This window comes from Hippoglossus stenolepis, chromosome 10, assembly GCF_022539355.2.
Source record: "Hippoglossus stenolepis isolate QCI-W04-F060 chromosome 10, HSTE1.2, whole genome shotgun sequence".
Lineage (NCBI taxonomy): Eukaryota > Metazoa > Chordata > Actinopteri > Pleuronectiformes > Pleuronectidae > Hippoglossus > Hippoglossus stenolepis.
Window position 1 is genome coordinate 13,518,301 of NC_061492.1, and position 143,136 is coordinate 13,661,436.

At 43.5% G+C, this 143,136-nt stretch overlaps 6 protein-coding genes across 10 annotated transcripts; 4 read left to right on the forward strand and 2 right to left on the reverse strand.

Annotated features, from left to right (window-relative positions):
- Positions 1-4,192: 4,192 nt before the first annotated feature.
- Positions 4,193-5,699, reverse strand: vcpkmt (valosin containing protein lysine (K) methyltransferase). Its single transcript, XM_035168891.1, has 5 exons — positions 5,395-5,699; positions 5,168-5,281; positions 4,974-5,046; positions 4,743-4,862; positions 4,193-4,634 (listed from the first exon to the last, which is right to left on the reverse strand). The coding sequence occupies exons 1-5, from the start codon at positions 5,649-5,651 to the stop codon at positions 4,530-4,532; spliced, it is 669 nt and encodes a 222-aa protein (XP_035024782.1). The 5' UTR covers positions 5,652-5,699; the 3' UTR covers positions 4,193-4,529.
- Positions 5,700-7,206: 1,507 nt separating this feature from the next.
- Positions 7,207-14,921, forward strand: msh4 (mutS homolog 4). Its single transcript, XM_035168890.2, has 20 exons — positions 7,207-7,513; positions 8,330-8,494; positions 8,580-8,743; positions 8,848-8,958; positions 9,152-9,267; positions 9,351-9,524; positions 9,634-9,806; positions 9,905-9,972; positions 10,167-10,241; positions 10,370-10,434; positions 10,527-10,696; positions 10,798-10,934; positions 11,091-11,194; positions 11,746-11,870; positions 12,477-12,677; positions 12,751-12,869; positions 12,955-13,083; positions 13,289-13,463; positions 13,536-13,624; positions 13,793-14,921. The coding sequence occupies exons 1-20, from the start codon at positions 7,294-7,296 to the stop codon at positions 13,988-13,990; spliced, it is 2,778 nt and encodes a 925-aa protein (XP_035024781.1). The 5' UTR covers positions 7,207-7,293; the 3' UTR covers positions 13,991-14,921.
- A 4,926-nt stretch (positions 14,922-19,847) lies between these two features.
- On the forward strand, positions 19,848-38,601 carry ktn1 (kinectin 1). Of its 4 annotated transcripts, none has more exons than XM_035167640.2 (36): positions 19,848-19,999; positions 24,238-24,938; positions 25,191-25,349; positions 25,456-25,572; positions 25,681-25,811; positions 25,947-26,051; positions 26,185-26,325; positions 26,438-26,544; positions 26,799-26,943; positions 27,855-27,951; positions 28,050-28,234; positions 28,348-28,437; positions 28,532-28,569; positions 28,675-28,765; positions 29,071-29,139; positions 29,257-29,294; positions 29,406-29,496; positions 29,682-29,750; positions 29,838-29,875; positions 30,651-30,741; positions 30,829-31,016; positions 31,101-31,185; positions 31,421-31,461; positions 31,564-31,654; positions 32,400-32,486; positions 34,024-34,113; positions 34,229-34,315; positions 34,397-34,486; positions 34,566-34,658; positions 34,781-34,849; positions 34,964-35,047; positions 35,472-35,555; positions 37,001-37,084; positions 37,180-37,275; positions 37,380-37,490; positions 37,615-38,601. In XM_035167640.2, the coding sequence occupies exons 2-36, from the start codon at positions 24,239-24,241 to the stop codon at positions 37,642-37,644; spliced, it is 3,912 nt and encodes a 1,303-aa protein (XP_035023531.2). In that variant the 5' UTR covers positions 19,848-19,999; position 24,238; the 3' UTR covers positions 37,645-38,601. The 4 variants fall into 4 exon arrangements, with proteins under 4 accessions (XP_035023531.2, XP_035023532.2, XP_035023533.2 ...); XM_035167641.2 differs by having other exon boundaries at positions 25,459-25,572; XM_035167642.2 differs by lacking the exon at positions 35,472-35,555.
- Positions 38,602-43,075: 4,474 nt separating this feature from the next.
- On the forward strand, positions 43,076-56,059 carry peli2 (pellino E3 ubiquitin protein ligase family member 2). Of its 2 annotated transcripts, none has more exons than XM_035167875.2 (6): positions 43,076-43,412; positions 48,278-48,398; positions 50,517-50,618; positions 51,620-51,817; positions 52,109-52,297; positions 52,428-56,059. In XM_035167875.2, the coding sequence occupies exons 1-6, from the start codon at positions 43,336-43,338 to the stop codon at positions 53,004-53,006; spliced, it is 1,266 nt and encodes a 421-aa protein (XP_035023766.1). In that variant the 5' UTR covers positions 43,076-43,335; the 3' UTR covers positions 53,007-56,059. The 2 variants fall into 2 exon arrangements, with proteins under 2 accessions (XP_035023766.1, XP_035023765.1); XM_035167874.2 differs by having other exon boundaries at positions 43,080-43,412; positions 48,278-48,407.
- A 7,743-nt stretch (positions 56,060-63,802) lies between these two features.
- Positions 63,803-91,255, forward strand: tmem260 (transmembrane protein 260). The gene is made up of 16 exons (XM_035169122.2): positions 63,803-64,369; positions 68,025-68,056; positions 69,605-69,756; positions 78,651-78,828; positions 78,919-79,032; positions 80,007-80,186; positions 80,283-80,323; positions 82,116-82,202; positions 83,274-83,382; positions 84,103-84,275; positions 85,510-85,681; positions 86,532-86,671; positions 87,296-87,472; positions 88,690-88,743; positions 89,022-89,106; positions 89,387-91,255. Exons 1-16 carry the CDS (start codon positions 64,261-64,263, stop codon positions 89,645-89,647), a joined length of 2,064 nt encoding a protein of 687 aa, XP_035025013.2. The 5' UTR covers positions 63,803-64,260; the 3' UTR covers positions 89,648-91,255.
- A 19,325-nt stretch (positions 91,256-110,580) lies between these two features.
- On the reverse strand, positions 110,581-116,327 carry otx2b (orthodenticle homeobox 2b). Its single transcript, XM_035167087.2, has 4 exons — positions 115,931-116,327; positions 113,541-113,750; positions 112,822-112,973; positions 110,581-112,164 (listed from the first exon to the last, which is right to left on the reverse strand). The coding sequence occupies exons 2-4, from the start codon at positions 113,635-113,637 to the stop codon at positions 111,541-111,543; spliced, it is 873 nt and encodes a 290-aa protein (XP_035022978.1). The 5' UTR covers positions 113,638-113,750; positions 115,931-116,327; the 3' UTR covers positions 110,581-111,540.
- Between the last annotated feature and the right edge of the window lie 26,809 nt (positions 116,328-143,136).

Genomic DNA, 143,136 nt, shown 5'->3' on the forward strand with positions numbered 1-143,136 from the left:
TTACATTTTAAGATGTCTTTATTTTTATCTATATTATATGTAACGCACTTTGAGCTGCATTTCTTGTATGAAAGGTGCTATACAAATATAGTTTATTACTATAACCTAAACTGTTGAAGTAAGGGTTGGGGTTAGGCATTTAGTTGTGATAGTTAAGGTGAGGGTAAGAGGCCAGGGAATACATTATACCAATCAGTGTCCTCACAAAAATAAAAGTACAAGGTTGTGTGTGTGTCTTTGTGTGTCCAGCACTCACAGCCGACTGTGACTTATCGAAGTAGTCAGTGTTTGTGTTTTGTTTATTAATAAATATCATTACTCAAATTCTGTTGCAGAAAAACTGAAGATAGTTTGTCTAATATCCACTGTGTTTGAAGGCTGTGGATATTATCAATTACACACATCTCATTGTGATGTTATTATCTCATTTAGGGGAAATGGAAGAAGGCAGCAAGTGTTCACAATATTATCACAGTACTGGGTTTGTGTCCCCTCTCAACTGCAGCACAGCTGTCTTAACAGCACCCCCGCCCTCCCCCTGTCCCCCTGCAGGGGGGTTGGTGTGAATGGCAGGGAGGGGGGGGCAAGGGTGGAGCCAGCATTGTGTTTCTATAAAGCATGGTTGTCCCACCAGGCTTTGCTTCACTGGCACCGTACCAGCTCTTGCTTTCAAATCCACTGAAGAAGAGGGCCACCAGTTATTAGCGTGGCTGTGTCTCATTACTGGAGATGGGGATGGAGAGATGAGAAAAACAACACTAATCCCATGCTCTAGTTTTGGAATACACCTCTGGCCTGTTGTCTCTTACAGTTCAGCTTGTCATGTGACAGAGAGAAGGCCCAGCTCTCTCTCTTTGCAGGATCAGAGGAGTCACACATTCACACAGCCCCGCATTCTATAATTAATCAGCCCAGTTTGATGTCTATTCTTGAGCCACTCCCTAATAGTTAGTGAGGAAATGAGTCGCTCCTTTCTGGAACAGTGTCCCTCGGCTCCAGGCAGCGTGATGATGACGACACAAAGGATCCTCTGTGTCACTTGGCCGTGATGCATCGGAGTGGAGCGCACACCATGCAGGGCAGGCTGCTGGAGTCAGGCCCTTCACCGTCCCATCTGGTTTGGAGGGGGCTGCACTGCTGCCTCATGTTATCTGGTTTTAAAGGAACCTGCAGGGGGGATGCAGATGTGTTATGTGTATAATGTGCAGACTGGATTAGTGAATTGCACATGAAGCTCATGCGTGGTCATAAAAAGGATCCACACACAATTTCATTATCCGTATTACAATGAACAGGCAGTGTTGCAGTAGAGCTCCCTGCATGTTCATTCAGTTATTGTACTGTCTCACTCCTGCTGCAGGTTTTCCACACAGGTAAGAGTTATATCCACTAACAGCACCATCTGTTGGTAGAAAACACCCCATTACCTCTTTCATAATTTCTATTTATAAGGGAAATACATATTTTCATCAAATTAGAGAGGATTAGATATATGATGGAGTCATAAAGGAAATTTAATAAGATGTCAGACCCCTTCCTCAAATACACAGGAGAGCTGGACTTCACAAATATCTGTGAATGGTTAATACTTTATCTTTACATTCTGACATGGCAGACGACAGAACAAACCAACTACTGTTTGTGAGTCTATTGTCAGTTTTGTTTTGATGTTCTCTTTTTTCAGTGGTGGATGAAGTACTCAAACATTTTACTTAAGCAAAAATAAGTGCTTGCTTGCTTATATATATATATATATACTTGAAGTATCAAAAGTATATATAAGTATATATAAGTACCTCCTGAGAGTAGTAAAAGTGAAAATTACCTGAAAAAAATCTAAGTACAGTACAGATCCATGAAAAATTATATTTTTCACACCCAACAACTGGCATTTTTTGTATAAAAATAAACTTATATATATTTCTTTATTTAGAAGTCTCATTCTTACCTTCAAACAATTACCTGTCCTGTTTTTTTCTGCTTTTACCTATGTGCACTTTTGTTTGTTCACTATTTCACTGACATTGTATTTTTGTGATATTTGAGAAAACAGTAAACAGATTCTTTGAGGGGAAAAAAGGAAAATCAAACCCATTCTGTCTGCATGTTTACAGCACATTTACCACATGTTAAGTAAAGAATGCCTCACTCACAATCAACTGTGAAGTGTATGGTAACATTACAGCGACGCCACTGCTTCACTGTGGGCTGTCCTCATTTATTCCCTGCATTCCCCTGTAGTGGTAGCCTAATTATCCAACCTCAAGACTATAGCTACACAACTTTAATTATCTTTGACGTTTGAGGCGGAGAAGACACCAGAGAGACAGAGAAATAGATTCTAAAGGATTTGACTGGGAGCGCTTTGGGACGACAGAGGGATAAAATGTTAACATAAAACATTATAGAGCTCGCCCTTACCCCTCTAATCTTGACAATGACCCCTCTGGGACCTGTCCCTACCTACTGGGGGACACAGACTTGAAACCGGCTGTGAGGCAAATTAATTAGCTCGTCTTATCCTGGTCAAGGCCAGAGGAGACCTTAAGAGTAGGCTGACACCAGTGTGGCCGTCCAGCTGCTCCACGCAGGAGTTGGAGGGCAGAGGAGGGAGTGATTATATTAAATGATCCTCTGCAGGTGTTTATAATGTCTGTTTTTAAAAAGGCTCTGAGACATTATCACTGACCGACGCCTGCAGGGATACGTTCATCAGAACTATGATTCACCCCAACCACACCTCAGTGTTTCACCAGTAAACATTTCAGAATCACTGTTGGGACATTGGTGGATAATGAATCTATTCGCTGGGGCAGGACGTTTGTGAAATATTGTGCATGAAAGTGCTTTTTCTGAAGCACATTGGACGACAGCTCTGATGTATTATGTGAAGGATGGAATGTGGAATAACTCATATGCACAATAAACTAGAATGGCCTTCAGGAGAGCTCATACCACCGCAGAGGCCCAACAGTCCCCTTAGATTCATAAATTGAAAAACACAAGGTTAAAGAATGTGATAACAAATTCCTGGATCCGCATTATAAGTTCACGGGTTCTTCCTTGACCCATACATGGAAATCGTTTGAGTAGTTTTTGCGTAATCCTGCTGACAAACAAACAGACAGTGATGAAAACATAACCTCTTTGGTGGCGGTAATAATCTCCTGATTGTGATTAGATGCATTGCTTCCATTCAAATAAGAAATCTTTTCTTTTTCATGGGTCTGAGGCAACATGTCGTCACAGATGTTCCTGACAAGATCATCATTTCATGCAAGTTATCTTTCTACTCCTGGATCCCTATGGGGAAATACAAGAGAAGTATCTTACAATTATGTTTGATAGATAATCAAAACTTGTTTTCCCATCATTCTACTATTCTACTAAGTGATCAGAGTATTTAATGGGAGCTTCAGTGTTAACCCCACCCCAGCCAACATCAGCATTAACATTTTTTTATTTGGTCAGAGCGTTGGAGGCCACCCTGCTCATTACACTGCAGCTCCACTGTGTAAACACAGTGCAGCATGAAAGGCTGTGCGGGGCCCCTGCATGCCTGTGGGAGTGTGGGGCGTACTTCATGGTTTATCCCTGAAAAAGAGCCATAATCTTCCAGCTAATCTGGAGCTTGGGTGGGAATTCCCCTGGCATGGAGGGCTGTAGCTGGCAGAAACAATTCTGGCTTAATTTTGTTTTTGAAGTGAGTAATCTAACATAAATATATAGATTGAGAATTTTAGTCATGATTTATTTTCCCCATCTCTCTCCAAGGGTTAATCGTTGTAATAATATTGTATACACAACTTAAGTTAGTATTCAATTGTAAATTATTATCCGGAACTGAATATTAATCTAATTGCAGTTTTATTGCACAGGCTTAACACTTTTGACTTGGTTTTTTAAACAACTGTCTCCCCCTAGTGCTCCAAATGAGCAATGTCGGGAAATTTACATACCTCATTCACAAATCTGACTGCAGAGTATCAGTCAGTAGTTACTCCTTTCTTTGGGAGGGTCTCAAGAACATGTGATGTGCATGTTATTATCACCCACCAAATAGTGTATATTAAGTTATGCACCACAGAAAAATGGCAGTGCTCATGCAAAGTCAAGTTTGTTTTTCACGTTTTAGTCGAGTGCAGTTGAGGTGTTAGCTCTGAATTTAGGAAAGAGTAGAGACCCATCCACGTCTTCTTGAGTGACCTCTGCAGGTTAAACAACTCATTTTTATTAAAGACAATCAGCCTGTGTGACATGTCTGTGCTTGCACATGGGCCACGTGGCTGCCATCTACTGTACCTTCACAGTCCTGCAATTACCCAGACCAGAGAATCTGCCTGATAATATCATGTATTTAGTGTTTACAAGTTAATTCTTACATTGGGATCATTTTTTTTTTTATTCCAATCACACACCAGGACGGTATTTACTGATATATTAAAAAATATTTAATGATTAAAAAAATAATGTAGAAATGAAGATACACTGAAAAGTCTACCCACACACAAACTTCAGCAGACAAACTTTCAGACTTTTTTCCGAATGTGCAGGATGTGGATGTCTTGACTGCTGAACTCTGGGTCTTGTTTGTCTGAAGGGATCTCCTCAAACCTGAAGTGTTGTTCCAGCAACTAGAAGATGACACAAAACACCACAGTGACTCAAGAGGTGACGACTTCCTAAAATGTATATTTAGTTGCTGGGATTAACAAATTGAAAATACACTATTTGATGCTCACCTCAAAAAACTGCCTCTCCACTTGTGGGTTGACGCCCTCGGTGCGCTGCTCATAGCAGCAAATGATGCAGGTGTCTGGTCCGGAGAGAAGCTTCAAGGTCTCCACCAGTGGAACAATCGACTATGGAGGAATATGTGTTGAGTCACAATGAGAAAAAACAGCACAACACTTAGTTTGTTCTTTCTTTAGAATTATGATAATGATGGTGACAAGAAAACTGCAATAAAATACCTGCTCATAATAGATGCAATCCGCCATGAGGACATAATGTGGAGAAGGCAAGAAGTCAGACACATCTTCACCCCTATAAGGAGGAAGGAAATCATACATTTACCATTTTATGTCTTACTATAGGTTAAACATGCAGCTTGGATGTACCTGTATGAATGAAATGCAACAGAATATAAAATAGGAAACATACAAACCATTTCAGTACCTTGGCAGTTATGGATCCACTGCTGATGTGAGCCTGGTTTTCCTGGATGTTCACTCTCAGGAGGGTCTGCAAATCCTCCAGGTCTGTCACAGTCACCTGAGCTCTGTGGGAATTAAGATCTATCGATTATTGATTGTGATCAGAAAGAGGAATATCTGCAAATCAATACGCGCGGATTAATGTGTAGCTTGACACACTGACCGGTCCTCCTCTCACCCCAGTGTCGCTGCCATCAGACCCACCACTCCGGTCCCAGCTCCCAGCTCCAGCAGCCTCCTGCCGGCCCACACGTTCACTCCTCTGGACGGATCGTGAAACTGTTTCGTCTCTAGATACTTGGCGAGAACAATGGCCGCGTCCCAAACCACACAGCCTACATCCCCCAGGTAGCACTGCTTCACTTTCAGGGCACAGCCGTCGTTCTTCTCGATTTCTCGCACAAAATATTCATTTTCATCCGCGTCCGCCGCCATGTTGGTCCGGGCAGGAACTTGAGAGAGAGGAGTTCCGGTGTGGTTTCATTTTCAGAATAAAAGCATGGCCTCAAAACAGCTGTGGAGCATGACACACAGGGTGAAACCAAATTAAACTCTTTTTTCTACAGAATAATATCTACCTAACAAGCAATTTCAACTGTTTAGTACAGTGGCCCAGATGTGCACATCTACAAATAAGAAAGCACAACAGAAGATTCAGAAAACACAACAATGACACAATTCGCATAATCACAACAAGAAACCTAAATTGCAAAATTGAAAGACAAATCACAAAACACGACAACAAATAAGAGAGTTTTCCACAATAACAAATAAGAAAACACAACAATTTATAATTTCTAACAGAAAAGGAAGGTACCTGCTATTGACAAAGCTTGTTGCTGATTGGATGAAGGCACAGTTCTGGTGTTTTGTTGTTGAGATGTGCACTTTAGGGCCACCGTAGTTTTGAGATGTAATATGGATTTTGTCTTATTTTGGGAAATTTAACAATATTTTGGTAGAGGCTTCAAAATAAGGCCACTGGGTTTTCTGCCTCCTCCCTGCACTGTATATTATTTGTTATTTTTCTGTGTATTTTTAAAAATTTGTGCTAAATAAATGTATGCTAATCTAATTGTGGATTTCCATTTAATTGGTGAATATTATCTGTGTCTGTGCTGAAGTAGAACAGAACTTTTATTAAAGTAATCTTGGGTTGCTTGTTAATTAATTACAAAATTGCTGCCTGTCACACGAACGCGGTGAACTAGTTTGATGTTGGATATTCGCTCTGCATCCACATCAAGCTTTTGAAATGACACAAACCAATGTTACTATAAATACCTATGTGATGACTTACCAATCTAAGAAAAAAAATCGATGTCATGTAGCAAGCCTTTTTTGATTGCTAAATTCTAATTAATTTACAGACTGCATTTTATTGAGCTTCCATGTCATGTGACCCAGTGACTCTAAATCTATCCCAATATGTATTTACTACACTGGATAATTAGAACAAACCTATGCCGAAAATCTATCAATATGTATTTACTACACTGGATAATTAGAACAAACCTCTTTGTATTAGATTTTAGTCCTTCCTCTAATTGATATTAATATTTTATGGAAAAATAATGTTTTTTCCCCAATCCCTTCCATGTCATGTGACCCAGTGAATCTATATCAAAGCTTAAATTGTGTTATTACACTTGGCATTTAGGATATACCTCTTCATATTGCATTTCAGTCCTTCTTCTGTTTTATATTAATATTTATTATTAAAATTCAGAAGTTTGTTTTCAATAGTTTCAATGTCATGTGGCCCAGTGACCCCAAAGCAATGCCAACTTGTTTGACTACTTTTGAAAAATAGAACAAAGCTCTTTATATTGGATTGAAGTGCTTCTTCTGTTTTTATATTAATATTTTTATGGGGAAATAATTTAATACATTTAAATAGCTTCCATGTCATGTGACCCAGTAACCACGCTAATGACGCTAAACATGCGCAGCGACACCTGCTGGCGGCGGGAATTTGCACCATCATCATGCTAACATTAGACAAGTTGATGCTAAGCTAACAGAGGAACTTCTTCTTTGAGTTGGACGCGATTCCTCCATTAACCAGTTTGTAAAAATGATTCGCAGCAGCACGGAGGAGGTGACAACCGGCGGTGACGCCTCAGACAGCGGACAGACCTGGGCGGCGTCCCCGGTGGACAGAGGCGGACTGAACGAAGCCACCTCACACGGTCCCCGCTCCACCTCCTCCACCTCCTCCGGCTCATCCCGTCAGAGTTTAGATGGAGGCTGCTCGAGCTCCGGCCTCAGAGCCACACTCCCTCCAACCGGCCCAGGTAAACTGATGGAGGAGTTAGCAGGTAGCTATCATTAGCATGAAACCGTCTCCTGGAGGGATGGAGCCAGAAAGATACCACGATATGTGAACAATTCAGTGTCAGGATAAAGACATTTTTCTGTGTTTTGACTTAATTCATTTTCTATATTCATAATTGTTTAAATAACTGGGAAAATTCCAGATTCACAACAAGAAATGGATGGACTCCAGACCAAATGTTGAGAATTGAGACTCTCGAACTACATCAATCTTTCTTTCTTGTTAATTCATTAAATATCATAAAATATCCCATTATAATTTTTTTTAAGTTTAAGGACTAATGTTTGCTCCTGAATGAAGGTTGTGGTTTGAAACCCTCCTTCATTTTTCAGAGAATGAGAAACACATTTAATAAACAGCAAAACATTTGACAAATCTGATGAAGACCAATATGTGTTATACCTCCTCTCTGTGTTTATACAATGTATAAACAATATATCCATATATATATATAGGACTTTTATATTGCTATTGATGACATTTATAGATATTGTTTTACTGCCCACCCCTATTATATACTGTAATTGTGTAAGAGTTCTCTAATAAACAATTAAATTTCAGGTATCCATCCATCCATTATCTATACCACTTATCTTTTGAGGGTCACATGGGGGGTGGAGCTAATCCCAGCTGCTGACCTTGGGCGAGAGGCTAAAATAAAACTGTTTCTTTCAACGGGGACACGTTTGTTAGACTGTCGGACTTGTCTCTGGTCAGCGCACTGCAGTTGTAATTAATGACAAATGCCCTCTCCTTGTATTTCCTGGCAACATAGGTCAGTTTCATCATGGCGTCACGGTGGGGAGGATAAATCCATCAGTGGTTGCAACCACTTCGGACAGCTCCTCCTTCCGCAGCCATGTAGGAACACCCAGACTGAGAAGGACCCCTGGGGCCGCAGGCACACATCCTGCACAGACACCACTTACTGATCACACTGGTACTTCTTAAATTATTTGTAGAGTAAGGTGAATAATCAGCTGAAGCAGAGTTTCTCATTGAGTTTTCTCTCCTTTTTCACACAGCAACAAGTTGCTCCTCTGCGACAACACCCTCTGCTGCCTCTGTGATTGTAGCAGTGGTTGAAGGGCGTGGTTTGGCCAGGGGAGAGATCGGCATGGCCAGTCTCAACTTGAAATGTCCAGAGCTCGTACTTTGTCAGTTTGCAGACACTGGGACGTATGCCAAGGTAACCCATTCATTATATTATACAATAAACTTCTATATTACATTATCCCTCAGCACTTAGCACAGGAAATTCCTGTCACAGTCATGTATTCCTCTTTTTTTAAGGTCATAACCAAGATTCACATCCTGGTGCCTCTGGAGATACTGATGCCAGACACGGCGAGTGAGAAGGGAAAAGGGACCAAGCTGTTCAAACTCATCACTGAGAACTTTCCGGTACCAAACCCGAATAGCTGTTATCAGTAAAAGACCATTCGTCAAACAAATACCCATCTAATGTCCTTTCATCCACTCACTTACTCATTCTTACATCGAATTACTGTTACCTGGTTAAAGTGTATCCCATCTGTTGACATAGTGTGTCTTTGGTGTGAGGTAATATCTTCACGTCTCATTCATGTTCTGTCAGTGTGTTGCTTTCACTGCGATCCAAAGGAAGTATTTCAATGAGAGAAAAGGACTGGAGTACATTCAGCAGCTGTGCGCTCCAGAATTTGGCACCGTCCTCATGGAAGTGCAAGCTAAGTACGCCACTGTTGACAGTAATCCGTATAAATACTGTGGCACTATACAGTTTTTTACCGTCTTGCGTCATGATATTTTCCCAGATATTATTGCCTGGCAGCTGCAGCTGCTTTGCTGAAATACTTAGAGTTCATCCAGAACTCTGTCTATGCTGCCAAGTCTCTTAAAGTGAGCTTTAAAGGGAGTGAGCAGACAACCATGATAGACTCAGCCTCTGCCACTAACTTGGAGCTGGTGGTCAATAACAGAGACCACAGGTAAGATGAAAAGTAATGGCAGGGCCGTGAGAGAGTTGTACTTATATGTAGTGTCTGTGTAATGACAGATACATTCAGTCTGCCTCTGTTGTGGCTTCTCTGGATACAGGAGCGAACATTCTCTTTTAGGAGTGCTTAACCACACAAAAACCCCTGGTGGTGCTAGAAGATTACGCTCCAACATTCTGGAGCCTCTGGTCGATGTGGACACCATTAACATACGACTGGACGCTGTGCATGAGCTGCTACAGGACGAGGATCTCTTCTTCGGCCTGAAAAATGGTCGGGAACAAGCACAAACAGTTTTCAATCACATATTAAATATTGTTATGTGAGCGCAAGACAAGGGATTTGAATATCTGTTCTTTTACCCCCTCAAGCCATCGGTCATTTCCTTGACATTGACCAGCTGCTCTCGGTTCTCGTCCAAATCCCAAAGCAGGAAACAGTACGTACCGCACTTCAATTAGTCATGAGTGCAGAGGACGGTTACATTGCAGTGGAATGTCCTCACGTGTATGAGTGAATTCATGTACTTTAAAATGCTGAACTAGCTAAAAGGCACAAATTCAGCACACTTCAAATATTGTTCTGTCTTTTTCTTTTTGCGCACTTCACAGTATCAAATCAATTTTTCTGCAGGTTCAGGTTGCTGAAGCAAAGATCACACATGTCATTCAGCTGAAACACACATTGGATCTGGTGCCAAGGTTAAGGGTCTGTACATGTTGGTGTATGACATCAGTTCAAAATCATCCTACTGTCATTTATATAATCCTGAAAAAAACTGTTTACTCTTCCTTTCACTGTTACTTAGTTATAATAGAAATGCTAACTCCTCTCAGATGGTGTTGAAGAACTGCAACACAGCTCTACTTAAAGCCTACAGCACCTCACTGGAAGACACCAGGTACTGAACCTTCTGCCTGTGAAGTAAAGTAACTACTTGGAAACTGTCCACACATGACTTTCACTGTGTGTCTCTGTTTGTGTCCACCTCAGGTTTGACTTGATCCTAGAGCAGATCAAGACAGTGATTAATGACGACACGACCTACCTGAAGGGGAGTCTGAACATGCGCACTCAGAAGTGTTACGCCGTGCGCCCCAATGTCAACGAGTTCCTCGACATTGCCCGCAGAGCCTACACCGAGATAGTGGACGACATTGCCGGTGTTTGTTCTGGCTGTTAGGCAGATATAGTTGTCCTTTACAGTGATTGTAAAAAGTATTCATACATCAAAAGGTCCATTAAATATCATAGTGTTCCCCAGGGCTAGTGAACCAAATGGGGGAGAAATACGGCTTTCCAATGCGAACCAGCTTCAGCACAGCTCGAGGATTCTTCATCCAGATGAAGCTTGAAGGTGTGGTTCTGCCTGGAGGGAATCTGCCGCCAGAGTTCATCAAGGTACGGTCCAGCACAGACACACAAGGAGACCACAGACTAACAGATTCACAAAGAAAACTGAACAGCAGCTTTGAACGAAGGAAGCAAAATTTCCCCTACAGCGGTCATAGTCTTTGAATCATAGAATGAAGAGTGTTTCATCACTTGTCACCTCAGGTTTCCAAGCTCAAGAACAACTACGGCTTCACCACTGCAGACCTGATGAAGATGAACGACCGCTGCGATGAGGCCCTGAGGGAGATCTTTCATATTTCTTATGTGTGAGGAGATCATGATCCTGTGACTCACAAACACGCACAGTAATGTACCGAACACGTTTCACTGTACTGTATGTTCAATGACTAACAAATGGATTTGTACAGAGGCTGTCCTCGACTGCACAATTTCTTAGCTGCGTAATCACAGTATTTCTTTGAATAATTGATTAGCCGGGTTAGTCTGATAAATTATTTGTGCGGTATTATTTCCCCCCATAGATTGATGTGATTATGCAGAGGTCTTAAAATGTGGAGCCTATTAATTCTCAAAGTATATTTGAAAGTTATTCGGTTGCCAGAGATGTGACGACCATATCACACAAAATTATTCTCTGCAAAGAACACAAAAATAATCTCTTAGTTGAAAAAGCCCAAAATAATCAATTATCAGCTCATTCATTAAAGATTGGTAAATTCTCTTTCTGTTAAGTTTTCATCTTGTCAAACCTGTCTAGATCGATTTGTATACTCCTCTTTTTGTCCACCAGAGGGTGCTCTATGTTTGCCCTAATCTCTCCTGTGCTTTTCTCCTGCTCTCACCTCTCTCCATGCAGGGTGATATGTCAACTGCTGAGCACCGTCCACGAGCACATCCACTGTCTGTACAAGCTCTCTGATGCTGTCTCCATGCTGGACATGCTGCTGTCTCTGGCTAACGCATGCACCATCTCAGACTATGGTAAAGACCAAGCTTTGTTTCTGTCCATCAACAAGTCAGTCAAACTGTGAAATGAACCTTGAGGTGTGATCTGTTGACTGAGGGAGTACTGTGTGCACATCAGGCAGCACCCGGCCAACGTCACACATGACAGCCAGAAAGGTCTCCGCAGCGCTGGCCACTCCGCTGGTTTCTTTTTTTGTGTGTGTGGGTTGTGGGCAGCACCAGCCCGATCAGCCACGTGGGTGGGGGAGCGCTGGCCCTCAGCTGTCTGAAAGCGTCTCTCCATAGACACGTGCTGACTGCCTGCCCCCTTCCATCGCTGCCAGCTTGTACTCAGATCACCCTCATTACATAAGTGTGCACTAGTGCGCCGACAACTCTTCCTAGCAGAGGAGCTAGCTGCATTTAAACACTGCACACTCGTCTGTCAGAAATCAGTTATTATACTGTGAAATCAGATATATATGAAATCAGATACTGTAATTTGGTATGTATTGTACCCAGAAAAATAGTCCCAGTATATAGCTATATAGGTTTGCTTTTTTTTTATCACATAAACAAAGAACGAATAAATCAAGTTATTTTTCGATTGATTTGTGTGTTTTTTCCTGCTGTGTCTGCCAGTGCGTCCAGAGTTCACAGACACTCTGGCAATAAAGCAGGGTCGTCACCCCATACTGGAGCGAATGGCTGGACAGCAGCCTGTATCGAACAATAGCTACATCTCCGAGGGCAGCAACTTTGTCATCATCACTGGACCCAACATGAGTGGCAAGTCCACCTACCTCAAACAGGTGGCGCTGTGTCAGATCATGGCTCAAATAGGTCAGCAGCAAACCTTTCAGCATCATGTTTACTTTTAGCTTTTTGACTAAATCTCCTTTCATCATTGTTCCAGGATCTTTCGTTCCGGCTGACTACGCCTCTTTTCGTGTTGCTGATCAGATCTTTACCAGAATTGGTGTCGACGATGATTTTGAAACTAACTCTTCCACCTTCATGTTGGAAATGAAAGAAGTATGTTTCTTTCTTTCATTACATTTATATATATATATATAAGAAAACATAAAATTATCATTGACTGTACAATTCCTCCCCAAAGATCTCTTACATCATCCACAATGCAAGTGACAGGTCCCTGATCATCATAGATGAGCTGGGACGTGGTACCGGTGCTGAAGAGGGCATTGGCCTCTGTCACTCAGTGTGTGAGTTCCTCCTCGGTCTCAAGGTAAAGTATCTGCCATTGTTATCATGTAGTCACTCCTCTTTCTAGGATAAAAAAAACGGAGAATTTAGACGCCTGCTGTTTGAATCAATCATTTAACGTGTCATTATCTGATGTGGAACACCTCTTAGGTCAACAGTAAAGCAGAAATACAAGACTAGTGCACGTTGCCCTGTGTTTTAATCTCCAAGGCGTGTGCTGTTTGCAGGCGTTCACCCTGTTTGCTACACACTTTCTTGAGCTGTGTCAACTGGAGTCTCTTTACCCAAACGTGGAGAACCAGCACATGGAGGTTCAGCACACGCGCAGTGTTGACACTGACGATGAGAGTGTGGTGTACACGTATCTGCTGAGTCGAGGATGCTCCGAGGAGAGGCACTATGGTACAGAGTTGTTGAAATCAAAGTGCGATTCTGTTGAAATTGGTTATTAAAAAGTTATCTTTGCTTTTCTAGGTCTGAGAGCAGCAGAAATGACTGCCCTCCCTTCAAGTTTAATCCAAGAGGCAAAGATAATAGCCTCTAATGTCAGCCAGCAGCTCTTGGTATGTTTCACAAATATCACACTTTATCTTTCTACCACTTTAATTTAATAGAAACCAGTCTTTGGCCTCTGGTGACAGATGGCACTCGTTTTATTTGTCCCATAAATAATCCTGGTTAATATCAGAGAAGTGCTGGACAAGACCCTAGGTGTGTCATTAATCTTTCAGGCCAAACATCATAGTGATCCAGAAACACAGAGGCAGAGAGCTGTGTACCACCTGGCCACTCGCCTCCTGCAGGCTGCCAGGAACTCCAGACTGGACCCAGACAGCCTGCGGATGTATCTGAAAGGCCTGAGGAAGCAGTATGAGGCAGAGCTGCAGGCCGCAGGGCAGCCAGAGTCAATGGACACAGAGGAGGAGTGACTGACTCAGCTCTACAGAGGGGAGGGACGGGGAATCAGCATCAGTGTCTGATGATCATCACAGGGCATTTATTTATATTGGCTGGATTTGACATTAAAATAGATTTATTTGAAAGCCAGTGGTTTTCTGTTGTCATTATTACAATTCTAACAAATGTAGTAATAGGAAAAGAAATGTATCTTTTATTATTTGCATAAATTTGCTATTTTGTGTATATCTGTCTTTTTGTATAGTATATTTTTTCAACAACTTGTGCAGCATCGCATGCGGTTAGCTAACACACTGTCACTGGTGTGTATGGAAAGAGGGGGACGAGAGAATATCTGCTTCTTACATAAAAGACAAATCAATGTTCAGGTTTCTTCAACAAGCTCCTTTAGCCAGGGAGAAATGTACATTACCAGTTATTGTCCTGGGTGTGTTTGTGTTTTTCATTAAACGAGCTAGTCAAGCAAATGTTTTCAAATCAATTAATCAATTGAATATTTTTTCAAGTAGTGCCTTAATCTAACAATTATTTTTCAGTTTCTTATTTGAAAAAAAATTCTGATTAGTGGATTAATTCTTTGTTATCCAAGCAATCAAAAACCATAACTTCCACAGTTAATGTTTTAATCGGGTTAAATGCCTGAAAAAGTTATGGGCCGTTATTTCGAGATCTTGAATCAGCATATATGTGGGTACCTGGGACTGCACAACTGCTATATTAAACTGCAGTACTGAGCTGTACCTAATAAATTGGTAACAAAGTGTATATTCTGTGTATGTCTGAAGTGTAGCTTTCACTGTATGAAGAGATAAAACACACTTTGTTTAGCAGAGTTTCCAGACTGACTGAAAATCTGTTTGATTAGACCGTTAACACAGACCGAGTTTGAGCGGAGCCGTGTATTGTGCGTTCTGGTTTGATATAAAGCCTATGGTAACATCACTAGCCTCTGTTTCTTCTTTGTTTGTTTTATTGGCGGGTGGCAACCAACGTCAAGGGGAATTACCGCCACCTACTGTTTAAATCATGATGTTTCACAAATATTTACATAAAAACATTAAAGCCAATAACAAATGTGTCTTTGATCTAATTTGACATTAAAGGGATGATGATGAATTTTAGTCATAAGCACACAAAACTTCATCATTTCAGTCACATTAACCTATTGTCAGGAGCACTGGGCGAAAATCTTGCATAATTTCAGACATTTAACACTGTTTTTAAAGATTTTGACTTCTTACCCAAACAGACCTTCCCTGGATCAACCCTCTGGTAAGTAGATTATTTTCCACTTGTTGAATTAAGCAGATTAAGTATGTTATTACAATTATTAGAAAGTATGCTGTTACAATTTGAGCTTGGAATAAGAGGTTGGGAAAAGATATTTGTATGTGTCATTAGTAGTTTTATCTTCATATATCTTACCTAGTATATAGTGTGGGCTCATTTTTAATTGCGTACAATAAATATATACATATATTCATAGGAGTAGTATTAATGATCGAAATAAGCAATATTTATTGGTCTGTAATGTATCTTTGATTGAAGCAGTAGTTTTAGTATTGGTGGATTTTCAAGATTAAAATGACTGAGCTTGATGAACCTTCTGTAAACCTTTCTGCTACATCCATGGGAACTGGCTGTGTGAGAGCATATGTGGCTTTGTGTCTAAATCTATTCTTTCCTATTCTCCTGACAGGTGTGAGAAATCAGCAGGAGAGTTATTCTGTCACAATGCCTCGAAAGAAGTTTCAAATCACCATGGGAGAGCTGATCTCCTCCCCCACTACACATTACGAGGCACAGAAATTCCTGGGCTGTGGCACCTATGGACTTGTCATCCAATGCAGGGATGTGACAACCAATGAAACGGTGGCTTTAAAAATGTTCAAAAGGATGAAAGACGTTAAGAATGCGAAGGAAGAGGAGGACATCCTTAGAGCCTTGAAGGAGCTCCACTCAGAGTGGTTCAACATCGTCAGATTGATCGGCTCATTCACCTACGAGAGACATTATTGTCTTGTGTTTGAGCACCTGGATATGGATCTGCAGAAATTCATGGAGATCAACCCGGGTCAACACCTTCAGCTGAAGCAGATCCGCCCCATTCTGCAGCAGGTTTGTTTTTTAAACTGAAGTTCTTACACTGACTGCTTTGTAGGGTGAAGGCCGAACTAAAATGTGTCTGTTACAGTATTTTATTTAAATAATGATAATAACAAAGTTAAGTTAAATAATGTCCTTAAAGACTAGAGATGGTGACTTGTGGTGGATACATGGACACCTTCAGTTCTTCCAATCATCAAATTTAGTGTGTACAATCACTAGTGCTATGTATGTTGGTCTATCTCCAAACTATCTTATTAACCTGTTCCTATAGTCGACTGTACAACTTTGGAATATCTGACTAATACTCAGTTGTTTTGTTTTTTGCTGCCATCAATGAATATATGTTGTGGATGAAATGAACTCTGTACTTCATGATTGTTATCATGTTATTCATGATTTCAGCTGGCTACATCCTTGGACTTTCTGAAAAGCGCAGGTTTCATCCATTCAGATTTGAAGCCAGAAAACATTTTGATGGTGGATCCTGTCAGGCAGCCACTGAAAGTTAAACTCATTGACTTTGGCTTAGCCTGCAACAATCCTGGGGAACAGACAGGACACACCCTCCAGACCTTGTGGTACAGGTATGTAACTGACAGCACAGCTGTATACCTGGGACAGCTGTGTTTGCTGTAATAAATTAAACAACACCTGTAGTAATATATTTGTGTTTCTCGTCTTCTTCTAAGATCTCCTGAGATTCTGCAAGGTGTTCCTTTCAACGAGGCCATCGACGTATGGTCTCTAGGCTGCATTGCTGCCGAGCTGTTTATGGGCAGACCACTGTTCCCTGCCCTGGATGAGACCAGTTTGGTCAGTATCACCTGACTGCACTGCAAACACAACAAACAGGCCCATTTCTGCCGTGATATATATATATATATTTATTTATTTATTTTTAATCGTTACACACTTGATTAGAATAGGGAGAGAGTTTCCAGTAGAAGATCACTAATTTCTACTATTTTATTAATGAGACAAACTAGAGACACTTCATCCATATGTCTCAGTAATATAAGTGCACCTGATGTACCTGATGAACATTGATGAGTTTGCAAACTTGAAGTAAACTGACTCTCCTGTCAGTGTTTTCTCCACAGAGGAGGCAAATTGTGTTCACAAAGCCACTGCATGAGAGAGACTTCACTCCATACTGGTTCTGGCCAAAATACTGGATGGAAAGCAGATTTATGGTAAGAAATTAGTTTACCAGCACTTAGCTGTGTCTATAGCTCACTATTATAGTGTCTTTCCTTCGGTCTGTGTTTCTTTTCCCTTTGTCATCCACTGCCTTTGGAGCAAACTATCTCAATGAAACAATTCTTCATTTCAGTCAATAGTTTCAATTCTCGTTTGTGATCAACAGCCTGGATGAATTCATAATGGCACAACATATCTTTTGAAAAACATTTGGTTTCATAATCCAAACACGAGGACATGTAACAAACAATGTTTTTTTCTCATCTTGTTAAAGGCGATTCATCAGTCCTGGGGAGAAGACGTCCAAGCTGAATACTTTGACCTGGAGTGCTTTATCGATCTACTGGCACAGATGCTGATGACGAATCAGTCTGAAAGAATTCACCCCAGACGAATTCTCCAGCATCCATTCATCACGATGAGCCACCTTAAGGGTCCGTTCAAAAACAGCCTCTAGTAAGTGTGTGCTTAGACGGTCTGTATACATCTGTGCTGATAGATATAGGTATAAAAAAGTATATGGGATAAAAGGAGATTAAGGTGTTTGGCTCAGCAGCTTAATTTGTCTTCCAGTATGAAATCGTCTGAGGGTCTGATGGACATCTGCCAGAATCAGAGCTCTGACGATGGAGCACATGTAGACCACATGGTCCAGCGAATGTCCCTGAATGAGGACTCCTCCAGCAGCACTGCTGGCCCAGCCATGGAGGGCAGCCCTGCTGGGATGAGAGACGAGAACCATTCCTTCTTGCAGAACTCCATCATCACTCGGGGGAAAAAAAGAAAACTGAATGCAAAACTGAAAGAGTGGCAACAGGTGGGTGTTTGAAATATCTCCCCGTCTTGATCATTTTATATTGTAGAAGAATAATTGAACATTTTGGTAAATATTCTCTATTTTTGCCCAGATTTCACTGGGAAGAATGATAAAACTCTCATTAACTGTAGAGCTGCCACCAAGTGCATTTTACAATGTGCATTTTTGTCAAATGTCAAACCGCTGCTTTGAGATCAAGAGTTAAACATTTTTTTTATCCACTTCACAGACCAGTTAACTCCAATCCCAGATAAGAGGGCCCAAGTGGGCAAACAGGTCCACTACAGTCCCAGAGGAAGAGAAAGAGGGACGATCCCACATCCGATGGCAACCCCTCAAAAAAAAAGAGAAACATGAGCCTAAAAAAAGAGCTGACTGACTGTGTCAGAGGCAACAACCATTTAGAAGCTGCCACCTCCAACTCAACCCAGGTGCATTCCCTTAAGAGGAGGAGGAGGGACAAAGAGGAGCTGCCAGTGTTGGACAAAACCTGCCCAGGAAAGAGAAGGAAATAGGCTGAAACGGCAGTTTAAACAAGTCTTCTGACAAACTAAAGAGTGGAGTGAGGAAACCAAGTCAAGAACTCAATTTGCGTTATATCTGCTCTTTTTACTTGATGTATTATTGTTTTTGTATGACATATATTATTATCAACTTTTTCCAAACTGTTTGATGGAGAATTAAAACATGTGAAGTAAATAATTTCTCTGAAAAGTCATGATTAAACTTAGGACCTGTCTTAATTATAAAGGAAGCACGAATGCCAAAGCGTTTCCAGATTAGGTATCCAGGTGTTCCTGACATTAACAATGATATGAAGTCACCAGGACTTTTTGTAAATGGTTTTGTATTTATATAGCGCTTTTCTAGTCTCGATGACCACTCAAAGTGCTTTACAGTACAGTTTGCCATTCACCCATTGACACACACATTCATACAGTGCATCTATTAGCAGCACTTTTTTTTTTCTATGAGGGGCAATTCGGGGTTCAGCATCTTGCCCAAAGACACTTCGGCAGACTGGGATTAAACTGCCGACTTTCTGGTTGGAGGACGACCGCTCTATTGTCATATATTCTAAAAAATGTGGGGGTTTTGTTTGCCCATGTGGGACATGGCAAGAAATAAAAATTTAAAAAACAAGAAATTATCTAAAAAAAATTAAGCATTTAGTTTTTATTGCAATGTAAATACTGTCCTGATGCCACAGGAGATAAAAAAAAAAACATGAATGAGAAGTAAACCTACATACTGCTATATTGATAAATTGATATACTGTATATTACATTTCTAAAAACAATCGTGTTTCTGACTTTAAGACTTAATCATCTTGTTAATTCAGAAAACAGGGCCGTTTTTTTTTTTAAAGGAAAATGATCTTGTTAATTCACAAAAACAGAGTGGATTAATTTTGGTGGGGGGAAACTATCTCGTTAAACAGAGGGGATTTTTTCTAAAAGGAAATTATCCCCTTATGAGAAAAACAGAATCATTTTTTCTCAACTGGACGCAATAAGCTTCCGTAGAAGCGTCTGTAAAGAAATATTAAAGCTCTGTAGTCACGTGTCTACAGACTTTGGGGAAGTGCAGTGACCACTCCCCTGGATGCTTTTGTCTATTTAAAAAAAATGTTTACACCGAGGATGTCCCGTAAAGGCGGGGCCGTCGCTCGTCCAATCGCACGTCTCCGCTCGGGGGTGCCCCGCGTTGCAAAACAAGCGTCCCCTCGCCGATGACCCGCCCCCGCGAACCAGAAGCAGCAGATCCGGTGACGGACAGAGAAGCAGGCAGGAGCTGCTGCTGCCCCGGGAAGTCAGCGGGCCGCCGGAGTCACTCTGCACACGGCAACGCCATTTCACCTCTGGCTGCGGGAGCGTCGCACTGAAAGCTACAGGTATGTGACAAGCAGCTGCCTCCTCCGACATTTTGTCTGTTTCTCTTTCAAATCAAATGAACGGCGGCTCGTCCCGGTGTTTGCGAAGCTCCGTATCCAGGCCTGGGAACGGCCCTCAGGACTCACGCGGAAGAACGGAGCCGCGGAGCGGGTCAGGGATTTTAGGAGACGGGGAGGCTGGGTCACCGGCGAGAAGAGGCCCGTGTGGGGCAGCCGTCCACGCCTCCACACGGTTCTCAAAGCCGGGGGGAGAGACACAAACTTGGGCGTCCCTGTTCACATTTTTATCGTTAATATCCACTTTTTTTTTTTTTTACTTTCTCTGTGCTAACAATTGAATTGGCCGGTTCACGTTATTTGGCTAGCGTTGATGTTAGCTAGCTCATTCATAGCGCCGACGTGTAGCTCGTTTGAGCTCGAGTGTCCACAAACCTTCTCCTGTGCTCATCTAACTATCATTTAAACCACTTACACGCACGACCACGTTGAGACCCCGCCGTTGTAGCATTCCGTGCCGGGCCGTGTTGGAGAAGTGAGCCCCCCGTCGACATGTGGGTCTCAGCTTTCGCTTTTTCATGCTTCGTTTCATCATAACGTGTGACTTGGGAGCTAGCCGGGAAGCTAACTGAGCTAGGAAGATTAGATCTGCTTTCCCAGTGATTACAGGCTGTATGTACAGGCAGTCTTTTCTCAGAGGAAGAACAGCTGCCATTACGTGTCAGTAGTCTCTGTAAGTCTGTACGAGGCCGAGGATCTGACACGACCTAGCATGCTGGGACATTTAGTTCTCAACCTGAGTGATAGGGACATCAATTTAGTACATGGAGGTTCTCCTGATCTCCCCCTCTCTTTCTTTTGGCATGCTGTCAGTTCTGTCTTGTTGGCATTATCCATTTCCTTGATGTTTTAGATAAACTCTTATCTGTGGTGTCTTACTTAAATCAGTATCTGAGCTCCAAAGTTTCCTTGTTACAGCCTCCTTAGAAGGTTCAAAGCATTTCAGAGTTACGCCTAATTGTTCATGTTTTCCTGTAAAACCGGATGATGTCCTAATATACACTTTGCCTCGGTCTGCTCACTTTATCACCTGGATTCTGATAAAGGAAATGTGTCAGATTATAATCATTATAGTTCAACTATTCAGACATAGTCATTTGCCATTTGTCCTACTTATCACTACAAACTAGATTATTTGTAATAGCCTGTAATCCCTAAAACTATTTGGATTAAAGGTGCCGACAATATACAGTAGAAGTTGTTTCATAATTGATGCAGCTCAGGAATTGATACAAGTCAATAGATTAATAACCATTGTAGCTCTTATTCGTCTTAGTTTTGTTGCCTGAACATAATGTTTTCGCCCAGGCGCTAGTCTGTAACAAACTGTGGCTTTTGTGACCCTTACACTTTCCGAAGTTATTCACTTACTCATAGACAAACATTATTATCCTCTTAAAGTGAAAGTTTATGTCGTGACCTAGTTTTCCCCAAGTACTGTCTGTGCTGCTTTTTGGGTCCTGGTAATCATCAGGAGTTCCCTCTGTGTCCATGCCTGCCAAATCAGGAGGCCCGGCCAGCCAAGTGGCCAGATTCCGGGGAGCCAACAGCCCGAGAGTGCTTTGTCCTCTGGGCTCATTCTGATGCTGGGACAAGGCTCGGGCTGCACAAGGAAACTCACACACCTTCCACTCTGCGCTCTGAAAGAAAGCATGCAGGCTTCACATTTTTTACAGTTCCTTACTACTTACTCCACCCATACTTTATATGCCAAGAGGCAATGTTGCTTTAGGAGTTATTTAATAGCTTCATTTGGTCTGACATGGACGTTTCCTAAACATACATTAACTGTTACATAAGAAAATGATTTCCTGCTTTGGAAGCCACAGAAAGTAACCCGTTCCCAACTCAGTACATACTGTTCTATAGCTCCTCTTTGTCGTTGGTCCTGTTTTCTTAAAGTTGCATAGTGGTCTAGCTAGTTCTTGTGCAAGTTTTAGACCGTCCTATTACATACTGCCCAGTAGCACTAGTGCCTGGTTTATCTATTAACATGAGGCTGTATCATAGGACTGACAACTTCTAATGTGGCCACAGATTAGAAAACACTTTACAGCAGACAAGCAGATAATAAATACCTCCAATAAAGTCTTAATGTATTCACAATCCTCCTGAAACCCACAGCTAGATCTGTGCTCACAATTAACATAATTATTATCATAATGTTGATGAGTTTGCTCCCAGCTATAGCATATTGAGTATACAGAGAAATGTTAAATGTAAAAAAAAATCACAATCAACCAGTTAAAATGTATTTGGTTGATTCAAGGCTCTTCTGGAAATGTTATATAACAAAAACCATTGAGAGAATGGTTTTAGAAATGTTATGTAATTTGGACCTGTGTAGTTTATGCTTAGAGGAAAAGCTAAAACTAGAAAACTAACATTTTAACCTGCCAGGTACATTTTTGTGTTTTGAGGAAGATGTATTGATGAGAGGTTTTTCAAGGTGGGAGTGAAAACTGAGTCGACATCAAACTATAGCCTAAGCCTGTCAGTCCTCAGGAAGCCCTGCAGTAGAAAGTTATTCTTAAATGTATTATCATGGGTAATCTCCTTAATCCAAATTACTAATGAGGTCTGCTCGACGCCAGTGACTCCCACGCCACTGGCACGTTTCTTGGGTATAGGATGGGATTGTGCAGCACGTCATCAGGTCACTCACTGTTGCTGACGTTCTGTGTTGTTGACAACACAATGCTGCTGTCGTCACCCAGAGCTTGCTATGTATTTGCGAAAGACACTGATTTCCAGGTTCATTATTTTTGATTGTGAAAAAGCTGCAAGAACCACCTCAGTGCTTGTAATGCAACTTTGGCATCTGGGGTGTGACCATGTTGATTAAACAGAAAAAAAGGGTTGGTGAAATGTAGGGAAGTGATGATGACCAGGTTAAACCCTTTGAAAAACAAATGCAAAGAAGATGAATGCCATACAACTTCTTTTATTATCTAGTTTGACCATCATAATGAAGAAGAACACATAGATAAATCTCAGAATACAAAAATAAATAGTTTCAAACTGTACAGTAACATTTCACTTTTGAGACTTAAGTCCACTTCATCTTAAAACCCATTGTGCAGGACTTTTGTTTTTTTTGACCAGATAATGGCAAATTATCAGAAACTGCTAATGGTTACAATTGGTTGGTTTTATAGTAACTTCTTGTGAGCTACTAGACACATTGTGTGTTTATATTATTTCTTCTTTATCTGCATTGATTCCATCCTAGTTCATTCTTACTCCATAGCAATGACTGTTTATGCCTGGAGGAGACAACACATCGTTCCTAAGAATATCTTTGGCAGATGCTAAACTGATGAAATCTCAGGACCTCTTGACTCTGTAAACTTTGCTCACGCTGGAAGAGGAACCTCATCTCCCTTGGCTTAAAGCAGGCAGGGGCCCAAACTGCAGCTGCATCAGACCTCAGCGGGTGACACTTGCATGTGGGTGTATTTTTGCCTCTCGCAAATTCATCCTAATATGAGTTTGGAACACCAGCATGTCGTCCTTGTGGGGGCTGAGGAGGGGAAGCGACTAAAAGAGGCTGTGAGCTGTGTTCTTTTTAGCCTACTTGTCTCTGCTATGTTTGACCTATTTTATAACCTTTAAGCCAATATGGGTGAAGTGGGTGGTTTTTGTTACCATTTTTCAACCATCTTACAAATGTTTCAAAATTCTATGAACCTATATAAAGGTAAAGAGGGCATTAAGCTGTGTGGCATGAGGAAGTTTTGCCTAATTGGATCATAGCACTAAAAGAAGACGGGGTGTCAGTGCGACACCTCTCACTTACACCCTCTGAACATGAGTGATGTATAGACACCTGTTCACACGTCGCTGAATAGCCAGGGCTAGTAACAGCGCTTGACCTGCAAGCAATATCCTCTCAAGAGCCCAGGCAGGTGCGGCAGGAATTCGTTTGGATAGAATGTGAGCAGCAAGCTGAAATCACAGAATCATGAACAGTACATCAAAACGTTTAGCTCTTATGTTCTTCTCTGCATTTGAATAGCCTTTGCTTGCATAAATCTGTTGCCATAATGTCAAACACACGCTATATGTTAAATATTAGCAGATGTATATCTTGGAATCGGGCAGATCTGCTTTATAACTGTTGGTGTTAACTCTGTGCTAAGTGGGGTCTTGTTTCCCTGTGTCTTTTTTCTTTTATTTAGAATGGCGGTGGATATCTATGACTCTCAGTACCTGCTCATCCTGGCCCCTTCTCTGGTCATCGCCCTCATGTTCCTGTTCTTCTGGCTCTTCATGAAGGAAACCTCCTACGATGAGGTGCTGGCCAGGCAGAAACGTGACCTCAAGCTGCCACCATCCAGGCCAGACACTCGTAAGAAGAATGAAAAGAAGAAGAGCAAGAAGAAGGAAAGTACCAGCGGGGGAGGCAGTGGAGGTGGCGGAGGAGAGTCTGAAGAGGACATGCGAGACTTTGATATTGCTGATGGCGCCAACAGTTCCACTCTAGAGGGAGAGGAGGAACCTACACCTGTGGCTACACCAGATCCTTCTCCACCAACTCCTACTCCTTATGTGGCTGCTCCGGTGGCAACTGAGGCTCCTGCCGGTCTGAGGGAGAGAAAGAAGAAGGAGAAAAAGGCTGCCAGGGCTGCTGCAGCTGCAGCTGCCGCCGCTGCTGCGGCTGATGCAGCTACAGCTCCCTCCGTTGAGGAGCCAGAAGTGAACGGATCCAAGCCGGTCAGCCGCAAGGCAGAGACACCTCTGGCTGCTAGCAAACAGTCCAGCCCACCCTCTCCCCAGCTTGAGGTTCAGGTCCAGGTCCAATCTGCTCCTGTTCAGGCTCAGACACCTCCTCAGATCTCTGGGAAGAAGGAGAGGAGGAAGAAGCAAAAAACAGAGCATGGTAAGAAAACAAGAGTGCAGTCAGTGTGGTGCTGTGTTTCTTTGGAAAACAAAAAATTCTAACAACTTGTCTCATTCAATAAATACTTTTCATCAAGTTACAGTGAGTTTATCTAGAAAAATGTGAGTAAATGCATCAAGTTTATAGGTTAAGCCCAGGTATTTTTTGATGTTTGAAAATGGTCTTTTGGTCGCTCTCATGGCACACTGTCTGACACTGACCGTAATCTACCCTTGCTTGTCCCTTTTCCAGTGGATGAGCAGCAGCCAGAGGTTAAAGCAGAGCAGGCTCCAGCACCAGTCAAGAAGGAAGCTCCCATTGTGGCTGAAACCAAAGTTCTGGATGGTGCAACCCCAACTGTTACTGCTGGGAAGAAGAAGAACTCTGCCAAGAAGCAAAAAACCGAGCCTGGTAATGGTGATAAGGATATTCCTCATGTTTAGTTATGTGTCTGTTTCTTAAAGGTATGTGCTGAAATAGTAATCAGTTGTAATCAACCGGTTATTCTCAAATTCAGTAGATGATGCCCACGTTCTGGCTGACTCAGCAGCTTCTGCCAACCACCAGGCTGCTCAAAACGACGATGTACCGTCCAAAGGGTCTGGCAAGAAACAGAAGAATGAGACTGACAAAGGTAAGATTAAAATAACAACTCTGATACAGTTTTGTTTCTTTTTTTGTTTTCTTTTCAGCCATACAAACATCTACCTAACTCCCTCCTATGTCTTTTGTGTTTTAACAGAGAACACAGAGGTGAAACTGAAGGAGCTGCTGTCTGGTCTGTCCAGCCTGGCTCTGTCAGAGGCTGAGGCCGTCAGTGTGCTGGCCCTCCTCAGGGAGAAGAGTCCCAATGCTTTGGATGCCTGGCACAAAGTGAGACATTCATAAGTGATTCATTTGAATCAGTTGTCTGTGTAAAAGGGCTCCATATGCAATTGGCAGGAGACCTGGTAATTGTAGCTAAATGTACTATGCCCACATTTTTTGTTTTCTGTTTTTCACTACCAGTCTGCAGCCAGGCCTGACCCAGCTGCCCAGGAAAGAGAGAGACTGCTATCAACTCTCCAGGAGGAGGCCTCCATTGCCAAGGACAAAGTGAAACAACTCAGCCAGGTCTAGATCCCCATGTTCTCTCAATGAAATGCACAATATGATTAATCGTCAATCTTCAGCTCATTCTTCATACCTCAACAATTCCTTAGCTTACAGCAATGTGCCTTACATGCTTTATTGCCTTGTGCTGCAGGAGCTTCAGGTGGAGAAGCAAAAGACAGGAAGGGTGGAGGCCATGATGAGAGAGCAACGTGCAGCCATGGAGAAAGAACTGGGTGGAATGCAGGCCAAGGCGCAGGGCAGCTACCAGGACAACCAGACCATTCAGATAAAGGTGAGGGCTTTAGTTTCTTGTTTATGTTTCGAGATTGATTCAGTTGTGTTTAAAAATGTGAATCACGTTCTTCACAAGACTGCATGGAGACTGAACCTTATTGTTTGCATAGTTCCAACAGGTGAGGGAGCAGCTGGAAAGCCAGATCACTCGCCTGCAGCAGGAGAACGGCATCCTGAGGGACGCGGTCAGCTCGGCCACCAACCAGATGGAGAGCAAGTCAGTGCCACATTACAGTAGATAAGAATCTACTGGTCATATCGTGCGATTCAATTCATATTAAAATTTCAGCTCATTGTCTTTGTATTCCTATTGTAACTTTATAGATCCATCTGCATACAGTTAGATTGTGCCCTTTAAAGACTCTTTATAATGCAGACTATTATATTTTATAATTCATCAACCTCTTCTCTCTATAGAGCCCCATTAATCGTTGTCAAAACACATTCTTGTGTGTGTGTGTTTCTTGATAGGAATTCAGCAGAGCTGAACAAGCTGCGTTCTGAGTACGCCGGTCTGATGAAAGAGCTGGCAGACAACAACGGCAAGCTGCAGCAGGAGGAGCACCAGAGGAAGTCACTGGAGGTCGGCTACAAGCAGAACGTGTCCCAGCTGGAGGTACGCTAATCCAGATGTACAATGTGTTTATTTAGCCCCTGCCTCAGTTTCCCCAGCTGAGACATAAACGAACTGAGCTACACAAAACCTGAGCATATCGCACAGCTTTTAAATCTGGTCGGCGGGTGTGGCAGCGTTACCAGGGAAAAGGGAGGAGGGTGTAGTGGAAATCCTGGGGAGGGTTGTGGGAAACAGAACCTGGGCCGGGAGGATTGTGTTGGCTTTGGAAGCAGGAATGTTTGAGGCTTTGTGCAGTGTATAAACAGCCCTTTCCTGCTAGACACCCACATCAGGCTTTCCTGTCTTTTCATTGACCACGATCAAAGATGGAAATCTAAGTTGCTGGCTCGATACTGACGAGTCTCAGCAGAGAATATGGGATGCTACAGAGAGACATGTTGGGAATGCTAAGAGTTTATTTAAAAAAAATGTCCACAAGATGTTTTGCAATGCCGAGTTACCTCTAACTTAGTAAGACAAAGGGGGCTCTGTTTGAATTCTTGAAGAAAAAGACTGACTAGAGATTCCTGGTCTTGTTGAAATTATGATGGCGTTTATACAGATCAAGCATCACCAATTACAATGTTGGTATTGTCAGTTAGAGAGAAGAAGATGGAAATAATTAATTATCTTAGTAGTTCTAACAAAACCAGTTTGAGGGTTTAAGCTCCCTTTTAGTAGTACACGTGTACTTACGCAACTGGACTTCTTGGGTTTCTGAGTTCTGGCCCCCTCCCAGACTAGGTTATTTTTCCTCACAACCCAGAACGGAAGAAGCCTCTTGGATGAGAAGTGAAACGTCCTTAAAAAAGCATGTCCAGTTGTCCATGTACACCTGCACAACTCGTGAAGCGCTCAGGTAATGTTTGGGAGAAAAGTGAATTAATTTCCATTAATCTCTCGACCCTAAGGCCCAACTGCAGGATGCCAAGAGACGCTGGGAAGAACTGCAGAACTTCCTCCACAGTGTCAATGCCGAGAGAGAGAATCTTCAGGCCTCTAAACAAGGTATCAAAACATAATATCCCATTCTTGAGAATTCTGACACAACTAACTAGAGTCAGATTTCATTCAGCATCTCAATTGCCGTGTGTGCATGTTTGCAGAGCTCCACAGCCAGATGCTGGCAGCCGAGACAGAGATGAACAACAAGAACAAGGAGATCCAGACTCTACACAGCAGCCTGACAGACGCCATGGTCTCGAAGGAGCGGCTTGAGCAGAGAGTGAGGGAGCTTATGGAGATGTCCCAGCACAGTATGCCTGACGACTCACTGCAGACGCGTGTTCAGGTGAGTCACCGAAACATTGCATACTCAAAATCATCATAAAATTCTCTATGAACCAGAGCAACACTCACATGCAGTATTTGCTAACACTGACAACCCTGTCTGTGTTTTAACAGGAGCTTATGAATGAAAACAAGGGTTTCCAGGTCCAGAACGAGACACTGCAAGTCCAGAATGAGAATATGCAAGCCCAGATGTCTTCACAGGTATATGGGTCAACCTCATTTACCTATGTTTAGTAAGACTAATCCACCCCTGTAACTGTGTAGGCTAATGAGATCTCTTTTTCTTCCCATTTAGGCTACTCATTTCTCTCACATTGAGGAGCTACAGAAGCTGTAAGAAAAAAACTCTTACATTTTCAGATAAAGTGATTACATCTATATTTTGCGATTTTTTTTTTTTTTCATGTGTTCCCCCAACTCTTCCCCATCTCTGACCAGATTGTCTGAAAAGGAGTTGCAGAGGAAGAGTCTGGAGGATTCTCTAAATGCTGAGAGGAGCAGTATGGCCAGTAGAGAAACTGACATGCAGGTATAGTCACAAGAGCGCATCATCTGGAGCTATACCAACATTGCATGGGTTCATTAGTTTGCAGGAATTTGTTCTACAATGTGCTGAGCAGGAATATGGATTGAAAACGATGCACACTGCCCTGCCAGAATGAGGACGGGCTGTTGTACATTGACTGCTGCCAAATCCATATAATTTATTAAATGGTTTTACAAATGTAAAACAGAATTAGGAGCGCCATGACCATGTTCAAATAACATACATAGTGTCAGAGCCTGTGGTGTAAATATATAGATATTAATGGCCTTTCGTCTTCACTTCCTCAGGCCATGCACAATGACAACATGTCAATGAAGGCAGAGGTTCAGAATCTGCAGGCACAGATTTCTGATCAGGTTAGTTGTCCCTTGATATTTTTATTTTATTCCAAACGCCCTTATGTTATGTGAGGAATGTGTTCTTCTTTTTGACACACCCTCTCCTTCTGTCTGCCATTGATTCTCCTCATGCAGACTGCGTCCCAGCTGGTGTTGGACCAGTTCCAGAAGAGGTGCGTGTGAAAACTGGGACATATTTTTAACCCTCCCAACTGGTTAAGCTTGTTAATCCGTGTTAATTAAAAATAACGATGACCTTTTATAAAACATTGCTTCCTACCCAGTGTCCGGGAAAAAGAGGAGAACATGAAAACCGTAGAGGACCTGCTAGAGAAGGGGCTGATTGAAGTGGCCAACAAGGAGGAAGAGCTCAAGGTATCGGTTTCCTCCGGGTTTAGAGAGAGACAGTGAGCCGTAGCAAATCCTGAAAACATGCTGCCACACATACAGATCTACTTTTGACTCACATCATCTTTTAACTGAAACTGCATTTTGTTGCCTGCCTTGTAATCACAATCTGTGATGGGTAAAAGTTTTAAATCCATTATTTTCTGATGTAGGCTGTAAGAGAAGAGAAGGAGGCACTAAAACAAGAAATCGAGAGTCTTAAGGGACAATCGGCAGAACAGGTAAGTTTATATAAAATCTGCATTAAAATGGATTTCATGAGTCTTGCATCTTATTCTGTATTATTTTTGTTTTCCCCCAAACCACAGGCATCATCAGAGTCGATAGTGGAGGAGCTCCAGAGCAAGTAAGATCAGTGAAGTACACTTGTATGCTTGTACACATGTGAATAGGCATCATGCAGTGTTTCCCTCAGAAATGATTCAGTTTATAGCGGTAGAACAGGCGCCCCTGCACATGCACGCAGTTTACGCTCACATTCGATAGAGCCCGAGTGACATGTACATAGACTAGAGTAGTTCTTGCCTGTGAGAGAACTGCCACACACAGCTACAGCTGAAACTATGAGGTTTGTGTGGACGGTAAAAACTTTATGGACCATAGCACGCAAGTGTGCGAGAGACGGGGGAGCATGAGAAGTGTAAAACATTGTTGGTTCATTTTGAAACTGGCAGGACAAAGTAGAACAAATCAAAACTGTCTAGATAATTAATGGGAAACACTGGTTCATGATAATTTATTAGTTACTTAAGTTTTATGTTCACCCACCCTTGTCCACAACACATGCAGACATAATGTAGATGGATATAAAATGATTTAAGTCCAATCATTTGGGGGCAGCAGCTTAGCCAACCAGCTGAGGTGAAAAGGAACTGATTCAAGTCATAATCGCATGTTTTCAAACTACTCGTTGCCGTCATGGGAACATATCAAAACTAATTCCTCATGACACCTCAGGACACTCCCTAAACTCACTCACGATAGTTATTCAGTTTTCTTCTGCCACCAGTGGCTGTACACGATTAATTGTAAAGATAGCATTATAAATGTAAATATCAGCAGATGCCAAGTGATTTTAAATAGTTCTGTGCCATGAACCGATGTCTCACTGTGTTTTGTAGGATCCAAGAGAAAGATGTGAAGCTAAAATCAATGGAGGAGAGTTTACAGGCAGCACAAGATGGCATTTCTACCAGAGACAAGACAGTTGAGGTTTGGGCTTTTCTGTTATCAATGAAATATTAGGTTTAGGCATTGTCCTTTGAACTCTTGTTTGAAGCAGGTTTTTTTGTCTCTCAGTCTGTGGAGCAGCAGTTGGCCACCCTGCAGGCAGAAATGGAGCAGCTGAGACAGAAAGAGATGGCAGATGAGTTGACCCACTCATCTGGCTTGGCCGCCCTGCAGGCAGAAATGGACCAGCTGAGCCAGAAGTGTATGACAGATGAGTTGACCAACTCGGCTGCTCACCTCCAAGAACACCAGGATCAGTGAGTTAACCCAAAAGATCACTTTGCAGTCCTCCACCGTAGCCTTGACATATTGGACTAATGATGAGCAAATCTGACCCACAGCCTCGCGGCGAAGGACCAGCAGATCCAGATGCTGCAAGCTGAGCTGGAGGCACAGACTAAAGACATGAGTGAGAAGATGGAGCAGGTGAGGGAGGCTTTCAAAAAAACTGAGTGCAAAGTGTGACACATTTCCTGGTTTAAATCAAGAATTTAAATACTTTCAATCAAGCATTAAATCAAATGTATTAGGATAGTTGGATTTTGCAGATGGAACTCTCAATGGTATAATTGATGTTAAATTTAGATATAAATTTTGACAAATGAGGTCAAATTCTGATTTTAGTCAGTTAAATTGTTTTGTTTTCATTTTCCCCAAACAGCAGTTGCACACAGCAGGGCCAAACCCAGAGCTTCTTGCAGCGTGAGTAACATGCCACGTCATATCATTACATATATTTCTTATACAAGTAATACACCTTATTAAACAATCAGGTTTATAATAAGTTGTTATGTTGCCTTTCAGGTTGTCAGAGAAGGATCAGCAGGTGGCAGATCTGCGGGGTGAGGTGGCGGAGCTGAGGGACTCGCTGGACCTGCATAGGAAGAAGAACAACGTAGGTTTTGTACTGTGACCACCTGAGCTATATAAAACCAGTGACTGCTGTGGTCTAGCCCTGCGAGACATCCACCCTATCTTGCGTGGTACCCCGAAACACCCCCCGTCACATGCACCTGACTTATGCACTGTAAACGACCTTAATCCCTCTTGTCCACCGCCACTTAGTCTCACTTGTTTTATTTTTCTTTCTTCTTTCAAACAGATATTTTAAAGCAGACTAGAAAGATTTATTTCACTTCAGTTGTGTTTGCAACATGATTTTACACATCAGTACAGATGTCTATTTTGATTTGGATTGTTTTAAAGCAGAGCGTTGCATAACAAGGCTTCCAGCCTACTCTTGTTATGCTTGCCTTTGGCCATGACTGTTTCAGCAAGCTTGTCTGTGCTTGTGGGTGATTCAGAGCATTAGAAATCTGCCTACCTTTTATTTTATTTGGCATACTTGACATGAAAAGCATATTTATGTGGACAGCATTGCATTCATTTAAATAGTAAGTGCTTACAAAACACGTTACTATACTTTTTTGCACGAGGTGTGAGACTTGGACTCTCGATGTGATTTGCTCATACTTATTTTTAGCGGTTGGAGTATGGGAGGAAAGCTGAGTGTAGTGATTTTTGAGAGACATGCATTCGGTTTGTTGTGTTATTCTATCAGTCTGTATTAAAGGGTCACTGAATACATTCTCCCTGAGGCTGAACTGAAAGTAGTATCTCTCTGGAACTGACCAAAACAGGAGCTCCGGGAGAAAAACTGGAGTGCAATGGAAGCTCTGTCTGCCACCGAGTCCATGCTTCAAGGAAAACTCAGCAAAGCTGTCAAGGTTCGACACCCCCCACCGCAGTCTACTTCACTCTAGTTCCAATCTGATGCACCCCCCCTCAAATGCTGTATTTTTTTTTTTTTTTTGCTCTTTTTTTTGCCATAATTGACTCAGTGAGATTTTTTTCCCCACCATCATCCATAACAAAGCTGCATACTCATTTACCTCACTCTCGCCCCCTTTGTGTTTTGGCCTCCAGTCTTCAATTGGCTGTGTGGTGAGCTGATGGTACATACCTGTAGAATCACACTGTATGAACTTAATTATTATTTTAAGCATATATAAGTTTCGAAATGTAAAAGATTCAGTCAGGCTGATGGCTTGGAAATGAGTGTGCAGTGACTTTTAAACGATTTCATTAGATGCCGTTAGATTGAGAATCATCTTGCAACTTCCTGTCTTTGTCATGTGACTCATTTCTCGCATGATTTCCCCCATTCTGCTTTGTGACATCCATTGTGTCGACATCTCCAGTTAATCAGACAATGAGAATCTGTTGAGTTCACTTTGATTTCAATGCAGTTGATCATTTTTGAACGATGTATGATCATTCAAAACTCTTTACTGAAATGCAACAGTATCCATATGTTCCTCAATGCTCTGTTTTCACTACTGAAACATCTTGAAAGTGCAACAACAACTACAGAACATTCCATGTGCTTGCAGTCTCCTCGTACAGACATAGTGAGCTACCAGATAGCTCTTATACCTATATATATATATATATATATATATATATATTGCAGTGACGTGTATATTTTTGCCGTCCCCCCCACACACACACACTAGCAAAGGGTACATGCTGAACCATCAACACAGCAGCTGCTCCTCTGCCATCGGTGTACAGTAGAAACCACCTTCTCGTAGCTGAGCCTGGGTGTTCCTTGGCAGCTGTTGTGTACTATCAGTGCATGCTGCATGGCTGAATTCAACTCCACACTTGTCTCAGAGCTGCCTTGTGACACAGTGTGTTAATGTGAATAGTGGTCGCAGTGCCAGCTGGCTAGCGTTTGGCATACCTTCTCCCTCCAGGCCTCAGAGTGACAGTGCATGATGGCGGCCCATTGTGGCAGGACTGATAGCTACCTTTTTTTTTATTTCTTGAAGAGTTCCAAGGTATTTTGTGCAGTTTAATGAAACGCAGATTGATGCACTTGTGGTTCGAGGAGGATTGTAATAACGGGATATGCTCAGAATCTGAGGTTGCAGACATTTGTAGGTGTGGCCTATTTAAAGATGCTGATGATTGCTGCAGCTAATTGCATGTGGGAGCGAGACAGTGTTTATCCCAGTGCCCTACAGTTATACTTTAAAATGCTACATAAATCATTCCTGTGACATTGATTGGAGCAGCCTGATGAATGAATGAATGTGTGATGACTGGTTTAAAACAATATTATTTAGATTAGCATAAGGGTGGTGGTCATATCCGCTCACATGACCACTGGAACCTGTCGTAAAATTGACCAAATTATTCAAACAGTCAGCGTTCAAACTCTCCATACATTTGTTTCTGCCCCTTCCCATCATTGTGTAGGAGAACGAGACAACGCTAGCAACATTTCAGGCCGAGTGTCGAGATGTTCTGCACAGACTTCTGCCCCATGTGCCTCTGCCCACTGAACAGGTATGGATTTGATTGGACTTTTTTTACCATCCAGATTGTGTTTAAATATGCTTCTTTACTTCGTTGCACTTTCCCTCCTGTGTGTTGATTTTGTCGTTCATCTCGTTCCTTCTAGAACCATGAGGAGTGGCTCCACAAATTTGAGATGGCAGTAGCTGAAAACTCAGCTGCACAGTCCACCCCTGCATCAGGGGACTCTGAGGTAAACAAAGAAGAAATATAAAGTTCAGCATGATTTCTTTTTGTAGGCACTAGAAATCAACAAATCCTTCTCTCTAACCAGGGCATGGCTGAGAAGCTGAAAGAATCTGAAGAATCCCAAAGGATCCTACAGAAAGACTGTGAGACGTACAAGAAGGTGTTGGCAGAGACGGTGAGCCGCGTTTTTTGCGCTACGTTCCCAGTTGCCCAGTTGTGCTGTATCTGTGATTTAAACTGAGCCGTGTCCACAGGAGGGTATCCTGCAACGCCTCCAGAACAGCGTGGAGCAGGAGGAGTCTCGCTGGAGGGTGAAGCTGGATGTCGCGCAGGGCGAAGCCGGAGAGGTATGTAATTCAGGTTTAGCAGGAAACAACTCCCAGGTCAAATACCAAATCTCTAATGTGATATCTTTGCGGTGTGTTTGCTCTTTTTAATTGCATCATTCTTCTTATTTCCAATTCTATAGATGAGCCAGAAAGTCACAGCTTTGGAGCAGGAGATTGAGAGACTAACAGATGGAGCAGATATGGAAAATGTACTTACTCTTGAAACACGCTTCTCAAACATTTCTTTCAAACTCAAAGCATTCTGCCATTTTAACTTGTTTGTCTCGGTTGGCTGTGTTTCTGAACCTCGCCTCGTTCTGTAGCTGAGAAGAGAAAAGCAGCATTTGGAATCCGAGCTGGAGAGGGCAGAGCGTGAGAGCGCCACCTATGTGACAGAGGTTAGAGAGGTGAGCAGAAACTGGACTTGTTCACCTCTTTGTTGCTTGTGATCCTCCTCCATGTCACATCTTTATCCACCTGTGGCAAAAGGATGATCTGTGTTGTGCGTCAATTACATGTTTTTGTGACATCCTGTACACGGTTTATTTTTGAGTATACAAAATTACACAACACACCCATTAAGTATTATTATACTTAGGAGAATATATACTAGCAGAAATTTGCTTACCCCGCTTACCAGACTAACTTAATAGATGGCCTTTGGTTATTTACAGTCATGCAGAACTCGATCCTGTGCTTAATTTATTGCCACACGGCTGAATATAATGAGGATTCCCTTTTTGTAGATGCGTAGACTATGTGCTAGTTGTGCTGTCCTTCACCGACACTCTCAGACACCCATTGAACACGTCATCTCGAACTTAATTTCAGCTCAAAGATCTGTTGACTGAATTGCAGACCAGACTTGATGGCTCAAATACAGAGGCTTTCAGACAGAATGAGGAGCTGAATTTGGTAAGAGTTGCTCACCCTCTTAGAGCTAGAGCTCCTTTTTTTAGACCTATCCTTATTTTACTCAGCAGTGGCTCTACACTGCCTGCCACAGGGAGGGGGGTGTTCTCCCTCTTCTGCAACCGTGGGTCATAATCCATAACCTCTGTACACATGGAGTCGTGTGAAGTAGCAAAAATCTGAGATTATGAATGATGACTCGCCCTCATGCTTGGTGATGCTTACAAGACTAACTCTTCTCTTCTCTTCCCTGCACTGGCACTCTACTCACTGCCATCTAAAGGCTCATTTATGCTCAACGTTAGAAAGTGGCGGAGCCTTCTGTCCGTACTCTGCATTGTTAGTTATCAGCTATTTGTTCACGTCGTCTGAAAGGTTACGGATTAAATGCAAATCATGGGGGTGCAGTGTAGCCAATGGTTCATGTGAGACTATCATTGGAGAAGAGGAAGAAACCTTAACAATGGTTTTGAGGAGTGGGTTTGTAAGACAGTATAGGCATCTGTATGTTATTTTGTTCTAGCACATGGATTTAATAGCCTCACAGACAACATGGCCGCTTTGTCCTCTTTCTCTAGTGGATATGTTAGCTATATAACCATGACAAGGTAAAAGAGGCCGTTTAACTATGTAGGCAGTGATGTTACATTGTTTGAAACGGATGCATCTCTTTTCGTACATAAAGGGAGCATAAATGAGCTTTAACACACTGGCTTACTTGTGGACTTTTCTCCTTGCGCAGAGGCCCAAAAATGCGCCATTTGCCACTGTTATCCCCTCCAGCTGTCTTACAAACCTTCTGTAGCTGTTTTGTCTCTTTGTCTTGCAATCTTACAGTTTGTACCATATGTTGGCTGCAATCAAAACCAAAATAGCATTGGGAAAAAATGCAACTTCCTCATTCATTTCAATGAGGGCTCAAACAAAGAAGAAAATATGTTCTTACGTTGTTCAACAACAATGCACTGGACAGTCTGGTTCCCACAAGTCAAAACTCTTTGTAGGTTACTTTGTAAATTCAGTGATGACTTATGAAACTACATTTAAGTTCACTAGATCCACATTTTTATTTTTAACGGCACCAAATTTCACACTCCTTGGTGGAGGAAAAAATTAAAGCAGCTGCGACAACTTTCCAGACTTGCTACATCTTGTTTACAAGTATCACCTGTGCAGTGGGTGTATGATAAGTCTAAAATAGGAATGTGTTACGCTAAACTGGACTTTCTTGAACGTGACTCATTTTCTCACCAATACCTGAAGCAACACGTCCACACTGACGCACCCTTTCACACTGTGCTACTTTTGGTTTGATTGTGGCTGAAGTAGGACAAGATTGAATCTGTGCAAATATTCGAGCACTTTAATATAAGATGTACCCTGTGTTGGCTAAAGGTTTTGAATATATTTACATGCAATGATGTGATAAGTGTCGGTTTTAATTCCAGCTGAAAACCCAGCTCACTGAGACTCTGTCCAAACTGGAGGGGGAAGAGACCGAGAGGCAAAAGGTGGCTGGTGATTTGCATAAGGTAAGAAGGTTTATTTATATTTTATTACACTTCTGATGTGTTTGCAACTTCCGGTCACATCGTTAACAAGTGTAACGTTCTGGTTCTTTGCACAGGCCCAGCAGTCTCTTGATCTGATTCAGGGGGAGCTCTCAAATGTGACGGACAATGCGGATGGCCTGATTGAGAATAGCAGTCCGTCATCACAGGGGGTGAGAGACCCAGGCAGTTTGGGTTGTGTAGCAGTTGGTGGTTTGTGTTATTCGCATGTAGGTGGTTGCACTGAGCTCTTAACCTTCTGTGCTGTTTCTGACAGGAGGCGATCGACAGAAAGGAGAAAATGGCTGCAGGTCTGAACCAGACAGTCCGAGAGCTACAGCAGTTGCTACAAGGCGTCAGCCGGCAACTCGCCAAGGGACAGGAAGGGGTAAAGCCTACGCCGTCTCACATCGCACAATAAACCAACATTACAGTATCAAAGTCTTGTATCTTTACTTATAACACACAGCAATTCAATGAAGTCTCAACATTGTACATGTGATTTGTTCCAGGTGGCTGACAAAGATCTGCCCAAGGTATAGTGAGAGGAGGATCGACGCCCATGCAGCCACCCTGCACCACAGAGACCACCTATGACCTTTGGTCTCATCACTTACCACCATTACACCATACCGTCACATCCAGCCACCTCCCCTCTCCCAACCTCCGACACCTCACCGGCACTGTATGCAGCCGCCAACTGACTGTGGCTGAGGCGCTGGCCAACAACTCCCAGACTCACTGTTCGCCATAAGGCAGCAGGCAGATGATACTGTTAATTCCAAACACTGTACCAAAACACACACTACTCCACTCCCACCACATTCCTCTTCTTCAGCATCACAGCCGGTTAATTTTTATTCTAAACTTAAAACCACATCCAGCATAATTTAAACAGCGTGGCATTCCTCTTTAAAATCTGTATTTTTCAATGAAATCTTTTTTGAATCCTGCAGTAGTTTTTGTTGTTTGGAGGGCAGTGATACAAATTTCCAACTTGGGTTTTCAGTCCTTTTTTTCCTTAACTTAAAGATATGTCTTGTTTAAATGTACCATTAGGGCCTGCTGAAACACACTGTTGTCGATCTGTTTGTCTCCTGATGAGAAAAACTGTCAAGACCTGTGCATCTTCGTGCATTCATTAATTCATAGCTCCATGCATACCATGGCTCAGTATTGGGTGGGAGAGGGAGATCAGTTGGGGTCTCAGCATATCAGATGGGTCACTAGGTGACTGTAACCATGGAGATGATTGACAAACTGTAGTCAGATCTGTACTGCAGCTCCAGAGAGACAGAAGTCTGGGACCCTGGCTGGGGGGGAAGGTCCAGGTCAGCAGTGTAGAGGTTTTTAAATCCTACTGCAAATACTCTAGGAATAAGTGTCCCATATCATCTGTAATCAACACTCGCTATATTATTGCTAAGTTCATTAACACTGAAGTTTTTGTTCTTTTTGTAACTGGTGATGTTAATAAAAAGGGATGCTTGATAAATCTGTCCAGGACCTTGTGTTGATTCTTTTTCCTCCACTGCACTTCTTTCTCTGTTCCACTGTGGGGCAGCACTGAGCCTCAGTAGAAATTCCAGACTGATGTGATTCATTCGTGACAGTGCAAAGGGAAATGACAAAGCATCTGTTCATGTAGATTTTGCTGGGAGGTATATTCTGCCTGGAAAAAAACATTCATCTGACTTCCTTGTACGTGTTCCTCATGCAGTAGCGTATGACGGCAGAGAAGCTTACGCTCTGCAAGCCTCAATTACAGAGGATTTGGGGTGTGACCAGTTTCTCGTGATGGTAACATGCTGTATAATCACCCTGGACTGTTTATTTTCTCAGCTCCTGCATGAGGTTTTTAAAATTATTTCCCATCAATAAGATGTCATGGAAAAGGAGGGGGAAACTAGAGGCTGAAATAATCCAAAGTTTATCAAGGAGAACTTCTGCCTTGGTTGTCATTTTGGAAAACTATTGTGGGGGGAAAAAAAAAATATATATATATATATATATATATATATATATATATAATATCTGCTTTTCTGACTGACATCTCACCCACTTGAAAATCAACCTTGACAAGACCCAGCTACTTTTCCTTCCATGGCCAGCTCTGTGGTAGACCCCACCCAGACGGCTAGGAACCTGGGTGTGACAGTCAACTCACCGCCAACGTTGCTGCAACACCCCGATCATGTAGATACATGCTGCTTAACATCAGGAGGATACTTCCACTTCTCACTCATAATGCGGCACAGGTTCTAGTCCAGGCTCTTGTCATCTCATGCTACTGCCACTCCCTCCTGGCAGGTCTACCTGCTACTGCTATCCAGTGGTTTATAAAGTACTTGAAAGCCATACTTGAGTAAAAGTACAAATATCTTACCTGAAAGTGACTCAAGTAAAAGTTTAAGTCACCCGTAAGAAAATGACTTGAGTCAAAGTCTTAAGGTAGCTCATATTAAATGTACTTAAGTATCAAAAGTATGTGGTTTTGAAATGTACTTAAGTATCAAAAGTAAAAGTACAAGTACCACAATTAAAACTAAGTGCTTTTCATAGTAGGCCTACACACAAACTGAAAAATTGTTCTCTCCAAGCTTTATTTCAGGTGACTGAAAAAATATAACAAAAATATACATATACTGTATAATTTTACAAATTTTGAACCCCAGATGCTGAGGTTCAAATAGTATTGGATTTATATTCAGATTATAATTTGTAACGAGTAATGAGTAACGAGGTGTCCAATGTCGATGTAACGGAGTAAAAGTATACATTTTTTCTTTCAAATGTAGTGGAGTATAGTGGAAGTCCTGATGAATATAAATACTAAAGGAAAGTCAAGATCCTCCCAAAAACGACTTAAGTACTGTAACAGAGTACTTTTACTCCGTTACTTTACACCACTGCTGCTATCCGACCTCTGCAGCTCATCCAGAATGCAGCCTCTCGACTGGTCTTCAACCTACCTACGTTCACTCACACTACACCGGTCCTCCGCTCCCTTCACTGGTTACCAGTTTGGCCTTTTTGAAGCTAATGTACTCACATGATTCTGATTCTTGATGTTCTGGGTTTGTACCCTCATGGTTGAGTGCACGTATTGTAAATTGCTTTGGATAAAAGCATCAACTAAACGATATGTAATGTAATGTTTGTGCTGTGTTTTTATCTTTTCTACTAGCAGCTTTCCATTTTGCTGAAAGGAGAAATACTGGTTCTGTGCCACTTGAACTGCCTTGACTTTGTGTCTCTGGACAGAAAACTCCTGCTCTCATCTTTTGCATGTTAAAAGGCCTTTAAAACAACAGGGCTGTTGTGCTGGCTGGAGGGGAATGGGAGGAGGAGGAGGATGGGGGGGGTCAGGTCAGGGGCGCGAGCAACATGGGATCAGCACATTCCTCACATTCTCCCACACTGTCATGCTACAGTCAGCTGATTGGAGATTCAGCTTTTGCCTTCATGGAAACCTCGCGACGAAACAGGTGGCACTGCATCTTCGGCATATTTGTCACCAACTGGGTCCCAGGAGGCTGTTCTGTGCCTTTCTGTAAGTGCACGGTCCGCCCTGTAAAGTGTCTGAGCCATAATATACGATCATGAGTTTAAATGTGATCCCTCGGAGTATAATTAACATGCTGTTGGCAACGAATCCACCGCATGATGATCTCAAAACCTCATGCATGAGGTTACACTTTGTCATACACTTGGAGACAGTCTCATGACTTCCATCGAAAGTCTGATGTGTTCACGTCTGCGAAAAGAGCAGCGAGGAAATTAATAGGGGCTTTGTCTTTCTGACGTCACCATTGCTCCCACTGTTGCTGTGCTGTTTATCTTGTTGCAGGAAGCGTGTGCTCTGCATGCTTCTCGCCTGATAACACAACAAACATAGACTGGCACTTACACTGTTGCCACGAGCAAGACCATAACCATGACTGTTACTTAACATCTCTATATAGACGTTGCATGGGGCCATATTCCCTTACCTCCTTCTCTATCTGTCTCTAAACCAACCAGTCGAGGCAGATGGCCGCCCGCCCTGAGCCCGGTTCTGCTCGAGGTTCCTTCCCCACTGTCGCCACGTGCTCGCTCATGTTAGGAACTGTTGAGTCTTTGTGAATAATAATATAAAGAGTCCGGTCTAGACCTTCAATATGTGCTAAGTGCCCTGAGATAACCTCTGTTGTGATTTGGCACTTTATAAATAAAACTGACTTGACTTAACTTGACACTGGGCCAGCGCAACTTCAGCAAAGCAGCCCACTCCCTGCATCTGCTCTCCATCAGTGTGGTATGTGCTAGAGAGTCTTTGATCCCCACCCCCCAACTATACTGTGTGTGTGTCTGTGTGTGTGTGTGTGTGTGTGTGTGCGCGTGCATACAGGAGGGCGAGACAAACAGACACAGAAAAGACTGTAGTGCTCTTTCACACAGACAATACCCAGTGGATGAAAGCAAAGCGGAAAGAGACAGTGACACAAAAGAGCAGTAAACATTCATTATACCCACAGCTTTAAGGCCGGCCCCCCAGGCCTGTAGTTAAAGGCCCTAATGCTGCTTGATCCATGTACACAACTGCTGAAGACGCTGGAGTTCACTCCTTTGTACTATTAATGGACAAGTATGTGCAGCTATGAACAGAACCAACAAATGCCACGGATTAATCCAAGTTGTATTGGTTACAAATTTTAAAATACATCGGTTGTATCTTGCTGCAGTGCAGAGTTTAAGTTGCAGTGTAGAGAGTAGAGAGGTGAGTAGATCCACAGGCCCCCGGTGACACCCTACTGCCTTTTGTTTTTATGTCAGGTCTTATTGCACTTTGAAACTGAACACCAGTTCAAACAGGGGGCCATAATTGCAGAGGCCTAGGGGGGCCAGTAGCAGCGAGGGCACCTCCAGCCATGTAGATTCCTGTGAAAACAAGACAGGGGCCGTAAAGTGTTGATGAGATTGCCAGGCCAGAGTGGAGAAGTGGCACATTCATCAGAAAGGCGTGACAACAACTGGACATGTGGGATCCTGGAGGTTGAGAGGTCGTTGAAGTCCTCACTTGAGGTGTAGGCATTTGGTCGCAATATAAAAATCTGTGGGTCCTTCACAGAAGAAAAGATTTCAGTGGGCAGTTAAGTAATTACTGGGTTTTGAGGTTTCTATTGGACCTTATTGCATTTTCTCACATGAACAGGCATCAACTTGAACAACGAGATTTTACAGGGAATAAAATACAAGCATACGCCTGTGGGCATGAAACCGACTTTATCCAAAAGAAAAGATGAGAACAAGAAGCGGGACACCAGCGTGACATCCTTCAAAATGAGCAATGCAAATGTGGAAATAAAACTTACCGAGGTTGCGTAATCAATCACACGCATTAGCCAACTGCAGCAGAATCATAATCAAATAAAGCCCCTGAAAGGGTCCTGGGGAGGCACCAACAGCTAAATTATCTCTATATGTTCCAGGGGATCATCGTTTTCACCATGTGACTCTTGCTCCTGCTCCCTGAGGCCTGTGTGGCTTCATACAGAGGGGTCACATCTGATAGAAATGATGGGATTCTGAAAACTATTTGCTGAGATGGAAGTTTGCCCTTTGATGAGTATACTCTGGGGAGGGTGTGTATAAAACCCTTTTTCTTCAATGTTTTAGGAAACAGGGAGCGATGCAAACATTCAGGAAACTCATGATCCCTTTAAGAATCCCCAGATTGTACCCTTTGTTTACATAACACAAGGGGCGAACCATGTGACCATGTGAGGTGGTGCGAGGACGGAGGTGTACTCCAAGGTCGACAATTTCGTTTACTTAGGAGTTGATTCAATGTAATATAAGGTTATTGTTGTAACGATGAAACTCAAAAGATTATATCCAACATATTTTTGTCCGGATAAAAGTTCGAGGTGAGAGTTTCTGCGGAGTCCGCCCCCCCTACACAAAGTGGGGAAAGAAGAGAATGGTACGTCCCGGCCCTGCTCTTCGCTGTTTTCGTACGCGCTTCAGTTCCGATTCAACCGCCAACTAAGTTACGTTTTGCGATGTCACGGTGACGAACTTTCCGCGCAGTTAGCCCCCAGAACCCGGGAGAGACTCCACAGCCGCGCGCCGCTGGGACGTACGACCTGAGATGAGCCCGTGTCGTGTCGCACTTGAAGGGAACTCCTGGTGACTCCTGAGCCGCTGCTGTTATCGCCGTGTGGAGAGGACGTACCGCGGAGGAGAGCCTCATGTTTTCGTCGAGCCAAGAGGAGCACTGCGCCCCGTCCAAAGACCCGGTGAAGTACGGGGAGCTGGTGGTGCTGGGGTGAGTCGCGTCCGGGTCTTTCCTTTTTAATGTGTATTTTCATTTGTTTGCTGCTACGACACTTTTACAGGTGGAGGTGAAAGCGAGTGTTTAACTTGAGGGAGTTTCTCGCCGAGCTAACTTAGCTGCGCCACTCGTCCGTTCTGAAGAAGTGCGAATTTGCGTGACTTCGACCAAATCCGCCAACGATTTCTTTTTTCAAACTCAAAAGCTGCGTGAAATAACACGTAAAGTCCCGCCGGAGACATTCATTCGCTCACGTTAACTCCTCAAACCGGACACGTGCACAATCACGACTGTGTACGTTTTTCCCCTTTCAGGCCAGGCGACGTTTCACTGCCTCACAACCGGGAATTAGTCAGTCACAGGTCGCTTACTCGTGAACGTTTCCAGTGAATAGACGCGTCCAGAGCAACTTTTTTTTTTAGCGAGTCAGGTGAAACGAAATCTCACAGTCAGCAGCCCCAACACCGGGCTCCCTCGCTACTTCCCACCATAAAGTTGGATTCGTAGGGGTTGAAGGAATTCGGAAGTGCTAATGGCCCCTTCCCCCAGCCCCTACTGTTCTTCCCTTTTCTTTAAAACACACATTTGTGGCTCAGACCACAAATGAAACTTTACATCTGAACAACAGACTGTTCCCCCTGGTCATTGTTTGTTTTGTTTCCTGAAAGGCCACATCTGACTGATTGATTATAGCTGCATTCAATAGTTTGAGGTCACATGTTTTGCTGGGCTCGATACAGAAGTTGTTTTCTTTACATCCTCTCAGGCTGCTGGTCACATGGTCAAGTAGGGGACCTTAACTGTTACCAGGTTTTTACAGTACCAACCCATGAGTGGGTGATATAGATAAATCACCTTAAACTGTATATATATATATCGTATGTATGTATGTTGGAAAGTGTTTGTGGATTAAAGTATTAATCATATATCTCTTTCACTTCCAAAATCCATGTACTCAATCACATTTGCTTTGAAAATCTGTTCAAATATTGCCAGATAACACTGATCAGTATTTACAATATTGCCCACAAGGGCCTTATACTAAATAATATCTATACCACAGTATAGATGGTAAGGTAAATGGGCTGTATTTATATGGCGCTTTTCTAGTCTTGATGGCCACTCAAAACGCTTTACAGTACTTTACAGTTTGCCATTCACACACACCTTCATACAGTGCATCTATGGGCAGCACTTAAGATACTGAGGTAGAGACTAATTTGTATTGTCTCCAGTCTACATTGTCATTCTGCCCTTCATCAGAGATCCCAAACTCTCATTGACTTTAGACGTTTTTTTAAAGACAAAGTGCCATTTCTCTAAGGTAGTGAATACAATGAGCATCTATGCACTGTCGTTATTTATAATCTCTACATGTCTGTCTGTACTTTTTGTCAAACTGCTTGTTTAGTGCAACAGTCAAAAACCCAAAGATATTCCCTTTACAGTAAAGCACAGAAGCAGAAATCCCCCAACAGCTGAGAAGTTGGAACCAATGACTGAAAGGCATTTTTCCACCAAGAAAAAAGACAAACAATTGCTCACATTGACTGTAATGACTGTTTAATTTGCTGTCAACTTACTATTTGTTTCAAATGTATTGTTGGGTACTGAAAGTTCTCGTCAGATGCCTGGTCAAGTTTTGTTTACTTTTACCGTCATTGGATAGATGCAAGTAATCTGACCATGTTATTGGGGGCACAGTACAGTCTCGACACAATGCAAGTACTGTGCTATGGCTTAATTTGTCTTTGTTTATATAAGTTTATATGAAGCTTTTCTACAATAAAACCATGTGTACGTCTCACTGGAATTACAAGGTGTCCAACAATTGCCATTATTATTTGTTGAAGTGCAACAACAAACCATGGCAGCTATAGACTCTACATGTCTCATCCTGCCACAGAGTAAACACTGGCGAGGCGTTTTCTTTGTTTATGTCAGAACTACGTCAAACCCACTGCACTGTGGTTTTCTGTATGTGTTCTGGAAAAAAACTGCAGCCAGTTATCATTGTAAACAATCATGTTTGTATTGATAAACTGTCAAGGGCAGCGGCTGCAACAGATAATGGAAAACACCTGCTGTGTCATCAGTGATTGGAGTTTTTCCACAACCGAAACTGCTTTGAAAGTTATCACAACTTCAACGTCATTATTTTAGGTGTCTGTGCTGGTTTCAGTCACATTTATGTAGTGTTTGATGAAAGCATTTGTCATGAGATGCCTATGAAGATTATATACCGAGCATGGTAGAGGTTGTGGTTTTGTCCTTCGCCCTCCACCCATACACTCGCAGCCATACTGCTTATTACAAGGGACAAAAGTGCTGACTGCTTATTACCACGGGTTGAACATGTGGTGCGTTCAAAGCGGATGCTTTTGTGTTCCCTCTTGACATACAGGCACATATTTGAATCAGATGTGATGGGTGTATAATCACTGCCATGTCATCACATCCTTTTGATAAACCCGATGGTAGACAAGATAGCTAACAGCTTGGAACAAAGCTTGTTTGAGCAGCAGTTCCCTCAGCGGTTTGTTGCCATGACCGAGGTGGCTCTTATTACTTGCATGGCTGCCCCCCATCTCTGCCCGGGTGGATTGGTTTGGTGCTGGTCCGTGAGAGGAGGTGGGGCTGGTGCTGTGTGGGTATCCTGGAAATGAAAGGATGGATTGATCAGGATCCAGCCTTTGCCTCTCCTCAGTTTTCTCTGTCCATTGTGGCCAAGAGACTGGGTCTATTGATTGAACCGTCTCCCTTAAGAAAACGCTCTATAAGGGAAGTGGACAAATCAACTTCAGGGAATCTTTGGTACAAACTGGTGCTGATTTTGTGAGCTGTGATGCCTCTTTCATTCGTCCAGGGAGAAGCGTTATCCTATTGCCTTCCTCAACTCAAGGTCAGAGTGTAGATGGAGCGGGTGTGGTGTCCGTGTGTCATGTGCAAGGTCAGACCAGTCAGACGGATACTCGAGGCCATGGCAGCTTGAATCTGAGTCAGTTGACTGATGCTCTTCTTACTCATGCTGCCATCTGGCTGCCTCCCATGTACTGAAGATGTATTTGATAAGTTTGGATTGACCTCATCTAAAACACAAGCCCATAGTCTTTGTCTCCACTCCTAGGCCATCTTTTGTGACCCTCTAAGTCCACCCCGCCTCCGTGTTATGCTAATAGTGTTCCAGCAACTCTTCATATCTCCTCCTCATTCTGCAAACACTGGCCTTTCATGTTAGTATAAGAGGTAGGAGGTGCTGTTGGCTCCTTAGTGCAACCCTGGAGTGAAGGTGATACGCCAGAGTCCTCTAATCCCTGCTTCTAAATTATTGGAAGGTAAATCCACTGTCTGTCTGGCACAGGTCAAAAGGTAAAGCGATCACAATTGTTTTGAGCACAGCTTTATAGAGCCTGTCCTACCTAATAGGACAGAAGCGTTTCCTGGATGACAGAGCATTGTTCCTGAATGCAATGATGAATAATAGAGAGCATGTGTGCCATTGGAGCCATGTTTTATTCTGTCTGCAGTTAGAATCTGTATTTAGGAGGAGAGTTTCCAGGATGGGTTGGATGGAACTGGTTGTCAGTATGTGTAAAGGCCCCATGAAATTTTTACTTTAATCTTGGTGTGCTCCATGTTATGTTAAAATCATTGTCATCAAAATTAGAAGTACAACCTAAAGAGAGGGATATGGGTGATGATTTAAACCTTTTAAAACAATGAAACGGTTTTCTTTCCACTATCATATTGTTATTTGTCTCCTGCTGTCCATGTATTATTTGGAGTTCTGTCCACAGAATCATCTGCCTCCCCAGCTCTCTGTGGGTGACTTGTCCTACAGGCCAGCTTTGTACTGTTCAGACTGGGACCATGTGTTTTCATGCCTGACCAGCCGTGTGTAGACATGGGACAGGTGGACTTGCTTGGGAGGGAAGTGGGGAGCAGCAGAAGGAGGCTTTGTTTACTACTGTAGCATTTGTGTAGCAATCGAAGTGTTGAAATACCAGATTTTGTCGAGGGGGGGTTGGTAATTCCCTTTATGAAATGCGCTGCCTAGCAAACTCAAAGCTTTCAAAACAGTTATTTCCGTTGTGTATAGTGTCTGTTCAGCACACTGTGGTAACATGTGAGTGTGTGACAGAAGGTCTGTGTGTTGGATGGAAGTAGAGCATGGGGTGTCCCAGCTGTAGGAACCAGCCGGTGGATGGGAAGAGGACCAGTGCTACCGGAAGGGGCTCCTTCATTCACAAGGAGCATCCGAGGGTAGAGGCCTCGCAGCAGACTGAAAAGGCAAAACCAGAAACTAGTATTGAGAAGTGAAAATAGAGTTGTCTCTTTGATGCCTCTCCGCTTGTGCTGAGGCTTTGCAGTTGAGATCTTAGAGCTTTCTGTATGTGTGTATAAAATTCAGCTTTGAGAGAATGTGTTGAGCCAGTTCTCCACCCAGACACGTGATGTGATAGCAGACCTGATGTGCATCTTAAAAACCTGTTCCTGCCTGGCCGGGACACGGAGCGAAAAAAGAACAGCTGCCGTTTACACAGGGCTAGCTCGCTGAAATTACAAGCACCAGAGTGCATTATGTAACAAGAGACATTATCCAAGGTAATGCTTAAATTGCTAATAGGGTGCATTAGATTGCCAGTGATGTAATGCGCGGCAAAGCTCCTTTTCAAAATGCACAAATGTTTCTAATTCTCTGTGTTTACTGGTTACATGATCACAAGAACTTTGCCTGTAAATCTCATTAGACACACCTTTTTTCTGAGCTACAAAAACTGTTTAAACATTTTCTTTGGGGATAAAAACTAACTGAATTTGTTGTGCTTTCCCTTCACCCTACCCCCCCTCTGTAACAGGTACAATGGCTCTCTGCCCAATGGAGATCGGGGTCGACGGAAAAGCAGATTTGCGCTATACAGGAGGACCAAAGCCAACGGTGTTAAGCCGAGCACTGTGCACATCCTCAACACACCCCAGGCCAGTAAGGTACAAAATAGATCATGAGATGAATCAGGGATTTAATGAAGAGATTTTCAGAGAGAAGTTACACATTTCAGTTTGACTTTTTAATGTTTATTTTAGACAAAATAATAACCTCAACAGAGTGATGAGTAATGCACTTTGGTACTTTCATATTTTTATTGAACTCAGCTGATTTTCGATCTTGGAAAAACACAAGACTCTTTCAGAGCAGCGGCGTGTTTTCTTTTGAATTATTTCAGTAGCTTATGGAACATGCAGTAAGCCCCTTTACGTTATTGTTGGCAGACCTTAATGTTGACATTTCCAGTACAATAAGGGCAGTTCCTAGCTGGGCCTCAGAGTTTCTTTTTTTCTTTGTGCCAAAGTGCCTGCCAGAAACTGCCCCATCCAGTATAACATGTCTGCCTCTCCTGCATTCCTGCCTTTGGTTCCCAAGCAAAACTGCTAAACAAGCTGGAGGACCTGCTTACCTCTGCACCTCTGTGGGGCCAATATTTCAAACATTTGTTGAGAGTTAGGCTTGCTGGCCGAGGGCCCCCAGGTTCGGGTTACTCTCACCTTGAGGAACTTGACTCCTAAATTCTGCTTAGAGGTTTCTACTTGTGACTGAGGAGTTTTAATCAGTAACCGTGTGTTGTTTCTTTTGTGTTTGTCCCTGCTACTTTAAAAATAAGTTTATTGCTGCCTAGCTCAAGAGCAAAGTATTCTATTTACACTGTTAGTCACAGATTGTTTCAGAGATGGAAACTGCTGTTACCTTCCTTCCCCTTTTTACCAGAGTTCCTCTTGGTCACACTGCTGCCAGGCCTGGGATTAGAGGGTGAACTGAGGAGGAAGTTTTTGCAATAGGCTGGCCCTCCACTCCCAGCTGCGCACATGGTCTAAAATAGCCATTCCTTAAGAGACCAGCAGCGTGGTCTGCTTGATTTGAGCATAGCCATCTTTTTATATTATATTCTATAGCCGTCTCCTTTACCTACTCCTGTTCCTTTACCGTGCAGCGGCCTCGTACATATAAACACTCTGCGGCTGAGATGCAGAGAGGGAAAGCTCACGTGTCCCTGCACACTCTGGTGTTCATGACAGATAACCAGGAGCTCCCATGATGCCACTGCCAGCTCCCCTTTTCAACCTCTGCCTCTGGTTTCTCATCTCCCCTACTCTGAATTACTACCATTTGTGCGTGCGATTTGTTTGCGTTGGCTTTGTTTTGAGGGGGTTGGTTGGGCACATGGTTGTGTTTTTATTTTTACTCCTTCAGCTCAGGGAGGAGGTGCGTGACATTTTGGAGGCGTGGTGTTTATACAAATATATCTTTCCGTTTAGAGCGCGTATGAACTTCTTTTAGCTGTTGAAACAGGTGCAGCAACACTTGTTTGTAACTGTGCGGACGAGCCGAGGCTGCATGTGATGACGACATTTGTCCCCGTCTGTCTGTGATGTTACAGCAGAGAGTGGCAGTGCTGATGACCCACTTTTTCTCTCTCTCTCTCTCTCTCTCTGTTTCCCTCCTGCACGTGACAAAGAGACAGAGATGGGGGTTGAAAATGGAATTTGAAGATTAGAGTGGGATGATAGTGGCATGAGGTAGATGGGAGCTGGGCCTGAGTGGCTTTAACCACCACTTCCAGACGAGCGTGTGTTAACTGAGGTACAGTGCTGGGCAGTTTATGGTCACTGTCATGGGAGTGTGACTTCACACGCTCTTCTTTGTCCCTCTTCCAAAAAATTCCTGCCACAGGGGTTTAGGTAATAATAATATAATAGGTAGTATTAATATAATATATATAATCCTGGGATTTTTTTGATGAGTCAACAACCAGCTGTTGTTGAATTATAGATTGAAAGCCATGCACTTTAAATAGCTGGGCTGGGTTTTCCCCTGTTCTTTTTATTAACTTCAGCAATGATACAATGATTGCATAGAATAGTTCCTGTTTTTGAACCTGTGGAACAGTCACATCTGGTGTTAAAGCCACAGACCAAGACATCACACAGACTTCTCTGACACAGATAAAAAACAGGCGATGTGCGTATACTTATGTCATCAAGATAAAATGCATTGGATGTGTTTAATGTGTATAATGAGTTGTTCATTTACTTTTATTTCAGGCTGTGAACTGTAAAGGCCAACACAGCATCTCCTACACACTGTCCAGGAACCAGACGGTAGTGGTGGAGTACTGCCATGATAAAGACACAGACATGTTTCAGGTAAAAAACAGTTCATTGAGTTGTGACCTGTAGCTACAGTAAATGAGTCGGGGGTATGACACCACATGGGCACTGAGCAGCGAGACCCTGGTTAGACCTTCTTTGTTTCGCTGCATTGCCGTTGTGTTTTCATGATTCCTTTCTAATGAAGGCATAAAATATCAAAAAATCCTTAAATATTAAGCAAAATACAGTTAAAAAGCCAGTTCAATGGCACTTTTGTATGTAAGGATTGTTTAGGATCCTCTACATTTGTTTTATTGCACATATTATGATCTTTCCCCCTCTTGAACCTAGTCATCTACAAAAGGAGAGTGTGTGTCTAGTGTGTGTGTATACTCAGCTGTTCTGTCTGTAGCATTAATCTGAATGTACAGCAAGGAGATGATGACAACAGGGGGAGGTTAGCACTGAAGACACATGCTTCACATTCAGGCTTGTATTTATTCTCTGTCTTTTAAACACTGAATAATTGGAAATAAAGACACGGCAGAGAATGGTAGCCTTTCAAAAAAGACTTCAGCATAATTTGAGATTTTAAAAAGTAAGGAAGCAAAAAGGGGAAATGTTTATTTTTACCTCTGTTTGTTCAGCTTCTGGATTTTTTGGACATGTTTTCAGTGTTGAACTCTGTGGTCTGTATAAAATGAGCCTGAAATATTCTTTTTTGAGGGGGGGCGGGAATAGAAACTGGTTTTCCCCTCTGAGATGTAGTGATATAACAACATGCTGCTGTACAGAACTTTGTGTCCCAGTGTATCGTGTCTCAGCATTTTTTATTACACCCGCACGCACAAGGCAACGTGATGTCAAACTGCCACAAAGTGTCAAAAAGGCTGAGCAGCCAGGAAACAGAAGAGTTCAGAGTTCAATCGTCTGCAGGGAATTAAAAAGAAACCACCGCCAGCGTCCATGTTCATGCCAGTGTATCGACAAGAGATCACAAGAAACTGCACAACAATATGATATGATATGATATTGATTCCTTATTGTGTTTTTAGATTGGGCGTTCCACAGAGAGTCCCATAGACTTTGTGGTGACTGACACAGTAGCAGGAGGCCAGGAGGGAGAGGAGACTCCCATCACACAGAGCACCATCTCCCGCTTCGCCTGCCGGGTCGTCTGTGAGCGCCTCCCTCCCTTCACTGCCCGCATCTATGCAGCCGGGTTCGACTCCTCCAAAAACATCTTCCTTGGGGTAATTACTAGTTAGTGTATGATGGTAGATGTCCAGAATCTTTATCTCCCTTGCAGTCTATATTTGTAAGCACAGAAACAAATGTACTTTCTCTTTATTGGTAGCATTTTGTTTATGTTTTTGATACGTTGTTTTTTTGTTGTTATGTTTTTATCTCTGCCGTGTAAGGTGACCTTGAGTGCTCTGAAAGGCGCCTATAAATAAAATGTATTATTATTGTAATGCAAAGAAGTGGAATTCCACACAGCATGCATCAGTCTGCATCATCTGTGCTCTCTGTGTCCCCTACAGGAGAAAGCTGCTAAATGGAAAAACCCTGATGGTCACATGGACGGCCTAACAACCAATGGCGTGCTGGTAATGCACCCCAGGGGTGGATTCACAGAAGAGTCCAAACCCGGCGTATGGAGAGAGATCTCTGTTTGTGGGGACGTTTACACACTGAGAGAGACCCGCTCAGCACAGACCCCCGGCAAACTGGTCAGTGTCTTCAAACAAACCCTGGACATGTACAGCAGCTTTAAATGTCACTGTGACATATCCGAAGCATCACAGAGTATTAAACATGTATACTGTTAATAACTTGTGTCTGCTACATCACCCTCTGCAGGTGGAGATTGAGAGTAATATACTGCAGGACGGCTCCCTGGTGGATCTATGTGGAGCTACTTTGCTGTGGCGTACAGCAGAAGGCCTCTTCCACACTCCCACCCAAAAACACCTGGAGGCTCTCAGGCAGGAGATCAACGCAGCGCGGCCCCAGTGTCCCGTAGGCCTCAACACACTCGCCTTCCCCAGCATGCAGCGCAGCCGTGCCCTTTCCTCCCTGGAGGACAAGCAGCCTTGGGTGTATTTGACGTGTGGCCACGTGCACGGTTACCACAACTGGGGCCACCGTTCAGAGCACGAGGCCAGCACCCAGCGGGAGTGTCCCATGTGCCGGATGGTGGGGCCGTATGTACCACTGTGGCTGGGCTGCGAAGCGGCCTTCTACGTGGACACAGGTGCCCCCACGCATGCCTTCGTACCATGTGGACACGTGTGTTCAGAGAAGTCCGTCAAGTACTGGGCGGAGATCCCTCTGCCTCACGGCACCCACGCTTTCCACGCCGCCTGCCCCTTCTGTGCCACACAGCTCAACCTTAGTCAGGGCTGTCTCAAGCTAATCTTCCAGGGCCCTGTGGACTGAGCGGAAGGGTCCTGCTCTGGCAGAAGAGATTAGATGGGAATGCCAACATGCTGTGAAACTGTTCAGATTATTTTGTGCTTTCTTTTGTTCATGTAAACCAGCTGTGGGTAGGAGTAAGTCTTCTAAACCTCTGGTCATATACTGTGGATTCTGCACAACAGAGAGCCATTACACATTGTTCAGGGCCTCTTGGGGCTGTTTGGATGGCCACTGTGGGATACAGAGATGTGGAGCACATTGGACCACAGATCCCTGGCTCTGCCAGACTGAAATACTGTTTTCAGCTGTCCTGCCAACCAACCGCTTTAAATACGGCTCCAGCACTGGGCTGTTTAAACTACAATGCCTGCTGGTTTTCCATCAGAGGGCAGTAGGATTAAGGTTGTAGAAGGAATGAATCGTTTTTACTCATGAATCAGACTCAACCAGATAATAGCGAGCAGGGGTAGTTGGGGAAGGAAGGATTTATAGTCTAGTTCCTGAAGGGTCTGAGACAAAGTTTTTACAAAGCCAGACAGCTGGACTGTTGGCTGGGAGAAACACCAGGAGAAGTTTGGGGTCTAATTCTAATGGATGACTAGTTAATTGCTCCCCATTGACCTCTCAGCCTTAACCCCTGATCCAAACCATGTAACTCCAGAGGTGGCTTCCATTTACTCAACAAACTTTGAGAGGGGGGGTATTTGTCATTTAACGTTGGGGATATTTTTTCATAAGTGAGAAAAGATATTTTATTGAAGGCAAAGAAAGAAGTCATTTTTCATACAGAAGACAAAATAGAATGACAACCCACGTGGATTCTCCTCCACATTTTTATCTGACAGAAGAGGTATTTTACTACACTGAGGCCCTTGTACTGTTTCCTAATGCAAATGTTAATATATTTTTCTCCTGCATAAATAGTGTGTGCAAGAATGTTCCGAGTGTGTGCGTGCATGTGTGAGTGTGTGCGCGTGTTGGACTGTGTGGGTGCCCACGGGCCTTTTGGTTTGCATCGCCCTGCATCATCTCCACCCAATCCCACTGCCCCCCCTCCCTTATCCCCCCTCGCTGTGATCTCGCCCACCTCCCAAAAGAGAGAACACAGGAATTAAAACCAAGCTCCGCAGGGTCTGACAATGAATGTACACATACACATTGACTCTCCTCACTGGTGGTGCTTCACATATACAACCCGCTTACTCATTATCTGTGCTGTTAAAGGTACAGGTAATGCCTATTGGAACTGTACAAGCACATGACGTAACCACGCCTGCTTGCAAGCCGGCTAGCTTGCTGCGCCCTACCCTACACACACACACACACACACACACACACACACACACACACACACACACACACACACACACACACACACACACACACACACACACACACACACACACACACATACACACGTACTGTATTCAGTCTGCACTGTTGTTAGCTTTATCCCACGCTGGGCCTGATCCAATGATTTCTACGCTCGCAAACCTGGGCACGGTCTCAGCAGCACTCAGAGATTATACCAAATATAAGGAGGAGCTGTTTTTCTCTCCTCACATGCAAGATGTAAACCCAAACTGCTGCTGTGCCGAGTGTTGACAGGCTCTGGATTACAGTCGAGGCTGTTCACTTGCATGCACCAAGCTCCATGGGGAATAATGATATTATCGCACACAAAGCCAAACTTGGTGAGGTTCCGTCGTGTGAGGATGAGTCAAGTTGTCCAAAACAAAGCAGCAGATGAATTGAAACTAAAGAATCTGGGACGAATCTGCACGTTCTGCGGTGTTAGCTTAGCAGACTGTGCCCATATGTCAAGTGGAGTCGCAAGCATTAATTCTGACACTAGTTCATCAAATACAATAGTGAGCATTAAAGTTATGAGATGTGACCGTCACGTTTGTATTTTACCCTTGGAATATTCTCCCAAAGTTGTGAAATGGATAAAAGAGATGCTAAGGGTGCAGAGTCCACCATGATTAAGGGCTCTGAGTCGTCACTAAAAAAAAGATAGCATCGCCACAGTAGTGGTTGAGTATTTTCCTTTCTGGTTCCTTCCTAAGAGAAACATACTAAGCATTCTTAAAAAGTATCTGCAGCATTACGCCTCACTCAAACCACAGAGTGTTTCCAAATCGCTCGACTTCTCCAGATTTTATGTAACTGCCGCACCGGGTCGAGAACTAAGCCACATGCTGTACAGTAGCATTCCTTTCTAACACTTTCAGCTCCGACACCGTGCCCGCTGCTTAAGACCGCGTTCTGTAACAGCTGCAGAGTAGCTGCCTCAAACATTCCTCCTTGGTAAACATGGGTGGGGCCCTCAGTTCACCCAAGGGCTTGTTCTATGATTTTTGTCTCCTACAGGAACTCTGTACACAAGCCATACAAACGCACTGATGCTCCCAATGCCTCTTTTGCAAAGAATAAAATATTTTTTAAAAACACGCCCCAGTGAGTCGGTTGTCTCTGATTTTAGGCCTCATGACGTTAACGTTCTAAGACACTGCTTTAAAAAAAAACAAAAGGTACAAGCAATTATTGAGAATTTGCTCCTTTTTTTATTCATCCGCTGGCTTTGAACTGCAGACGTCTCCGCTGCGATCACACAGCGCAGCGTACGTTTTATCACAGTTACATACGTGTTTCATCATTCTCTGCTATCTTGGTCAACAAAAAGGCTCTGAATGTTGATTAGTGCCATCAAACAGTACATTTTTAAGATAAGGGAAAGAGTTTTCTTGAAGTGTTTTTTTTTTTCTTCTTAAGTCCTTCATTTCATATTCTAATCTTATCAACCCTATCTTAATGTTTACCACAGGAAGTGATTGCATGAGAAACCCTGGTGTGCTGGTCAGGCTGTAGTTCCCCTCTGTAGCCGCAGGAGGGCACTATTTCCTCAACAATAGAGATATTGGCACCAACTACAGAGCCTGCGGCATCCAGGAGCCAAGAGCACAGAGATGAGAAATTGAAGTTTGATGTTTGTTTTTCTTTATTATGAAAAAGACGTGTAAATGCATCTGAATGAAGATCAACTGAACTAAATAAATTGACATGCCTCTGCATACAGGCCTGAAAATCTTCTATATGTGCAATTAGTGGACTGGGGGGGGGATCTATATATTTAGAGTTGAGCATTAATCTTGAGCATTTCAAATGTCTTTGCCTTTGCTTCTTTTCCCCCAAATTAATTATACTGCCTTTAGATTTATTTTAGTTTTAAAACCAGGCGTCGCACATAAAACATTCCAAGGAAAAAAAAAACTGCACATTTGTGAGCAATTTTTAGCGTTTTATTTTTCTGTGCATGCAAAAAAAAAGGAACATTTTCCACGACAACGACGATGATGACATTTTCCATCACTTTGCCTGTGACTTCATCTGCTCTATAATAAGGGCACATGAAAGGGATTTAAATACATAACATGTCAGTTAGGCGTGTGGAGAGAAACGGAGCTGTGGGACGCCGTGCTTCCTAATTAACATTTCTGCAGTAGATGTGAGATGAGTTCATGTGTCGGCACACTCGCCTGTTTTCCTGAATGACAGAAAAGACACTGAAGGTGACAGCATGCTAATTTCGAGATCGCTCAGTGGCTCCCCTGCCTTAAGCAGGGCAGGGTTATGCAAATAAAGTGCAATGGTACAATATTTTTTTTATTTATTTCTCCAGCCAGCTTCCCGGATGAGAAGTAAGATCCATGTGCTGCACTGATGCTTGTCTAGATTGATACCAACCAAACTCTATTATCACCTTTGGCATCCTAATTAACTTCTAGGAGTCACAAACAACACTTTTCAAAGAACTTCATTTCACTGGATCATATTTCAGCTGCGTTTATATTTGGATAAATAGCACTTGCCTCCATATGTTTCCTTTTGAAGGGAAAGGGAACGGCACATGATGTTCTCAGGCTCCTCGCAGCCTCAGAGGGTTTTTCAAACAAGACCCACAATGCACGATCAAAGCGCTGTAGAGGAAACACAACCGCTGTCCAACCCCTTAAAAACCCACATATGTTGCTGGTTTAATGTGGACATTGGGAAAACGGCACACACCAGAGGCACAGCTATGATATTTGGACCGACAGTTTGTTAAGGGAAGAAGTGAAGTGGGGAGAGATGGCGTATTGGTGAACACACTGAATACACTTTTAACTTCTGCTTTAATTTAGTGCTGCACTTCTACAAAGATGAGGAATCAGAGGAGACAGAAAGAACTAGAATGGCAGCTCACTAAGGCCCAACAGGCCCCTTAAGTTCAATCAAGCTGCATCGAAAGTCACACTATCATAGACATCAGGTTCCGAAATGTGCCTGATTTTTTTTCATCAACATTCTTCAATTATTCCCAGGAAAAAACAATATCTCGCTAATCTTGCTTATACAATCAAACAAACAACTAGGCAGGGGTGAAAACATTGGCAGAGATATAATCAAAACTGAACTGAACTGAATACCCTGACAACTCCCACAAAATCCCATAATGCAACTCAATGGCACTGTTATCAGTGGCTGAGGAGAAGTGGTCAAGACGTGCAGACTGACCCGTGTTGCAGTCTTGACTAGACTGATTCCATTACTGGATACCATTACTTTCTACACGAACTGTGAGCAGACCTGATCAAACAGACCATACACACGGAGGCCACATTACAAATGTACATAAAGCTTTAAACTATCATGAGCACATGAGCATAAGCAAACAAACAAGGACACGAAACAGTCTCATGAGCCTTTGTTCTTATAGTTTGAGAATCATATGTAACAGTATCTTCAGAAATGTGTTGCTGTGTGGTCCTGCTGTGTTTCCTCTGTTACTGCTGATGTTTATGCATTAAACTAAATGACTGTTGGGAAAGAATGGCATCATGAAAATATTTGAAAACTGTTTACTTTAAAATGTAAAACAGACATTTCCTTCTCAAAGTTCCCCCCTGACAACGCATTATATTACGTTGGAATATAATGTGCAGCAGTTAAACTGTCACCCAGCTTTACGTTCTCAAAGTTCCATAAGCTGCATTTGAAGGGTTCATCCCTTTACTTTCCTCCCTGAGACCAAACATGCGAGATGCCACAGGTGTCTGTGGGCCGAGTGCCAAGCTGTCAGCAGGACACCTCAGCCTGGCAAGGTGAGGGCGGCAATATTCACCTCAATTACCCAGCATGCAACTGAGGCAAATTATACGCAGATCATCATCTGTAACTGGCAGATAGGGCTCTTCTTCCACTCGTGGCAATTAAAGCAACAGCACATACAAACCACTCAGGAGCAAAACATTTAGTTTTCTAATCTCCCGGCAAATTGGGCTGCCATGTGCACGGTGGCACGTTCGGTTGCCGCTGTTACCTCCTCACTGCTCCTGTCCTGCGTTGGTCAGTCGTGCGGATTGTTTTCATCATTTGCTGCACAGATATTCTGCTTTACTTTCTCCTTTGTCCAGGCCAGAGGTCAAACTGCTCACACGGGACCGGCGTCGGAGCCGATCTTGTCTTTTCCTATTTTTCTGCTGTTGCTTCGGGGTTGCAGCAGTAACATTACACATTTCAAAGCTGTGTGCTGTGCAGTTTGGAGAGGATTATGATTATATCAGGCCTATTTACTATTTCATGGGGCTCTTGATGATACTTTGTGCTCGGGCCTACTCAGCTTATTACTTTCCCAATGAATAACAAATGAGTTGTCAAATAAAAAGGCAAGTAAACACGGGCTAAAGAGACACTGATGCCAATATTTCACGAGAACATATGAGGAGGGAAATCAACCACTGAATTCAAGCGACGAAAGTGGTGGAGGAGCGTGTACGTCTCTGAACCCGTCATGGCCTCTCTCTCCCGTCTGCTCTTACGCAGGCACACGTGGCGTCTTGCCTACTCATCCAAACAAGGGGCCAAATTACTTTAATTATGGAGTAATTGCAGTCTTGTGTTAATTAAATCTTTATCAGTTGAAGTAAGTGGATTGCTCCCACATGGAAACCATGCAGCGACGTGCTGTCTTGCTTCAAACCCCCCCCTCCTCCTCCATCTCTGTCTAAAAATGTCTTTTCTTCGCAGCCTCACCCGGCTCTCCCCTCTCCCTCACCCCTGGGTCTCGCACTGAAATGATTGGGATTATAACGTCATTTCGGGGGGAAGGAGAGTTGTTTAACCAACTCTGTCAGTAGCCAGCTGATAGAGTTGGCAACCCCCCCACAAAAAAACTATAACAAACATGATGGCGCCGAGAGAGAGGGAGTGTCCTCCACTGGCAGATGAGATACAAGATTTATCTTAGGTTCCTGGTGTTTGACAAAATTGAATCCTCTCATTTTAATTGCTCTCGACTAGGTGTGCTGCTCCCGGCGATGGAAACAGGAGCTCTCTGTGTCCGTCCCCTTGTTCTCCGCAGACTATTTTGTTCCATTGTGCAAAGTGCCGATTATGATTTGCTTTATCCTCGTCATCTATCTTATTTAGGAACATTTAGATAGCCACATGGTACAAAGGAACAGCGGTCCGCCTTGTTATTACGTGCGTTTGAGTCCCCTGCCTCCTGTAATGAGAACAGGATCACAGCAGAGAATTAATCTCTCTGAAGACTTACTCACCGGTTCAAGGCCTCACTACATGGACACTTTGCAGAAAATGGAAGAAAAGTGGCTTGTTTTGTTTGAGCTCTAAAGGCTTTTGATACGAGCAATATTAATACAGCGCGTGTGTCTCACAGCTTTTCGCTCCACACTTTTTAATAATGATTATAATACATTTATTTGATGGCGCCTTTCTTAACACCCAAGGACACCTCACAAGACATCACATACAAACGCAGGAATAATGAACTCTTTGTGGAGTTCTGGCCTCTGGGATGTATTTTCAATGTTTACTAAAACAAAAACTGATGCAATTAATTATTTTTTAACCTCAGACTCATTGGCGTTGGCTCATTTTCTGTGAAAGTAAAATTACTGATCTAAGTATTTTCATCATTCTCGGTTACGGCCTGTTTTGACACATTATAAATGCATCAAATGCAAGAAATACACATGCAGCACATACACAGCAAAATTCTGCCCTTCACGATTTGTGTAGACTGAGTGTGTTCAATTTCAAACCAAGGTCAAAGAAATACACATTAATAGTGATGAAAAACAATGTTTCACATGTAATTGTTTTATTTTTACCCATATTTCTATAATAATTGTTTTCTTTTATTACATTTGATCACAAACACGACTTGCACTTTTATTGATAAATGTGATCAAAGAGTAGTAAATGGCGAGTATCAGCCGTACCATCTGTATTGCTTGTGGTTAGTATCAGGTAAACATCTTTAAAAACCCAAAAGTCCACCATACCAGCAAACATCGGCTGAGACATGAACACCACAGAAGTTTTATAGTAAAGGGTTCTAATTAGTTCAGGAGGCAAAGAAACCTAGAAATACATAGAGAGTAGGATGAGGTCATGTTGGTTAAACTGATTCAGATTGAGATTTGAGATTGAAAAGAATCCAGATAGAATCCAGCTGATGGATGTGAGGTGGTGTCCAGGATGTTGCTCCGTGTTTTTCAGAGTAAAAGAACAGGGTGATGTTTTTGCAGGATAGAAATAAGTGGATCCCCAGAGTGATATATGTTCATCATTAGTTTCAATAGAACAACATTTCTAAATCTGAATGATCATTTTCACTGTCTACTGTGTCAGAATGGGCCTAAAATCTAGTATATTCACATATTACTGTTATATTACTAATGCTGTTATTCAAACAAGCACCGTTGTTCATTTGCAGTCCCTGAATCACAAATGCACAAATGCAAATGCCACAGTTTTGTCTGATGGACACTGTCGGTGCTGTTCAGTAGCGAGAATGTTTATGTGACAACGCACGGCTGGAATTGGGGCTGTGAAGCAGATTCAAAAAGGGCTTAAGTGGATTACACCTCATTTCAAGGATGCTTAAGGTAAGATTAAAACAGATATGGGGTAAGTGAGGAAAATACAAAATCAAATAGATTGAATTTCACTCAGTGGTCTCGTGAGCCGCTTGCTCATGCATGGATATCCTGTTTGTATTTGTGAGCCTAAAAAGAATCAGCAAATGGTGTGAGACAATATGTAGATTGTTAATGTAAAAACACACACACACACACACACACACACACACAGTTTCAAACAACAGTTTTGCTCTGTTGGACCGTCACAATTCACCATTAATGCCCTTTCTTATCTCATGCTACAAATCCCCAGAGCCGGAACATTAGAACTCTCTAATCACACACACTGGCACATATTGAGCGTGTGTACATGCACTCTAGCACCACACACACACACACACACACACACACACACACACAATCACACACCTCACATATAATCTGAAAAGATAATGAATTTAATACCACTGCTGTTACAGTCAACTAATGTTTGTTAATAGCCTGGTGCCATATGGAACGAGGGCCTCAGCCATGTGGGTAATTCCTCTTTTTGGACAAGCTGTCAATAAAGAGGGGCCTTGCATTTTTCTGGACGCACGGGGTCGAGGGAGGGGAGGCTGGGAGGATGCGCTTAATCCAGCAGACTCTCTAATGATCCCTCCGCCTCCAGTCCGAGCCACAGGCCTCGATGAATGTGCTCGCAGCCTCGTGTTTATCTCTGCTATCAGAGCGAGAATATTCACTTCCTCCATTCAGGGTTTGAGCTGCAGTGCGGCCGGGCCTGGGCGCAAGGCCTCTGGTTGTCTGTGTGGCGATTGGGAGGAGGAGGAGGAGGGGTGGTGTTGGTGTTGGGTGGAAGCAGTAGTTTTAAAGAGAGAAGACTTCATGACGTGCCTGATTACCCCCCACCTCCCGCCATCTTCCCAAATTCACTGCATCTCCTCCCCACATCCCTCTGCCAGCACTGCAGCCCAGCGGATAACCGAGCGTGGATTAGCAGTGACATCACACTGAGGAGACGGCTGAGCCCGAGTGTGAGGAAGCGTGAGCGCTCGGGTGTGTGTGTCAGATGGGAGTTATATGTGTGTGTTCAAGACTGATTAGACGGCGAGGGTGGTGGTGAGAGGGAAGCGAGGATTAGAGAGCCATCCGAGAGTTGGCTAGGTGCTGACACCACTCCACCTCACCAAGGGCTCAATTTACTGAGGGATCAGACTCATTTATGGTGGGCTGGGATTATTATCAGTTCAATAGGGCAATTTCTTTATTACAGTCACCCTTCAACCTGTGAAATATGGACACTTGTGAGACATTTATGAGTGCATGTATCTCGCTTCGCTTCTAATCTGGTGCCTCGCTGCTGCAATTAATGGTGTGTGAGCAGCAGGTATAGCATAAGCTCTAATGATCTCTCTTATACAAACTCTAAAGGTAAAAGGTATCTTTATATACAGGCAGATAACAATTGAACTGTTTTTGATTTGTTTTTAGGGAAGTTTGGTCACGAAAAAAACATCAGTTGGGATTTTCAAACAAATCCATCCATTGTACAGAGGGCCGTGATGATTATGGCTTTTTTCAGGCCTCCAAATTTGACAATGCAGGGATCTTTGTCGCTGAGGTTGCACAGTCATACTCCATCCCGAGCCCTGAGGTCGCCCAACCTGATGTTTCTGAATATCCTGAGGTCTAGAATCAAATGTAGAGGTGCCTGAGTATTTGCAGTGGCTGCTCCTCACATCTAGATCAGTTTATCTTCATATCAGAACCACTCAGACCCTAGTGACATTTAAATTACTGCTAAAACACCACCTCACCTGCTTTCCTTTTCAAGGTGGAGACCTTGATTTCATCTGCTATCGTGCAATATATTTAATCCTCAAATATTTATTGTGTTTAACGTTGTACTGTTTTTTGTATTTTCTAATCATGCTCTTTGTTTATATATTTTCTCATATCCTTTAATTGTTCATTTTATGCCTTGTTGGTCAAATAGGTTTTTTCAAACAAGCTTTATGAATGAACTTTGACTATGTTTCAGTTTGGATTTACCTAGGATGTCAACACTCATTATTGAACCTCTTGCAATGCATTGATTCTTAAACTAATACTATTACTTTCATGGTTCATTTAGCTTGTGAGTGAATAGACACATGGAATAAGATCTGATTCAGAACTAAGACTGTGGGTTCACTCTTTATTTTAGAAACGGCTGCTGACCAGAAAAAAACCCCTAAATCATTCAGTTGCTCCAGAGCTTTCGATCAAGTCACATGATCTTCCTCAGCAGATGGAATTATAAGAGGGAAAATAAGAAATATAAATGTGGAAAATTCCATTAATACACAGATCCAAAGTTATTTTTTGACTTTGGACACAGCACTTGACCACATTCTTCAGAGTATGATACATTTTCATAGATAAACTCATGCAAACATTAATAGTAGGCTTAAAAAACAAAGCTGAAGTAAGATAGAAAGATACTTTATTGATCCTGAGGGACATGTAAACATCCAGCAGCTCTTAAAACAGTCAAACACAAGAGTATAAGAAAATAAAAGGTCAAAATAAGTTCACTGCAGTGAGATGAAAGTCTAGTCACCAAAAAAGACGTATGTGCTAATAGATATTGACAATACAATGTTTTAAGTATAAGGTGATCGAAAGACACAAGTAACCGAGGCAGAGTACTGAAGCCAAATATAAAAACAGATTTAAAGATAAATTAAAAGTAAGTGTTTTGACGTAAAGATAAAACAGTGCAACATGTAACAAGTGAACAGGCTGGACTCGTTAACTGTATCAATAGATTTCACACAGAAGTGGCCTCAGTAGAAACAATAGGTTCAGAGTGTTTCTAAAGAGGAACAGAGCAGACCCCCCGATGAGGAACCACCACTTTGAACGAGGAAGTCTGTGACTTGTCATCGCAGGTGCTCCACAGATGCGCTCCACGCACGAAGGGGAAACCACTCGTCCTCTCCCTCCGCAACTTGCGTAAATGGCTTCACAAACGGCACACATTCATAAACCACTACGCTGGTGTAAGTTTGAGGAATGGCGCGTTTGCTAGTATCGCGAGTTTAGCTCGTCGGGCGCGGCTGCTAACCCCGGAAGCAACCGCGTTAGAGGAGCTAACTGCTAAAAGTACAACATTTAAACCGAAGTCACTATTTTGTGTCACGTTGACTTCGTGCACGCTGCAGTCCGACACCTGTCTTCGTGTAAACGGTCGCTTCTGAGTCCCTTGTAACGTCTCCAGCCCTAAATGAATGGGAGCTGGTAGCGTTAGCTCGTCATTAGCTAGCGGTTGTTTGAGAACTATCGGTGTTTAGTCTGAAATCAAAATGTCGGCGGACACACGGAGAAGCTGGATGTTGACCGGGGCCACGGTCGCGTGTGTCACCGCACTGTATGTGCCCTGTGTCCAGAGGACGGTCCCCGGGGGAGACTCAGGTTGGTGCTAGCCTGCTAGCTAAATGCTACTGTGGTCATGTGGCTTTGTTATGTTGCCGGGGCAGCCAATCACGTGCTTGCGGCAGCGTCAGTGGTGCTGTCCGTGGTGCTGCAGCTGCAGATCACAGACCACACGTGTAAATGTAAAGATTCATCAGTAGAGAAAAATCTAATCTATGTACATTTCAAACAGGAAGCGATTAGGAACACAGGAAGTCACTAATATCTTAAAAAAATCTCGACTAAAAGAAAACAAAAGGCTGCTTCTCTTGTGAGTTTATATCAATTCATTCAGTAAGAATTTTTACATGCATTTAATGGCCCCTGAGTTTGATTAGTCAAAGTGAATTGGAGTCTATAGCTCAAACATCAGCTCAAACAGACTCAGGTTTTAAGATACATATTGTATAACTCTCACAATTCTCTTAATAAACAAACAGCTAAAATGTGTCAAATTGTCACAGTTGTTGCTGCATTGTTTGTGTTTTTTTCTTAATTGTTTTATGTGTATTTCAACCATATTTATTCCCATTATTGGTGTGGCAGACACATTGTCTTTAAATGTTGGCTGCACTGAACTTCATTTAATTTCCATGTCGACAGGTCTGTTGAAGTATCACATGTGTCACTGGAAAGTTTCCCACAAATCCTGGAAAACCAGGAATTTTTTAGAGTACATTTCCAGTTATGGAAACCACCTTGAAAAGTATATTTTCAATTTTTCTGGATCTTTAAAACTGTAACTTAGCACCTTAAATAGATTGACTATGAAACTTAATTGTGTATTTGGTTTGAAATTGGTCTCACTGTTTGTAAAAGGCTGTGATAGTGTGATTCTAAATTGTTATAGAGGTGGACCGTGGTGTCTTTTTCCCCAAGTTCATACGAGGCCTGTGCATATAAGATATTGTTTTGACTGCCACAACTGAATAAAGCATTCAAGTAATATTAAAAACGTGTTCATGACTAAGAAAAATAAGTCAAACAACCTTATTGTACGGTTAACACTGATGGACGTAGTCTTCACCAGTAATTGAGGAGCATAATCATGAACACATCGTTAAAAAAGGAGGAATATTAATGTGGTTAAATGTGTCAATAGGCCAACTGTTAAATCATATGACTGTTTGAGCCCAATTGCTTGAATTGTTAAGAAAAACCACTTGAAAATTAAATTAATAAAAAGAGTGGGAACCATGGAAGATTTTAACCAATGGATCAACATTATTTTTATCTAATGATAATTATGACCAAACATTTGTCGTTCATAAAGTTAAAAAAAAGTTTACTTTGACTAAACTTCTGCCCTTTTTACAGAACTGCAGGAATGCTCCCTTGTCTGTCTTCACAAGGAGTAAATAGCAGCGTACTGTTTCTTTTACCGACTGCACTGCAATACTGGGTCATGGAGACACCGTTTGTAATGGCAAAGCATTGTTGACAGCCCTTGACTCGCGGAATAATTTAGCTTGTTTGTTTACATTCAAAATGATGTGCGTATGCATAAATTCAATTTGCACTCTTCTGTAACAAGGCTTAGCAGTGGACACAAAATGTATTTCCCTCAGCACCTTCCTATGTGGTAGGCCAATGTGTTCTCCGGCATTCTTGTAATGCAGTTTATGAAGTAACGCATTGCACAATTACAAACTGTTTAGAAGTGATAGCAAGGTTACAAACTTGCAAATGTGGACTTGAGGCCATGAAGGCTCTGCTTGTTAGGTTTGCGCTGCTCTGGCGTACAAGCTGCTGCGGAGAGGGGAATGCACAATTTGCAGAGTGAAAGCATATGAAAAGCTCGGCCAGATATGGGCAAGCAGAGACGAGGAGAGCGCAGGCAATTGGAGCGCTGAGTAGCCCTGCTGCTTGTGTTGCTGTCTAGTGAACGGGGCCCTTTGAAAAAAAATGGCCAGCCCCTTCTCCACAGTCTTTAGGGACGGTGCAGGATGCCCGCTCTGATAGTGCCAGCTGAACACCCTTCCGAATTCTCCAGGTCTCCGTCTCTGTGTCCTAATCTCTTTAGGTGTGATGTGCCCTGGAGAGGCTTGAGCGCAGCCCCGCGGGCACGCTGTTGTCTAGGAATGTGGAGTGTGGAAATGATGGGGATTATGGGAAGACTGGTGTGGGTGCCCATGCTCCGCTATCACAAAGACTCTTGGCATCCGTGCTGCTACCCCGTCGAGTCAATATTTTGCCTTTTTAGCGTAGGGGCTGCAGAACCCCATCTCCGTGGCACTGAGATGGATGCTTTGGCTCAGTATTAGTTTTGAGTTTCCATGTTGAATGGTGCAAGCGTCTGCTACTACTGAGGGGAAAATGAGTGAAATTGAGAAACTGATGAGGGGAAGTGTGATATAAAGTGATGGCAGGTAGCTGGCGGCTCGTGTCAGGTGAAATGGAGCTGTGAAAACATTTAAGCTGTGCAGGTGGAGGAGTTCTGACTTCATGGTCCATTAGACTGATAAGAGTTAGGGCACTTCATGTGGCAGAAATTTAGGCATCGTAATGCACTGTATCGGCAAGGTTGCAAAACACATGAAGCAGCCAATGCCATCTGAAACTCAGCCGCTGTTCTATAACAGTTGTCGCTGCATCATGGCCCATGTTCATGTGAGATTTAACTTTTTTTTTATTTTGAACATGGAAAACACTTTAAAATACATTGCTGTGAGCCAAGGTAACTTGTAACATTAGAAATCAATTCATTTTAACCAGTATTTTTAAACTCTTTAAATAAAACATAGCGTTTACCTATTTAATGCTATTTTTCCCCCAGGTTATATGTAGTATATGAATCTACCAGGCCTCCTATATAGATTGTATGCTGGTGAAGTGATAGAACGTTTTTCTGTCACTGCTGCAGCAAATGAGGCCACAGTTTTTTGGCTGCTGTGGATGGAGGAGACGACTGCCCATCTAGTACCAGTAGAGGGAGCCGTCTCAAACCCAAACATTTATCAATGTCATTTAATCTGAACCAAATTTCAATTTTCATGAGTGGGAGATGAAAACATTGGGTGAGAAATCAGCATAATTTGAAACGCTCTGGGTACATTAAAGCTTCCTAAAATAGCTTTTAGGGGTTTTCTTTTCACTTCGTGCTGCGCCTCACACAGAGCTTGTCAAAAAATTGTGCAACCGGCTCTTATTTTCACAGCTTACCTCATTCTGTGACTGTCACCGGCATCGCTGTTCTGTTTGTGCCCAACGGACTAAACGAGACACTGAGACATTGGGAGTGTGGGAGCAGGAGAGAGGCACGTAGAGCAGCAGAAGAAAGAGGAAGGGAAAGGACCCCAATGCACGGGGAGGATGGGACTTCAAGCATTATTCTCAGATCAGCATATGTGTGTGTCTTTGTGTGACAGTGCATTGGAGAGGGAGTCTAATGGTTTGTGTGTGCGTGTGTGTGTTTATATCTGTGTGCATGTGCTAGAGGAGGGGAGGGAGGCATCAGGGGAGAAGGGAGAGATGAAGAGAATGAGCGTGCCGCTTAGGAAATGTCACACTGGGAAGATTTGCAGGTTTTGATCCTGGCAAATTAATGCAAAACCCCAGTGCAAGTATTTGATTTGGGAAAACTTTGGGAGCAGTCTTGTCTCTTAATAATAATTATTGGGTTTACATTAATTTCCTCCCCTATTCTATTCCACAGGAGAGCTGATCACCACTGCTTGTGAGCTGGGGGTAAGTATTAGCTGTATTGTTTAATCAATTCACTCATTAACTTTTATAAGCATTAAGGAAGTTTAATTAAGCATGGGCAGAAAGCAGATTAATTTACTTTCAGTCCACAGGTTTTTCCCCTTCTTTTCTATACACTTATTTTACTAAGTTGCAAATAGAGAATGCTATAATTTGCAACCCGTTCCTCAAATCCAATTAAAGTCAATGGTAAGGCGATGGCTTTTGTAGGCTTTGCCTTATGTATGGTATAAGGCTTATTATATCCACCCCTCTTTTTTTGTGTGTGTGTGTAAGCCGCGAAGAATGAACTAAATCGGGTTAACAGTTATAATAAGTTTTATTATTTAATAAAGTTTATTACGCCGCTGTGATCCTTTTAGGGAGGCTGTGTCGGTGTCACTATGCCAGTAATCCTGCTGTTAGTGCTGCAGTCCGTGTGGCCTGTCTGTCTGCCTTTCGGGCCTCCCCAGGGCCTTGCAGGCCATCCCCGGGCCCCAGGCAGCTGGCCCCCCCCTTCTGATCCCCAGAGCTCCACGGCTTTGCTTCCCCATGTTCCCTGTGGCCTTTGTCCCTCAGTTGTCCTGCAGCAGCATATCTGTCCACTCCTGTTGGCCACACAGTCCCTCCTCAGACATGCACAAGTCACCTACCTGTCTGACGGCACCACTCAATTCACCAAACTGTCTGCTGAGCTGCTATCCTTTCCTTTCTCTCATTCTCTGCTCTCCTATTTTGCTTCTCGACTTTTTTCTGACCTTCATGTTCCATCCACAACCCCCCTCTCAGACTGTGGCGAAGTCGCTTGTGTTTTTTCTGAACGTAACCAAAGAGCATAGTAGGCTTGCAGAGTTTGAGGTGATTGCTGAGGTAGTCACCCTCTCACCTTTCAGCTCTGTGCTCATTTTGAGGAGCTGTCCCTTTTCCCTGCCCGCATGGCTCGTGTTATCAGCGCCGGCGAATGAGTCTGTGTTTAATGACTGAGCCCTTATCTGGGTGGAGGAGACTTAGCAGCTAATTGCTGTGATTGCCGAGATCCCCCAGGCGAGGATGGCTGCGGCTCGAAGGTGGTTTGGGGGCTGGGGCGGGCGAGCACCACGTGCTCTATCGCGGGCTCTGGGGAGCTGCACTGTCCTTGGGAAGAGGAAAGAAGTGAGAAGGGGGAGAGGGGAGGGCTCTGGTATCAAAGCAGTCACAGTTTGCGGTCAGGCCGGGCGGGATGTGTGTCACTCCTCTCTGTTACTGTGACTCTACTGCACGCCACTACGGGCATCTATAGGGGGCAGAAGAGCAGCTCGATTTATGAAGGGCTACTTACAAAAATACATTTGACTTCTATTTAAATCTTAGTCAGTGGTCACATCTTATATTTGGTTCTAGCTTTGTATTCTGTACAACATGTGCACATTCAGTATCTCAGCCTGCTGCCCACTCAATCACATCTTCAGTGAAACATTACCTGTTTTATGTGATGTTCTCTTGAACCTCTGAATTCCTCTTTCATTGTGTGTCTGGATTTGAGTTGCTGACTGTGTCATTGTGTGTGTTCAGGTGGCTCATCCTCCAGGATACCCTCTCTTCACCCTGCTAGCTCGCCTGGCCATGTTCTTCCTGCCGTCCCTCTCTCCAGCCCACAGCGTCAACCTGATGGGTGGTCTGCTGGGGGCGGCAGCTTGTGGTGCCCTCTGCATTACTGTCTGCAGGTAGGCACGTAAATATATATGATTATGCTTTCTTTTTCCACAATATAATAGATGTATTTGCGTTTCCTCTCCTGCCATTAATCAGAGGTGGCAAAAGTACACACATTCTAGTAGACGTACAGATACTTGAAAAACGCTGAAGGCCATTTCTACCGGCTGCATCTGTGCAAAGCAAAGTGAGACTATAGTTTGAAGACTATTTAAGACTATTAACCACTGTTAATAATAAAAAAAAGAGAAAACAATATGATAAAATCAGGGGTTGAAGCAAGAAAAGATTTATGAGCATTAAAAATTGTCCAGGAGTAAATATGTGGGATAGAGAATGTTTTGTTTCGTTGTCGACATTGTTGACATTATCATCGATATTGACTGATTCTTCACTTTATTCCATGTCTTTACTCCTTGTCATTGATGGCAAGGAGTAAGGAGGATGTGTCGCACCTCTTCTCCAAAATTGAGTCTCCCTGTCTTTTCAGATTTGCCTTGATAAGTCTTTTATGCCGTATTACGTATGTTGTGCGTGATACGCACTGATACATGCAAATCAAGGAATCGTCTTTTCTGTGTTAATGTCCCATCCATTTCGATTGAAATGTGTATTGATGTTTGAAAGGACTTGATGATTCAAAATAAAAAACTAATAATTTCCCTCAAATGCATTAAAACAAAAGTAACGAGCCTGTTTTAACAATGTAACGAGTTAAAAAGTACAGATATTTGTGTTTATAATGTAGGGTGAAAAGTAAAAAGTGGTCAGAAAAATAAATACTCAAAAAGAAAAAAGAATCTACTTCAGTACAGCAGTTTTTTTACTGAGTGACTTCCCTCTTCTGCCATCAATGGAATTTGACTTTAGTGAATGTATGAGTTAACAAACCCCCCGAAATAATATTCTTGTTAAATTGTTGTTTTATGACTCAAGTCTTCACTCTAGATTTAGTGTCACAAATCTGAACTCACACAGTAACACACACACACATCAGCCTGCTCAGTCAAAGTCAAATATCTGAGTGAAGTAACTAAGATTTTTGAGAGGTGGGGGTCTTTAAACAATCCCCTCATGACTTTTTGCATCTTGATGCTGTCTGGGACAGAGAGTGGTATTTTTGGGTCCTGACTTACTGCCAGTAGTGTTTCTGATCCGCTGTTCAGTATTCAGGAGCAGGGTCCAGCCGCCCTCCTCTCTCCCACCACCCTGCCCTGCCTGTTTACCCATCAGCCACCCGTTGTGAGCGTGCGTGTGTGTGTATGTATATCACAATTATCGTACCCTCCAGCACCCACGCCGACATCCCTGTTCTCCTGCTCCCCCACTGCCCAGCACGCTCCCAATCCTGACACGGCACGATTTCTAATCTCCCCCTTCTTGCCTCCTGGGTCTTAGAGGAACAGGATCACTAACTCCGCTCCTCCCTATCCCCTCTCTCTTTTACCACCTCTCCCCGCGCTCAGTCATGAGCCCAGTTTACGCTCTCTGCATTGCCATCTACCACCCTGCAGTTTCGCCTGCTGCTGACCCCATCATGTAAGGAGTATTTCACCCTTTCCTTCTTTGTGTGTGTGTTTATCTCCCATGGTTGGCCAGAGTACCTTACATCATCCTTTTGCTGATCTTAGTGATTTTCCACATTGCTTTGTTAGTGGCAGCTTAGTGTCAACATTTTCCCTTTTTGTCAGTGTTTATGCATACTGGGACATTTCCAAGCATGTCATATACTTCTAATTTAGTCTCCCAGAATAGGAATTGTTGAATGTGATGTAATTTCTGGACCTGTACACCACGATAGCCTGGGAGGGAAAGCGGGTGAAAATGGAGTTGTGTTCCCAGGTGCTCAGTCCTGCATGGGCCTACTTCCTGTGTGCTTGGCCAGTGTGTGCTGGGTGGCAGGTGGTCCGGAGTAGGTCGGGGTACAGGGTCAGCCCTGCTGGAGTAGGGCAGGCGCTGGGGAGGAAGTGCTCCTCAGGGGACTGGCCTTCAGCCCAGACTGCATCAGCCTTGGGCCCTGTCCTGCCTCACTGCTCCTCAGAGGTGAATCAAAACCTGCTGGATTCAACCTCTCCGCCCAGGAACAGGACAGGTGAGACGAAAAGAATAAGAGAGGAAGGAAAGAAAAGAAGCCAACACTGTGCCTCTGTAGAGAGATTTTTGGCCATGTATCCCTACTGCCCCCCTGGTCTTAATGCATTTGATGAGTTAGCAGTGAATTGGGGGATTGGACACAGCTCTTGGCCAGACATTTACAGACAGATATTTTGAGGCCAGAAAATATCCATGCAGTCTGGATGATATTTGGCTCCCAGTGCACATGTTAACTGTAGCCCTTTTTGTAATCTCTGAGGATTTAGATCCAATTTTGGATTAAGTTCAAGTAAAAAGTCATTATGAGGACCTCCAACCTGACCCACCCACCCACCCTCAACAAGGGTGGATGGGTAGTGAGGACTTGAGCCAGACCACAGTCACACCAGTCATATAAGCTCTTAAGTATGAACATATAATCTACGCTTTCAATTTGAAAAATAAGCATAAAAGGTTTTAGTCGTTATCTGTTCAGGACCTAGTTTGGGATGAGCTTGTGGCTGTGGATCAGCTGGCAGACTCTGCCTGGTGAGGGGTTACTGGAGAGGGAAAATTATCAGAGGTGGGGGTGGGGGTTCCGGATGGTCAAGACCTCCCTCTCCGTTCTGGCACGGAGGGCATTGGGTGCTTTGACCATACCGAGAAGACTGGCATAGATGTCGTGCCACAGCCCTGCAGGGACTCCCTGGCCAGGCCTTTCCCTCAGATGAAATGCCAAACCTGACCAGTCCACACCCGTCCATACCTGCTCTGTCCTTGCCGTGACACCGGTTCACTCTGTCTTTCCCAACAAACTTAAATCCTGAAATGTCTTTTGTGCTTTTTGTCCCTGTGAGACCCTCATAAACTTTCCCCCAGTTTTAATTGTTGGGTTTGTATCAGCTGAGGAGTAGGCACCCCCCACCCACCCACCCACCCCCAAACAAATCATCGCTTTGTGTGATTATTTTCAGATGGCAAAATGTAGTGAAGTTAATTCGGGTACTTGAAGGCAGTTTCTCTCAAATAGTAAATTGTAGACCTTGAAATTCATCTGGAATACACCCAACATGGCAACCCTTTGATGTATCAATTTAAATTAGTCGGCCAGATTGCCGTGTTTAATGTGGGGGAATGTAAGTTGATAGGCTTGGAAGCCACTTCTCTCTCTTGCGCAAGTTAAAATGTAGCACTTAGCCTCCCTTTGATTTGTCAATTACAGTTCTCTTGGCTTGATCATATGGTTTGATGGCCAAATTGCATGTCTTGTTATGTTTTCACACCGTGGCCTGACAAGCCTTTGAGGATGGTGGACGTAATGATAATTTCTATCGATTGCACTCGCTAGTTCACAGAAAGACACATTTGGCCCGTGGAATGCTGAAGGCCTCAGCCAAGAGTCTCTAGAGGAATGCACCCTTCGTAGCGGGATAATCCAGACAGCTTGGTTTTCTGCGCTCTCTCTCGTTTCACAGTTTATCTGCTAAAGCTGCTCTGAATCTCTGCTACCTGAGAGGAATCTCTCTCCATTCCTGGGCTTATCCTGAGAAACCAGGAGCAGACACGTTAGCGCGCTGACAGCCATCAGAGCAGAAAAACAACCTTGCAACGCTCAGTCATCAGCACTTTTTTTCCCGTTTGATCACATGATTGCATAACAGTTTGTTGAGCACATCAATGTGTCGGGCCCTCTCCGTCTCCTTGTGGCCCCTCGAAAGAAAACGCACACCTGCGAGAGCCTCCTCGCTGGCCCATGTGGCACAGCTGATACCTCAGCGGACCGGAGGGTGGGCGTGGTGCCACCCCCCTGCCTTGTGCTGCGTCCCCATCTCCTTATAAGGACCTCCACCATATGGTCCTGATGGCGCTTTCCGTCCTCACTCAGGTGGGTTGTTTATTCCACAGGGGTTGAGTCGTGTGTATCTTTTTGGGGGTCACGTCAGGAGCGATGCGTAGGGAGGTGTTATAATTCTGCAACCGTTTGCATAGTTTCAGACATCTCAATTGTAAGTTGTCTTCTTGGAAACAGCTGAATAGTTTTGTTGGACAATGTTCTCACCTCTCCCTGTAGGTGGCAAGATGGCCCCTCCCTGTCACATCTGCTATGGTTGGATCAAAATCTTTCCCCCAAGTGGCAGCAGAGAAAACACCCCATTCCAGTTTTCTTCTGTAAATACAATTTTAGGGTTGTCTGTTTAAAAGGCCCAATCTCTGGACCTTTTGTTCCATTTTCGCAGTATCTCATTGTTCACATTGTAGTCCAACAGACCTCCTTCACTCCCCCCATCCTCAGCATGACCAATGGTTCCCCCGGGACTCATCCTCTAATACAGTTAAACAGATGTTTAATGAAGATGTTATTTCCTCATTACTGGCTACGGGATAGGGATAGAGAGGAGGAGGGAGGAGAGCTAGATAGACAGCAGAATACACTACCAGTTTAATATTCCTTTCGCCCCTGGGCCCGAGATTGTGTCTGCCTCGGACGTCAATATTACATTCCTCACCCACCACAGGCAGTCTTAATAAGGCACCAGGCACGGAGACGGATCAGACTCGGCAATTACAATTCACCCAGAATTAGTTAATGGAATCTATACAGCAACATTTATGTATCAGTGGTGTGTGCCTAATGAATTTGTTGGAAAAAGGAGCAATAAAAATGGCATTCAGTGAATTGCATAAACACAGGATTTTTGTAAATTGTTTTTTTCCCCTCTTCCTGTAATTTTTGTGTGTTGGGTGGAGATTAAGATGGCATTCTGGGAGAAATTGTCATGTCAGTGGCTGCATTGTTTGAGCAAAATTGTGGTGATTAATTTTACACGCACTGAGCAGTGGAGCGCTCTCCTGGAGGAGGGGTGTCGAAGCGGCGGAGCCGGGTCTCTTATTTACCCTCTTTGCAGGCAGGCGGCCTCCTCGACACACACTGGATGAGGCAGGAAGAAGAGAGGAGCGCCTGGTGTGGTGATTGGCTGGAAATCAGGCTGTGACAACCAGTATTTAAACCCACTGTTTTTAAAGTCACTTAGAAAAAAGGATTAAGGCTGGGAAATACTGCAAAAATAAAATACATTTTTTATTTTAGTTGATGATATTCCTTATTTTGGAAGGTAATTTCACAAGAAATTATGTTTGGGAATGAAAATGATTGGGGACAGAACAAGTAGACATTCACCGTGTATTTCAGTCAGAAGAGCTGTGAGTGTGATTTATATAATGATATCAGTGTTGTATCCATATTGTGGCTGGGTAATATAACAGGAATTAATGTCATTATTATAGAAAGTCTATAGTGTGTTAGGGATAACCCTATTGTTTTGCTTGTTACACATATAAAATGAAAACCACAATAATATTATTTTGTTGATCTTTAATTACAATTAGGACATTCCACTAATTTAAAATTGCATTTTGATAAAGGAAGGGCACTATGAAGATATTAATTAAAAAATATGCGATCAAAATCAAAGCCTCTAGGTCATGGTATCAATCCTTCTTTTACCACAATACAACTCGGTAACACAGGTTTTCTGCTGAAATATGTCGTCTTAAAACCCGAACCCAGCATGATGGCGTCACCAGAGTCAGTTTTCCAACTTTGAAAAGTTTTCACTTCTCACACGCTCAATAGTTTCACAAATAAACTGAGCTAGGTGTGTAAAATTCATCATGGGCCCATTAAAAACAACAGAACTTTTTTAAATGAAACCCTGATATGGTGATATTGTTATGACACTGAAAGACAATAATACCGAAATGTTGCTCAGGTCCTTATCTGTGCCCTGACTAGCTTTAGAACACTTTATAGTATTTCACTGGCGTATTTGATCTCAGTTACCACTAACCGCTGTCATATAATAGCTACTAAGTACCCTGCCCGTCATCCTGGCCAAAGATGAACCCTGGGGTGTTGGTGGAGGCCAGCTGGAAACCTAAGCCTCCGCCCGAGCAGGCCACCTCCTCTCTCGGGCTCTCTACCCTCTTCAGGAATGTGTGATTCTTTTCCAGCGCTGCTTCCCCCAAACCACCGCTCGGTTCGAGAACAGTGCGGCGCTGATCCGCGATGGCACAGCTGTGGTATTGTCTGCTCCCCGGGGTGGTGTGTGACAGTGGTTCCCTTGGCCAGCTCCATTGTGGAGCCTCATTCAGTGCAGAGTGCTGGTGTAGGCTTTTTTTTGTGTGCTGTTATTTAGCACAGACGACTGGTGCTGGCACGTCTCAGGCCCATACTGTAGAACTGAGGGGGTATACGAGGCAGGTCCCTTTTTGACACTTGAGCGATTATGCACAGCTTTTGTTGTGTTGTGTCCTTGAAGGGGACATTGTTCACCAGAGCCTGTTGTATCTTTGTCATTCATTATTTTTTGTTTACCTTTTGATCTTTCCCTTTTAAACCTGCTTTTCTCATTTCTACTATTTCATCATTTTCCTTCCGTATGTGTAACTTTCAGCAGAATGATTAGTGATTTTCTTTTGTAGCCACTTACATTAGTTCCAAGCTTGCGCCTTATTCCACATTTAATGCATAATATTTGTCATTTAGTTAATTACCCAAGTGATGACAGACGTTTTGGCAGCGTGGATCAGTTCAGGGTAGAATAGTCTCGCTGTCAGCTGTGTTATTCTCCTGCCATGTCTCAACCAGGCCATTGTCATTGAGCCACAACATTTCAGCACAGCGGCATCCTGCACCGCATTGAGTTGTGATAACGGGGAACAAGGCTTCACTGGTGTCAGAATGTATCCAGCTTTATCTGTGCGCCCTGGGAGCAGCCCAGCCTGGAGAATGAGCCGTGCAGAGCGGGCTGAGAGGCTGACGGGGACTCAGGTGGTCCGACGCAGACAGACAGGTCATTTACGGGCTGCGCTGTACACACACCACTGGGCTCTTACGGACTGACAAGCTCTAACAGAGAGATTTGTCAGGCACTCAGGGAGAATAAAGAAGTCGAGGAGCAGGAGTGTGTGTGTGTCTGAATATGTGATGAGTGCTGCCTGGCTATCAGATGGGGCTTTCAGAGGCAGGAGGAACAGACTTGGTGTAATAACCCAACTGTGGACCCCCACGACTGCTCTGAACCCCGTGCTACCCCCAAAACCAGCCCCCCTGCTATGTGCATGAGCCACGGGTTAATTGTCATGCAGGGAGGTAAAATTATGGGTGCAGAGGGTCCCTGCACCTCAACAAAAGTCCCCGTCTGCCCCCCCTCCCCACTCCGCACCCGTGTTCATCCTTCCTTCAAGTTACAACTAATTCCTGGAGCGGTGCAGTGAGAAAGGCGCTGCTATCTCTTATTAAGACCCACTCCCAGACTCCCCATCAACACAGTTCTCTCTCTCCCCCCCCCCTCTTTTAAGTGCGTGCACACACACACACTCATCCGCCGAGCTTGCCTTATAGTGAACACAGAGGAAAAATAGTGGCGAGTAGCAGAGAGAAAACCCAAGAAAAAAGGGGAAGTAGTCAGCAAGCAAGAGTTTTTTTTTCCCCTACCCTTCTCTCGCTCTCCTCTCCTTTTTTTCCTGATTTACCGCGCTTTCCTCAGAAAGCTCCATTGTTCCCCTAGCCTAAGTCTCATCAGGCCTTTTGTGGCTGACTATCACAGCGGCAGGCAGAGAGCTGGAAATGTATAAATGGTATCATGCCTTGTGATTAATGGCGGTGCTTATGAGTCAGGTCTGATAACGGGCCTGCTCTCTACTCAATTTCAGATACCGTTAATGGAATCTGTCTTCTGCGATTGTAATGTGAGAGCGCCTAATTTGCTATGGAGCTTGAAGCTGTCACCGGCAAGGGATTGTGGGGTCATAAGGGACCTGGCAGCCGTTTGGCCTGCAGCTTGTATCTGCGGTGCTGAATAGAGCAGCTCTCTGCCTGTCAGTTAGCTGATAGGCTGATGAGGACTCTAAGCCACTCCACACAATGGCGGAAAGGGCCATACTGCCTGACTTCCCTAATTGTCGAGGCTGCTCATATTTCAGAGCCAGCATGCCGGGGACTGGGCTGACTTTTTTTTTTTTTTCCCTCTTTTCTCTTTTTTACCCTCTCTCTTCTTGAACTTTTTTCTTCCTTTTTTCTATATTTCATCCTTCATCCCGCACACTGCCTCACCCCTTTAACACACACTCTGCACTGTTTTGCTTTTCTTCCCCTTCTCGCCACCATTTGTCGCCCCTCTCTCTCTCTCGCTCTCTCGCTCTCTCCCCCTCTGTCTCTGATTTTAGTAAGTGGTGGGTCTTAGCGTATGACAGATTATCCCAAGTTTGCTTCAATTACCGCAAAGGAGATGGAGACAGTACAGGAGAGGAGAAAGGGGAAAAACTTTTGTGCGCACATTATATTTAAGAAGCTGAGGATAAAGTACTATCTCGACCACGGTGGTTTCGGTGCCAGTCGGCTCCAGATCAACCGGCTGCTGGGGAGGGAGTTCTCTCTCATCATGTGTGAATTGCCCCAAATCACTGAGAATGTTTTTCAAGGTCTCGTCCGAGAAGCAAACTTGGGTCATAGAGAGATTATAATGGGTCCCCAAATTAGTCTGAGGGAATTAGTGGCTTTTAGACTGTAGAATTTCATAAAATTTTAATTCAATTTGAATAATAAAATACCGAAAGCCTTTCAACAAATAGATGCCCAGGCTTGGTTAATTTTAATATTTTAGTTTTATTTTAAATAACTTTTTGATGGTTGCAGCAACACTATAATAAAACATTTATGAATGTTATTAAAGATAAAATAGTTGCGGACCCATATATTTCCTTGTAAATCAGTCCCAGGTCTTTCTGATGTCATGTATGATAATGTAGGTCTCCTCTCTGTGACTGTCAGGTTGGCAGGTCCTGGCCCCGGCGCAGTGCTGACCGGAGGCCTGTTTGCTGTGTCCAGGCTGAGCTGGCAGTGGTCCATGGTGGCAGAGGTCTTCACCCTCAACAACCTTTTTGTTGGTCTGCTCTTCTTCTCCATCGCCAGCTTCCACTGTGCTCAAGACGCCAGGAAAAGGTCAAAGGTAACATGGCAGAAAAACAACTCTAGACTGGAGAACTTCTGCCTTTCTATTGAACTCCCTGCGCTGTACTGACCTGCTTGCCCTCATCAGATTGCACATTGGGGGGCGCTATGCTGTGGCTTGGGGCTCTGCAACCAACACACCCTGGTGCTGTATATACTGGTCGTCATTCCCTGGGTCTTTCACCGACTCCACTCTCATCAGGTGAGTCCTGCAGCCTCATGAATACAACCACATATACTAGAAGACATTTTAAATCCGAAGAGTACTTAATGTCCCGGCTCCTCCAGTTCGCGCCCAAAATGTCCTTGACAGTGTGTAAATAGTGTGATAGAAAAAGTGCTGTGTATAGAAGCATTGTATGAATGTGACTTTTACTTTGAAACGCTTTGAGTGGTTGATAAGACTAGAAGAGCTCTATTTAAATACAGCACATTCACAAGACAATTCATACATTTGTTTTGGCTCTATGCAGAGTAATGCAGAGATCCTTAATATACAGCAGATACACTTTTTTTACTTTTCTTTAACCTCTTGAAGTGTCTTTGTTTATTAAAGTGGGCTCAGAGAATCACTTTATTTTGTTAAAGAGGTGTTAGCGAAGGTCCCCAATGAACTGACGTAAGTTTAATGTTAGATTGAGTCTTTCAGACCGAGTTGAGACCTGATATTAACATCCGTCCTGAAATCCATTCCTGAGGAGTGGCCACATTCTTTTTGCTGTGTGAACAAAAATGTGTCCTGACCTGCTGCAGTTTCATAATGAATCACATGTGTTTTTATGTTTATCAGTGATCATATGTGGATTTGTTTGTTGTCGCCATAACAATATCAACACAGACCAACACATAATGATTCCTGTTTGTTTTTTATTGATACAATCTTTCTTCAGAGTAGATCTGCGTGCAGCTCATTAATTCAATAACGTTAAGGTTACAATACCAGGTCTGAACAGGGCTTCAGACGGTCTAGCAGGAGAAAGGATGGTTGTGATTGTGTAATTGGTTTCCATTAGTCCCTCCTGTCTTGATTTCTTTACATCTACTGTGTAGGTATATACCATATTTTATATTAAATACCAAGATTTTCTATGTAACAACAATAAACCTAAATGTTTGACATCTGTTTTCGGGAACGTCAACAACTTAAACGACATGCGTCTCATGTGATGTTGACAGGAGCTGTCATTACGTGTCGTCGTATCTCTGGGAGTGTGTTTCCTCGCTGGCTTTCTGCCGTACGTCTACCTGCCCGTCTCCTCCTACCTCAACACAGCCCGCTGGAGCTGGGGTGATCAGACCACTCTGTCAGGCCTGCTGGCTCACCTGCTGAGGGCTGAATACGGCACCTTCAGCCTGGTACATGCTGCTTACCCGCCTGCCTTACCCACCTTCTATGCACCCTTTTTATTTTACATGCAAGTTTTTGATTTTTGTTCTCGTTTTTGTTGGTAGGCAAAGACTGAGAGCTCTGTGAACATCACCACTATGCTACAGTAAGTTTATATTTTCCCTTTGTCTAAATTGGTTACACATTTGAATCATTAAAAACAACTGTATTTACTATATTGCACCTTCCCTTATTGATTGGCATTACCATAGACTGCATATAAAGATGGACGACATGAGTGCTCCCCAAAAGTGAAGCCAAAGAATCTCGATCCCCATCTGGTGGCTTGTTACAGTATCGTTCATAAATCCAGCCTCCTCCTTGTTAGAGGATGGGACATGGACCAAACTAAAAAGTAAAAAAAAACGTCAAATACCCTTTTCACAAAAGTCAGTTGTCTGATGCTATTAAAAACAGGGTGAAATATCATGATTGACAGGTGACACTGACTCACGATTGGTGGAGCATATGTGTCTGTGTGACCTCACTACCACGGCTCCATCCCCCAATCACTACTGCACAGACTCTGGGCGTACGATTTCTTCATATCCAAGATATTTAAGCTTAATTTCTGGATAGTGGGAGGAAATAGAGACGTGTCGTCCATTTATACACACAGTCTATGGTCATGACATTCCATGTTGTCTACATGTGCAGCATAGACAATTTATTTATTTATTTATTATTGCTTGTTTCTTCTGTTCTGTGTCTTTTTGTCTTTGGTGATTTGTTTTTACTTAAAAAGATTCTATAGATTCTAAGATAGAGTTGGAAAGAGACATGAGAGGAAACTGGGTGTATTTGATCCTGGCCCATAGAGGGCGCACATGGTTCTAGAAGTGGACTTCCCAAGCACACTCTGCACCGGTTCTGGTGTTTCACGCAGATTTAACCACAATCACATCAGTCTCTTCAGAGAGCCCAGTCATTTCTGCTGCCCATCTCTTTCTCTCCCCGTCTCTCCATCTCTCCCTCTTTTTTCCCTCTCTCCTTCTCTCTCTCTCTCCCCAGCAGCTTTTGTTCTTCCCATTCAACTCCCTCTCTCCCATCAAAGCAGAACTGAACCTGCTTAGAGGGCCAAATCGCTGTGTTCTGTTTCTCCAGCAGTTTGAAATGATCACTCAGCTCTGGTCTTTAAGCGTGACAAGCTGTGATGACAGACACTGCAATAGAGCTGGAGAAATTGTATTTTTCCACTCCAGCAACCCCCCCACCACCACTCCCTCCCTCCCCCAAAACCTCCTCCATCCGATTCCCTCCCCTGCTCCCCACTGCCACTACCACCTCCGCTGCCGCACTCATCCCACTCCTGGTATCTTCCTCCAGTTGACGGGATGGGGGTGCGTGCGCGTCTTAAGACCCCCCACCATGGGCCCCCCTCCGCCAGACGCCCACCCCCTTCCCGTCGCCCATGCTGCTTGATGGACAAGCACACCTTCAAGATGGGGAAGAGAGGCGAACATGACAGGCATATCGCACTGGCGACGTAAACCCACTGGAGAAGCTGACACACACACTCACAAACACACGCCCATGAGCACATTCACACATAGTGTACATCGGGAGATACAGAGACTCAATAAGCTGTCAAATAGAGATGGGTATTAAGGAAGAGGCAGGAAACTATCCCCCTGCTCTGAGCAAGTGCTCTGTGACTGACAGGCGCTGTGACAAGAGGATGGGGCAGCGGGGGGGTGGATGACACAGTCATTCGTATCTGTCAATCCGATTGAAAGGAGGAACATACAGTCCAAGGAGTTTGTTTTGATAGGGGATGGAGGGCATTTAATAATTGGTGTCCTTGACTCCAGTAGCAGGGAGGGTAATTGAGCTTGTCTTCGGTGTCCATCATGTGTGTTAATGTGTGTGTGTGTGTGTATGTGTGTATGTGTGTGTAGGGCCCAGATGGACCACTGCCTTGCAGACCTCTCCATTCCCGTTTTGGTGCTGGCAGGAACAGGCCTTCTCCTCTCCGCGTGGGACAGGTAGGATGAGCGAGACGCCCGGCATGCAAAACACCAAACTCTGTCACACACATCTCAGCAGCCACTTCAACCAAAAAATATAATCCCCTGGAGTAAAAGGAGGGAACAAAACCACTGACAAAATGCTGATCTTAGAGAAAAAGAATACAAAACAACACTGAGGCACCTAACTGTCAAGCTGTCGTGACGCTCCACATTCACATCAAGAGGGGGTTGATGTACGGTTTGGATCTTTAAAAAACATGTTGGTGTGTACAAGTAAATTGCTGCTTGTATGTATCTGCATGTGGCAGAGTGATCCAGTTATTTATTACAGTAGTTACTGGGGTCTATTGGGTGGAGCTGATAAAGACTCTTCCGGCCCTGTAGGGCACAGACCACCTCCCTGATCCCCCTCTCCTGGGGCGCACTTTGATAATCTTGGCTACATTCACAGAGATGAAAAAGAGAGAGGTCATTTTCTAGGACACCGAAAGTAAAACATGCAAATTTACCTAACACTGGATTGTTGAGGGGAACTGCTCTGGGACATTTTATTACTCAAAGATTCCATTTTTAACTTGCGCGTAATGAGATCCGAATTAAAAATATAGAAAGTTAGATATTGTGTGTCAGTGGCCAGCCAGTTAAAACAAAAATCAAATCAGTCTGTTGGCAGGAAAACCAGAAGTCATTTTGTCTGCTTTGAAAATGTTCTTCAGGTTCAGATGATGGTTTGTTATTGCCACAAGGGCAACTACATGTTTATTTTGTGTATAAGTAGATTTTACAGCTGTACTGTAATGACTTTGTGATTCAGCAGTTGGCACCACCTCCTTTTGACTCAGCCTGCATCATTCACCTCTTAGCTGGCTGGTGTAAACATTTGCTCCTTGACTCATAATATTTTCAAGGATATATTCAAAACAGGTATATTTTTTTTGACAGAATATACCCAAAGTACTACTTTCGATTGTGTATATTGAAATATAAAGAGAGTATATATATTTAATTATATTCACAAAGCGATATGAAAGCAAGATCAGTATTTGTAGACTAAATAATTTGTGGTTTTGTGTTTTCCTGTCCTAGGACGTGTCGCTCAGTTTCCTGGTTGTTTGCTGCCATGTTGGTGGTCTACTCACTGTTTTTTGCTTGGAGAGCAAACCTGGACATCAGGAGACCCCTGCTGCTCGGAGTGGTGAGTGATGAGACTCATTCAACTTAACTGTTTACTTTTGTTTTTATCTGCAGTGGTCTAAAAGTTAACATTGTTAACATTACAGTTGATATTACTATATATGAGTAACTTGTGTAGACGGCACAGATGGAAGGTACCTATCCTGAAACACTTAAACAGAATTCAACCTGCGACTGGACTAACAGTGCATTTTAGTATAAGGAGCCATTTCCCCAGTTGTGAAGTTGTTCCAACTTGTTCATGTGTTTTAAACTAGGAATGTGTAAAAAACATGGACACTGTAAACAAAATGTGTTTTATTTATGTGTTAAGAACGTTTAAACAACACCTTGACACATCTGTCCATTATTTGTATAATAATGAAGAGCAAAGAAAAGGGATCAGGTGTGACAGGCATATAAATGATTTAAAACCTGTGATATATGGACATTTAGTTTGCAGATCACGTTAAAAGTTTAACTATTTAGAACTGATTGTAAAATGATGTTAATTAATTCTAATGATTATGATGATGTCAACAACTTGGCAACTCGTGCATCAAAAGTCTGAAAGATTTACCAAGTTGTTCCAAACTTACGGGAATTTTCCCTTTCAAGAACAAATTTTTCAGATAACTCCAACACCACGTGAATGCACCATGAGAATCAAACTTTAAGAAAATACTGGTGTGTGTGTTTGTGTATGTTTGTCTGTACACATGTGTGCGCTCACTTCCTGCAGGTTGAGCGTTTCTGGCTGCAGAGTGATGCCGCAGTGTGTGTGCTGGCAGGCCTCGGCTTGAGGCAGACTCTCACCGAGCTGGAGAGGAGGCTGGGCCTGGGGGGGGTGTGGAAGACCACCGGCTGGGTCCTCACTGTGGCTCTGCTGGGACAAATGCTGCACAACAATCACAGGTGAGTGCTGCAGGTTGTTATAGCAACAAACTGTGAGATGTAACGTACAATGCCTTCCATACACATTAGAACAATAATGTATGCTTTTTGTGATTTAGCTAAACAAATGGAATCAAATGAAACAGTGACTTTTCAATTTATGTTGAGTTTTAAGATTTATGTTGGTGTTGAAATGCGTTTGGGAGTGAAATTACTTTTGACTTATTACTGATACTTATTCAAAATAAAGTAAAGAATCGTCATTTTACATTTCCCATTTTCATTTTATATTTCAAATCCAATGGTCTGAAGTGTAGCGCAAAAAATAACCGCTAGATACTAACAGTTCCATCACTACTGCTGAGTAGTTGCCGTTAAATGAGTTTTATAACCAACAAATAATGGTTGTGATCACAATAGATCAATGAACTTGGAAAAAAACTAAATAATTTAAACAATGGTCACACATCATCGCTGGATCTAAAAAGCTTGTCTGCCATTGCCGTCTTTTGCACATGTCTGTTAGAGCTTTAAGTTTAATAAATACCTGATACCATCAGTTAAGCATTTGTTCAGCAGTTATTTAGTTGTATTGTACTACTACAGTATTACTGTTGCTATAACACTGGAGCCAAATGTGTCCTAAGTGACTTTTTAAGTACTTTTGTGTAGTAAAGTTAAAGTGAAATAGAAAAAAAATGCCCCCTCTCATTCTAGTACCTTCTAAAATTCCCCTGCATAAGTTTTCCCTGAGTCAACCCGATTTGTTTCTTTGTGCTTCGTACTGAAGGTCTGAACTCCGCGTGTCAGGTTTTTCCCTGCTCACCCCATGGTAAGGGCTAAAGAGCGGCACGGTTAGCACATAGATTCCTCTCACAGAGCTCAGTCTGAGATGTTAGCTGTCCGAGGAGGCAGATTACACCGGCGTACTGCCGGGGAGTGCCAGACAGCCATCACTGAGCGGCTTTGATCAAGGGGGAGAGCATGGCCTGTGCTGTCAGACCCATCACACCTGTCTCCCTGTGATTCGATAGGCAGCCAGAGCCCGCTGCAGAAGGGAAGGGGCGGGGGCACTGACAACTTACCCTCAGAGCACCTTAAAAGCCTACCTACACTCACATATACACATACACACGACTGTACGCATCACACACATTTCTAAGCGGGGGCGAGGCCGCACTCAACACCCTTTTAAACGCCAGTAAACACAACTTGTGTTTTGATGATATTATACTGTGTTTGCTGTTGATTTCAGGGAGTGCGATCAGAGCAGGAACAGTGTGGTGGAGCGGTTCGGCAGGGAGCTTCTGGGCTCCGTCCCAAAAGACTCGATCATCCTGACGAGAGGAGATCTGCCTGGAAACTCCCTGCGCTACTTATACTACTGCCAGGGTGTACGGCCTGATGTCCGACTGGTTGACCAGGAGGTCAGAGCTTTGTCTTGTCTGTGTATTGTAAATCATTGAAGTTTTTATATTTCACACAAATACGAGCACTTTAATTTCAGGAGTCAAGATCAAGTAGTATTGGTAACTTAGGTATAAAAGATAGGAAGTAATAGAAAGCATATTGTATCATGTGTGTTGTATTAGATTTATTGTTGTTTCTAGAGTTAGAGATGCTGAGGAATTATATGTATGATACAATTACTCACATTTCTTTTGGTTGTCATGTAAGACATATAAGGCTTTAGAAATTGTAGATTTCTTAATTTTACAAAAAGATAATTAAGAAAGATTGTTTTTTTGGTGAAAAAGAATATAACTTAGCAAATTCTATTTTATTCATAAATTACAGCCTGATGTTGGATAGTCAGAAAATGTCTTGCAGGCTTTCTAATTATGGTACGTAGTCACTGTGTGCAAAATAAGTTTATATCTTTATATCAACATTGCAATCCTAAAGGGATTGTTGGCCTAAAGGGCCAGTAAAAAAAAACAAAACAAAACCCCTCCATCTTTAGAGTTGTTAAGTAAGGAAAGTCAAACCTCTTTGATAACCTCACGTATAGAGGTTCAGAATCAGTTAATTGTCACCTCTAAATACACATTTAAAATACGTAGAGGCAAATACCGTACCCCACAGGTCAAAACTAACATATATTAAAAACACACACAGAAGAGTGGACACATAAGGGGACACGTTAGGTGAGAGTAAAAGCCACTAAACAGTAAATCCTTTTCTTTTTGTTAACTATGCACTGTGTTAATTTTACGCTAATCACAGTGGATGCAAAGATTTGAACAGAGTTGGGTGGTACCCTTTCTTCTTTTATAGATGATGACATACACTTGGTATGTGGCCAAGCTGGGGCAGCACTACCCTGGAGTCCACTTCCCCGGCCGCTGGTGGGACCCGGTGCACCCGGAGGAGAAAGACACCTTCAATCTGGAGCAGTTCCTGTCCCACAACACGCAGTGAGTCACTGGAGGGAGCAGAGAGGGAGTGAAGGGATGGTCTGAACAGATGAAAAGAAGGATGTTAAATTAAGAGAGAGGCTGAGTCGGGAGGGCAACAATGGTCCAGATGAACAAGTGGGTGATCTAACGAGGCAGAGATCAGTGGGATGGTCGACACGGCGGTGAGTGCAGGGAGAAGATAAGCCCGTAGAACTATTGAGGCCATAAAAGGAGTTTGATGAACTACAGAAGTCGACTAATCTACTTGATTTGCTTAAACAGTCTCTGGTGGACTTACTGCTGCTCCCTGCTCTCACATTCACTCCTCGAGGAGAGAGTGAGACTCAGACACTGGCAGGAGACCTGTTAATACCAAGCCCACCAGGGGGCAGTGTTTGCCAGGCCAACGTGTCTGTCTCTCACTGGGGCAACACTGACCTGTGGGATTAACCCTCAAGGCTCGAGGCTTTGGTGAGCAGCACAAGGCTTGAGAGACGTTACAAGGGTTAGGGATGGGAGGAAATGTTTGTTTACATGTTGTTCCTGTGTCCCATCATCAACAGTCACCTGGAGATAATAACTGAGGATGTGAACATTCCTCCATCTGATCATATGTGTCTGGTTATTTTTATTTTTCTGCAGGAGGGATGTTTTCGCCTGCATTGGGCTGCCCGATGGAGACCCGAGCTGGGAACGTAGCTTCGCTCGCTGGCCCATGGGTGTGTGTGAATACTTGGTGCCGAATCAGAGGCAGTTTAACCCTGAAGACTGGGCTCATCGCACGAGCAACGTCTACAACTGGAGCGAGCCACACAACAGGTGCAAACACAGACAATAACAATGAATAAGTCTGGACAGGTTCGTTTTTTTAATCACGTCGAGGTTTTTCCTCTTTTTCTCCTTTGCCATATCTTCATAGTAAAAAAAAAACATCATCTTGATCCACAATGTCTGACAGTGCGTTATGCATCTGCAGCAACTCAGTGAGGTTATATTATGTTTAGTGTACCAAATAAAAAACATATCGATGTCTTGAGCATCATTTTTATCCACATCTCCCCAAAGTTCAGCCTGACATATTTGACATATTATAAACCCTTTGAAACCTGGGAGCTTTGATAAAATTGGAGATAAAGTTCAGTGTGTTTCAACTCTCTGGCTCCACAGCATGAGTTTGCAAAGACTATTCCACTGGTGAGTTGTTGAGGTTTAAAGGGGTGAGATTAGCAGGATGTAAATTTTGGAGGCCTACTGTTGGCTAAGAAAAAAAAACAAATCCGTTGGCACGTTTAAAACAAGCCATGATCTTCACAAAAAAATAGATTCATTGAGAGAGCACAATAGACCCCTACAAATTAGTCATCGCCATGTGTTTTATCACCGACAGCAGAAAAGATCTACTTACCCCCTCATCTCTCTGTGGTCTTCAGTTATCCTTCCTCAGACTCCACAAAGCTTCCCTCAGCGACGTTGTCCTCCTCTGTTCTCCGTGCTGTGATCCAGCTCTTTGTGAATTCAACCAGTGCAAGACATTAGGCCCTCGGCCCCTTGAAATGAGACTGAAGATGAAAAATAATGAGTTTCTTATTGCGTTTTGTCAATAACTGTGTCAAAAGTGGAATTAGTCAAAGCTCCGTATTCTGTTGCCGTTGCCAGCAGCCCTTCATTCACTCAGATATCCGCAGCTGAATACTGTGACATTATTTCCCGCACCCTCACGACAAGCGTGTCCGCCGATGCCCACGAGCCAAATATTAGCTCGGGAACCTTGCTAAAATATTCTTTTGAAGAAGAGGTCAAGTGTTTACAGTCAACAAAGTGAAAAAGGGGGAGATGTGGTTTTACTCCATGTCTAATGTGCTAGCTGGTATTGTTGCTCGGCAAACATTGATGTTTAGTGAATCCGAACCTGCACAGTTGAGTGGAACAATATATTCACATAAATAATCATTTATAGTTAGTGGAACTGTGCACTAGCCAACGCCTGAAGCTGTTTAGATAAAATGTTTTTTTTCTTCTTCTTCATGTGTGAACAGTTTCCATCCTGCATCCTGGGAGCGTGTCGCTAATGAGGAGATGTGGCAGGCCAGGTACGCAAAACTTTTCTACAGCATACGTAGGTTTCCTCTTTGGAGAAGGTTGTGCACTTCAACGTGCAGAGAGAATGCTGTGTCACGATGCATACCAGCCCCACCAGAACATCTCCATAAACCAGTCTAGTGTGGTAGAGCATCTACATCTACATGTACATTCTATTTGGTGGCGGCATCTACATAAATCACTCCATTGGAGTGGTGCGTCTGAAAGTGTGGATCTGCATGGCTCATCCATCCAGCACTTAGCCCTGAGCCTGCGTGCTTTGTTTCAGGATGAAGACGGCTTTCTTTCTGTTTGACCTGGCAGAAAGAATGCAGGGAGAGGGGAGAGCTCGCCTCTTTGAGCTGTCTTACACTGTGAGTGTGACCTCCACAAACATGCAACAATACCGATATTTATCATAAAGGTGCAGGTTTAAGTGCCACATGTGGTAAAGAGTGACATTCGTTGCCTTTACTTTCGGTAACACCTGTATTTATGCGTCTCTCTCTCTCTCTCTCTCTGTGTGTGTGTGTGTGTGTGTGTGTGTGTGTGTGTGTGTGTGTGTGTGTGTGTGTGTGTGTGTGTGTGTGTGTGTGTGTGTGTGTGTGTGTGTGTGTGTGTGTGTGTGTGTGTGTGTGTGTGTTTTCTGGACAGCTGTATAAGGAGATTGTGGAGGCCCACTCGCACTACCCTCCAAACTGGGACAAGAACTTGGCACTGGCCTGTGAGAGGTTGCTCCGCTCGGGTCACCGCGGCTACACTCCAGACAGCCTGCTGACCTGCAGTACCCAGCACTTCAGTCTCTACTTGGAGAAGGAACCCACAGATCCCCAGGCTTCCGCCATACGCTCGGCCATTACTCAACTGCTCAGAGAGAGAGACGAGCTCGGCCAGAGCTCGGAGCAAATCCAATGATGAGATCCAGGGGAGACCTGCGTGGAGCTGGAACACTGAGGGTGTGCTGTGGGGCGAAGTGCGAGGCAATGGGAATGAAGTCTGGACCAACATGCCTCTTCTCATGTTTATAGGATGGCGCTCCAGGAGCACATAGACTGATGCAGAGGCGTGGACTTGGCCAAACTGGACGAACAAGTACTGGTCTCCTGTTATCTAGTTATCTAGTTTGTTCTAGTTACAGAACAGAAGGATGGAGGGAGACGGACTGAGCCATGCTTCGTTTAATGACTGTTTACAGTTAACTCGGGACAGAGCTTGACTTCAGGAAGCCTCGACTGACCCCAATCAAGCTGTGCGTGCTCCCCCTAAACTCACCATTCGATTGCTTTATCGTTACATCTCGTTCTTTTTTTCCCCTCTCCTCTCTTCTGGTGATTATTTAGCCTCAGCTGCTGCTCTACTTCTCTTTTTCCACATTAGGATGGCGAGGCCAAGATTGAGGGAAACCCAATTTGGGGGCAGAAATGGGGGATTAGAGCCGTTGTTTAATCTCGGACAGACTTGTGCTATGCCACAGAGTCCTCACTACACACTAACAACACGACCCACCCGCCTGCTTGCCCACCCTTCAATTCATCCATCAGTTTATCTTAGATGGTCCTTGAAATGTTTTGTAACTAATGGATTCGATGAGTGTTTTTTCTCTCTCTCTCTCTTCCTTCCTAACCAGAGGGCTATAATCCCCCATGGATTTAAATGAAATGTGAAATGTCACAATGCCAGGGACCCTTTTAGAGGTGTGTGTGTATTTATGTGTGCGCCCATGCTTGCATGTGTGTTGATCTGTGTTTGCATGTCTACATGTGTGCGTGTGTGAACATGCTTAAATCTCCACCCGAGCCTTTTTCCTGCCAGAACTGCATTCAAACGTAGTCGATAAACAGATCGGGACACTGAAAAGCAATGTGCTTTGATCATCATGCATAGGAGAACCAAATCATGCACCCTCCAGGGGCACACGTTGACACGCACAACTGTCAGCTCTCAGGAAAATGGACTCTTGCCCTGTGTTTACTTGTAAGACAGTGATCATGCAAACTCAGCGAACGGACCAGAATCGCTTGTCTTTGACGTGCACCCGGGATCACAAACCTTACGTTCACGTGAATGCTGGTGCCGATGCTAATAAGCCTTGTGGCGTGAAATGTGTCAAGCCGAGGTCAGCCCGGTGCATTGCTGTAAGCTGTACGAAACACTGCCGAAGGAGCCGGCTGTCTGAGATACCACTAGAAAGCAAAGGACAGTAAGTGCATGTGTAGTTTTCTCAGAATGTAATCTGGCCTTTCTGTTTGCAGGCCTGGTTAGCAGCTGTCAGCTGGCTGGATGATGAGATTCAACCTGCTGCAGCACAGATGGTTTGGTTTTGTCACCAAAAAAAAGGGAAAACTGTAACTCTGCTTTCTACAGATTAAGATATTACAATAAAGACTTTTATTTTTATATATTATGGACCTTGTTCCACAGTAGACTCAGCCTTTTAGGGAACAAATATCTATCCATAATAAATCTCTATATATTTGTTAAATTGAAATGAAAATCACTGTATTAAATCCTGTTTTTACTTCACTTACATCTTCAAGAGTGTTTTTATGTTTACTGTCATTTTCTGCCTCCTGTCTCATGCCCTTGTGTTATTTCATACTTTACTTTCTTCCTGTCCTCCCCTTTGTCGTCCCTTTTCTCCCACCCTCTCTCTGCCTCCTCATCCCCTCTCACCCTGTCTTTCCCTAACCCCTCTGTTTCTCTGCTCTCCCCTGTCTCTGAGAGTCAGTTGCCCACCCTAAATCAGCAAGCTGCCGAGGATTGTGGGAACCCATGGAATCGCCGTGACCAGGGATGCAGGCAGGGAGCCACGGCAACGCTGGAATGTGGGGCGTCTGAGGAGATAAGAGTTGTGTGCCCAGCCAGGGAGCGGGGAGGGATGCAGCGAGAGAGGAGCGAGGGAGGGGGGAGGAGGAGGGATGAGGCAGAGTGTGGAGGGTGAGACGGAAACGGGGAGAGAGCAGCAAGTCTGTGAATGGGGGACAGAAACACAACACCATAAACAGCCCAGAGAGCAAGACAGAGTGAGACGGAGGAAAAAAGAGGGGTGGGGGGGACTTAGGGGGGCACACACTGGAGATGGGAAGCCAGCCTTATTCCTCTTTGCATTTCATTTACATCCCTGGCCGTATCGACCAATCGGATTGGGAGCAAAGCCCAGGGCTTAGGAGGGGAATAAAAAGACAAAATGCCTTTGCTGCTCTCATCCCTCCCTGATAATACCCCTTCTGTTTTTCTTTTCTCTTTTTCTCCCGTCTATAAGTAGATACTGTCCGAAATGCCAGCGGAAAAGCGACACCTCCGCTTGCTGTGTATCTCAGATAGACCGAGCGGGAGCAGGGGCTGAAAAGACAGCTTTAGCAACTGGGCCTATCTCCTCTCCTCTCTCTGGCTGGATGGAAGCTTGGAGTGGAGGGAGGCGGAGGGCCGGGCTGTGTTGGTTAGTGTTTGGGAAGAGAATAGAGGGTGTGAGAGGCATGATATACTGAGCTGGCCACAGATTTTGCAGAATCTTGCACTCTGAAAAACTTTGCCTGCAGATCCCTCTCCTAAGCATGAGAAACCTGTTTCAAGGATGTTTACGAGGTGCCACCCATCTTTGTGGAGGTTGCCAGTTCCTCTCCACACGTATTTTTAGCTCGGGATTGTTGTTGGTGCACAAAGTTGCAGGTTTATTTGAAACTGCAACTCTTCTTGTCGTCTGGTTGACTCCTAATTAAAAGTCCTTCTTTACCTGTATTAATCTTTTCACACATTTGAAACTATTGTTATTTTAGCTAAAATAAACATTTTCCTATCAACGTGTATTGGGTAGAATTAGGCCCATTAGCACAGTCTGTGTTGACTTGACAACACGACGGACTCGTCTCAGGTTCTTGTTTGCCGTCACTCTTGCTGTGCGTTACTCAGTGTGTGGTGGCCACTGTTTGTGTGTCTCCAGGTACAGTGTGTTTGCAGACTGAGTTTATTTGTACAGGTGTTTGCAGCAGCCTTCATTGAGTTCTTGTTTGTATTTGGGAGGCTTCTCATCTATTGTGTCAAAATGTGTTCTTGCTGTTTGTAAGAGTCTTTCCTGTATTTAAGCGACCATTGTCACACATCCTTGTGTAGGCACAGCCAGACTATTGTGCTGCCACAGGACCCAGCGATGGCCTCGCTGCTGATATAGAGCTTATTGAAAGTGATTGTTGTTGCACAGACAAGCATTCATCTCAATTGGGGTCTGCGGCGCAGCATTCAGACCTTGAGAGGGCTCTTTACCAGCTCCCGCCAAATGCCTGTGAGAGATAAGGTCACCTTCGGACCCTGTGTGGGCACCCTCATCATTCACAGCATCTTCATCCTCCTTAGCCTGCACGACCTCACCCTTCGAAAACAAATCAAACAATGGAGGCAGATATGTGAGGGATTAGAGGTCAGAGGGTTGGGGAATGCGACATCTCCATTTCCAGGATCAATCTTCAAGCGCTCAGTAATCTCTGGCCCCCAGGCCTCGCGTACCCCTAGTGGTCTCTGGTTGAGGGCTGGCATTGCCAGGCTGGTAGGAGCTGGTTCTCTTTCTGGGTTAGAGGTGCTGATTGGAAAGTGGGGAGTGGGGGGGTTGTATCCTGATGGTGTGAGTGGAAAAGCAGAGGAATGAGTAACAATAGGCCCTCACTCTTATCACCTCTCTTTAATCCTCAACGATAAATGTGTAAATTCATGTGTATATCTGTTTACAACATATTAGTTAATGTACATGCTTCAATGTGTGTCTGTGTGTTTAGTATGTGCACAGTAAAGTTTGCTCTAATCTGTAAATTTGCGTATGTGAAATAACTTTGGAGTTCTTCAGAGCGAACTGAATATTATCCCCGAGTTTTGGTTGTTATCTTGTGTACACACATTTGTTTATTTGATACAGCCCCTCTCCACTATGGCACTTATGTATATCAAAGACAGCAGTGCAGAGCGTAATTGAAAATGGCTACCGTGGAGAAAGGTCTCTCTCTGCTTTGACTGCGGAGAGGCAGAAAAAGCCCCATTCTCCGCTCTCTTCTTAGATCTATTTAAATAATTGAGGAGTAAACTGACAAATTAGGCACCTTTATGGACGCCCCTGGGCTCTCTCTGGGGTCCTCGAGTTTCCCCCAATACAAGAGAGCGCTACCAGGCACAGGATAATATCTCTGTGTGCTTTGAGAGAGATGCAGGGAGGGGGGGGAGGATGGGAGGGTAGTGGGCCAGGAGGGGTTTCGCCAATCAAGCGGGCCACACTTCCTCCCCCAGGTTCTAATTTTGTGCCACATTAAAGAGCTCGGCCTCCATTTAGGACACAGAGAGGCATTTTCATAATTTGCCGGGCTCTCGACTAGCTCGGGGTGCCTTTTTTTTCCTCTCACTCCTCCCTCTCTCTCTCTCTCTCTCTCTCTCTCGCGCGCTCCGTGTCTGAATGGAGGGCCTGGGGAGGAAGAGGGGGTAATTCATTCGCCTCCTTTCAACCAACCCGCTTCAGTTCTGCATAATGTTGCTGCTAGGTGTGTATGGCAGCTAATGTGTATCTCTTTAATAATTCTCCATTAGACCTGAATATGATGCCACGTTAAAGCCGGCACATGCTCATTGTCAGCTACAAGGAAAAAATGGTGTCATTCACGTTTTGTCGACTCATTAAGGATGATTCCCATGCCTGTGTTCAGCATCCTGTGAGGGGACTGTGACGGATGTAACCTATGACCATGCAGCCATAGAGCTGAGACTGATCAAATCTGTGATGCGGCATATTCACTGTACATAATCTAGATTTGAAGTAGTTTCATTTCTCCCTCCTGACACCATCCATTCATGCAGCGTGGCGTGTGTACGCATTGATTCATATGTGATTGGTCACATAATTCACAGTCTCAGGGGGCATTTCATCACTGACAGACGAGCTAATCTAAAATCCCCCAATTTACAAATGAAAATCCCACCATCCAATTGAGCTAATAGAGGGACTTGAATGGGATAATAAGATGTGGTGTAATACTGTGTAAAAAGCCTGTAATGTTGTGTTGGTGTAAGAGCCTGTGTGACTGGATGTTTGACTGTTTGCAGTGATTACAGGGGCCTGCGGGCCTGGCGGCGGCTCCGTGGCTGGGACAGGGAGCTTCTCCCTGGGCAAGGAGATACGCCTGTCTGCCCCCTTCTGCTGGAGCTACAGGGACCAGGGTGTCAGTAGGGGGAGTGCTCCCTGCGAGTTCTCTCTCTCTCTCTCTCTCTCCTCTCTCTTCCTGTCTTTCTGCTCTCCGTCCTCTCTCTCTCTCTCTCTCTCTCTCTCTCTCTCTCTCTCTCTCTCTCTCTCTCCCTCTCATCTCGCTGCGTCTGTACTATTGCAGTGCTTGCAGATGTGCACAAACAAGGGAGGATTAAAGCAAAACGAATCTAAACAGACAAATGGAATTAGAGTGATGGGTGTCGGTGGGCTGGTTCACAGTGATAAACATAATGATGCTCTGTGAGTGTGTGTGTGTGTGTTCCTGTGTCTAGGGGATTATCGGTGGTTAGGTGTGTGGTGTGTATGGCTGGGTGACTGCTTCTGGGTGTCTTTGTGTGTTTGCCTATCTGTCTATGTTTTTGTAATTATGTGTGTGTGTGTGTGTGTGTATTTACTCTACTTGTGTGTCTGATAAATGTGTTATTCCATATTGCCTCACAAAAACAAGCCTGCGCGCCCTCTGCATGCGTGTTGGTATGTTTCTGTATTTCCCTGTTCGGGGGTCATACGTCCTCCTTGTCTTTCACAGTGTCTGTTTGTATTCGTGCACTGCAGCTACCTAAGCCTGTTACGGCTCCGCTGCACATAAAATCTCCTCGCTCACTACTGACACACACCTTGAAAGATGAGAAAATATTTGTGGAATAGGAAGGTCTTGCACACTCAATCACCAGTGGGCTGTGCAGTGTATGTGCAGATGTTGTGTTTTTCTTGTGCCAGGGGTCCGTGTGTTTGAGGTCAGGAGTGTGTGGGGTGCCAGCAGGGGGGCAGTGATCAACAGTCTGGGGCTCCCCTGCCGAGGGCCTCTGGGATTAGGGCTAAACCCTGCCCTGCCAGATGGGCACAACACATCCTCAGCACCTTTAGGACTCCACTCGCCCTGCCCCCCTTCAGTGGAGTGGACCCAGGGTGATGCTCACTGGTACGACTCTCGACTTACACAGAAGTCAATAAAACACATCGTCACACTACATTCTATATGAGGTTTACACCACTATATTAGTATTGACATGTATTTAGCCATGTGAGTGAATGTATCATCAACCATCTCTTCTCAGGACCAAACCGAGCGACAGTGGCGGCAGGAGAGACGACGTGAGAGGAGGTACTGCTCAAAGTGGCAGCTAGTGGACAAAATGGCCAGTCAGCAGGTTCAAGGGGGTCGGAAATGAAACTCGCAGGTTGTTTTGATGTGCAGAGCCACAGGCAACACTGAAATGATAAAGTGTGTGTGTGTTGTAGCTGTGTGCAGGTATGTGTGTGTGTGAGTGGGAACTGTAGATTGGTAGCTCAGGCATCAGCAGTGTGTTGATTGCTTCCTGCTTGACACAACTGGCACTAAATGTTCTGGAAATGTAGTTTTTTTTCTTTACGTTTAATTCGTTGACTCCTAAAGGAAATTTGCCTTATTCAATGACACTCTGGGATTTGACTGCCTATAGGTCTGATAGTCACAATGTTGACCTGTTGTGGCCTGGTACTGTGTCAGTTTAGCCTCACTGTGATTTTCAATCTTTAAATAAAGTGGAAAAACAGACCCGTTAGTCGTCCACTAAGAGACTAAGCTGCCTCTTATATGTAACTAGATTGGTACAGAGCCCTTATGAAACCACATTTAAATTCACTAGATCCAGATTTTCATTTGGATCTGCACCAAATTGCACACACACATAAATATCAGTCTCTTAAACGTGCTTGAATTTTCAGCATAACGTATCATGAATAAAGCGAAAATGTTAAAAAAATACTTTCTCACAATGCTGATCTGGATCTGCACCAACATTTAATATGTTCTTCTCTGACCTATACAAAATCCTTCCGCCAATTTTCATGATTATTCGTCTCATAGTTTTTGTGTATTCCTGATAACCAACAGACAAACAAACACAGATGAATCATGCAAACTAACACGACTTTAAGTCCCACACCTTAACAAATTAACAGAAAAGCTAAATTCAGTGGAACGCAGTGTCAACCTGACATTAGTCCCTGTGATACCGTCCCACCTGGATCCATTATTCATGAGCTCCCCAGCATGACTTAGGAAATTGTCTCTGTATTACTTGAAAGCAGATTACATGAGACAAGTGTACAAACAAATAAAAGATTACAGGCTGTGAACATGTTTCAGTCTAATGCCCTTTCAACAAGCACTGCACAACACAATGATTTCCTCTCCCTGAGCTCAATTTGGATTTCCCCTCTGACGTGAAGGCCTGCTGGCCGGCGATGTCTTCCACCAAGTGCACAACCTCTGTAATGACAGTGTTCCACACGACTGGCCTGTCTCCTCTGCTGGTATTAGTTAGGCTTTGGAGTTCAAGTGACTACGGGGTTTAAACACATTTCTTTTTTTTTTTTTTAAAAGAGGGGAAGAAAGACTCGCTGTTGTTCTTGAAAAGCTGTGTTTATCCAGGATTAGAGACACCAACATGTTAATAATTGTTTCTCACAGAACTGCAAAGAAGCACTTTCCTGTAATCCCCTAATCAGGCATTACACCTCTGAGCGAAGCCACAACGCAGGCGCGTGGTGTGTGTGACGCAGCACGCCCACAATGTGTAATACACCCGCGTCTTCCTCCACACCACGCCCACTCTGTGTGAAAGCACCTGCTCTTTTCCGCAGCCACCACATCCCTCCACCAGCCAACACCATTTCTGATAATAACAGACTGTTTCCCTGCATTGTGCATCTTCTGTTTGTAGTAGAATTTAGAAAAGTATGTCGATTTCTTTGTCAATTTCAGCATAATAACAGTTCAGGTTCAATCCTTTGACTTAGACAACGGTGGAAAAAGTTGCTCATCAAGTTTGAATTAAAGGTTTGATAGATTACAAATTAAGATTTCCTTAATTCCCCTTATACTTTAGATGATGATTTATGGCCAATTAATTGTCCCTGTCAGATTAAAAGCCTTTTTAAAACAGTGAGGTGTTTTTCTGAAAAGTAATTTCTGCACCCTGCACGTGTGAGGAGGTGGCATGTATCGCCTCTGTGTGACGCAGCCAAGGTCACATAGTTTGCTAGTAGTCGGCCAGCATGTCAGCTGTCCTCTGTAGTACAGTGGCACGGGGGTCAGACGTAAGGCCACTGTACACGCTGAGATGATGACGGGTCTGAGGCCGGTGTTGATGAACACTTTGTCATCACACAGTCCCGAGGAATGTGAGGGCACATAACAGCCTGTGGACGTGGTAGTTGTTGTTGGGCTTTGAACCTTTTGGAGGTTTTTGATTTCACCTCATCTTTAAGGAGGATGTAGGGTGACGATGATCCACATGGGATGCAGCAACGTGCACATGCTTGTTTGGTGATGTGTGTTGTCCTGTTTGTTCACTATTTGATTGTTTTAAAAACACCCCCACCCCCTGTGCAGCACTTCTTTCTTTTTCATTTTCACATCCATCCTCCATTTTTGTTTTGATTTTCTTTCCCCCTGTGCCCATTGTCAAAGCTGAATGTTTGTTTGTCATTCCCCCAGTCTCTTACCCCCACCCGTCTCCTTGCGGGGCCTGGTTGAAGAGTGCGATGAGGGGATCGACGGGGATTAACCTGGGGAATTTAATTAGTGGAGCTGTTGTCCCTGCCCTTAACATTTCAATCTCGCTGAGCTGCCTGGTGCAGGGTGCCGGAGCTGGACCTGTGATGGCCAGCAGCTGGGGAGGGACGGGGGGAGGGAAGGCGGGGGGGGGAGATCAGGGGGTATCTAGGGTGCAGAAGCAAGACACGTGTTTGACAAACAGATTAGTCTAGCACTCTGGTGGAGTGTGTTCCTGGCTGAGAGAGGTGATGGAGCACAGAAAGGATGAAAAACATAAAGACCTAAACACAGAGAAGAAGGAACATCATTAATTATATATGTTAATTTAATAAAATCACGGTGACAAGCTTCGGCTGTGAGAGACCATATCTTGTTTTTCTTTTTTAAACGAGAGCTAAACTGGAGATTTTATTTCTTCAAAAGAACTGAGACTATTTAGTATCGAGGAAAAACACTGTTTATGTGTTGTTTTGGTTTTTGAATTTACATATATCCTGCGAAAACTGATTTTAAAGGACATTTGTAGCATCCGTTTGTTTTTTTAGGTCAAAAACAACATGACAATTTTAATTACGTCTGAATATTATTCTAGTAGTATTCTGGGATCACTTTGACCATAAATGTTATTTGCAGATACAAGCTCGTCCAGTGTTGTTCGCCCAGTGGTGGTAAGCAGTAGAAGGGGGGGGGGGGTAGCTATACTGAGCTTGGAGTAATAATCACTACTCAATCCGCAGCGACACTGTTGCATTGTAATCCTGATGCTAAACTCCCCCATTAACCCATCTGGGACCCTACAACAGCCACCACACACCCACCCACACCCCAACACAACCCCCCACCTGCCCTTCTCTCTACAAACACACAGTCAGAGCAACTGTGGCTGAATGTTAGATGTGGTGTCTGTCGTGTTTGTGTCGCCTGCTGGGGTTGGGTGAGGCGGGTGGTGGTGGGGAGGGGTTCACATCCAGCAAATTAAAAGACGCGCTTGTAGGAATGTGGCCAAGTCCCACAGGAGCGACACACGCCCGTCCCTCTCCCGAGCGCTGACCCGCTGGTCACCGGCGAATCCCCTTTTTGTATTCCGCGCACACGCCCGGCTCTGGGGAGCGGTTCCAGGAGCCTCCTGCGGGACCACTGATAATTTAAGTCAAACATTATGTCCCCTGCTTGTTTGACACCCATTTAAAGCCTTTCAATCACACGTGTTTGCTACAGTCCACTGCCTAGCCCCACAGTGCTATCCGTGTCACACCCTCTCAAAGACCTAATCAATTTTGTTTGATCAAGTTCCTCGCGTCAAAACAATTGATTTTCCTCCGACTCACCCTGGTGGACTGATAAGATCACAATAGGATTCATGACCTTTTAGATTTTCATTTTCTTTTTTAAGACACATTTCTATAAAAGCTGGCGAATGGACTGGACGCCCCTCCCCCCAGCAGGCCTCCCCTTTCCTCCGAGCATGCCCCTCCCCGTCCGGGGTCGGCCAGTGTCGGTGTGCCACTAATTAAGGACTCTTAAAGAGCCATGGAGCGGACTCATTATAATGAACTGTAGCATCCTTACTGTCCGTGGAGTGAGAGAAGAGGGGTGGGAGGGGTGGATCCAGTCTGAGGGTCTGCTGGTGACTCACCAGCAGTTGGAGTCCAGAAGGCCAGATTGTTTTCTAGAGTGGTTACATTTTAGGTTTATATATATATATTTTTTGCTATTATTATTATTATTATTTTATTTTTTTGAATAACCTTTCTAGGAATACTATTTATTAAGTGCTTGCAGGTTGTTCCAGTTGGCCGTGCCCCGCCTCACATGAAAAAAATAAAAAACCCTGCTCCAACTGTCCCCCCCTCGCTGCCATTTGTTTATTCCATTTTCATGGAAATGCAAAACAAAACAAATGGCCGTGTTTGTCTTTATGAAAGTAGGCCAAACAACTGCTGACAAACAAGAGGGGGAGTTGTAGGTCAGGGCGCCACAAGCCATGTGTAACCGTGCCTGTCGAGAGAGCATGACACGCTGCAGTAAGCCACAATAGACACAATAACATACAAACAGGCCTGCCAGAGTGATGTAACGTTGTCTAGACTAAACAAACCATACACATGCATTAATCACTTTTTTTTTGAGCAGACAAACAAGGAGTGGACAAAATTACAGGAACACGACATTATTATAAACATAAACATTATAACAGTTACGAAAGATTCATTAAATGCAGTTCAGGTTTATTTATGTTTAACGGAAAAGAGTTTCTAATATAAATGGAGCGATATAACAACAGAGATCCGGAGGCCCTTAAACTTTCTACAACATTCAAAAGGAAGATTCTTTTTAAGGATAACACTATTTGTTATCATACCCGGTGTGTTAGGAGAATAACATTAGGACCCTTGAGTGATCAAAGAGTTTACTATGGTATAAACACTCAGAAATCCACAAATGGTCCCTTTTTAAAACATTTGAAACTCCCCTTAAATTCAAGCAAGCTGCACCAAATTTCACACACTCATAGATGTCAGTTCTCTAAATGTGCCTGATTATTTTCATCAAGATCCGTGAATGATTATCTGGTAAATCGGTAAGAATCTAGATCAATGTCCTACCTTGCAATGTTTGAGAAAGTAAAAAAACTGGACAATGAAACATAATCTCCTTGATGGAGGTGAAGAAGTTGCATCTTTGCCCATGTGACTAAAAACTGTGAATAGAAAGTAAGAAAACTTAAACTCCTTGGGATCATAGGTCTTAATAGGATGGTATGAGGTGTACTGTTAGAAAGAGCCGGTGGCCTTTTACATACAGTTCAGGACTTGTTTGGCAGCATTGAAATAATTATTTACAGGTCTTTGAAATACATATTTTGAGTAGAATGTTTTCTTCATATTTGTCAGCAGAGAGATTCTCTCTGTGGAAGAAGTTGTCAGATCTACTTTCTTTTTTAAACATCTCACTCCACTGTTGTCAGGGACCACCACCCACAGCTTCCTCATCCCCCCCCATCACAGTTTGAATCGTGTGTTGTGTTACTTAATTTTCCTCCGCCGACCCGGAGGTCAAGATCCACGCAGCCTGGACGGGCTCGACTTGACCTGACCTTGGTGACCTGAGCTGACCTGACCCCGGTGCCCCTGCTGTGTCAATGTGTTTTCTCTCCACTGGAGTTCATAAATCACACAGCAGCACAGTCACAACGAGGGGGCCGATGGGAGGCAGCTAATCATGGCTTGTTTGAACGGATCAATTTTATTGATCTGGGAAGCGATATATATATACGTGAGGAAGAGCTGAACGAGAGGAGATGCAGTCAAAAGTTTTTGACCTTTTTCCTGACAAAGGTTGACTGTATCCTCATCTGCACGTTTAGAGCTCGGTTGTATTCACTTCTCTCTATGGACTTCTGAATGCAGTTTTATATTTTGTCGTCATTGACTGATGTCCACTATATTGTGTCCATTATAATGTGGTTGAATAGTGATTCTCATAAAGCAGCATTCTTGTATCTAAAATCTGTTAAAAACATTAATTGTACAATAAATGGGTCTAAGTAGTCCAGTATGAATTTAAATTAGCAGCAGAAGTTGACCTGTTACTAGTCAATGATGCGTTCACGTTTAGACCGCACTTAATTATAATAGATGCAATTGTTTTTAAGTACCACCCACCCCCCCCTCCCCGGCCTCTCTCTCACACACACACACACGCACACACTCGTCATTTTCTTTGTTTCATGCCCCTTCGTCTGGCATAATATCTCAGGTTAGACACACACTCACAACAGATGCCCCCTGACGCTCATTCACATAAAGCGGGCACGTGATCGGCGGCCCCGAGCCCACAGGCCTGCCAGCCTCATGGCATTGTGTCCCCCCTTGGGCAGGCAGCCGGCCTCCCTAAATACCCCTTTTGTCTTGGGTGGGATAACAAAGCAGTGGCCAAGCCGCTGGTGTGGCACGCGCACAGCCACTCATCCCCCTGGTCTGTGACCCAAACAGGTGGATACGAGAGGGAAGGGCTGGTAGCGGTGGGTGTATGGAGGGGGGGTGATGGGTGTTAGGGTGTAGTAGTGGGCGCGAGGGTTGGTTGGGGGCTGCATCTGTCCCCACACTCAACGACTCCCCGGGTCAGCCACTGCTCCATATGCTCTCAGGAGAGAGGGAGACTCGCATGCAGACACAGACTAACAGGTGGAGGGAGGAACGGGGGATTAACAGAAGTAAAATTGATCAGATGATGGAGGATAGAGGGATTTTGAAACTGTCAAATTAGCTGTATAAGTTGAAGGAGAGAGATTTGACTATCCCTGGAAGATTTCACTTAACACGAGATTCTTAAACCCTTAAGCCATATTAAATGTTTGGCCATCGGCGGGAGCAGCAGGTCTCTTGCCTCGGCCTCGAGGCCATCGTGGTTCTCAGGCCCCGGAGCATCAACTCCTCAACAGGCAACTGTCGCTGTGTTTGTGTGTTCACGCGCCGGCTGCTCTGTTTTCAAACCAGAACCTCATCAGTGGGTTAACATGTGAGGGTCTCTAAAAAGACCTAGGACCAAGTTGTGTTTTCAGGCAAAACTCCAAATGTGTAAATGTCTAACATCAGATATCAGTTTAACATGTAAGAAAATACCAGAGGCGCTGAGAGAAAAAACAAGTTTGCAAGAAGTAGAGTAAGTACAGATTTCACCACAATATAACCACAGCATCTCAGTTCTGGTGAGAATATGTGTAGAAGTTTCATGTGAGATATTTTGGAACAGCTGTTCAACAAGATAAATCCCAACAATATATGTTGGCATCTGTCAGGTGCAAAAAGCTGAGATTAGACGCTTTAACAGGATGAAAACAACAGTACGGCTTATTTGGATAATCACATGTTCATGGAAATAGATTAATGTTAGAACAACATTGAGCTGCTTTATATATTGTATAGAAATATATCGTTCCATATGCTTTCAACTCATTTGCATCAAATACTTATGCTGATTGATATCTGAAGGACAGTTATTATAGATGCATTGTGTTTTTAGAAAGTTTTTCAATTTGAGATATATTGTGCAAAATGTTCAGGCTTTTATCCACTTGAAACTATTGGCATTATAACAAATGTACATCAGGATGGGAGATTATTAACTGTGACTATGTAAAATCATAATTGAGTCAAATGCAGAGGATAAAGGTGCAGTGACAAAGGTTGATTGTCTTAATAGTTATTAATAGTCAGAATCCTCAAGTTGTAGTAGTAAAGACTTGGGATACAGTGTCCATAGTGATTGGATTATCCAAAACACACAGCCATTTTTTAATTTATGCCTGATTTTGACAAGTCAACATGTTTGTGTGAATAGTCCTCTATACATCCCTACATTTTTCTTTTGTTTAATATTATTAAACTCAAAAGTGTTACTTGACAAAACTATTGGCACACATTCTGTATCATATACTGCAAAACGACAGATATTATTTTCTTCTATATTAACTTTCTATATGAGATTTTGAACATTTTGACACTAACAATTAAAACAGTTTGGAAGGAAAATTAGTACCTAGTATAATTTCTATGTGTGGGACACCACCTATGATTCATCCACCTGTATATTGCTTCCTGTTTTTGCCTCATCATTGACGTAACTGGCATCTACTGAATTCTTAACAACATTGGGATTTGTGCACCATCTTTTTGAAAATCAGCTCTCAGTGATGCTTACAACCATTTAATTGAATATAATGATTATGATAATGCAATTAATTTCACAGAACCTTTATAGACACCAATGGACACCTTACAATATATCATAAATAAACAGTGTGTAATTTCTGATTAGGAGACACAAACAACAAACAGCAATACCACGTATGTGACACAAGAATAGTTAAAAAAGTATATGTACAAATACATACTGTTCAGTATTTAACCAATAAGAAAAGTTTCTGTGCTTCAAAGAGTGCACTTTGTGGAAGTTTTGATGTTATGTTTTCAACTTTTGTGTCGGAGGCGCCGTCTGCTTCATGTATTCAGGGCACGTTGGGTAAAGGCACACGCTCGTGGGCCATGAATTCAAAGGGCTTAGCTTTTGTGCGATGACACCCTGGAAACAGTTCATTGATGTATAACACTCAATGAAATATTGAAATAAGCAAAAAGGAAAGAGGAGATTCTGCCTCTCATTTGCTTTTTTCCTCCCCCCTGTGCACTGCAGCCTGACTAACTGTTGTCCATCTAGTGGTGTCGGTGTGTGTACCTGCATGTGTGTATGTGAAGAGGGGGTCCTCTGAGCTCCAATCTGTTGGATACAGATAATTAATTTGAGTTTTTTTTTTCCTATAGGCCCGTGTCTCACAAGAGAGCCGGTGTGTTTGCAGGAGATTAAGAGATAGAGTGTTTGTCAGAAAGGTGTAAATGATGAGTGAGGCCTCCTCGCATGCACCTGATTTAATTGCCGTAATGACAGGTCTCATGAGCTCAGCGGCCGGCGGAGGAGGAGAGAAGTGGATCGTTCACAGGTAAACACCGCCGTGGCTCAGTGGAAACAGGCGAACCAGATGCACGAAATGTAGTCTGAACAAATGTTAAAGAGAAATCAGACGGTGCTGGTGTTGTATGTCACTGGCGGTGGTGATTTCCTCGTCTTTCACAAATTAATTCTCTGACATTGCCGAATTCACGGGGCTGAGGGATTAATGTGAAATTAGTACACTATGCTGCTGCACTACTTTTTCTCCTTTCAGACACACTGTTGTTTGATACACCGTGCAGCCTGTGGTGAGAAGACTTTGGGAAAAACGGAGCGAAATTGGCTGCGTTCACCATGAAGTCATTAAATTTGTAAGCTATTTGTGATCAAAAGGTGTTTTTCAGGCCATTAACTATGGAGTTTGATCAGGGCTTAACATGTGATGTCAAATGTCACTTGTTCCTGCTATTTCCCCCCAATTTCAGTTGAAAGTAAGTATTAAGCCAGTGGAGAATATCAAAAGCTTCCTGTGTAAAGGCTGTTAAATACCAACACTGAGGTTTATTATGTGCTGTATTTTTTCCGGCTCTCGTGCGAGGCCTTCAAATCCTCACTTTGCTCCGACTCAGCTGGATTTCAGATGTAGGTTAGGTCTACGGGTTCTTCAGCCCAGACCACACGCTCTGATCCGAACCATGCAGAAAGGTTTTGAGCTGCAAGGTTCATCCTCGACCTTGGAAACAGCAGCTTGGCAAAACCAAATTCATATTTTCATTGCAATAACAGAGAGTTTGGGGAAGTATTGCGTTTTTGAAAAGAAGTTGCCTATGACTTGATTTTTCTTCATTATATGCTGTGTATATATAACAGGAACCTCTGTAACAGTAATACAAACTAATCCAGATGTGACTCCACAAATATTGAGTTGCCAAATTGTGTTTTAACTCTGGGACTTTTGCATAATAATTGACCTTTAGTCATCAGTTAGGGATAACTCTGCTCTGTGTGTGTGTCTGGGACATCACCATTAGGACGATGCGTAATCCCCTGTGAAAATACTTCCATTTGTCTCATAAAGATATATATTTTTTTATTAATGACCAGGGAATATTTAATCCAAGGAGGTTGAAAGACCTGTGAGTTTAAAGTACTTACTCCGCTAAATGTCACCGTTTAAATGTTTGCACTACGTCGAGGAACACTTTGTTCCGTATTAATGATCATCAAACATATGTGTATTAACTGTATGTGTTGTTTTGTTCTGACGTTTGCTTTAAAAAAAAGCTGATTTATGGCTTTTGTTGCGGCCGTCAGCATGAAACACAAAAACTTGAGCAGAAATGTCCCTTTTAGTGGACAGCCTCTTTAGTCCTAACTAGGTGAGCTTTAACTAACTAGGTATTAACTCGACCCATAAGCATAGTAATAATGTGTTTTTGAACATATGCTGAGATCTGGTAAGCTTCTTATGGGTTTCAGGCTTTTTCCCCTGCCCCTCTGAATAGCTTAACAAAAATATGCCTCAGTAATGGATGGTGGTATCCTCATCCACTGCCCTCCTCCCACCTACTATAACTTGAAATAGGCCATCAAGTGGCTAATGAACTGATAAGCCCTCTGTGTCCTGTGGGGCTTATACGAACATCATAAGCCAAATGTTTAGGCATGTTTGGAGAGACAGTTTTTTAAAGAGCACTTATGTAGACAAAGGACCCTGCTTGAAAAATAAATTCTCTCCAGTTGCCACCGTCTGCAAGTGTCCCTTCATATATGTGTGTGTGGAAAAAAGTCACCCAGTCATGGGCTAGAAGCAATGACTCACTGCAGGTTACAGAAGGAACCTGAAATATTTTGAGTTGATATCTTTTATTTAGTTGGTCCTCTCTGGCCGCTGCAGGGAGGATGTGTGGCCCGTTCGCTGCATCAGACCTCCAGCTACAGTCGGGCTGCTGGTATCATTATCAGTTCTGGATCTCGGGTAAATCCGTGGATTTGTGTGAGCAGTCTGAGAAATTAAAATAACATGCTTTTTGCTGCGCTTATACTTCAAATCTCTTTAGATTTCATTTTTTAAAACATCTAAATCTGTTATTATGTGGGCTACACAAAACCCTTTTAATTTAATCTTTGACAAGATTATCAAATTCATTGATGATGCCACAAACTTAAATAATTTCAGAAAATGTTGACTAAGCCTGGATAAGCACTTTCAAGGGGATACCGCTGGATTAGCTTAAAACATATTATTTATTTATATTTATTTTTTTTTAGCACATTTTCCCACATCATCATGATGTTATTGCTTTTATTTTTATTTTCAACACAATATTTCGCACTGAACACACATGCATATGCTGTATATATAAATGAAGCAGCCTGCATGCAGACCAACTAAAAGCAACTAATTTTCATCCAAATGAAAGAATTGAGAGACTTCGGTTGTTTGTTTGTTTTTTGCAAATTTAACAAACCATCCCATATTACTGGGAAGTTTTTAGAATCTCTCCTCTGTCTTTCTGTCAATATTTTTCTTTGCCTTTTCATCACAAATACTCAGACATGTATGTTAATTTAAAGTTCCAGCGATGTGAACAGGAAAAGTAGATTATAATATGATTTGAGTTGCTTGGATTTGGGTGAAAACACCTGCTGGGTTTTGCAGGGGAACCGTTACAGCCTTATTCTAATAACCACCACCTCCATTAATAGTCTGTTGATTTCGTGTGTGTGTGTTATTCTATAAATCAGATGATTCTAAACCTGCTCATGTATAACTTTCCTATGAGACCTGCAGCCTCGGTGAACCTCCCGCCTCTCGCATGCAGGCGTTGCGGCCTTCTGCGCGCACGCAGGCGGATGAACTCGCGGTGCCTGTGACCGGGCGGACAGCGACCAGGCCGGGGGACAGGGGCGCCGGGCGGCCCCGCTGTCAGACAACAACCAGGAGGGATTAAGGCCTCCGCGTCTGTTGGTCCCATATGCTCCTCGACCCTGCAGCTCTGGGCCTGCTACTTGATTAAAAACTCCCAGTGCATGTATGGAGTTTTATTGTGGAGGCCGCGTGTTCTAATCCTTCTCGTGACTTGTGCACTTTGAAGACGCAAGGTTACGATAACACGCGGGACGAGGCCATTGTGTTTCACTTGGTATTGGAGGTATCAGTGAGCAGTGATTAGGGACATGTTGGTGCATTGTTTAAACCTGAAACTCAAAGTGACAAGTGTTGTTTAACGGTTAGGGGCCACACAAATTGTTGATGCAGCCCAATTCCAGTGACTTTGCATGACTCTAAGTAGTGTTCATTTTTCATGGAGGTCTTGTAATCGATGGAAATGTCGTTTAATCATCCGGATTTATTTAGATAAAGATGATAAAGGCCTTTTGTTGGATTCAAGATGACGCCCGTCCCACTTTTTTTTTATTTTTATCTCCTCTTCTTCAAACCTCTCTCGCGGTTCTTGTCTTCTTCCTTCCACGCAGTTATCGCTGCTCCTCGGTTAGAGAGAAGAGTTGTGTCATCTCAAAGTGACCCTGCGAACACTTGTCCCACTCCCTCCAGCATCAGTCTGGATGGATGGATGCAGGAATTGTTGACGCTGAGAGAGGAAGGAGACGCACCTCATGAATATTCAGGCCTGTGCGCGCCCCCATTGTCTCCAAGTTCAATTGTGTCATTGTTAATTCCCACAACGCTGCATGTGAACGCTGCTGAACTTGGCGTTGCGCTGCGCGATATTATTATCGATGCTCGATTATTATAAAAAAAACCCGATATATTAACACAACTTATGCACGCGTCAGAACCTGGATATAAACAGCTATTCCTGCTTCACCCTTGAATAAGTCATGGATATGGGCTATTGTATAATTAAGTCTTTCAATAACACACACTCACTCACACACACACACACACACACACACCTATTTTGTGTCCAGGCTGCAGGAGTGGAATCAAAGTCGCTCTTCTCTTTAACGCTTCGATTATTTCATGCAACGCTTTTAATTAGTGCGCTCCTTTAGCGAGAGACTCCAATGAAAGAGAGATTATTGGCAATGTCAAGGATGCTAATTGAATGTTGGACTTCTAACAATTAGTCCACTGCAGAGCCATGTCGACTCATTACGCGTCCCGGAGCCGCTCATGTCCTCACGTCTGACGGGTATAGTTGGACCAGAGAGTTGGAGCAGCCCAAGTAAATAAAGGCAACATAAAAAAAGAGTGCCTTTTTTAAAAGCATCCTATAACCCACAAACTCCCTAATTTAATTTTTTTAGGAGCCACAACATCTGCTGTGCAGTTGAGTGTGGAGTTAAAACGATGCACCATTATGAGAGGTACTTTTAGAAAAGATAATATAGGCAAAAAAACTAATCATTTTATGTGTTTTAACGTCATATAAAGACTTTAAACCCCATATAATAATTTTTAATGAACATTATAGAGTTCAGGTTCAGAAATACAGCACATGAAATTGTTTTATGCAGCTATAGTGTTGAGTTTGTCCTTTTTTGGGATGCTATTTTTTTGTATTTAAACCCAGACATAATAAGCTTCATTGACTATGACAAAAAAAAGATCAGCAAACATAATCATCAGTAGAATTTTTTTATTTAATTTAAACTCTAATATTCTTGCGGGTTTTAAGTTGTTTCTCCTTTCCTTGAATGTAGGCCTAACAACATGTGATTATTAATGCTTTAAGATCCTCTATATTTTTCTTCAAAGTATTATATACATGTTTTGTGTTATTATGAGATGAAATACTGGGCTTCATATTAGAGGGGCACATCTTGCTGATCATGTGAGGCTCGCAGGGACCACGCGGGGGCTCCTGAATGGGGCCACGCTGCTCCTGCGCCCCGCACAAACCCCCGCCGGTGAAATATTGGGATTAACGTTTCTTGGAGGCCGCGGGATTAAACACTGTTTTCTCCATGAGGCGCACATGCACCGTCTTTGTTTCGACAGTCTGAAGATACAACTACACCGGAAACCAATGAGGGGGGAAAAGAAAACACCATAATGATTGTACCACATGAGCAGAAACTATGATTTAAAGAAAGGTCCGTTTTTTTCGTTAATAGACACCACACTCATTTTTTGAAATATGTTAATATGATAATTCCTATCGATTAAGGTTATGAAAGTTGGAAGTAAGAAGTCAGTAGATTTGAGCAGATGTGATTTGAAGTTGATGTGTGTTGGAGTAACTGCTGATGCATGAGGAAACATTTACAACTTATTATATTCACTAAAATGGTGTTGGTCGAAATTATGCACAGGCATAAGTGCACTGGAAAATGTTAAATATATAAAAGTGGATTTCTTAACCAACTACCCCCAAAACCAAAGAATTAAAATTAACATTAGCTATTTTTTCTTATTTTGAAATCTAAAATATTGAGTCATCTTATCATGGAATGGTGCTTTTTTTGTTTTTTTTAAATGTCACCTAATGATTTCTTCCCAAAATGTATTTCTATAATATGTCAAATATGTCAATAAATAGAAATATTCCCAGAACCCAAAGAAATCAAGTTTAAAAAAAAAAAACTCACACAATTTTACGCACACACACACACACAAGCACGCAAAGATCGCTCCTCGAAGAAAGAGTATAAGCTCACAGGACCTTTATTCATGTCTTTTCAGCGGTGAGGTCACACCATCTTTGGAGCCAATAAAGGATCCACAATCACCGTGCGTTCAGATCAATGGAGGGGAGCAAATGCGCAGCTCTCAGCAGCCGAGAGTCTTTTCCAGTATGGCTAACCCTGGATTATTACGACCACCGTGCGCCTGGAAAGTCTCGTCTCTCTTTTGTGATGCCGGTGATTTAACCATTAGCATCTTTTGTTGTTCAGAGGAGGAGGGGGAAAAAAGTTAGAAATCTATTAAAATCACAGCAGAGAGTCTGATGCGAGGGGGGGAGGGGGCTCACAAATTGCATACAATACAACAGATCACAGTTTCGAAGGCTAGCACAGATAAAAAAAAAAACACATATGTACCATTTATATAAGACACACACTGATTGTCTCTTAGAAACTACATATTGATTCCTTATAAACACTTTTTTTTTCTTAAATAAAGTAGTGCATCCATGTCCACACGCCATCCCCGTGTCCCTCTGCCCGCAGGGCGGCAAAGTGTGAGAAGCTGAAAGGAGGGTCTGTCCATCCCGAGCTCTTCACCAGGTAACAGTGAACTGGAGTCGAGTTAAACATTAGTTCCGTGGCTGTGTTGTTCTTTTCTCTCTGTGCGCTCTCCTCAACAGGTGTTTTTACGCACAGAGGCACACACTGACAGACATGGATGAGGGGCTACAACCTGTGAATGAACGAGGAGGGGAGGGGGGGGATCTCTTTGCCAGAGCTAAAATAAATTAAACCTCTCCTCTAGGAGGACCAAAGACCATCATGCCAACAAAAAAAAATAACGTGGAGGCCCCTGAGAGCCCAGCCTCGCCCGGCTCCCACTTCAACCAGTCTGGTGCGTTTTATTGAGGGATGGCAGCACTGTGTGTCTGATGTGATCGTCACTGTTTGTGCACTTTTTTGAACAGCTGATTGCTCTGTTCACAGGACCTGGAATTTCCACGAGGAAGTTTGATCCTTATAATCCAAGCAATCGGCATTGAAGTTCAGCTTCCACGACGCCGCCTGGTCCTTATAATCCAAGCAGTCTGCTGTGGAGTTGAAGCCCAGGCCGGACGTCCCGTAGCCCTGGGTGGAGATGGACGCCGGGGATTGGTTCAGATGGCTTGTGACCGCGTTCGTGCTCATCGGGCTGAGCGTGGAGCCCGCGCCCGACAACTGGTGGTGCATGGGGGTGAGGTAAGAGCCGCAGTCCATGCCGCCGAAGTAGGACGTCGAGCCGGCGTAGCCCTGGCTGTAGCCCGAGGCCTGGGTGTAGGTCATGGGGTAGGACCTCTGCATGCAGGAGGAGGAGGTAGACAGGGGGTCTGAGAGCGGAGAGATGGACGCCGGGCTCCAGATGGACACCGGGGCGGTGCTGGTGGAGATGGCGGGGACTGTGGTGGTGCTGGTGGGGGGTGTGAACTGTCCGCTGGCCCCGCTCTCTGAGCTCACTTCTCTGGTCGGGGAACTTTTCTTCTTGGCAGGTCGCACCTTGTTCTGGCCTCCGTTCTGCTGCTGCTGCTGCTGCTGGCGACACTTTGCCCGTCGGTTCTTGAACCAGACCTGATTAGAAAATCATTCAAAATGATTTTACTATAAACAAATACACCCAGCTTCCCCCCACTCACTCTATACAACAGCTCAACATTTGGTCGAGTAATACCCCCTTTAAAATCTAAATGTCTGTTCTTATTTCCAAACAAACCGTGTGCAAAAAGAAACTGACTAATTTCATTTGTTACCAATCAACATCATGTTGTTTCCAGACCTTTTCTCAAATTCAATTTTAGCATATTCTGGTACCAGTGGACTGATCCGTCTCATTTAATTGGCCGATTTCTCTACACAAAAATCTATCGCTAAGTTGAATTATCTCAGCCCACTGGCAGAAGTTTTCCACTTGATTTAAGGAAGACAAAATGCTGTGAGCTCCAGTCACGGCTTAAGATGAATGTTTCCCGCAGCGCAGTTATAAAATAGACTTTTGAAAAGTTTCACTCCAGTTTTTCTTTGTATTTATTTCTCTATGAGATATGGCTTTACGTTTATGATCCATATTTTTTAATTTACACAATACTTTGTCCAATCAGACTCATCCAAAATTAAATAAAGTGCAAGTTTCTGAAAAAAATAATTGCCCAGTCCTAGAAATTTTAGGATAAATAAATTAGATGGGATATTTTTCAGTTTTTTACTTGACAGATCACGTGGTTATCTCACCTGTACTCTGGACTCAGGTAGATTGATTTTCAGCGCCACCTCTTCGCGCATGAATATGTCCGGATACCGAGTTTTTCCGAATAACGCCTCCAAAATGTCGAGCTGCGCGCGCGTAAAAGTAGTCCTTTCTCGCCTCTGCTTCCGCGGCGTTGCTGCAGGGAAAATAAAAAAAATATATAATCAAATAAATATGTTACTCATGTGTCCATAAAAAACCTTGAGAGAGCAAAAAAGATAAATTAAATAATCAAAGGCAGAGATGTAGCTCCCAGTATTTATTTTTGATGTGTGCGTAATTACGCACAAGTCCTTTGAGACTTAAACGCCCTTGGCAAATTGTAGCACTTGACATAGTTAAGAGTCTAATGGACCTAAAATTTGATGCAGTTGGAAGAAAAATCAAAGCAATTTGCCTGTAAATCACTCGGGAGGCCAATCTAAAAATATAAAAAATCACACAGGATGATTTGGTCTTCACTCCAAGCTATGCGCATTCAGGTTTGGTAAAATAATCAGTGTAATTTCATGTGTTTGACTGATTGACCAAAAACATACTGACATCCATTACTTGTTTTTACTGTATCTCCCAAAATTCAGAAGTCATCATTAAATTCAAAGTTTTTGAAATAGCTGCTGGTTACAAACTGTAACACACATTATACTTTTAGCCTCAAGCCATTCAAACCCTGTCATATATTCTTTAGAAAGTGTGAACCCACCTGGATAGCCCACTGATGGATGTAAGAGGTCCATGCCAGACGTGGTTAAGCTGAGCCCATTGACTGTGTAAGGTGGTTGCTTTAGATACGACATCATGCTAATGTTTGTCTGAGGGCTGAAGTTGGAAAAAATCTTGAAAACTGATGAGCTTCCGAGGTGCACTTGGTGTTCTCTGTTCGCCGGGCAGTGGTCCGTGTTAAACCGGACACCTGTTCCAAAATGAAGAGGAAGAAAAAGACATGGATCAGATTGTGACCTGCTTAAATAAAGACACTCAATATTTAGGTCTGTTAAAATGGCGCTGTGGCTAAATGAACCCTCTCCAGAGCGCACGGCGCTCCACCAAAACTGCACCAGCCACATCTCCAGCTGTCCTTATCGCTAACACCGCCCCCTCCTCTAAAAGACAAAACCCTGTAACTGCAACAAGTCACTGTAAAGTGTAAAGTTCAATTAAAGCCACTGCTTCCTGTTCACAATTAAACTAAATAAAGGGGAAATTAATAGATGTATATGCGGAAGCAAAGGCTCTTAAAATATAACTGAAAAAATAAATGCACTCATTCAGCCTCCATTTCCAAGGCAGAAATGTTACATCTTTTTCACTGTGTTTTATTTTCTTTCGGCATAACTTTTATACTTAATTTATCTAATACTTAAAATTTGGTATTTAAAATATAAATCATCCTTTAAATTTAAACAATTAACCACTAAGATTATGGAAGAAGGAACTGAATTTTTGTAAAACGACTAAAATAATTATCTGCAGACCTAATTTCTTATTTAAGATGATAAACCTATTTTCATGAAGAAACTGCAATTTAAAAAAAAAATAAGACTGACAATAATTATCAAGGCCATATAGTATTAGACAAATATAATCAAACCAGAAAATATTTGATGCAGTTAATTCCATAAAAAGAACACATGCTTCCTCATTGAACACTTGATTAGTTTTTTTATTCCAGTCCAAAGCAACGTTGTAATGTTGATGAGTAAACGTGTGATCTGGGTCTCTTCAGCCTCACTGACACTCACCCGTTATGTCCCCACTGTGCGTCTTGATTAGTTGCACTTTTTTTTTTTCAATATCCAACGGTTTTAACCCCCTCATCCCAATCTGTCACACTTTAAACACACGTATCCGTCTAACAGCCACACACACCCGCTCAATAATAATTACCCTGTCCCAGAATTGATTGTGATAAATGTTTTTTTTTTTTTTTTTCCTCCTCTGTTGATGAATTAACGAGATAATCCGAGTGGCATCCAACTGGAGCTGCTGTTTGGTATCGACGAATTCTCATCGTAATTGTCTCTTCAATAATTTGTGCACGTTTGTGTGCGTGAATTGCGGCCATGTTATATTTATATATTTATTAGTCAGATGTGTATTCTAGACAATTTTTACTCTGTCAGAAACAAATATTCAAAATGAAATTCTAAATCATGTTTAATTTAATCAAGCTAAACTCCCCAATTACGCGCAATCTGTCACCAGGCTCTGGAAAACACGGGTAAACACATATTGAATATGACATGTTGGTTTATTACCCTGTGAATTATTAATCACTGGAGACGCAGCAGAGCCAGCCGAGAGAGGAGAGAGGGCCTGAAACAGTTATTTCTTCTCGAGAGTATTGAGGCCTGTAAATGCTCTTTCTTTATTCCTGCAGTGCAGCTTTCAGGTTAACGCCTCCACAAGTATCCCTTTGTGTTGCATTTGGTTTTCACAGCGAGGAGAAGTGTGTGGCAGATGAAGAAGAAAAAAGAGAATCGGCTCCATTTTAGCCTGAAACTTCTCATGGACTCTGAGTCCTGTGATTCAGCCCGTGATAGTGTTTAAATGATCAAATACGTGAGCTCCAGGAATTATGAAAACTCCAGTATTGAATACCAGAGAAGCTTGGAGTCATGTTTTCTTCCACCAGAAGAAACTATAGTATAAGTTGGTTTGTTTTTGCACCATTTACCTCTGTCAGACTCCTGTCGGTCTCAGAGGGTTTTAATTAGTGAAGAGACACACTTAACTGTCTCTGTTTAAATAGAAATAAAATATTTAATTTTAAGGATTCATCAAATGCTTCTTGGTGCCTCTGAAAACCCTGGAGCCTCCTCTGTGCCATTTGTCTGTGTGAGTGTCATTGTGGATTTTATTTCTGCAACAGTAACATAATACAATGCTACACTCACTTATTTAAACATTGTAATATAATAAGATAAAATATATATTTATTTAAAAGTGTGACTTTATTATTTCTATGATTTTCTATAGGCCTATCATTTTTAATTTTTTAATTTTATTGCAACACGAATGCTTATTTTCTTTGTGTTTTTATAATAATAATAATAACAATAATAATAATAATGATGGACGCAAAAGACTTACCCTGGTATCGACGCGTGTAAAGTTCTTTGTCTTCTGGGTTTCCTCCAGGAGAAATAATAAAAGTCAGCACAGATCAACGACGTCCTGGCGAATAAAAACGCACAAAAGCACCGAGGAGCAGAAGGAGCAGGAGGAGCAGGAGGAGCAGGAGGCGCAGGCGTCTTCACAGGCAGAACCACAGGGCGGAGGAAAGTTGTGCGTCGTGCGCCTGCATCAGGTTGTGAAGCGGTGCGGCGGCGGCGGAGGGATGGAGCAGGCTGCATGTACGCCTTTAGGATTTGTTGATGTGTTGTGCGTGAAGTGGTTTGACTTGGATTTTGTACAAAGTGTCAGCCAATGGGAGCCGCAGGACTGAGCTGAGGTCTGTCTCTCTGTCTCCGTCCCTCACACTGGTGGGGAGGACTTTTTCCCTCCCTCCCTCTCTCTCTCTCTCTCTCCCCTCTCTCTCTCTCTCTCTCTCTCTGGGAAACAAATGTCTCCAGCTACTTTTTTTTCTTCTCGACGCACAGTCCTCAGCCAATGGCAGCTGACAGGGCGACTGACAACATCCCCATCCCACCGCACAGAGAGTAATAAGTATAAAAAGTGGATGACCAGAAGTGGAGTTTACAGTCAGTTTTCTCATCTTTTTTAAAATTTTACATTTTATATCAAGCATCGATTTTATTCAACGGAAGCATTAAGCTGTGAGGTGTTACATAAAGACCGGCTGGATGAGGAGGGGAATATATAATATATAGTGGCATAAAAACTACCTCTGCTGAGAATGTCTAAGTACACCAAAAATATATTTTCTGTTATTAGAAATACGATTTAATAGAGTATAACAAAAAAATAAATAATGAGAAGCATTAAAGGAACATTAAAGGAACCAAAACAATTGGATATTTTGGCTATTTTTATTTGGCATCTCAACAGGAATAACGTGAAACTTTTACCGCTGTAAAGAGTGGGAGTACTAGGTAAATAAAAAGACATGCGGGAAGAAAAACGCCGGTTGCACTAAGCAGGACTCTGCTGCTCCGTCCTCTCACATTCCAGCGCGTCGCGTAAAAAGGGGGATTTAGAGCGACTTATTTCCTTAAAACTGTCCTCCCATTCACAGAGGCAGCCAGTGTGCTCCCATCAGCCCTGATGCGGGCCTGCATGCACCACACACACCCAAAAAAAAATCACCCACAATGTGTACAGGGGAGTTCCCACCCGGGAGACACCGAGCAGCCGAGGACGCATGCACGGGCACCGGAGCTCCTCCATCATCCAGGGAGGAGGAGAAACACAAGGAGGAGAAAACACAGACATGGGCCTGATGTGATGTGCAGCTGGTGACTTCCACTTATTTCTACTGCAAGAGGAGAGAGGATAGCAGACTTCTGTATGAAGGTAGGCCTGTTTTATATTGGATGGGAAGAAAGTGCAATTTTTATTGAGTCTTGTGTTTTAATAATCTATTGATATAATATTAATAATTATAATAATTATAATAAATAATTGCGATTGTAGTTGTAGTCGACAGTATTGTAATTGTATTGTTTATTTTGGTGGAAGAGCTACAAGCTGCACTGACTACACATCAGCCTCCTTCCTCTACGTCACTTGAAATTTGAACCTGCGTGCCCATCTCAAAATAATGTGCCGAGGGTTTTTGTCACGGTTTGGTAAATGTATCATCTTAAGAGGCTTTGTGGAACACCTACACACACACGCACACGCACGCACACATACACACACACTCACACACACAGTCTCACACACACACACACACACACACACACACACACACACACACACACACACACACACACACACACGCTGCAGCAGCGCTTTGCACGCACACACCCGCTCACTTCAGACAGATTTGAATATTGATTTAGATTTATAAACACAGGCAGACCGTGGGTTTTATGTGACTCGTCATTTGCCCTCTCTCTCTCCTCTCTCCTTCTCTCTCTCCTTCTCTCTCTCTCTCTCTCTCTCTGTCCCTCTCCCTCTCTCTTTCTCTCCTTCTCTTCTTCTCTCTCTTTATGGCTCGTGTGGAAGGCCAGAGTCAAAGGTGCGCTGTGACAGCTGCTGGGAAACACTGGCTTCCACTCCGACCTGCACGCACACACACACACACACACGCACACACTCACACACAGCTACACACACACACGCACACACTGATTTACATACACTGCATCAACTCTTTACAAACTCACTGACGTGTCTTTTTTGACAGATTTCGATCAGACGAAGTGTGGATCATAAAGTCTGGATTTCTTTTCCAACCTATGGAGCAGAAGTTTGGAGGAGAGGAGCTGCAACACACCCAGGTATCCACGTTTGGTTTATTTCATTTATTTATTTGAATCATGTTTATTTCTGTTTACACCCAGTTATTATTAGAATATTCTAAAAAAATATTGGTTCAAGTGTCAGATGTGACACATAGAGCATCTATAAGTGTGTTATGGATTTTTAATCATATTGCCGAGCTTACAGTTTAGTCCTCTCACTCCAGACTCCATGCAAAAATCGTCCCATTTAACGCAGAATGTAAAGTATAAATGAAATACAGCTTCTGCAGCCTATTCTTTTACACACGCACCTCGAGAGCTGCCTCCTCTGACACGACAAGGACTTTTCTCACATCTGGAGAACATCACCCAAACAATCAGCTTGCTGCGTAAAACACAATTTCCAACAGAGAAGAAAGTGAATATTTCCCCCACGTCTACAGCAGATGCGTGGTAATGCGCCTTTAACGCGAGACTTTCCGTGGAGAATGGTGACGTGTGATGCGGTTATCTGCGGGATCTGAGCGTTTCAATAGCTAAATAATTTATGAAAGAGTGGAGCCGGGCCCTCCGCGGGGACCGGGTATCTGTAAAAGGACGTTTAAAGGCAGAAGCAGTTAAACGCCTCTGGCTGCGCTCCCTCTGACTCGCGGCTAATTGACGACGACGGCTTCTTCTTTCTTTCTTTTTTTTTTTTTTATCTCCGCCTCTGCTCCACTCAACCTGAGGCTGAGGATTTCTGCAGGCCTGCTCCAACCTGTGATTTCTTCCACTTAATGCGGAGCCTACACATGCTTTTCAAAAATCAAAGTGCCCAGGCCTGGATCTTTAACCCTTGTTTGATTTCCCCTGAAAAGGAATAAATCGCATGTCAGGACTGGATAATGAAATAGTCAGGCTGCCCTCTCCTGATTTTTCTGCTCTGCCTCTTATCCACACATGAAAAGAAAACAATATAAATTGAATGTATGTTTTATTTCTAAATAAACAAATAGCCTGGGAAAACAACAGCCTGGGAATTTAAACGTGGCCTCTTTTGCAAAAAATTAAAAAACAACAACCCCAAAACAAATCACATATCCTGTTTGTTGAGTGATCTGAATTTAAAGCTGCATATTTACATATTTATTTATATACATAAATGAGCAGGCAGTTTTCCTCTCCTCTTCTTCCTCCCATGTTTGATATCCGCATGGCTGAATCTGGGGAATGTGTAGGTGGATTTCATTCTGAGCTTTAAAAAAGAGAGATAGAAAAAAAAGGGATAAAAACCAATAAAGCATATTTATATAGAAATGTAGATAATCTGTAATGTGAAGGAAAGCTTTTTCCTCCTGCATTTGGGATTTAAACATACCTATTTACTTGTTGCCGTTTTACAGTAAACAAGCAAAAATCACCTCAGATTATTTTATATTCAATTTTATTTATGTTAACTCTATTTATTGTCTTTTTGTTCTTATATCAAAAAGATTAAAAGTTATTATCTATTTCAACTCTGAGCTGGACAATAAGTTTATTTTACTTCTTAAGCTTCTTTTTAACAGGATTTTCAAAATGTGAAAATTTTAAAACTGTTACACTATTTAGTTAAAAAATAAAATAAAAATACAATTCCTTATTATTAGATTTAGGAGTATGGGCATGGCTAAAAGTGGAGTTGATAAAATGACTGGGGAAAGAGCCACAATAATTAACACAGTAATTATTGTAGAGAGGAACCAAGTGTGTGTGTGCGTGTGTGTGAGTGTGTTTGGTTGTGTATTTGGGTGTGTGTGTGTGAGGGAGAGAGATGAGCTGAAGTAGGATAATCACAAGCTGTATTTTAATTAGCCTGGCAGGTTTGATGGATATGTTGCTGGTGCTTCTGCTGGAAAAAAAAAAAATAGGTGCACTGCTTAGTGAGCAAGACATCTAAACTGAGGGCTTCCCCCTGCACACTGTTCCCTTGTTGCAAAGGAGCTAAACCTCTGTGTAATGTAACATGTAAGTGACCCCAGAGGTCATCAAAACACATTCAGAGCTGCCCCCTGGGACCAATAGGGTGAGACCTCATTGAGTGTCTGTTTTGAGATAGGTTTTGCACTCTGCATCAGATTCTATCTCTATAAATTTAGTTAAAGTTACATTTTCTTTGCTTGAAATCATGATACAAAATAATAATAAGTCTGTATTCAAATTCTCAGGTTGTGCTTTTATTATGAAAAGGTGTGCTGATCACGAAATTAAAACAGATCTCCCCATGAATTCAAATGTGGTGCCTCTCCGCAATTCTGCGTCTGTGTTTGCCAAGTGTGCTCTTGCCATTAATATGACATGCCTTTTAATTAGTGCTATAATTGTTTGTGTTGTGTTTGTGCAGGAGTTTGCCAACAAACAAACGGATGCAATTAAACACACTCGCCCTCAGATCATCAATGAGGAGGCAAAGTGGAGACGGGCAGGAAACAGTCAAGGACGAATGTAAGGCGGGAGAAGACTCTGCCGCCTCAAGGTTAAAACTGACTGACTCAAGTGTGTGAGGAGCTCATCTCCACACAATACGGATGCCTTTTGCCTCTTCTACACACACACACACACACACAAACACACACACTGCTTTCCCATTGTAAATTAATTTTGTATTTAAGTGTCATTGCTTTTGTCTCTGAAGTGATTAAAGATGATTTTTGCAAATAAAGACATCAGTTTTGAAAAGCTTCCCTCTGCTCTCCTTCCCTCGCCTCACCTCGCCATCAGTAGCCGTCTCCTCTGTGTGCTGAGGTGTGTGCACGGCGTGGTAAAACCTGCCCTGCAGACTGGACCTCTCCAGTCTTCAAAGGAGGAAGGAACTCAATGTGGGGGGATTTGTTCAGGCTTATTTGGTAACCTAGGATTTGAATTGGATTTTGGGAGGCATTCATAACACATTTGAAAATGTTACATTGTGTGATTTTGTGTGTAATCCCCATAATAAATTTTTAGAACTGGTCACAGCACTCGCACAACTGTGACTATTCATGAATTATCAAATGGTTTTCTTGTCTTGCCTCTCCGGGCGGGAGAGAGGTGTGTGTTGCCGTCGGATGGGAGAGGCTGGTGGAGGGATGACTCTGCCGTTTTAACCTTTCTCTCAACACGGTGTTGTTTATTTGACCTGAATATGTGATAGGGTCAGTCGCCGTGCTTCCACAAGGATTCTCTCAGACCTCCCCCAACAGCACTGGACCATTACAACCTCTAGTGGATTATACCTCCCTGGGAGGAGGGTTAGTGTACATTCTCTCTCTCACACACACACACACACACACACACACACACACACACACACACACACACACACACACACACTTTAGGTAGAGTTTATCTAAGTGTGTGTATTAGCTATTTTAATTTCTTAATCAGGCCCTTTAAAATCCTTCATACTATGTTTAAGTAGAAAATTGTATTGTTTTATCATTTATTTTTTTGTGAAAGTATTATAAGTCATATTCAAAACATACTTAAGTGATGTGTTTTTCCCACAATTTAGTTCAATGCTTTATTGAAATATTATTAAAAAAACATCTTGTATCTTTCCCTTGTCAAAAAAATCCAAAGTCCAGAGTTAAAAACAAGAAGATGTTAGAAATGTCAAAAGTTCTATTCACAAGATATTTTTCCATCTTCACTGAAAAGTTCATCCTCAGCGGCTCTGCACAGTTTCCACGTCACATTTGTAGAAACCAGTCGATGCTCCCACATATATTTTTTTATTTTATCTCCCTTGTCAGTAACGTGTGGGCCCTTCCTCACCATGCACATAATAACTATGGTGTTTCCCTTGTGTGCAGACGTTTTCTCATCTTCTGGTTTTCATCACTTCTGTCCAGCACCATAGTCCATGCTTTTCTATGCTTTCAAAGTTGCACATTGGACCATGACTGACTGCAAGGCCCAGTGTGATGTCGTAAAGTCTTAACCTCAGATTTAAGGTGTGGTGACACAGAGAAATATGTCCACTTATTGCAAATTTGAAAACTAGAATTTGAAAACAGCCTTCAAGTGTCAAAATCTTTAGTGACGGTAAAACATTTTAGCAAAGTAACAATAAGACAAAACCTATTTTGGATCAAAGGAGTTCCTTTTAATATCATGTCCCTCTTAGTCATCACAATTAGTTTTGTGTGTGTGTTTACAAAACCAATAATTGCTGATGCAGATGCAAAAAGAGTCACTGCACAGCATTTTCACTTGAGACAGTTATGAGAACTTTGAAATGAAATTTTCTTGACCAACATTGTCCATCACATCGGTTGCTGCGGTCGATAGATTTCTTGTCTGGTACATGTAACTCTCCCGCCTTAGCTCGATAAGAGCGAAAGCAATGTGTGTGTGTGTGTGTGTGTGTGTGTGTGTGTGTGTGTGTGTGTGTGTGTGTGTGTGTGTGTGTGTGCAAACCCAGTGTTTGTGCCCTGTCCAAAGCCCACTTTGCTTTGAATGACACTTTGGCGGTGCCACCAGCTCCCCACTCCCGACTTCTCAAGCGTACCCCCTGTTAGTGCCAACTCTGCCAATCCCTCTTATGTCTTTAATATCTCTCTTTGGGCCCTTGGGTTTTGCCAGTGAAGGCTCCCCAGTGACAGTTGGACATCGCCGTCACATTTGGGAGACAGCGGCGGGTGTTTGTAGCGTTCCCAGCCCCGGGCCTGTGGGGAATCTGTGATGGCTCGCCTGTCAGCCGGCCCCTCCCCTGTAATTAGGAGAGTAAACACAGTGCCTGGCTCAGCTTTGGGGGGGGAGACAAGTAGGAGGGAGCGGAGGAGGAGGGGACCGTCCGGCTCCTGTCCTACTGCTGCTTGAGCTGTCCAGGAGCAGCTTTGGACTGACAAGAGTGTGATGTGGACGCCGTCACATCTCTGCGGAGGACAGGACTGTCTATTCTGATGATGTGATGAGAAGCATCAGGTTTCTATTGGTTCCTAGTTGAGCATCAAATAATCACTGTGGAGGTTTTTCATTGAACCGAACCTTTGTAGAAAAATTCAAAGATCACTCGAGATGATCTGAGAGCTCTTCACAGCACAGTACAGTGATGAGTTTCCTGCGAGGTATTTCATGCACATTTTCACCAGTGGTACACTCATGCAGAACTCCAGCAGATAGTGTATAATACACCAGCACTAAGCCTCCGTCCCTCCTCTCTTCACCTCTCTCCTGGTTGCTGGGGGGACTGGTCAGCAGCTGGAGGAATGTGCTGTGGCCTGGAGTTGTAGCCTTATAGCTTGGGACCGGCTCAGGGGGAGCGCCGTCCCTACCCGGCCCCAGCCACTCCGCTCTGCCCAGGCAGGGAGGCTGGCTGCGGGAATGCCGAGACCAGGAGGGGAGGAATTTCACTGGAGGACCTGCCAGAGAAATGCCATGCGGCGAGCGATGAAGAGAGAAACCTAGACAGACAGAGAGAGAGAGAGAGAGTGGGAGAGAGAGAAAAGGGAGATCTCAGCCAATTGAAATGCAGCCTGTCAGTGTCATTTTTGGTTCTGTAGGATGCTCACTGATGATGGGCCAGTTGCTGAACGAGCTGGTTGCCACACAGACACGGCGGCACCACATCTGACTCAGATCTCTCTCAGATGGCGTGGGGCTCAGTGGGCGTAACAGAGGTAGCATAAACAATTTATGAGTCGGAGCGTTGAAAGATAATCTAGTTTAGTTATTTTTTTTTCAGTTTGAGTCCAGATCATCCATCTGTAATAACCATCTGTCTCTCCAATACACGAGCATGATCACATGCACTTGTTTTTGTGTAAGTACATTTTAAATCAGATGGTGTGCATCAGTGTGTGCATTAGGCGGACAGGGAGCGTACAAAGGGCGGGGGGGTGCCTGAAGGCCTGGTGTACTTGCCAAAGTCTTTACGGCGCCCAGAGAGCCATGCTGCAGCATCATGGTCCACAGCATGGAAAGACATGGGGCAGATGGGTGCAGTGTAGCAGCACAACCTCCCCCCTTCTCCTCCCAAATGTGAGGCAGCAGTGGTGGGAATGGCACAGTGTGAGAGGGAGCCTGGGTTCATGGTTGAAACAGAAAAGCTGTTGGAGGGGCATTTGGGGGCTGGGAGAGAGTGGGGGCCGCAAGCTTGAGGTGGGGGCTTTGGAGAAGCTGCTGATGGGGCAGGGATCCTGCAATGGAGAGGGAGAGCCAGTCCCCCTGTCACATCCCTTTGAAATCCAAGTGCAGGGGCACGAGCCCAGGGAGGAGTGGCAGCGTGGCCCAGCGCCTGGGCAGACAGGCAGTCACCGCACTGGGCCACGGTCCAGCTCGCCTGGCCGGGCCCCTTCTAACCTCAGCCCACCCCGTCTGGCCCGGGCTTACGGGAGTCAGGCAGCCGACCCCCAGTGGACAGGCTGGAGCCCTGCACTACGGAGTCCCACCGCAGAGCCTCTGCTGGGATGGAAACAGCGGCAGCATCCACCAGGGGGGGGAGAGGCAGGTGGGGGGTGACTTCCGCAGCCTCGCAGCTCCTCCTGCACCCAGGCCTCTGGATGGGGGCCCAGTAGAGTCTGCTGCTGATGATAACCCCCACCTCACCGCCAGACCGTTCTGCCTTCAGGGCCTGCACCGGTCTACACATCCCCATGGCAACAGTGGCAGGGCCGTCCACACAATGTGAGTGGGCAACAAGCCAAGTGCTGCCAAATTGGGAGGAGAAGGAGAGACATTTTGGGAGAACGCTTTTCACCTTTATTTTGTCCCTGGGTAATTGTATTTTTGGCTCCAGTGATCTCACATCAGGGACTTGGTCAGCGTTTGTTATTTGAGCAGTGGTCAGTAGCAGAGACCGAGACGGCCGCACTTTCCTTTGTGAGGTTCTCCATCGCTGCTCCTTAAATTCTCCCACCTCTCCACAGGCTGTTAATTTAAACTTGTCAGTTTCTTGACGGCAACACCAGTCTCGTATAAAAACAAGACCTTCGGGTAAAACTGACCCGACACATTCAGAAGCGTTCGCTGTGTGTTTAAAGAGACCTTGTTCCAGCAATATTAAGCCTGCGTAAACACAAGTAGTTCAATGACATTCACAGCAGCCACCTAAAGTTGATTCCCCACCCACTCTAAGCCACTGGGAAGATACTGTATAAGTGGTTGGGTGGTGTTTACTGAAAGTGGATATCTGCTGTTTGTTTTGTTGTTCTGCTTCCCTACCGTAAACACTGCATAGATTTCCTTGAGTGGTGTTTGAAACGTGTGTGTGTGTGTGTGTTTGTGTGTGTGCGCGCCATGTGTTATATTTGCTGATAACAGGATTTACTCAAATTGCGAATCACCAGTTGAGAAAGGTTAATTGTCAGTGCAATTGGTAGAATGGCTACATGCAATAATTATTAGTCTAAGTTGCTTTATTATTTAGGGACGCTAATTAGGCATTAACTGTGGTCTCCTTTTTGGATCACGACTTCAAATGCATGTCAAATTGCATTAGGTTCACTTTGACATCTATCAAACTAAAGGAATGCTGTTTTGAAGATGTCCTTAGTGTGTTTATTGTTGTGAAATCGATCTGTTCTTGAGGTATTGATCAGAAAATTAGCCGAGGGATTTTCTAGGAATTGCTCAATGGAGTGCATCCTCATTTTATCCTCTGTGAGGACAATGCAGTTTATGATTGGTGGGCTATTTGTTTCTTCTCGGGCCGCTGGCGGTTTTAGGGGTTTGGTAATTTAAGCTTACGTTAAGAAGGATTTTTGATACACGCACAAAAGCAGAGATTTGAAGTGTTTTCCCAGAGCACGGCAGTTATTACTCCTCTCAGAAGCACAAGTCTTGGCTCATGTGCCACCCATGTGGATGAGGCTGGCGTGAATCTGGCATTAAGGTGAGGTGCAAAGTGACAAGGGAAGAAAGCAAGAGATCAAGGCATGACTGCCAGTGCATGTCATTGCCCTACACTCTCATCAAATAGCCCCGTGCTGCTTTATGTTGCTGCCCAGACGCAAATTAATTTGGATGCTTGGAAAGACTGCGGAGCCCAGGACTCATCTCTGCCCTTTAAAAAAAGAAAAGACACCAGTGGAGAGCACTCTTCCAATAAGGGGGCAGGGGCCGAGAGAGGGGCTTTTGATGGACTTCAGCAGAGGGCAATACCAGCGTCTGGAATAAGATGGGAGGGTACAGAGGACACGGTTGAATGTGCTTGTCCTGCTATGATGACAAGATGGCTCAGCCACCACTGTGCCAGCGGCCTCCCTCTGCCTCTCCTCCCCTCCCTCCCCCTGGTACTCCCCCGAGGACACCAGTGAAGTAGTAGGGAGTGCGGAGGGACCAGGGAGGCGGGGGTGAGGAGTACTGACGGTTAGCCACCGTTTAATCTTCTCCTTGGCTCACTGCAGATTCTTTCACTACATGCCCCACTCCCTCTTCTCCCCAAATCTGTACCTGCTCATCCCTGGGCCTGCTTTACAGGGGGGCTCTTGATCAGTGAGGTGATGGAGAATGGCCCTCGTCACACACTCCAAATAGGATCGGATTGCCTGGGAGTAAAAGGTGAGAGCTTCATGGAGCTTGGTAAAAATAGAGGAGGTATTGGTGGTGGGTGAGTGTATGTGTGTGTGTGTGTGTGTGTGTGTGTGTGTGTGTGTGTGTGTGTGTGTGTGTGTGTGTGTGTGTAGGGGGCTTCAGCAACCAGACACCAAGAACAGATACAGATACAGATACCAAGAAATGAGCTCTGTTTGAGCCGGAGTTTCCAGGGCTTGGAGGTGTTAGAGTGGTTTGTGCTGGTGCAGAACAACCAAAAAATCCCTGTGCGTGTGCGCCGGTAAAGGGGGTTGTTCCGAAAGAGGAGGGGGGGCGAGGCAGAGGTCTTGTTCTCCACCGGTATGTCGTTGGCATGTCGTTAGCCTCCCAGGGCTCAGGGGAAAAGAATCAGGCTTCTGTGTGTGCTTAAAACTCAGGGTTCGTTTGTAAGGTGCCTGCGGAGAGCTGGCCCCCCTGTTGGAGGACGAGGTAACAAAACAGCAGCTTGCTGGCTGAAGGAGGGATGGACACTGGAGCAAAGGGTTAAATAAAAACACATGCTGGGTCACAGACTGGCCCCCCCCGGGTTCACTATTATACAGTCAAGTGGCTCAAATGAAGTGTTTCAATATTCTCTGATGCTTCACTTTAACCCAATAATCCTCACTGGAGATCTTGTCTTATTTTGCATCAGTAGTGAAAGAAGTATTCAGGTTTTTTTACTTTAACAAAAGTAACAATACCACAGTATAAAAAATACTCTGTTCTAAGTCCTGTGTCTTAAAGTTGACTTACATAGAGGTACAGAGAATTATCAGAAAAAATACCAATACTAAATTAACTTTTAAATATATAGCAACACACTGCAGTCCATTGGTGTAGCACACAGACTTGAAATGTGGACACAACTAGAGTGTACTGTATGCAGATGTCTATGGAAGAGTATTAGGGCCAGGCTTAATGAGAGATTAGTGATTTTGTTTCCATTCTAGGCATAAAGTCGAAATGTTGAGAATAAAGGCAAAATCCTGAGGTCAAAGTCAAACTAGTGAGGTCGATGATGAACTGGTGAAATTGTTGCCTGCTTTTAGCACATTAACACAATGTGGTGTTCAGACGGTGAATTTGCACAAGCTTGGAAAGACGGCACCGTAGTCGCTTGACATTTCAGCTTTATTCTTAAATTGCAAAAAATATCATCCTCTGATTTACTTTGACTTTATTCTCTGCATTGCAACTTTATTCTTAATATTTAGACTTTTCCTCAAAATGCAAAAGGAAAGAAAAATCTCCTCCTTGATTTGCTATGCCCCTTAATACTCTCCCATAGAGGTCAGAAGTGTAAAACTGAAAACTTTTCATCCATTTTCAGTGGGAGCTTTGTGTCAGAGTATTTCTTGGCCGGGAGCGTAAGCTGCTGCAAACCAGTGAATTTTTCACTTTAACTATTTGATCAGTTTAGATGAACTAGATACAATGTGTTAAATGAGAGAGTTGTAGAGGTGCTGGTGGACAGATTTGACCTTTGGATGGAGCATAGTTGTTATTTCCTCATTGTTTCCAGTCCTTGGACTCAAATAATCCAAGTGTCTGATGACTGCAGCTTACTATTTACCTCACAAACATGAGATTTGTATTAATCTCCTTTATCTAATTCTACACCAGAAAGCAAATAAGTGTATTTCCCAAAATGCTCAAATGTTCTTTTTTGAGGCATCAAATTTTTGTATTCAAGTAAAGTACATGTTGCTCAAATTTGTTTTATGTGTTCTGCATATGGCAAAATTAAATCAGTGATTCCCCAGTTACATCCAATAAAGTTAGTGCTGCAGTAAGTGTCCTTTGTGTCAACTCTGTATTCATTATAGTAATAACTGGATAATTTACAGAGTAAATAAAAAGATTGGAACAGAATAAAAATGCATGTTTACCACCTTTATACAATAATAGTTGGTGAAAAGGGAAAAAATGTGACTTTAAAGTCTTTGTATTGAGGTTGAAAGTGGTCGTGTTAATGAGACTGGAGCTGCAGAGCGGAGGGGAGAACTGGGCAGCGAGCGGCAGAACAAGAGGTTGGTAACTCTTGCTCAGTCTTGTGATCAAACACCAGTTGGTGACACTACAAACTTCTATCCCCTCTTTTCAGCATTTCTCCTTTCCAACCCCCTTCTTTTCTACAGTAGTAATGCCCCCTCGCTATTTTTCTACATCTTATCCCTTTTAATTAGAAAGCAAATTCTGCAGCCTGGAGAGACCTAATCCCCGACTGCCCAACAATGCACAGAGTGGCTTTGAACAGCCGACCTGCAACCCTCAACCCCCAGTGCCTCAAATTCCCTCCACACTGCTGGACCTTCAGTCAGGGGTGAGGGGGGGGGAGGGGGCCTTTTTTCCTCCTCTGAACATTATTACTTAAGGATACATGTGCTGCAGCATTTGCAGAACCACATATTTGCATTTTAGGAGCGTTAACAGTAATTAACAACTAAGTGACACGTGACAGAATTGATACAAGTGTATGCCAACTCGGCCTATATCTCCCCGGCAAGAGACGTAGCCCCGGCTGATTTGCATATATATTAATGTCTCTCGTATTGTATAGATTAGATCCCATTAGTTGTGGTTATTCTGGTAGAAGGTGCAGAGACTAGGATGCTGAAAGTCCCGTTATTATGTTAAAATCATGTCTAAATTGTTGGAGGGCGAGGAAAGAGAAGGGGGTTATGGCACTGATGCAAGGTTAAGGATGATTATACACCCTGACCCTCCTGACAATAGACTAGATTAGATTCTAAAAGCCCCAAAAAGCAGAAGGCCCTCTCTAAAATGGAACTCCATTAGCCGTCTGTGCATTTACACTGCTTCTATCTAAAATGAGCAGCTTTCATTTCTTAATAAAAGTATATCTAGATGGAGCGCACAGTCGGCTGAAATTAAATTTCTGGCTTCATTCCTGGCTCCGAGTGCCTCACATCCAGCCTGGCGGTTAACGCAGGGCCAAAGTGATCATTTACTGAGCTGTTTGTCGGGGGAATTATGAAGCTGTCAGTGTCTGCTCTGGTGCCATCCGTGGAAAGAGAGGTCATCTGATAGCGCCGATGATGAGAGAGAGGAGGAGGAGGAAGTCCGGGCGCACAGACGCCGACAATGGCAACAGTTTAATCTACTGATTGCTGCTCTTGATTTACAAGACAGAGAGTCGGAGCGCTGGAAAGTTAGAAGTAGAGTCTTGGTGCTGCACTGCCTCCAGTGGCCAAAGTTTTGCCCCACCCATGTGCACTTTCTTCAGGACATACAGTTTAAATGCTAAATATCAAGTCAAGAAGATGTTGTTGTTGATGCACCTTTACTGATCGCAGGGAGCAAAGAGTAAATGAGGTTATGTTTTCATTTTGTTTGTTAACAGGATTATGCAAAAACTACTGAATTGGTTTTCTTGACGCTTGGTGGAAATTTAATGGAGGAACAATAACTTTTTGGAAGGGGCTTGATGCAGGATATTTTTTTTCCACCTGTCAGTTTTTCTACATTTTTATGAATTCATCAAGTAATTATATTGAGATCTTTAAAAAAAACACACGTGTAGATGGCTATTATCTTTGAACAGGTGAAATAAGTCGTGTATTCGGATAATGATCTGATATTTGTGAATCAAGTATTTTTAGGGGGGTGATATTTATTAAGTTAACACAAATTTCTTTCCACTATATATATCAGGGAACAGATATTTTGCCTATGTTTAATTTGAGTAGTTTGCAGAAAACGTCTGTTTACATGGTTTATATGTATCTGAATACATGTATATGACAATCTGCCTTGGTGGAGTATCAGTTTTCTTGTTGGTAATTCTCAGGGTCAACGAGTCATTCAGGATAGAAGACTTGAGGTGTTTGATTTGCATTTGTAGTGGACATTATTTCTACCATTATGGCTTCTCTAATCTAATTTGAGCAGTAGATCAGAAGACTAGGCTGTGATGTGAAACGGCAGGTTAGCTGAAGTCAACAGTTCCTTTCAGCTCTGAAACGTTTTAATGTCTTTCAGTCGATTGTTTTGGTATCACAGCCCACAACTTCATGTTTTCCACCATGTTAACTTCATACATTAATAATACGTTAGTGTGATGTTTATCGCTTGATTCCTGCTATTTAACTAGAGTAAATCCTTTCATGTCATGTTTACTTTTCCTGTCTTTATCTTTCTCCGTATACTTTTAATTGCTTCATTGCCCAATAATAAACAATATAATGTGCTGTGTATGATTTGTCTTCCATTGGCTAAAATATAGAAAACACTGGGATAGTCCATTACGTTCAAATCCATCACTGCATTTACAGATTTTTAATAAATAATTTTACATGAGTGCAAATTTTAATACACAGCTGTAGTTATTTTGCACCAGTTGTTTTTGGGGTGTATCTAAATTTACAGATGTGTAGCAGAACACGTGTAATGGAGCGACAAGTACTTTACATGTGAACATTAACGAATCAGTGTTTGTCAGAGAGTAAAGTGAAGAAGGGCGTTTTAGTTGAAACTCCTGCTTTCTTGAAATGAGCGAGATGAAAGAAAACCTCTGTCATGAAAGAATGAATTGGGTCCGTGTGGAGAGCTCGATAATTTGCAGGCTGCGTTCTTCATCGCTGCGTCTCTTCTTCATTTTCGGTCTCTCAGATCCGTCACCTCTCCGCTCTCGCTGTAACAATGTTGTCTTAAAGGAATTCAAACAGAGTTGTATTGACATAATGAATGATCTTTCAAAGGAAACACTGATTACATGAAATAACTTCATTTAGCTTCTGCATTAATCATTGCTCGACTAATTAACATTAATAGAGATGCCCTAAGCAGGGATAGTGCTCGGTGTGTGTGTGTGTGTGTGCGCGTGCAGGGAGACGAGGGCATTCTCCCACTTCCATTTACTTAAGGCTCCCGTCTCAATTAGTTACTCGCGCTGTCACTCTGTCTGTCACTTCCTGGTGTGTCACACGGATACAGCTGTGGAGTGGGCCGCCTGGATGAACAAAACAAAAAGTCTTAGCACGAGCATTCAGCAGCAGAGAGCGTGGGTCACACTCTCTGCCTAAGGCCACCATATTCCTTTCCTACTCAAGGGTTCAATTTTCAGAAAGCTACTTAGGTATTATTCTAATCCCTACCCAGCTTTTTTCTTTTCCTCCCTAGGCCAAAATCTCAGGTTACCATTTTGGACACTTGATCGGTGCTGAAGTTTGAAGCTGCACTTACCGGTTGAGTTTGCTGCAACACCGTGTGTGGCACAAGACGCCAACAATGGCCGTTCATTCTCCTCCACTAGGTCTGCAACTGTCAAAGCGAGCGACTGTGTCAAATCTACGACGTCGCGGCATCTGTCAATGAACGTGTGACTGTTCGGGAGAAGACTCCGCTGCCAATCGTTATCTGACGGAGAAGGCACCAACTTATTAATAAAACATCATCTCTTAATTTGCTATAACAACACATTAGCATGACAAAATCAATGGCTTTGATTTGGTATTCATGTATTTCTCTGAGCATATTTGCCGTCCTCTGTGGCCTGCGTGCGCTCTAAGGTGGTGTAGCTGCAGATGGAGGGGGGCGGATGCATGGCGGCAGTGGAGGTCATGGTGAGGACTGCTGGGAGTTGCGGGGACGACCGCCTCCGTGGGATGTTTTTTCTCTTGTACAGTTTTGTTGTCTAAATGTTTTACAAACTTAATTGGCATTCCCCGGGGAAGGCTGCCAGCTGTCTGCCTGATGGCGAGGGTTTCTAATTTGGTGCACAGCGAAGGCTAGCTGCCGGGGTAGCTAGCGGAGCGGAGCAGGGGCGCGCAACACGCCACACGCTGCACGTGGCCTGATCAAGCCCAGGGTTTGTTTGTTTTCTCCCCTCGTTTGTTCAGCAACAGACATTGCTTCACCGGGAACGAGCGTAGCAGCTGCTATCTAACAAGCACAGAGCAGAGGGTGCTGGGCCGTGATGCTGGGGTGAGGTTTCGGAAAGAGCTGGCTGACCACTGGTGGAGCCGGCAACCCAGCGGCTCCCTAAAGGCAATCATAGCTCAGTACATTATCAACGCTAACTTCTAGATACTTCTTGATTCTCATCCAAGAATTTTCTTTTCAGGCCCCATTAAAGTCGGATTTAAAGTATGTTTCATCAAAGTCTCTCCCTGTCTCTCGCAGCAGATACTGTTTATCTAAACTGATTTTTTTATTACCTCTCACTTACAACTTTCTGTCTCTTCCTCTCAGGTGACGCTCTTACTGGGTAAGTCCTCTCCTTAACTCCAGCCACCCTTTGAATTTGACAATCTGATGCCACCGAGGGATTTCAAAGGTCAAGATACCAATTAAAAAGTGAAACTAAGCTTGATTTCTACTTTAAGCACTAATTCATATAATAAAGAGCTTTAAAGGTTTAGTTAAGGAATGATGGTGGATAAGAAACTGCTGACACCAAATATAGTAGGTCGATCTCAGACTGGATATAAAGATGGACGACATGACGGCCCCCCAAAAGTGAAGCCAGAGTGTCAAGTGTTTTAATCGCCCCCCTGATGGCTGGCTTCAGTGTAGATAATTAAACCTGACTCCTCCATGTTTTTGGATGGGACATGGACTAAAAAATCAATTAATATGGTTTCTGTCATTTAAACTCATTCTTATCACACTGATGTTTGTTCAAGTGCTCTTTTCTTCAGGTACATTTAGCTTTTATTATTTATTTGATGCTATAAAAACGGTCTGAGAACGTGTTCATTAGCGGGATCTCGATACAGTGGCTCCATCCTACTGCACAGACTCTGGCTCCAAATGCGCAAGACGTCAGCGTTAGTATCTGAAATGTCTCGGCTTCATTTCTGGATTTTGGGAGGACGTGGAGATGTGTCGTCTATGGTAGATTTATTTTGAAGAGTAACAATCCCTTTTAAGAGTATTTTACAAAGACAATACATTTCAGATGCTGTTGTAGTAACATGTACTGACGCCATGGGGATAACTGCACATCTGAAATGCACGGGTAGTAGTAGTAGCTTCCAAACAGTGTATATGTGTGTCTAAGGGGAGAACAGTGTTGGAGTTAATGTGATCTGTTCAGATCTCTACACCCAACAACCTAAGCACACAGCGTTACACACACACTCATCCACAGACTCCCTCCAGCTCGGCTAACAGAGGTGAGCTCCGCTGTACTGACCTGTGCGGAAGGGCGGGCCGGGGCTTCGCCGGGGCCGGCCCCTGCCAGCGAGCTCAGTCTGTAGGACGTGTTGATTCTGCGCACATTGTCACCAATGCATGGCGCTGCATAGTCACACAGGATAATTGGCCCGCAGCGGTGGCACAGCAGTGGGAAATGGAAAAGTTGCTGGTTTTTCAAGGGTAAACAGGACTTGTCTCGCTGATAGGGTGGTGATTTATAAGCGTGCTCAGGTGAAGAAGGTCTGTATTCATGACTGGATGTTCACACTCAGAGATCTGCAGCGGTCTCTTGTTGATAGATATCTTTATCGTCATTGCAATCCAATGATTCTGCAGCAGTACAGGAGTATGGAAGCAGCAGGAGTGACATTAGATGCTGTGTGTGGTGCTCAGAGGTCGTAAAGTGCTGATGTTCTCTCTTTTGAGGTAATACGCACATTCTGGCTTTGCCAAAATATCACCAGCAGCTGCAACCTCTCTACTATTGACGGGCTACTCTGCAAAGATCTTGGCTCTGGGCCCATCAGATTTTTTTCTTTTTTTTTTTCATCCACTTTTTTTTGTCAAACAAGAGGCCGGATGTGGAGGATGTAGAGGATCAAGGGATCTAAAGCTTAGTAAGAGCGCTGCATTCATGAAGCATGTGGACGGTGGCTGGAGCTGGAGCGAACATATGCTGAGGTCTTTATTGGCATTCTAGAGGAGATTGGGGGAACAATCAATTAGCCATGAAGCTGTGTGTCACCAGGGGCTCCTGGGATATTCCAAATGACTTAGTGACCATACACACCCCAAGATGCAAATTGAATGGGCTTGAGTTGGTTGGCAAATGCCATTGGTTGAATATTCACCGACTCTCTTGAGACGATTAAAGGATGATTCATGTATTGGCAGGTACAGGTGAACGTGCAGGTTGGTGTCTGAACCTGGGTGGTGCCGGCAAACCTGGTGTTAGTGTCGCTGCTCTTGACTTTAATTGGCCTTATAATGGTCTAATTGATAAGTGTTGTGTGCAGGGCAGGGAGGGGGCACAGGGTTGCGCCGCGCCCCCAGCTGCGGTGCAGACTTGAGGAGCATGCAGGGGCACTGCTGATTATTCAACATGTTTCTCTAATCCCAGCCCTTGTGGTAGGAACCTGTGAAAGAGCCTGGTCTTTGTGCTGGGGGGCTAATCGTGTTTTGGAAACGCCGATCGAGGCTAATCTTCTGGCCTGCCTCTAATGTGGAGCCGCTGATATCCTCTGCTGCGATAAATTAAGCTACTTATTAATCTAATTATGGTACATTCATCCCCACAAACTTTCATGTGACTTGGAAAGCCCCCTTCGCCATTAACTCCCACACCCCTGAATGCTCCCCCTCTCCAAACCCAGATCTTGAGACTGACTCCCCTCTCTCTCTCTCTCTCTCTCTCTCGCTCTCTCAGACTGCTGGGCCTTGGTCGGCCCAATTAGGAGCCCTCAGGATAACGAGTGTCCAGACTTCAGTCAGCCTCTCCACACAGACTGGGGGGTCAGTCGGACTCATTCTCCACCTCTTTCCTCCTCATCAAATCTTCACCTGCTAGTTTCCCCCACTGGCAGTGGTCTCGAGATGCTTCTTTTGTATTTTAACTCATTAACATTGTTGTGTGCAAAAACGTGCATGTGCAAGAACTGCAGCTTCTCCACAAATAGGTTTTACTCCAGTGATCGGACGCACTGTCGGACCTTCTGCAGACCTGTTCTACATTTAGCCTCATCCTTCTCGACGAGAAAGTAAAGGCCTCTTTCTGACTTGCTATCAGACCACGTGATACCTTAACTCTCTCGCTCACAGCCCTGATGTTGCTCCCGCTATGTTTACTGGGTTTTTCATGGGGTGCCGAGGATCTGCTATAGGTGGGAATCTCGAGGGGCTGGTAAGCTCGCCGTTGGGAAGTGAGAGCAGGATGACAGGACCCTTCCCTCCGTGGACAGTGACCCTGAAGCGAGATGAAAGAGGTCTAACGTCCGCACTTTAGCAGCTCAAACTGGGCTGCAGTCATCCGTGAAGGCCCTCTTACCCGTCTGCCCCAGCTGTCTTTCTTCTCTCCCCCTACCCCGCTCTCTTTGATTTTAGGTGAGGTGGAAGAGTGTCGGTGTACCCTGGTGTTTTGACCCTCTTGCCCCCTCCTCATGTCTTTCTCGTGCTTTTGCTCTTTTCCCTTGTCCCTGAGGCCAGTGGGGTTTTTTTTTATTCCCAGCCGTTCACATGTAATCGCAGAGCCAGCTTTGTTGTTACCAAGAGCTGTCTGATATGGTCCTGTTCATTTAAGTCTTCCTCTGGCACACCTTCCACAGGTATAATCTGTGAGGCATTAACCTTCTACCGCTCTCCTTCTCAAGAGACGATGTGGACGCGTTCCTTCCTCAAAAGCCAAGTGGAGGGGCGAGACAACAGGGAGGCGCTCGCTGTCATTTGTTGTTCGAAACAAAGGTTCTGTGGCGCTATCAAACTCCCATTAGATATGGAGAATTGAGTGTGCGGTCTGCACCGCGCACCAAACAGCGAGGTGATAACACAACGCAGAGGCAGGCCAGGACGCTAATTGCATGCCGAATATTTATAGTCCAGACAATTAGCTGTTGCCTTTTATATGCAAAATAACAACAGCAGCAGTGGCAGCAGAGAAAGGGATGGGTGTGTGTTTGTGTGTGTGTGTGTAAGTAATTAAGATGCTCAAAACAGGACAGGGACATGCAGTCTGTTGTGCTCTGATTTGTTGCTAACAAACACAATAATTAGTCTGTTATTGTGGGATAATGAAGTTGCCAGTGTCCTTTTCCCTCTGCCAAGTGCCATCCTGAACAAGGACGTTCCCACCACCACTGATGTTCCTGCGTACAGGCCCCCGAGGAAAACAGTGTTTAGAAGTTCAAAGGTCACGTAGGCTGCCACGGATCTTGTAGCTGCCTTTTATCAGAGAATAGCTTGAGGTGCTGTACAGTGGTAGGTAAGGTTTTTAGAAAATACTAATTGTAATTTAGGATAGACGGTTTTCCTGATGTGATGATGTTTTGGTCGATTTGAGATCAAATTATATCAGTTTGAATCGAGACCGGACACAACAACATGAGACACACTATAGCTCTCACCTAATTGAAAGTAAACTGCTGCCATCTGTGTGATCGACCATGTTCATGTGTGAGTCGGTATGTGTGTACCTCGTTTTGCACGTATTGCCGTGTACGTCTCTGACCGCAGGTTCATTGAATCAACAGCGCTGTCTGGCAGGATTAGGTGCAGCCCGAGCTGATTTGATATTTGTGGCTGATAGTGCTTGTAAGTACGCCTTTGTTCCCTTCCATTGTGGCCAAGATTAAGGCGAACCTCCTCTTCATCATCCTGCTTCAGTGTAGTAATAACCTAGATAAAGCTACTCTTTGATTGAATCATTTCTGCCTGTGCATTCAGGAACTGCTCTCTCTCTCCATCTTGCTCCCTGTCAGCTGTCGCTCAGACATCAGACACTGCGTTTCTACTTTTACTCTTCATAACTCACTCAGTCTCACTTTAAAAACAATCTCTAATACCTGTCAGTCACAGCGCAAGACGCTAATGAGAATGTTTGTGCTCGTTGATTTTCACTAATGATGACTTGGATATGTTTGAATATTTCGCTTTTTGTTCGTAAATGTCTAAACTGTATCTGAAACAAAGCGAAGAACTTTTGCAAGAACTTTAAATTCTGGGATCAATTCTCACAGGTGTGAAGACGTGAACTCCTGAAAATATCTGAGAAATTGGGTCAGAACATTTTCCAGAGTTTGGCTTTAGCACATGAAGAACACAGCAGAATATGTGTGAATCCGACACATTCACGACAACAGGAAAATGTCCAAAACATTTGAGTGAGGGGTGGCGTCTGGGTAGAGCTCACAGGAGGCAGGACATAATGTAGGAATTCTGCTGTGGAAATCTTGTGTTTTTGTTTAGAGCACATCGACACCGACGTCGGCCGTTATCATCAAAAGCTCTCGAATCTCGTTGTCTTTCCAAGACATGTTCATCGCCGTCTTCGACCTTTATGACGCTTCTTTTACATATTGATATATTTGTATTCTTTTTTCCCCCAGTTTTGCTTTAATCTGTGATAGAAACGTCATCGACACTCCCGCTCGACCACTGTGAATTTAATTTATTTGTTGTTGCTATATTCTCACTCTGGCTCACTCTGACATTGTCTGAACATCCTTCTGGGCAGCTGGTAGGAAAACTCCTGGAAAATGTCCAGAGCAACTGACTCATTTGTGGCATTTGTGTTCTCCCAGGCAGCCCCTCTGACAAATTTTAGGAAAACGTCCAGACTTCAGAGCAGGTTTGAAAGCAGCTTAACAAACACAAATGTATTTTATTTAATTTTATTCTTGTACTTCTCTTTGTGTGTGTTTTTTTTTATTGTACCACACTTTTGGTCAACACAGGTTGTTTTCAGAAGGTGCTTAGTGACTAAATTGAGCAGTTCCACTCAGGAGTTAAATGTGGGTTTTACTGTGTAATGTTGGGGGCTGAGTGTAGGAGCAGTGTTGTGTTGGGTTGTGTAGGAGTCTTTAGCTGTGTTTGTTGTCATGTGGGAGTCAACAGCGACTTCCCTCTGGAGGTGCCATGGCTTCACAGCAAACATTTTTATTGATAGATGCCAGATTCATAAATGACATACCCACACGCGCACACTCATATTCAAATGAAGCAGCCAGAAATTTATGTTATATGTCCAACAAGTCTTTTGGATTTTGGAAGAGAGATATATGCATTGGGCTTCTGTATGAATACTAACTCAGAATTATAAAAATGATGGATTACATCACTTCATTTAAATGTGATGTATAACGTTAAAATGTGTTATTTGAGCAGCTGATTGTAACAATCCTCCCACGTGAATGAGGTCTGTGGTTCACATAATCTTACGCAATGGAATCGTTTTCGTAACAAATTCCTGAGACGTCTGTTGCAAGTCAGTGGAAACACAGGAAACTGCCGTGGATATATGGAGATTCCAGTTTGATATGATTGCGAAAAAAGGAATAAATGTGGGGCCCTGACACTGTGTTGTGTGACAAACATGAATATATGTGATGGGCATTGAAGTTTCGAAGTTAACCTTTTGGTCAAAGAAGTGGATCTTCACCGCATCGCAATGTAGTTTTGGCCCAGAAGTGGGACATACACCGTGTGGAATGATTTCACTTGGAGGTTCTCTCCTATTGGTCATTTCTGGGCCACAAGGAGGCCACAGCAAGTCTGCATGTCAACCAGAGGGGCCAAAAGTGGCCCAAGTTTGTTTTGTGCAATTTGAGCCATATTCAACATTCAGCTTTAAGCTCACATCCATTTTGTCTGGGCCACAAGCAGGCTAGAAGCGCTGCATCATTGCCTGACGTGGCCCACATTCATATGTCACCTGGGCATGATAAGGATTATGATAACCCTCAGTGTGTCAGAAGTTATGTGGGGTCAGTTTGGAATAAATATGCCTAAAAAGTCTAAAGGCTCAGTTGCAGCCAGGCAACACCCTTCAGGAAGAGATGGCTCACCTGCTTGTGGGACCTGCTGCCACAGTTTCTCTCTCAAACACACACACACACACACACACACACACACACACACACACACACACACACACACACACACACACACACACACACACACACACACACACACACACACACACACACTGATGGTGGGGTTATATTCACGATCACAAACGCACCTTTTCTGTTTGCATCCTAGCTGAGGGTTGTCACATGACAAAAGGCGTCCAAAGTCATTTATATGATTGGGTATCCTTCCTCCCTCTCACACACACACACTAATCTCTACAGGTATTTCTCTTTGGCTGCTGTTATTAGAATGCAGCGAATGCTCTCTATTGATGCATGTCAGAGCCTCATTCTTTCATCTCCAACATTTAATTTACCGTCCTGTTGTGCCACTAATCCTGTGTCGTGCCATTTCCTCCGCTCCTCAGATTGCTCTCTCAAAGCCCCCTCTCCGCCAGATAAAGAGGAAGGTAATCGCCATTGTCTGGCTACAGATACACCAGTGCCGGCCCCCCCCTTCTCTCTGCAGCCCCAAATTAAAGGGCCGTCCTGCCCTCGCGCCCCCTTAATCACTGGCCTCGTCTTTCTGTGTGAGTGGACCCTAGGGCTGCTGCACTTTCATCCACAAATAGGCTTTCAGCGAGAACCACCCAGGGCCGGCCTCGTCGCAGGAGATCCCCACACTCTCCTCTCCTCCGCTCTGCACCAACTTTCCTGCAGCACTCTCACTTCCAGCCTCACACACTTGCTCTTCCTCGGGCCCCCCTCCCTCCAGTGATTGGACATGAAGAGTATTCTACTTTCACTTCTATTGCACTCTGATGAATTGAGTCTTTCTCTCTCCTCAGGAGGTCTGACCCACAAGTCTGTCGAGGAACTTCAAAGTGGGAGTGCACAGCTGTGAGTGGAGCCAATAACACCTTCCACTGGGTTCCCTTAGTTACCACAGCTATAAATACTGAAATGGTTTGCCTTGAAGTATTAAATGCTCAGTTTTATTTAATATCATATAGACTTCCTAATGGGCCCTCTTATGAGGCCTAAGTGTTCACCATTCATGAATATATAGATTATTTCTCGAAGCGTATATACTCAGGCTACATATGTTCATGGTGAACTGATGATGAGGCAAAAAAGCATCAAATCTCCTAAGATTAATGTTGACAGCTACTTGGATAATTAACTTACTGGTTCTGCCTGATGCTCACAATCACATCTGCATCAGTGAAAATAAATGTGAATGGCAGCACAGTGTAGGGTTGTCAGGGTCATCACCCTGACCTCACATACGCAGAACCACTCAGCAGCATTTAGCTAATTTCTGTTAATTGTGGCTCTTACTTTCCTCGGCTGAATTGACATAACGCCGGAGGGCTCAGCCAAATCATCACCATTATGACATTAGCAAGGGCTTATCCAGCGCTAAGAGCTTGAGCTGATACCAACACTAAGGAGTTTAGGATGCTAAGATGAGACCGAGCAATCGCAGTAGCTGCCGTAAGACTGACGGACAACAATGAAAGTTTACAATAAGGATCAAAGATCCTCGCCAGGGTTAAGGAAACTATCCAATTAAGAAAGCGCGCCTTTCAGCGCATTCACACAAAGTTCTCACAAGGCGAGACAAGAGACACTGCTCGAGCTAAAGCAGGCGAGCTACACCCCCATCTACTAATAACAAGCCGTTTAGCTTGAGGGACTGCTGCCACGTACAAAGGAATGACTGCTCTTTGCTACACGGTTAGCCTCTCTGCCCCGGACTTATTAAGACTCCTGTAAGAGGGATTCTCCTCTTTGACTCGGGTGAAGAGGCTGTTTAATACACACACAGCAAATTAGTGGTGAAATAGTATTGTGCTTTTCATGAAACAAGGATGGAGGGGGGGTGGCGAGCAGCAACCAAGGGTTGTGGGGGCTGCGGGGAAAGATGATTACTTGTGATGTATCCCAGGTCGTAATCCTTGGACAAGAGATTGCGGGTTTCTTTTTAGCCAGCAGAGGGGCTCTGGCTGGGGGAAAGGCGCTGGGCTTAATTAGACTTGTCTGGGGAAGAGATGGGCTTTAGGTGTAGCTAATTAAGATCATAGCCGTGGCTGAAATGGCTTAAACTGCGCTGCAATACCAGTCAGGTCCCAGAGGAGCAGAACAATGCCAGTGAGACGGCATCTTTCTGCGGCCCATGAATGCACATGTTGGTGATTAGGGTGAGAGAGGCAGGGTGCACATATTTTTATTTGAATTTATGGAAGTTAATGATGACAGTTTATGTAAAGTCAGTGCCATGATATATGATGATGTGATCTATTGACAGCAGTTGGATTTAACAAAGTATAATTACTTTGCTGCTGTACTTGCGTACATTTGTTTCTTGTACTCCATATATCAGCAAATATCTGTACTTTCTACTCCACTACATTTTTACAATGCATTTTATCACATTAAAAACATTTTTTTTTCTAAACGTAACAAAGAATGGGCCTCATTCACCAATTTCTTCTTGAAAATGTTCTTAAATTTGTTCTTAAGAAGTTTGCTAAGTAATCTCAGATTAATGACGCCTTTATATTGATGAATGCCATTTCTTCGGAAATTTAAAGCATGTGTCAGTTTTTCCAAATTAGCATAGGTAAACACCCCACCAATGCCCATAAAAGGGCATGAGACTGCAGTGCCATGTGCACACCAAAGAGTCTATGGTGCACACACAGAAATCACAGAAACTGAAAAGAACATTTAAGAAGCCACGAATGATTGCGCTGCACCTGACTCAAATCGTAAAAAAGTAGTTTGTTTTTGTAGTGTAAGCAGTAAAACATTAAATAGCCGAAAAAACGAAGTCCAAAAACTTGTCAAACACAGAAGAGAGAGAGAAAGATAAAGAAAAGGAAGGTGTACAGAGTTATCTCTCAGCTGAGAATCTGTGGATACTTGACCTGAGCCTGACAGGACCCATCGGGACTAGGCATGTTGGGCCAGACAACCTGTTTTGAATAATATTCGGGTACAGATGCGGTTGCATTTCCTTCGCCATCTCTCGTCTCAGCACAGAAATGAACTTGGTTTCCAGAATAAAGAGGCCACACTTGGACGGCACATTTGAACTAAAAGCTGTAAAACCATGGAACATGTGACATATTTAATATGTAAACACCAGTGTGTAAAACCTGAAGATGGGTGCTTTTTTTAGACTTTAGACTTAAGACTGTCTCATTTCAGTTCAGCCTTCTCAGTCTTCTCAATCTACACAGCTTTTACTCAAGTAGAAATATTTGTGGTACTTTGATTTTTTCTTACTTGTTCATTTTTGTCTACTTATTTGAACTTTTCCTTTGGAAAAATTTTCGACTTCTTCCTCCACCACTGCCTATTGATAGATACAAATTTGAGCACATAATAGCTGAGCAAATTCAAATATTCATATTTCAAAAAATCTGAACGTGAATTGTTGCATTTCAGTCTACGGTAGGTCAATGGCCAAACCACCGTCCGTCTGGTTGCTAGCGTTAGCGCCAGAGTCACTTGACAATAAGAGTGGAACTGAATCAGACTGGAGCCCTCTTGTGTCTTCTGGCAGGCAAAATGGTTGGAGGCCAAACAGCCGTTCCCATAATCCTCACTATTGACAGGGCCCGCTCTGTTCTCCGCCCGATCTGTTTGGTCTGTCAAGTTAAAGGAGCCCCGCTAGTGC

Excerpts from the sequence above, each read along its gene's own strand:
- vcpkmt (XM_035168891.1), bottom strand. The coding sequence starts at position 5,651 with ATGGCGGCGGACGCGGATGAAAATGAATATTTTGTGCGAGAAATCGAG. Across the intron at positions 5,282-5,394 it reads CTGATGGCAGCGACACTGGG|AGCTCAGGTGACTGTGACAG; the intron begins GTGAGAGGAGGA and ends TAATTCCCACAG. Across the intron at positions 4,635-4,742 it reads TGGAGAGGCAGTTTTTTGAG|TTGCTGGAACAACACTTCAG; the intron begins GTGAGCATCAAA and ends GTCATCTTCTAG.
- ktn1 (XM_035167640.2), top strand. The coding sequence starts at position 24,239 with ATGGCGGTGGATATCTATGACTCTCAGTACCTGCTCATCCTGGCCCCT. Across the intron at positions 25,812-25,946 it reads CTTTGGATGCCTGGCACAAA|TCTGCAGCCAGGCCTGACCC; the intron begins GTGAGACATTCA and ends TTTCACTACCAG. Across the intron at positions 31,017-31,100 it reads CTCCAAGAACACCAGGATCA|CCTCGCGGCGAAGGACCAGC; the intron begins GTGAGTTAACCC and ends TCTGACCCACAG.
- peli2 (XM_035167874.2), top strand. The coding sequence starts at position 43,336 with ATGTTTTCGTCGAGCCAAGAGGAGCACTGCGCCCCGTCCAAAGACCCG. Across the intron at positions 48,408-50,516 it reads ACACACCCCAGGCCAGTAAG|GCTGTGAACTGTAAAGGCCA; the intron begins GTACAAAATAGA and ends CTTTTATTTCAG. Across the intron at positions 52,298-52,427 it reads CACAGACCCCCGGCAAACTG|GTGGAGATTGAGAGTAATAT; the intron begins GTCAGTGTCTTC and ends CACCCTCTGCAG.
- tmem260 (XM_035169122.2), top strand. The coding sequence starts at position 64,261 with ATGTCGGCGGACACACGGAGAAGCTGGATGTTGACCGGGGCCACGGTC. Across the intron at positions 69,757-78,650 it reads CTCTGCATTACTGTCTGCAG|GTTGGCAGGTCCTGGCCCCG; the intron begins GTAGGCACGTAA and ends TGTGACTGTCAG. Across the intron at positions 84,276-85,509 it reads ATGCTGCACAACAATCACAG|GGAGTGCGATCAGAGCAGGA; the intron begins GTGAGTGCTGCA and ends TGTTGATTTCAG.
- msh4 (XM_035168890.2), top strand. The coding sequence starts at position 7,294 with ATGATTCGCAGCAGCACGGAGGAGGTGACAACCGGCGGTGACGCCTCA. Across the intron at positions 8,495-8,579 it reads ACCACTTACTGATCACACTG|CAACAAGTTGCTCCTCTGCG; the intron begins GTACTTCTTAAA and ends TTTTTCACACAG. Across the intron at positions 9,268-9,350 it reads CTCATGGAAGTGCAAGCTAA|ATATTATTGCCTGGCAGCTG; the intron begins GTACGCCACTGT and ends ATATTTTCCCAG.
- otx2b (XM_035167087.2), bottom strand. The coding sequence starts at position 113,637 with ATGATGTCGTATCTAAAGCAACCACCTTACACAGTCAATGGGCTCAGC. Across the intron at positions 112,974-113,540 it reads TCCATCAGTGGGCTATCCAG|CAACGCCGCGGAAGCAGAGG; the intron begins GTGGGTTCACAC and ends TTTTCCCTGCAG. Across the intron at positions 112,165-112,821 it reads TACCTGAGTCCAGAGTACAG|GTCTGGTTCAAGAACCGACG; the intron begins GTGAGATAACCA and ends TTTTCTAATCAG.